Source organism: Chiloscyllium plagiosum, unplaced genomic scaffold (genome assembly GCF_037043375.1).
Source record: "Chiloscyllium plagiosum isolate Xiang-an unplaced genomic scaffold, Cpla_swu_hap1 HiC_scaffold_10, whole genome shotgun sequence".
NCBI classification, from domain to species: Eukaryota; Metazoa; Chordata; class Chondrichthyes; order Orectolobiformes; family Hemiscylliidae; genus Chiloscyllium; species Chiloscyllium plagiosum.
Genome location: NW_028270148.1, coordinates 6,143,762 through 6,256,626, shown reverse-complemented (window position 1 = coordinate 6,256,626; position 112,865 = coordinate 6,143,762). Strand labels below are relative to the sequence as shown.

At 44.7% G+C, this 112,865-nt stretch overlaps 1 protein-coding gene across 2 annotated transcripts; it reads left to right on the top strand.

Annotated features, from left to right (window-relative positions):
* The first annotated feature begins 29,370 nt into the window (after positions 1 to 29,370).
* On the top strand, positions 29,371 to 99,035 carry LOC122552550 (immunoglobulin superfamily member 2-like). Of its 2 annotated transcripts, XM_043695244.2 has the most exons (9): positions 29,371 to 29,480; positions 56,436 to 56,789; positions 69,737 to 70,081; positions 73,668 to 74,015; positions 78,221 to 78,565; positions 88,258 to 88,393; positions 91,900 to 91,943; positions 92,978 to 93,012; positions 96,959 to 99,035. In XM_043695244.2, the coding sequence occupies exons 1-9, from the start codon at positions 29,429 to 29,431 to the stop codon at positions 97,073 to 97,075; spliced, it is 1,776 nt and encodes a 591-aa protein (XP_043551179.2). In that variant the 5' UTR covers positions 29,371 to 29,428; the 3' UTR covers positions 97,076 to 99,035. The 2 variants fall into 2 exon arrangements, with proteins under 2 accessions (XP_043551179.2, XP_043551181.2); XM_043695246.2 differs by lacking the exon at positions 78,221 to 78,565.
* Positions 99,036 to 112,865: the final 13,830 nt, after the last annotated feature.

Below are 112,865 nucleotides of genomic sequence, written 5' to 3'. Positions count from 1 at the left end.
TGTAAATGTATGGGCAGAGAATAAGGGCCTACCCCTGAATTCGACCTGAAGCTATGGGCTGCACGGCCAATAGGTCACTTTGGCTGTCTGGAACACTCATTTTTCATGGTTTTTGAGAAATGTTTAAGCATTATCTCCAAGTTCTCCAATTGCTCTTTACTGGTCTTGCCTGTTATTGGCATGTCATCCAGATAAATGGCATTCTGGGGTAGACCTTGTGGAATGTTCTCCATCGGTTGCTGTGAAATGACACAAGCTGATGATACCTCAGAAAGCAGTCTTGTTTGTTGGGACAAACCCTTATGGGTGTTAATTGTAGCATATCTCTGGGAATCCTCATCTCATTGCAATTGCATGTACACATAGCTCATGTGTAGCTTTGTGAAGGACAGCTCCCCCACCAGGTTCGTGTATAAGTCCTCTGAGCAAGGAATCAGTTATTTATCCAGCTGTGAAAACAATTCACTGTTTGGCTGAAATCCTCACAAAGGTAAACTGACTCGTCAGGCTTCACGATCAATATGAGCGATTCCATCTATTCCATAAACTGGTTTGATGATTCCTTCATTTTCCAGCCTCCACTTCTGTACATTCAGCAAATGGCATTGGGTGGGCCTTGTAGGATCATGGAACATGTGAGGTGACATTAGCTTCTTTGAGAGTCCCTAAACCTCCCTGAGAAATGTATGACTTCCCTCAGGCTACCATTTTCTAATAAAAAAATATTGAGCCAATCTGGTTGAGTCTTTCTCAACCAATTTCACCCCATCAAGCTTGGGCCCGAGCCTTTCAGTACAATGTGAGAACTGAACCAGCTGCTTCTCATAAGAGACCGGAACCAAAGTTGTAGCTTTAATCTGTAATGGTCGCCCGGGATAGTTTCTCAGCCTGGCTGAGGTTTTATTGCAAACTTTAGTGTTGGGGGGAATTTTGGTACTGGGTGACCATTTAACGAGATGTTTATTTTGATTGGTTCTAATTTGAATGTTGCTAAACAATACAACTGTTCCAAACAGATGTAGGTGTACTTTCCAGAATGTGCACTCTCCCGGATACTGGGCGATGTATTCTCTTACTCAATTTGCTGGGACATGTTTGCTGCCTCGAGTCTGCATACCAACAGCAACTACAATGGATTGCCAGCCCAGATCATTGAGAAAATTTTAACCGTTTCACTGAGACTTGGCTTTGGTTTGGGGTTTTGCTGTGACTGACCTAGAATCGTTTTGTTCAGGATATCTTCTGAGTAAGGCTGTGCAATTACCCTCACTGAGTTGGTGTTCTCCAAGTTCAGTCGGACTGGAAAAGGTGTCAACTTCCACTGGCGTATCCGACAACTCATACTCCACTTGCTGCATTTTCTAATCATGAAGACTGTTTTCATGCCCGTTCAAAATCCAGTTGGGATTCAGCTCGTTAGTGCTTTTGCATGGTTACGTCATTAATCCCAGATACCAAATAGTCTCTCAGTGTCTCACTTAGGGTCAAACCAAAGTCGCATACCTCTCCCAGTCATCTTAACCTTGTCAAAAATCCCCGTACGGATTTCCCTGGTTTTTGAACTGTTGGGTAAAGCTGCTAGCATCTCAGAATGAGAGGAGGCTTCAGGTCATAATATTCCTTAGCTAAATCCATCAACTCTTGGAAGATTTTTGTATCTGGTGCCTCAGGGAAAGGTATGCTCCTAATAACTGAAAAAGCTGTAGGTCCACACACTATCAGGAGAATTACTTATTGCTTTTCATCTGCCCAAATATAATTTGCCCGGAAAATATTCTTTCGACATGCTGGGCTCAGTCTTTGACAGCAGGATTGAGTCATGCTTCCCAAAGAGTTGGATGATGCAAGAAATGCATACCCCAACTCAAAAACAACTGTTGTGAGTGAATTTCTTCAGGAATATGCTTTTCTCTCACTGCCACTGAAATAATTCCGTGAAGGCTGGTATCCTTCACCAAGTCACTCTTTACTTACACATGTATAATACATGAGACAGATACTGTTAGCTCAGAGCCAGTTCCCCTCGAGTGGCCAGAACACCTAACACTCCTTTTGTATCTGTCAGACAGGACTCCTTGATTGTCCCAGGTTAACAGCCCCAATCAGGGAATTCAGATTTGATGAGATTCACCTGGCCAACATCATTCCAATCACAAACACCATGTTTCCTGTTTCTCTCCATCTCTCTGGAAGGGACTGAGTTGCTGAGGGGTGAGGTTCAGCTCCACAGTGAGTAGTTTCAGCATTACAGGCACAGTACTAGAAGCAAGATGGTCTCCTCACTCTGTCCATTCATATACCCCACAATAGCTTTATCTACTATAAGAACCATTTCTTCCACATTGACCCTATTTCTTTAGGAACTATATTCCCCACATTAACCTTATTCCTATAGGAACCATAACACCCACATTAGCCTTATTCCTATAGGAACCATAACACCCACATTAACCCTATTCCGATAAGAACATATCTCCCACATTAATCCTATTCCTTAAGGAGTCACATCCCCCACATGAACCCTATCTTGTATAGAAACCATATTCCTCACATCAACCCTGTCTTGTGTCGGAACCATATTCTCACATTAATCCTATTCTGATAGGAACGATATCCCCCAGGTTAATCGTATTCCTGTAGAAACCATAATACCCACATTAACCCTTTTCTACAGGAACCACATCACTCACATTAACCCTATCTAGTAAAGGAACCACATTCCCCATATGAACCCTATCTCATATAGGAACCATGTCCCCAAGATTAATCCTATCTGCTAAAGAAACCATATTGTCCACATTAACCCTATTTCTACAGGAACCCATGTACCCCACTTTAATCCTTTCTCATATAGGAAATAACCCCCCACCATAAACATTAACCCTAACTCCTGCAGGGACCATATCCTCCACATCAACTATACCACCATAAGACTCTAGAAATAGGAGTAGGCCATTCAGCCTCTCAAACCAACATCCAGTAGAATCATGACTGATCCAACATTCTCAAGTCCACTTTTTCTACTCTTTCCCCCTTATCCTTGATTTCCCCGACTGATCGAGTCCCTCTGTCTATCTCAGCTTTAAAGACACACATACACTCTGTCTCCACTCTGTGATAAGGAGTTTCAGAGACTCACAATCCTCTGAGAGAAGAAATTCCTGCTCATTTCACTTTTAAATTAGTGCCCCTTTTTACTGAAACTATGCCCTCTGCTCCTAGACTCTCCCATGAGGGGTAACATTCTCTCAATGTTTATCCAGTGAAGCCCCTTAAGAACTCTGTATGTTTGAGATCACCTCCCATTCTTCGAAACCCCAATGAGTAGAATTCCAATCTGTTTAGCCTTTGCTCATAAGACAATCCTTCCATACCCGGGTTCACCCTAGGATCTGAATTGCCTCCAATGAAATGATACTGTTTCTTAAATGAGGGGACCCAAAATGCTTCCAGTACACCAGATATGGTCTCCCAGCACCTTGCACAGTTGCAGTAAGACTTCCCTCCTGCTCCAACCCCCTTGAAACAAGTGCCAACATTCCATTTGCCTTCCTGTCCCTGTGTGCTAGCTTTCTGTGTTTTGTGTATAAATTCCCTCCTGTAGGAAACATATCAAGATAGCGGCAGCAGCATTCAGGCTCTGAGCCTTTAAGCTCCCGCTCACCTGGTGGCTGCCATTTTCACTGCTTTTTTTTTGTTTCTTTGTTTCTTCGTTTTTCTGTTATATCAGAGTTCATCTTTTCTTCTTTTCTGTGGCGGCGGTGAAGGAAAGTGGTTGCGAGGTCCTGCTGCAGCAATATGGTGGATCCAGTGGCCTGTTCCCCATTTCCATATGGCCGTGGCTTTATCAAAGACTCCATTGTCAGACTGGGTCTGGTCCGTTCCTCCTTCTGGTGGTGCAGAAGTCTCAGCGGTGGCAACATGATGCTTCTGTTTGGTTCCTCACGGCTGTTGTGGCTCTGGGTAGGAAGCAAAATGGTACAGTTTGAGTAATGGCTTCAGCATCAGTGTCTGGGTGGGACCAGTTTCTTCCTCCTGGCTATGATATTGATGCAGTGGCTTCAGTTTGGTTTCAGCGTGACAGTGTGGAGGGTCTGGTCCAGAAATCGTTGCTTTGGCAGCATCAGGAGCCACTCCATCATCCCAGGAGGGAACAAAAGATGAAATGTGTCCTAACTTTGTCTCAATTATTTATTTTTATAATTTCTATAATTAAAATGGTACTCCTACAAATCTCACTGTATTTTCATTAATATAAGTGACAATAGATTGCTATTTATTCTATCCCTGTATCTGTATCTCCTCTAGGAACCATATTCCTCACATTAACCATATTACTTCTGGGAGCTATAACCCCACACCTGCATGGGAAAACCCATCTTTATTGTTTGACTGAAACCTTAAGAAGGAGAGATTTCAGATCATTAAAGAAACTCAGTCACTGCTACTATAATAAAAGAACCGTACTTGTAGGAGTTTTCAAAGTAACAATATTATCTGAGGATAGATTAAAGGCAAAATACAGCAAATGCCAGAAATCTGAAACAAATGCAGAGAATGCTAAAGAAGCTCAGCAGATCTGGCAGCATCTGTGGAGAGAGAAACAGATTTGAAATGACTTCCATCATTTTAGAATATTAGATTATGTTGCAAAAGATAAAATTTGTCACAGATATCTATCTTTCTCTTTCAGGACACTTCATAAGAATACCAATCCATGGGGAAACCAACATTAAGGCTGGACGAAAGGACACTGCTGATTGGGTATCAAATGGACTCTGGTAGAAATCTTCCCCTACTCATTTTGATTTGATTGTTGGGTCTTTGAAGAGCTAAATATGAGACTACAACTTTCTAATAATTGCTTAAAAATCTTTATTCTAAGAATAAATCCAATATTACACTCATTTAGTGATTACAATATGTCGAGAATTGGGTAATGAAACTTAGCCAATTCCTTTTTATAATAACAAATCGATATTGAAGTAAATAATCAGTAAAATCTTCACTTAATAAAGAACGTTGTCTATAGATCCACCTGAAAATAGTCGTAACATGATAATTTGACATTAAACTTAACACATTTTTGAATCCAACAACAAATGAAGGAGGTATTTAAATAAATATCATGAAATCCTTTCTTTTAAGAGGAAGTCCTGAAGTTCCTCAATCTACATGCAGTCAGGGAGGGGCATTTCAAAGTGAAAGGCAGGAGGTTTAGAGGGGATGTGAGGGAGTATTTTGCTCCCAGAAGCTTTTTTCTTGGGGGGCGGGGGGGGAGTTGTTTCTGGAATATTCTGCCTGGGAGTGTAGTTAAGGTGGGAATCCTCATAACCTTTAAAAATAACTTGGATGAGCACTTGAAATGTCATAACATTTGAAGCTATGAGCCTAGTACAGGAAAGTGGGACTAGTGGAGACATAGTCTTTGGTGATACAGATTTGATAGGTTGAAGGGCCCTTCCAGTACTATATCATTCTATGAATGGCTGTAATCTGTGTCTATCCCATTCTCATTTCATTTTAACTTTCAGAAATATGTCTTTATTTTTGTAACAAAGCCAAACAAGCTGTTCTTTTTATTCAGTAAAGATCCTTGTCAAGTTACAAAACCAGGATAAGGTCCTTGTGAATCTTTCCTCTTATTCCAGTAGCTCTGAGTGTTAAATTGATGAAGCTTACCTGTGTATAAGCATCTGTAATTAACTCAGGTAGTTGGCTCTCACCCAGTAGGCACACTGTTCTGGTTCCTCTTGTGTCTATTCTGCAATGAGTGACTCATTTCTTGGCAATTATTCAAATACTGAAGACTGGCTTTTACCCATTTTATCTCAGTGAGAATGTCATTTTAAATCAATGATCACATTAATTGCATCATAAAATGTAGCTTTGTACAGTGCTATGAATCCAATTCATGTTATCATATAATCCCTACAGCGTGGAAGCATGCCATTTGGCTCATCAAGTCCACACCAATCCTCCAAAGAGCATCCCACCCAGACCAACACCCCTATCCCTGTAACCCTTCATTTCCCATGGCTAATCCACCTAGTCTGCACATCCCTGAACACCTTGGGCAATTTAGCTTGGCCAATCTACCTACCCTGCACATCTTTGGAATGTAGGAGGAAACCACAACACCTGGAGGAAAACCACGCAGACATGAGGAGAATGTGCAAGTACCACACAGACAGCCCCTGAGGCTGGAATTAAGCCTGAGTTCCTTGCACTGTACTGCCCATGTGGAGAAGTGAAAATAAATAATATTCAAATATGTATAAATCACAAACGCAAAGCACACCTCCCAAAGAACAATGAAAGAGGTAGTTGCATTATCCCATCTACACTAATGTAGACCTGATTTCACATTGACAGTAGTAACATATTGAATTTAAGGTAAAGTTGCTAGAACCCTTCTGTCTCATTATAGAGGGTTAATTGGTTGTATTTCTGTTTGAGGGTTCCCCATGAGCAAAGACAGGGCCTCCATGGTGACCTCAAGCTAGCTCAGGAATTGAATCCACACTGTTGGCATCACTCGACATTGCAAACTAGCCATCCAAGTGACTAAATCCCCAGCATGTTGCCCTTAAACAAACAATAACCACATTCGACACAAACCCATGGGGAACACAGCACTCACTGTCCTTCATATGTACTGTCAATAAAGATTACTTTCTTTGCCAGTTATATGAACATCTTTAAATTAAACAACTGAAAACTTCACCTCTACCGAAATAATTGTAAGTTAAATTCTTGCTCCATAGGAACAGGAGTAGGGCCATTCAGCCCATTGAGCCTGTCCCACCATGTAATTCAATCATGGCTGATCAAGCACTTCAATGTTTTTTACATTCATTGTCTCCATAAACCCTTACGTTTTTTATTCAATGGTTGGACATGGACGTTACTGGCTGGGCTAGCATTTATTTTGCCCAGCCCTAGCTGACCATTGAGAAGGTGGGGGTAAGCTGCCTTCTTAAACCATTGTAGTCCATGTGGTGTGGGTTGATCCACAATGCCCTTAGGGAGGGAATTCCAGGATTTTGAGCCAGCAACATTGAAGGGACTGTGATAATATTCCATGTCAGGATGGTGAATGACTTGGAGGGGAAAGTGCAGGGGATGGTTTCACATGTATCTGCTGCCCTTACCTTTCGAGACGGAAGTGGTCGTGAATTTGGAAGGCACTATGTGAGGAACTTTGTTGAATTTTTGCAACAGTTCAGTGTGAAGTGTTGCATTTGGAAAGTCACAGAGATGTGCAGCACAGAAACAGACCCTTCAGTCCAATTTGTCCGTGCCGACCAGATATCCTAACATAATCTAGTCCCATTTGCCAGCATTTAGCCATATCCCTCTAAACCCTCCCTATTCATATACCCATCCAGATGCCTTTTAAATGCTGTAATTGTACCAGCCTCTACCACTTCCGCTGGCAACTCATTCCATAAATGTACCACCGTCTGCGTGATAAAGTGGCCTCTTAGGTCCCTTTTATATCTCTCTACTCTCACCCTAAATCTATGTCCTCTAGTTCTGACTCCCTCTACCCCAGGAGAAAGACCTTGTCCATTTACCTTATCTATGCCCCTTATAATTTTATAAACCTCGATTAGGTCACCCCTCAGCCTCCAATGCTCCAGGTAAAACACCCCCAGACCACACAGCCTCTCCCTGTAGCTGAAATCCTCCAACCCTGGCAACATCCTTATAAATCTTTTCTGAACCCTTTCAAGTTTCACAACACCCTCCTGATAGGAACGGGAACAGAACTGCATGCAATATGCCAAATGTGACCTCACCTATATCCTGTACAGCCGCAACATGACCTCCCAACTTCTATACTCAATGCACTGACCAATAAAGGGAAGCATACCAAACGCCTTCTTCACTTTCCTATCTACCTGCAACTCTACTTTCAAGGAACTCTGAACCTGCACTCCAAAATCTCTTTGTTTAGCAATACTCACCAGGAAATTATCATTAAGTGCATAAGTCCTACTCTGATTTGCATCTTATCTAGATTCTTTTATACTCTGAGGTAACCTTCTTCGCTGTCCACTACACCTCCAATTTTAGTGTCATCTGCAAACGTATTAACTATACCTCTTATGTTCACACCAATCATTTATATAAATGACCAATAGTAGTGGACCCAGCACCAATCCTAGTGGCTCACCACTGGTCACAGGCCTCCAGTCTACAAAGCAACCCTCCACCACCACCCTCTGTCTTCTACCATCGAGCCAGTTCTGTGTCCAAATGGCTAATTCTCCCTGTATTCTGTAAAATCTAACCTTGCTAAACAGTCGCCCATGGAGAACCTTGTCAAACGTCTTACTGAAGTCCATATAGATCACATCCATCTCTCTGCCCCCATCAATCCCCTTTGTTACTTCTTCAAAAAACTGATCAAGTTTGTGAGGCATGATTTCCCATGCAAAAGCCATGCTGACTACCCCTAATCAGTCCTTGCCTTTTCAAATACATGAACACCCTCTCCCTCAGGATTCTTTCCAACAACTTGCCCACCACTGAGATCAGGTTCACCAGTCTATAATTACCTGGCTTGTCCTTAACACCTTTCTTAAATAGTAAGCCACCCTCCAGTCTTCCGGCATCTCACCTGTGGCTATTATTGATCCAAATATCTCAACAAGGTTTCAAGCAATCACTTCCCTAGCTTCCCAGAGTTCTGGGGTACAGCTGATCAGGTCCTGAGGATTTATCCACTTTTATGTGTTTCAAGTCATCCAGCATCTGCTCCTCTGTAATATGGGCATTTTTCAAGATGTCACTATTTATTTCCACACATTCTATATCTTCCATGTTCTTCTCCACGGTAAACACTGATGCAAAGTGTTCGTTTAATATCTCTTCCATTTCCTGCAGCTCTACACATAGGCTGCCTTGCTAAAAGTAGGAATTTCATAGAACATTAAACAGTACAGCACAGTACAGGCCCTTCAGCCCTTGATGAGAAAGTGAGGTCTGCAGATGCTGGAGATCAGAGATGGAAATGTGTTGCTGGAAAAGCGCAGCAGGTCAGGCAGCATCTAGGGAACAGGAGAATCGACGTTTCGGGCATTAGCCCTTCTTCAGGAATGAGGAAAGTTGCTCCAGCAGCCCTTGATGTTGTGCATGGTGAATGGTAGGGGCTTAAGAAGTATAGTGGAACAGAGTGACCTTGGAGTTCAGGTGCACCGTTCTCTGAAAGTGAGGTCAAGCAGATAGGATAGTGAAGGAAGGCTTCATCAGTCAGGGTATTGAGTATAGAAGGTGGAAACTTATATTGCAGTTGTACAGTTGATGAGGCCACACTTGGAGTATTATGTTTAGTTTAATCATCTTGCTCCAGGAAGGCTGTTATTAAACTGGAAAGAGTGCAGAAGACACTCTGTACTGTAGGACTTCCTGACTCTCTGACTCTAGCTTGTAGACACGACTGCTACTGAGTGTTGGTGATGGAAGAAGCAGATGCTTGTGGGTGTGATGCCATTCAAGCAGGCTGCCTTTTCCTAGATGATACAACGTAGAACATAGAACAGTACAGGCCCTTCGGCCCTTGATGTTGTGCCAACCTTTATCTTACTCTAAGACCAAACTTACCTACACACCCTTCATTGTGCTATCTTCCATGTGTCTAGCCAAGAATCTCTTAAATGTCCGTCATGTTTCTGACTCTACTACCACTGCTGGCAGTGCATTTCACGCACTCACCACTTTCTGCCAAAACAACCTACTTCTGACATCTCTCCTAAACCTTCCTCCAGTCACCTTAAAATTATGCCCCCTTGTGATAGCCATTTTTACTAATCTACTCTTCCACTTTCTCATCCAAGTCATTTATAAAAATCACAATGAGCTGAGGTCCCATTGCAGATCCCTGTGGAACACCACTGGTTACTGAGTTCCAGACTGAATACTTTCCATCTACTACCACACTCTGTCTTCTGTGGACTTACCAGTTCTGTATTAACACAGTCAAATGTCCATGTATCCCATGCCTCCTTACTTTCTGAATGAGCCTACAATTGGGAAGCTTATCAAATGCCTTGCTGAAATCCATGTACACCACATCCACTGCTCTACCTTCATCAATGTGTTTTGTCACATCCTCAAAGAATTCAATAAGGTTTGTGAGGCATGACCTGCACATCACAAAGCCATGCAGACTATCTCTCATCAAATTATGCTTTTCCAAATAATCATAAATCCTGTCTCTCAGAGTCGTCTCTAATGTTTGCCTATCACTGATGTAAGACTGACTGGTCTGTAAGCCCCAAGGTTATCCTATTCCCTTTCTTGAACAAGGGAATAACATTTTCCGCCCTCCAATCTTCTGGTACTACTCCAGTGGATAGTGAGGATGCAAAAGTCATCACCCAAAGGTGCAGCAATGTCTTCCCTTAATTCCTGTAGCAACCTTGGGGTTCTCCAGTCTCGGCCAGGAGACTCATCCATCCTTACGTTTTTTAAAATTTTCAGCACATCCTCCTTCTTGACATCAACCTGTTCAAGCATATCAGCTTATTTCACGCTGTCCTCACAAACGAGAAGGTCCCTCTCACTAGTGAATACTGAAGAAAAGTATTCATTAAGGACCTCTCCTTCCTCCTCCAACTATCCACTATCCCTGTTCGGCCCTACCTTCACTCTGGCCATCCTCTTGCTCCTCACATAAGTATAGAATGCCTTGGGGTTTTTCTTAATTCTATCCACTAAAGCTTTTTTGTATCCCGTTCTAGCTCTCCTAAGTCCATTCTTCAGTTCCTTCCTTGTAATCCTTGACAGCCCTGGCTGATCCTTGCTTCCTCAACTATAATTAATCTTCCTACTTCCTCTTCACTAGATATTCCACATCTCTCGTCATCCAAGGTTCCTTCATCCTACCATCCCTTCCTTGCCTCAGTGGGACAAACCTATCCAACACTTGCAGCAAATGCACCCTAAACAGTCTCCACATTTCTGTTTTGTGCATTTCCATAAGAATATCTGTTCCCAGTTTATGCAACACAGTTCCTGCCTAATAGCATTGCAATTCCTCCTCCCGCAATTAAATTATTTCCCATAATTCAACTCCTATCCCACTCCATGAGTATAGTAAAGATCGGGGGATGTGATCACAATCACTGAAATACTCTCCCACCGAGACCTGACACCTGACCAGGTTTGTTACCAAGCACCAAATCCAATGTGGCCCCCCTCTAGTCGACCTATCTACATATTAAGTCAAGAAACCTTCCTGGACACACCTGACAAAACCACTCCATTCAAACTATTTGCACGAAGGAGGTTCCAATCAATATTAGGGAAGTTAAAGTCACCCATGACAACAACCCTGTTATTTCTGCACCTTTCCAAAATCTGCCTCCCAATCTGCTCCATTGTGTCTCTGTCGCTATTGGGGCATCTATTGAAAACTCTCAATAAAATGACTGCTACTTTCTTGTTTCTGATTTCCACTTATACTGACCCTGGAGACAAACCCTCCCACCTTTCTGCAGCTGTGATACTATCCCTGGTTAGCTATGCCACTCCATCACCTCTTTTACCTCCATCCCTATTTATTTTGAAACATCTCACCCCAGAACATCCAACAACAATTCATGTCCTTGTGATATCCAAATCTCCATAATGGCCATAACATTGTAACTCCAAGTACTGATCCATGCTTTAAGTTCATCATTCTTATTCCTGACACTTCTTGCATTAAAATGCCATAGTATTCCTAGCCTCTGACCTGCTCTAGTAGTTAAAGCGCTAAAATAAACACACCTGAACCCATCATACTGACTGCAACTTTGCCCTGTCAACTGTCTATCCTTCCTCACAGACTCTCTGCACACTGTATCTGTCTGTTCATCCAGCTACCCTATCCTTCGATCCATAGCTCCAGTTCCCACCCACCCAATCAAACTAGTTTAAATGCTCCTGAAGAGGTTGAGCAAACCTCCCACCCAGGATATTGGTGCCCCTCCAGTTCAGGTGCAACTCTTCCTCCTTGTACAAGTCCCACCTTCCCCAGAAGGTATTCCAATGATCCATATATCTGAAGCCCTCCCCCCTACACTAGGCCTGCAGCCACATGTACAACTGCACTCACTCTCTGTTCCTAGCCTCACTAACCTGTGCCACCGGTAGCATTCCTGAGATTACTATTCTGCTTTTCCTGCCTTTTACCTTCCAACCTAACTCCTTATATTCACTTTTCAGGCCCTCATCCCTTTTCTGATGTGTATTAAGACTTCTGCCTGCTCCCCCTCCCCCTTACGATTTGATCTGAGACATCCTTGACCCTGGCACCTGGGAGGGAACATACCATCTGGGAGTCTTGTTGATGACCATAGTATTTCTTGTCTGTTCCTCTAACCATTGAATCACCTATCCCTATTGCTCTCCTATTCTCTCCCATCCCTTCTGACCCACAAATGTTTAGCATCGTGAATGTTATTGGAACTACACCCATCCAGGCAAGTGGGGAATATTCTGTCACATTCCTGACTTATGCCTTGTAGATGGTGGATAGGCTCTGGGGAGACAGGTGATGAGTTATTTGCCCCAATAGTCCTAGCCTCTGATCTGCGCTAGTAGTCATCATGTTTATGTGGTGAGCCCAGTTGAGTTTCTGGTCAATAGTGATCCCAACAATGTTGATAGTGGGGAATTTAGTGATGGTGACACCATTGAATGTCAAATGCGGTGGTTAGAATGTCTCTTATTGGTGATGATCATAGGTTGGCATTTGTGTGGCGTGAATGTTACTTGCCACTTGTTAGCCCAAGCCTGGATTTGTCCAGATCTTGTTGCATTTGAACATGGACTGATTTAATATCTGAGGAGTTGCAAATAGTGCTGAACATTGTGCAATCATCAACGAACATCCCCCACTTCTGATCTTATGACGGAGAGAAGGTCACTGATGAAGCAGCTCAAGATGGTTGGGCCTAGGATACTACCATGAGGAACTCCTGCAGAGATGTCCTAGGGTTGAGATGTCTGACCTCCAACAATACAGTCATCTCCCTATGTGCCAGGTATGACTCCAGGCAATGGAGAGTTTGCCTCCTGATACTTGTTGAGGTTAAGTTTTACTCGGGCTCCTTGATGCCACTCTTGGTCGAATGTGGAATTGATGTGAACCATCTGGATGGATGCCTAACAATGCTGCAAGAACTCAATGACATTCCCTGCTCTGTCAGGGAAAGTAAATAAAGTGAAACCATTAATAGGCATCTTGCTGCTCCATAGTGAGAATCTCATCTCGACCCCTAGAACTTAGTTGGAAAATCCAACTCATTGCTCCCAGTGTCAAGGTAGGTCTTTTGTGTTTTAATTTCAGAGGATTAATTGAATCTAAATTCCACCATCTGCTGTGGTGGAGTTTAAACCTAGTCACGACAGCATTTCAGTTATATCATGAGTTTAGTGACATTGTCACAACACTCACACCTCCCCCATTGTTAATTGATGTCAACATGGCCATTTTTCTGCATTAAGCAGAAGACACAGTCAGACATGACTCAAGAACAGATACACCTCATTACCCTCCCCACCTCTATAAAATTCCAGCAATATTTAATTGGATCAGAATCAGCTTTTTCAAGTTTTGCTGATTGTTTGCTGCTGGCTCTGAGTTTGTGGAAGTGCTGTGTGGTTTCACAAGCCTGACACCGTTATACAGGAAGGGGAACATGTGTTGGTTTTGAGAGCAGGCCGTCTGTACTGACTTACCACATCCTCACTGACAGTAGGCATTCTCCTCCCTCAGAAGAGGGAAAGGGGGAGGGAGGAGATAGAGAGGTTGCTCAGAACTTAGTGAGAAAGGGAGAGAAAGAGAGACAGAGAGAGAGAGAGAGAGAGAAAAACGAAGGGAGGGATGGGAGAAATGGGACCCAGTAGGAGCCTCTACATCCACCCAGGCCATTCAGGAAGCACATTTCCTTTTCCGCTATAACCATGGCTTGTACATCCATTGAATCATAGAATCTCTACAGTGTGGAAGCAGGCCATTCAGCCCATCAAGTGTACACTGACCCTCTGAAGAGAAACCTACCCAGATCCAACTCCCTAACCTACCCTGAAATCCTACATTTCCCATGGCTAATCCACCTAGTCTGCATATTCCTGGCCACTATGGACAATTTAGCATGGCTAATCAACATAACTCGCACACCTTTGGACTATGGGAGGAAACCAAACCACCTGGAGGAAACCCACGCAGACACAGGGAGAACGTGCAAACTCCACCAGGATAGTCACCCAAGGCTGGAATCGAACCTGGGTCCCTGATGCTGTGAGGCTGCAGTGCTAACCACTGAGCCACAGTGTCATCCCGTGATTGCTGTGGGAAGCTCTCAATCTCAGGGCAGGGCAAGATGGTAGTGACAGTGGCTGAGAAAGTGACAATGACCCTAAGTTTCTAGAAACTGGAACGTACACCCGGTCTCACAGCCCCCAGTTCACTACCCACAGCCGCATCAATGAGGTGACACATCCCATATCCCCAGAGAACGGAGATCAGAGCTTAAAAATGTGTTGCTGGAAAAGCGCAGCAGGTCAGGTAGCATCCAAGGAGAAGGAGAATCGACGTTTCGGGCATAAGCCCTTCTTCAGGAATGTGGAGGGTGTGCCAAGCAGGCTAAGATAAAAGGTAGGGAGGATGGACTTGGGGGAGGGGCGTTGGGAATGAGATAGGTGGAAGGAGGTTAAGGTGAGGGTGATAGGCCGGAGAGGTCGGGAAGAAGATTGCAGGTCAAGAAGGCAGTGCTGAGTCTCAGGGTTGGGACTGAGAAAAGGTGTGGGGAGGGGAACTGAGGAAGCTGGAGAAATCTGCATTCATCCCTTGTGGTTGGAGGGTTCCTAGGCGGAAGATGAGTCGCTCTTCCTCCAGGCGTCGTGATGCCATGGTCTAGTGATGGAAAAGTCCAAGGACCTGCATGTCCTTGGGGGAGTGGGAGGGGGAGTTAAAGTGTTCAGCCACGGGGCGGTTGGGTTGGTTGGTGCTGGTGTCCCAGAGGTATTTCTCTGAAACGTTCCGCAAGTAGGCGGCTTGTCTCCCCAATGTATAGGAGGCCACATCGGGTGCAGAGGATGCAGTAAATGATGTGTGCGGAGGTGCAAGTGAATTTCTGATGGATATTGAAGGATCACTTGGGGCCTTGGAGGGAAGTGAGGGGGGAGGTATGGGCGCAAGTTTTGCATTTTTTGCGGTTGCAGGGGAAGGTGCCGGGAGTGGAGGTTGGGTTGGTGGGGGGTGTGGATCTGACAAGGGAGTCACGGAGGGAGTGGTCTTTCCGGAACGCTGATAGGGGTGGGGAGGGAAATATATCCTTGGTGGTGGGGTCCGTTTGGAGGTGGCGGAAATGACGAAGGACGATCCGATGTATCTGGAGGTTGGTGGGGCGGTAGGTGAGGACTAGAGAGGTTCTGTCCTGGTGGCGATAGGAGGGGCGGGGTTCAAGGGCGGAGGAGTGGGAAGTGGAGGAGATGCGGTGGAGAGCATCGTCAACCACGTCTGAGGGGAAATTGCGGTCTTTGAAGAAGGAGGCCATCTGGGTTGTTCGGTATTGGAATTGGTCCTCCTGGGAGCAGATTTGGTGAAGGCGAAGGAATTGGGAATATGGGATGGCGACATAGATTACACTTCTTCCCACCCTGCCCCCTGTAAAAATGCCATCCCATATTCCCAATTCCTTCGCCTTCGCCGCACCAACCAACCCAACCGTTCCGTGGCTGAACACTTTAACACCCCCTCCCACTCCACCAAGGACATGCAGGTCCTTGGACTCCTCCATCACCAGACCATGGCAACACGACGCCTGGAGGAAGAGTGACTCATCTTCCGCCTAGGAACCCTCCAGCCACAGGGGATAAATGCAGATTTCTCCAGCTTCCTCATTTCCCCTCCCCACACCTATTCTCAGTCCCAGCCCTCAGACTCAGCACCGCCTTCTTGACCTGCAATGTTCTTCCCGACCTCTCTGCCCCCACCCCCTCTCCGGCCTATCACCCTCACCTTAACCTCCTTCCACCTATCGCATTCCCAACGCCCCTCCCCCAAGTCCCTCCTCCCTACCTTTTATCTTAGCCTGCTTGTCACACACTCCTCATTCCTGAAGAAGGGCTCATGCCCGAAACGTCGATTCTCCTGCTCCTTGGATGCTGCCTGACCTGCCGCGCTTTTCCAGCAACACATTTTTAAGCTTCTACCTCAGAAAGGAATGTTACAAAAGATAGTTTTGGATGTTGTAAATCTCCCTATTGATTGAGCCAACCCTCGGAGCTGAGCTGTCTCAAAAACAGTTCGACTGAAATTTGGATCGATTGTTCCATCCAAAACCTTTCAGCATTGTCTTATTAATAACCCATTCAACAGTCAATCAAGTGAATGACCTGCATAGCTGTCTGGCTCCATTCAGTTTGACAGTGAATACTAAAAGGTTGCCAAATCAACACAGAAAGAACTGCGGATGCTGTAAATCAGAAACAAAAACAGGAGTTGCTGGAAAAGCGCAGCAGGTCTGGCAGCATCTGTGAAGAGAAATCAAAGTTAACCTTTTGACTTTACACTACCCCTCTCATCCATTGCCGGTGACCTGGCAGGAGAAGAATCCAAAATCCTGTTCTGTGGTGCTGAGCCCACTACCTACCTTCCATGTTTGGACCCCTTGTGATTTTACCAGTTGTAGGAGGTGTTGGGAGGATAAAATGGCCATTGGAGAGCTTTAAATGCTAATGATCTAGCTCCTACTGAGATTTAATTCGTATCTGGAGAGGCCTACTTCAAATAGCCATTGAGCAGTTTCCATTGCATGGACTTCCTGAATGGATCCTCTGGGTTTATTTAATCTCACCAGCGTCTCCACCAGGTCACCATTCCTGTTACCTCCTCCCTGATCCTGTCTTAGCCAAACGCACATCCCTCCGTTGGCACAGCCTTTTGCCTTGGTCTCGCAAAGCCCCCTGCCCTTCCCCATTACACAATTACCTCTGAATCTGACTCCATGGCACCTTGTCATTGGGAACCAGATGATATTTCAGCAGAGACCAGAGAGCCTTTGGACCATGTGACAAGTTAGACAGGCAGCATCAGGAGGTGAAGAAGTTGACATTTTGGGTGTAACCCTTCTTCAGGATTGCTTTGTTCTTTTAGCCTCCGGCCTGTCTATTTTGGATTCCAACATCTACAGTTTTTTTGTCTCTAAATATGTGACCAGTTGGCACTTCTTAGAGGCAACACTTCCTCCACAGGTGGGGGTCAAGCTCTGACCTAAAGCCAATTACTGGTCAAACATTCATTAAACGGCTGTGTGGGGGAACGGGTGATGCAGGGTTGGGGTGGGGGGGGGCACATTATTAAAATGGGGACAGGCCCACCTTGAAACTTTCTCCAGGATATGGTCTGGGTGTGGTCCAATATTAAATCTAGCCCGGTTTCACCCAGTCCAGTCTGTCCAGACCCCTCCCGATTTAAACACCAAGACCAAAACTACCCCCTCGAAATTCTCTTCTGTAAGGACAACAGTCCTGGTTTTCCCGATCGAGTCACCGGACTCTCGCCTTTGGAACCATTTCCCGTGAATCTTTTCTGCGTCTTCGACAAAAACATCCTCACGTCCTTCTGACAGGGCAGTGCTTAGGAGCAGGCACAATCTGTGCCAGTGTCATGAACAATAGCCAGAACTCCTTGCCTTTTGACTCTTTCTGCCTGAATATAAAACCAGCAATGCCATTTGCCTTGTCAGTGACTCTCTCCACCTGTCCAGCCACTGCTCCCCTTTAAAACTGTGTCCTTTCTGCTGTCTCTTCCTGCTCTTCCTGTCAAATGGAATCATTTCATATTTCACTGCGCAGGATATAATCTGCCCTCTTCTGCCCACTACTCTCGGCCTGCCTCTGTCCTTCGTGAAGTTTATCACCACCTTCCTCACAATTCACAAGAATTCCAGGTTTAGTGTCATTTGCAAACTATGCCCTGTGCACCTGAGTCTATATCTTTAAATTTGATGAAGGAAGACGGTGGAATACCTAGGGAGATTGTACTGCAGCTGTATAGGGTGCTGGTCAGGACACATCCGGAGTACTGTGTACAGTTTTGGTCTGCTAACTTGAGAAAGGATGTACTGGCATCGGAGGCAGTGCAGATGAGGTTCAGCAAATTGATTGCACAGTTGAGAGTGTTGGGTTATGATGAGAGATTGAATAAATTGGACTATACTCATTGGAATTTAGAAGAATGAAGGGGCAGCTTATAAAAAGATATGAAATTACAAAGAGAATAGATAAGGTAGCTTCAAAGTAAAGGGCAGCAGATTTAGGACTGAGTTGAGGAGAAACTTCTTCACCAAAAGGGTTATGAATCTGGGGAATTCCCTGCCCAGTGAAACAGTTGAGGCTTCCTTGTTGAATGCTTTTAAGGCAAAGATAGGTAGATTTTTGAACAGTACGGAATTAAGGTTATGGTGAGTGAGTGGGTAAGTGGAGCTGAGTCCATAAAATGTTCAGCCATGATCTTATTGAATGGAGGAGCAGGCCCAATGGACCAGATGGCCTACTCCTGCTCCTAGTTCTTATGTTCTTCTGTTCCTTCAAGTTGACCCCTGGGGAATACCATTATAAATCCTCCTACAGACTTATAAATATCTGTCCACCAGCACTTTCTGTTTCCTTTCACTGAGTCAAATTAAAGAAATAGTCATACAGACATGCAGCAGAGAAAAAGTTGCTTGGCCCATCGAGTCTGTGATAGCGTAAGAAACAGGATAGTAGTAGACCATTCAGCCCATTGAGCTACATTCACATTGATCACAGCTGATCTTGGATCTCAAATCCCTTGATTTCCTAAGAGGTCAAAAATCTGTCCATTCCAAACTTAAAATGTTCAAATACTTCACCTCAAGGATAAAGGATTGCAAAGCATCACAACATTCGGCAAGGTTCCGCATTGTAGACTGATTAGCAAGAGTAGATCACATGGAATCCAGCGCGAGCCAGTCATTTGGATATAAAATTGGCTTGAAGGTAGGAGACAGAGGGTGGTGGTGGAAGATTGTTTGTCAGAGCAAAAGTTTGTGACCAGGGGTGCTCTGCAAGGATCGTTGCTGGGTCCACTGCCTTTCATCATTTATATAATTGACTTAGATGTGAATATAGGAGGTATGGTTAGTAAGCTTGTAGATGATACCAAAATTGGTGGTGCAGTGGACAGCGAAGAAAGCTATCTCACAGTACAATGGGACCTCGTGCAAAAGAGTTTAATTTAGATAAATGTGAGGTGTTGCATTTTGGTAAGGCAAATCAGGTCAGGACTTATACACTTAATGGGGGTGTGGCCAAACAAGGAGGCTTTGGGGTGAAAGGTCATAATTCCTTAAAAGTGCAGTGACACGTTGATAGGGATAGTGAAGCAATACACAACTTTATTGGTCAGTACCTTGGGCATAGGAGTTGGGATGTTATGTTCAGTCTGTACAGGACATTGGTTAGGCCACGCTTGGATCACTGCATGCAATTCTGGTCTCCCTGCTATAGGAAAAAAAGCATTCAGAAAAGATTTACAAGGATATTGCCAGGGTTGGAGGGTTTGAGCTGCAAGGAGAGGCTGAACAGGCTATAGCTATTTTCCCTGGAGCATCGGAAACTGAGGGGGTGACCTTATAGAGGTTTATAAAATCTTGAGAGGCATGGATAGGGCGAATAGTCAAGATCTTTTCCCCAGGGAACAGGGGTCCAAAACTAGCAGGCACAGGCTTGAGGTGAGAAAGGAAAGATTTAAAAGTGATCAAAAGTGATCATGCAGAGAGTGGTGCGTGTGAGGAATGAGCTGCCAGAGGAAATGGTGGATGGGTATATGAATAGGAAAGGTTTAGAGGGATATGAGCTAAATGCTGGTCAACGGGACTGGATTAATTTAGGATTTCTGGTCAGCATCAACGAGTTGGTCCAAAGAGTCTGTTTCTGCGCTGTAAAACTCTCTGAGTCTATAATCCTTTAAGTGAAGGCACTTTGCTCCATTTCAGTCCAGAATGATTGGTCCCTAAACCTGAGAGCATGCCTCCATATTTTAGATTCTATGACAAGTAGAAACTATCAATTTTTACCATATCAGATGCCTTCAGAATCCCATGTGTTTCAAAACACTGTCTGTTGTACTTCTAAACTCCAAAATATCCATTCAATTTTCTCAGCTGCATATCCTCATTCCCTCAGCAAGGCAACTTTCACTGAACCCTTCACTGTTCTTGCTTCAATCCAAGGATATCCTGGAGTGGACATGTGTGCATAGAACCGCAGGAGATGGTCAAGGTTCTCAATGAATATATCTCATCTGTATTTATGGTGGAGAAAGACATGAAGACTTGGGAACTTGGGGAAGCCAGTGGCAATATCTTGGGGACAGTCCATATCAAAGTAGAAGAGGTATTGGATGTAGTAGAATGTATGAAGGTGGGTAAATCTCCTGGTCCTGACCAGATATATCCAAGAACACTTCAAGAAGCTAGAGAAGAATTGCAGGTCCCTGGCTGATATTTTTGTAACATCGTTAACCAAGGCGAGGTTTTGGAAGACTAGAGGGTTATGAATGTTGTGCCATTACTCACAAAGGGCTACAAAGAAAAGCCTGGGAACTATACACCAGTAAGCCTAACATCTGTGGTGGGTAAGATTCTGAGAGAAAAGATATATATGCATTTAGAGAGACAGGATTTGATTAGGAGTAGTTAGCGTGGCTTTGTGAGTGGGAGATCATACCTCACAAATTTGTTGGAGTTCTTTGATGAAGTAATTAGGAAGGTTGATGAGGACAGGGTGGTAGACATAGTCTATGTGGATTTCAGTAAGTCCTTTGATAAAGTTCCACATGATAGGCTGCTCTGGAAGGTTAGATTGCATGGAATCCAGGGTGAGCTGGCAAATTGGATACAAAATTAGCCTGAGGGTAGGAACCAGAGGGAAATAATGGAAGGATGCTTGTCAGACTGGAGGCCTGTGACTAGTGGAGTGCCTCAGGCATCGGTGCTGGGCTCGTTATTATTTGTTATCTGTATCAATGATCTGGATGAGAATGTAGGAGGCATTATTAGTAAGTTTGCTGATGACACAAATAGGCAGTATCATGGATAGTGAGGAAGGTTATCAGAAATTGCAGCAAAACCTTGATCAGTTGGGGAAGTGGGCTGAGAAATGGCAAATAGGGTTTAATATAGATAAGTGTGAGGTCTTGCATTTTGGAGAGTCAAATCAAGGTTGGAGATTCATACTGAATGGAAGAGCCTTAAGGAGTTTAGTGGAACACAGGGACCTTGGAGTTCAGGTGCACGGCTCTCTGAAAGTGGAGTCACAAGTAGATAGGGCAGTGAAGGAGGCTGTTGGCACACTGACCTTCATCAGTCAGGGCAGTGAGATTAGAAGTTGGAAAGTCCTGTTGCAGTTATATAGGACATTGGTGAGGCCGCACTTGGAGTGTTGTGTTCAGTTTTAGTCACCTTGTTATAGGAAGGACGTTACTAAACTAGAAAGAGCGCAGAAGAAATTTACAAGAATGTTGCCAGGGCTCAATGATCTGAGTCATAGGAAGAGTGTGGACCAGCTAGGACTTTTTCTTTCGAGCATTGGAGACTGAGGGAGGACCTTATAGAAGTGCATCAGATCATGAGAGGCATGGATAGAGTGAATGCACTCAGTCTTTTTCCCAGGGTTGGGGGATTGAGGACTGGAGGGCATCAGTTTATGTTAGAGGGGAAAGAATAAAAGGGAACCTGAGTGGCAACCATTTTACACAGAGGGTGGTGCGCATATGGAATGAGCTGCCAGCAGAAGTGATTGAGGTGGGTACATTAACAACATTTAAAAGGCATTTGGACAAATACCTGGATAGGAAATGTTTAGAAGGATATGGGCCAAGTGCAGGAAAATGAGATTACAGTGGACAGACATTTTGGTCGGCATGGACCAGTTTGGACCAAAGGACCTGTCTCTGTGCTGTAGGATTTCTGACTCTACGACTCGATAATAGGGAGGCTAAAACTCTGCACAGCACTCTGAAAGTATGCTCGCCATATCGCTGTACAACTGGAGGTTGAGTTCTGTTCACTTGTACTCTAAACCACGTACAGTAAAAGCCATTTCCTTTCCTTATTGCTTGCTGTAGCTACAATGTTAACATTCCTCCTGCTTTTTCAGGGAGTGGCCAGGGGAGCATCGGACATCGTTGAAGAAATATTTTTCCTTTAACTAGAGAGTGGTGTGGGGTCTAGAATGCACTGTCTGGGAGTGTGGTTGAAGGGCAAAACCTGTCAATGTTTAAAAAGTATTCGGATGAGCATTTGAAGTATCATAACATTGAGGGTCTAGTGCTGGGAAATGGGACTAGAGTAGAGTTAGCTGAGTTTTGACAGTGCAGACCTGATTGGCTGAAGGGCCTCGTCTGTACTGTATGATTCCAAAGTTGTATCAGAAAGTAACAAAAGTTCTGATGAAGGTTTCAGCTGCACAGGGATTGAGGTAGAGACTGGTGTTGTCAGGAGTCAGGGAGAAGGCAACCATTGTGTGTTCACTTCACAACATCACATTTTTCTTTTGCAACTGAATTCAGTAAATAAATATGTGAAAGGAGGAACTTGACAAAAACTCATTGTTCTTGTACTTCCCTTTCCTTTGGGCTATCTGGAACTAGATTGATCTCATTTTTTAAGTGTCTTCCTTAATTATTCTCCTGAAATCACAAAATGCGAGCAGGTTTTGTGGGTAACAGGGAAGGGAAATGGAATGTTAAGTTGGCTTTTTTTTCAAAAGGAATGGAGCATGAAGAGGGGGAGGTGCTGCGAAAACTGTACAAGGCACTGATCAGATCACTGCTGGAATACTGTGACCAATTTCGACTCTTAACTAAGGAATGATATATTGGCATTGGAGGCAGTGCAGTGAACATGCACCAGGCTGATGTTAGCTATGGAGGGATTGACTGATGAGGAGAGGTTGAACATATTGGGCTTGTACTTGTTGGAATTTAGAAGAATGAGAGGTGACCTTATTAAAACATACAAGTCTTTAGGGACTTGACAGGGTCAATGCGGTGAGGTTGGTTCCCCCTGTGGGAGAGTCTAGGACCAAAGGATATTACTTCAGTCTGTAGGGGCAGATATTTAAGATAGCAATGAGGAGGAATTTCTTCCTTCAGAAAGGAGTTGAGTCTATGGAATTCTTTACCACAGAGGGCTGTCAATGGTGGGTCATTCAGTATATTCAAGGCTGAGACGGACAGATTTTTAATCAATAAAGGAATCAAGGGTTATGGGGAAAAGGCAGGAAAGTGGAGCTGAGGATTATCAGATCAGCCACGATCTCACTGAATGGTGGAGCAGACTTGGTGGGTTATATGGCCGACCACTGCTTCTATGTGTGATGGTCCTTATGTTTTCAATGCACAGCCCGACTGAGAACAGACAACCAGCAGCATTCTGCACCACAGACAACACTGTGATTGGAAAGTTAAAAGTGTGTATGTCAATGAACTCAAAAAAAGATTCTATTAAAATATTCAAACTAAAAATAAACCATCATAGTCTTATTTAAAACTGATTTCCTCTTTTTCAGCTTCCTAAAAACATTTCCAGCAGGAACAGAAATATATTCTATGTGATATGTAAAGCTGGCCAATTATTTCTTCCACAAACTCTCCTCTTTCACATAAACATTTCCTGTCTTGACTGTGACTTTCTCTAGAATAACATAAGACAACCGCAATTTGTCCCTCAATTCTCCTCTGCAATTCAACAGGATCGTGGCTGATCTGACATTCCTAATGGGGTAAAAATTCCGATTCCTGATGAAGGGCTTTTGCCCGAAACGTCGATTTTGCCTGTCCTCGGATGCTGCCTGAATTGCTGTGCTCTTCCAGCACCACTGATCCAGAATCTGACATTCCTAATGTCCACTTCCTTGCCCTTTCCCATCATCCTTGATTTGCCTAATGATCTACCATTGTTCTATCTCAGCTTTAAATATGCACAAAGACTCTGCCCCCACAGCTCTCTATGGCAAGAAGTTCCAAAGACTCACCATCCTCTGAGAGAAGAAATTCCTTCTCATCTCAGTCTTAAAATGCTACATCTTTATTCTGAGGTGATGCTGTCTGGTACTAGACTATCCCCTGAGGCGAAACATCCTCACAGTATTTACCCGGTCAACCCTTTAAGAATCCCATATGTTTCAATGAGATAATCTCTCATCCTTCTCAGTCCCCATGAATAGAATCCCACCCCTTTTAGCCTTTGCTCACAAGACAGTCCCTCTAAACCAGGGACCATCCTAGTGAACTTTCCCTGAACTGTATTCATTTTGTTGATGGCGAGAGCCCAACGTGCTGACCTCGAGAGGTCTTGAACCAGGCCCAGGGTGTGGACTTTGGACAGGTCAAGGGGGAGATCATGGGCAAGCCAGGGTGTGGACACTGGGGAGGCTTGGCATGGACGTCGGGGAGGCTCAGGGTGTGGACTTCAGGCAGACAAAACACGGACATCGGGCAGGCCCAGAATGTGAGCCTCGGGCAGGCCTAGGGTGTGGATCTCGAGCAGGCCCAGGGTGTGTCCCTCAGGCAGGCAAAACACGGACCTTGGGCAAGCTCAGGGTGTGAGCCTCAGGCAGGCCTAGGGTGTGTGGACCTCAGGCTGGCCTAAGGTGTGGATCTCCGCCAGGCCCAGGGTGAGTCCCTCAAGCAGGCAAAACACGGACCTTGGGCAAGCCCAGGGTGTGGATCTCTGGCAGGCCCAGGGTGTGGACTTCGGGCAGGCCCAGGGTGTGTCCCTCAGGCAGGCTTAGGGTGTGGACCTCGGGCAAGCCCAGGGTGTGGATCTCGGGCAGGTCCAGGGTGTGGATCTCAGGCAGACTCAGGGTGTGGATCTCGGGCAGGCCCAGGGTGTAGATCTCAGGCAGGCCCAGGGTGGGAACCTCAGGCAGGCTCAGGTTGTGGACCTCGGGCAGGTCCAGGGTGTGGATCTCGGGCAGGCCCAGGGCATGGATCTCAGGCAGGCTCAGGGTGTGGACCTCAGGCAGGCTCAGGGTGGGGGCCTTAGGCAGGCTCAGGGTGTGGACCTCGGGCAGGCCCAGGGTGTGGACCTCAGGCAGGCTCAGGGTGTGAACCTCAGGCAGGCTCAGGGTGTGGATCTCGGGCAGACCCAGGGTGTGGATCTCGGGCAGGCCCAGGATGTGAACCTCAGGCAGGCTCAGGGTGTAAACCTCGGGCAGGCCCAGGGTGTGGATCTCAGGCAGACCCAGGGTGTGAACCATCGTGCAGGCTCAGGGTGTGAACCTCGGGCAGGCCCAGGGTGTGGATCTCAGGCAGGCCCAGGGTGTGGATCTCGGGCAGACTTACCACAGACCTTGAGCAGGCTCAGCACAGATCTCGATTCGGGCATAGTGCGGGGAGAATTAGCTGTTTTTGCTTTTCTGGGACTTGGAATCAATGGCTGCTACATCATCAGAAGTGATTTCGGCAAGGTATGCCCAACGGTAAAAGATGGTGCTTGAGGATCGGCGACTTTGTTGTTTGTTGAGTCCAGGATAGTTGGCACTGAAGTGGTGGTGGAGGAGTGACAGTGCAGAGCTCATTGTGAGTGATGATCTGGCTCAGGGTTGATGGACTCTCTTCCAGTTTTATCTTTGTTTTTCCATATTCTTAAATTATTCCAGCGGTGCCATTTTGTGGTAGCAAATGGAACCTTTTCACTGTATTTGTATTTTTACTGTAAAATATACGTGACAATAAAATCAAAATCAAAAATCAAAATCAAGAAGGGCAGCAGGGATAGGACAGGTAATTATAAATCTGTCAGTCTGGTGTCAATGGTCGGGAAATTATCAGAAAAAGTTCTGAAGGACAGGATTAATTAAGATTTGGAGATGCCGATGTTGGACTGGGGTGTACAAAGTTAAAAATCACACAACACCAGGTTATAGTCCAACAGGTTTAATTGGAAGCACACTAGCTTTCAGAGCGTTGCTCCTTCATCGGGTGGTAGGTGGACTATTACCTGATGAAGGAGCGACGCTCCAAAAGCTAGTGTGCTTCCAATTAAACCTGCTGGACTATAACCTGGTGTTGTGTGATTTTTAAGGATTAATTATTATATGGAAAGGCAGGGGTAGGTTAGGGATAGTCAGCTCTGATTTGTTAGAGGGAGATCCTGTCTGACTAATTTAATTGAGAATTTTGAAAGGATGACTAAATATATTGATGAGGGTTGTGCAGGTTTTAGCAAGAAAAGCAAGTCAGAGACTGGGAATACTGTGGAGAGTAACTCATTTGCAGAATTTCCAAAGCCTGTTCACCCTTACAAGGAGTGTGGTGGAATATTCCCACTTGCCTGAATGGGCTCCACTCTAACAACACTGAAAAAGCTTGACATGATGCAGAACAAAGCAGCCGCTTGATTAATACTGTACTGACAAACACCCACTCCCTCCACCGCCAGTGCTCAGTAGCAGTAGTATGTACTATTTACAAGATGCACTGCAGAAATTAACCAAAAATCCTCAGACAGCACCTTCCAAGCCCACGACCACTGCCATCCTGAAGGACGAAGAGCAACAGATACATGGGAACACCACTCGCTGCAAGTTCCCCTCCAAGCCACTCACCATCCTGACTTGGAAACATATCACGGTTCCTTCACTATTGCTGGGTCAAAATCCTGGAATTTCCCCAGGAATGGCATTGTGGGTGAACCCAGAGCAAGTGGACTGCAGCAGTTCAAGAAGGCAGCTCACCACCATCTTCTCAAGGGCAACTAGGGTTGGGCTGTCAATGCTGGTCCAGCCAGCAACATCCACATCCCATAGATGAATAAAAAAAAATTGATGTGGTTTACATGGACTTCAGCAAGGCCTGTGACAAGGTCCCACATGCAAGGCTGGCCCAAAATGTAAGATCCAATGAAATACAAGGCAAGTTGGCAAACTGGATCCAAAACCGGCTTACATGTAAGAGGCAATGGGAATGGTGGAGGTTGTTTTTGTGATTAGTGGTGTACCTGAGGGGTTAGTGTTGGATAATTGCTGTTCGCTCTGTACATTAATGACTTGAATGTGAATAGAGGAAGTATAATTCATTATTTTGCAGATGAGATGAAAATCGGTGGAGCTGTTGATAGTGAGGATGGTTTCAGTCTACAGTCTGATATTGATCAGCTGGTAAATTGGGCAGAGCAATAACAGAAGAAATTTAACCCTGATAAGTGTGATGTGATGCACTTTGGAAGGTATAAGGGAGGTATATGCACAAGGAATGGTTTGTCCCTAGGGAGCACTGAGGGACAAGTCCACACATCCCTGAAGGTGTCAGCACAGGTAGACAGGAAGGGGAAGAAGGCATATGGGATGTTTACCTTCATTAGCCAGGGTGTAGAATATAGGAACAGGGAATACTTGTGGAACTTTATAAAATATTGGTTCACCCACAGATAGAACATTGTGCACAGTTCTGGTCACCACGCTAACAGAAGGTTATGATTGCACTGAAGAGGGTGCAGAGGAGATTCACCAGGACGTTGCCTTGGATGCAAAGTCTCAGTTATGAGGAGACACGAGATAGGCTGGGTTCACTTTCCCTGGAACAGAGGGGGTGAGGGGGATCTGATTGAGGTCTACAGTATTATGAGATGTATAGACTGAGTGGATTGTGAGAGTCTTTTCTCCATGGCAGATGTGTTTAACACCACAGGGCATAGGTTTAAGGTGAGGAGTAAGTGGTTTAGAGGAAAAACCTTTCTCCCTCAGAGGGTAGTAGAAAAATGGAAGGTACTGCCTGAGATGAGGTGGAGGAAAGTACTCTCATAACATTGAAGAAGCTGCTGGATGGACTTTAAATGCCAGGGCACAGTTGGCAATGTACCAGTTGAAGGTAAATGGGATTAGTGTAGTTTGTTGGTCAGCATAGACATGATGGGCTGAAGGGCCTGTTTCTATGCTGTATGTCTCTATGATTTTATGACTCTATTTCCAGCATCCATAGTTCTTCATCCAATTTTTGTATCTGCTGGGAGTTTGGAAGAGTGCGGGGTGAGTTAATTGAAGCATGACAATCCTGAGGGGAATTTATCGGGTGGATGTGGAAAGGATGTTTCCTCTTGTTGTAGGAGAATCTAGAACTAGGGGACAGAGTTTAAAAATAAGAGAGTGCGTGTTTATGACAGAGGTGAGGAAAAAAAACCAGTCTCACAGAGAGTCAAACATTTTTAGAACTCTTCCTGCAAAAGGTGATGGAAGCAAAGTTCTTGGATATTTTTAAAACAGAGATGAATAGATGTTTCTTAAACAGTTATCACGGATGGGTGGGAATGTGGAGAATCAGATCATCCACGATCTGTGTGGAATGACAGAACAGGCTCAATGGGCTGAATGGCCTACTCCTGATCTTAATCCGTACTGTCCTTTGGATATTTGTACATTAGCAGGTGCTTGGGGATTGGAGGGCTGAATCCTTGTCATTGGGCTGAATCTGCCCAAAAACAGTTGTTGGAAGATGGAGGATTGGGTTGGGAGAGAAGGCTTTGTAACATTCACTGTGAGAGAGCAGACTGCTGCACTGCCAGGGATCTCCAGACTTTTTTTTGATTCATTCATGGGATGAGGACATCACTGGCAAGGCCCGTATTTATTGTCTATCCCTAAGAGTTAACCACATTACTGTGGGTCTGGAGTCACATATAGACCAGAACAGGTAAGGATGGTAGTTTCCTCTCCTGAAGGACATTAGTGAACCGGATGGGTTTTTCCCAACAATTGAATTCATTGTCATTATTAGACTCTTAATTCCAGATTTTTGTTGAATTCAAATTCAAACACCTGCCAAAGCAGGATTCGAACCTGGGTCCCCAGAACATGACCTGGCTATCTGGATTAACAGTCCAGCGATAATACCATGAGGCCATCACCACCCCTGCCCATACAGCAGTGTGTGTGCCCACCCAGTTAACCCATACTCACCTGACCCAGGTGGAACAACCTCTCCTGCTCATTTACCTTTGATATATGCTTGAGCTGTTACTTTCTCACAGACTAATAAACAACTTTCTAATCACTTATAACCTGGATCCCTCTTTGTGTAATCTGTCAGAGCCCAGACTAAAGCTAACACAGAGCCTATGAATTTTGACAATAGCGTGGGTCCCTGAATTCAAATGAAAGGCATTTGGGTATGATCAGTACAAATTCATTTCATTGCTTTGACACTGATTGGTGACTTGTTTTCTGAGGACAGTCCCAATTACGCATGCATTCCTCTTTTTGCGGTTTGTGTTCAAGCCGTGACAACTGAGTAGGGAAGTAGAGTCAAATTCAGCCACCTCTGCAATATCAGCAGTGTCACAGCATTCTGCGTGTGAAACAGTTAGACTTTAGAATTTGAAACATAGCTTCACTTGAAATGTTTGGCTGGACATTCTCAACCCTGACTCTGACCCTTTGTCTCGTAGTGGGTAAGTAAATGTCCAGGACTGGCTTTTCGTTTTCATTGTGTTTTGGAGATTGATTCACGGGTCAGACAGAAGTGTATGAGTTGGGTATTTTGTCATCACTTTTCTTTTGTTCTCAAACTGAAATCTCACTTAGAGTTTCTATGATTCAATGGGTAAGTACAGTGTGAGATTTGACACTGAGCAGCACAGGTCAGTCATTAGCATGTGGGAGACGAGTACATTTGGAGAGAAATAATCTCAATTGCAGGTTGAGAAGTCATCCAGCTGTTTTAGTGCAGACTTTTGATGAACAATCACGCCATGAGGTAACAGACAATAGGCACTATCTCTGAGGTCAAGGTAATATTAATACGGTAGAACAAAGAAAGAACGAAGAACATTACAGCACAGGAACAGGCCCTTCAGCCCTTCAAGCCTGCGCTGATCCAGATCCTCTAAGGAAACTTGTCGCCTATTTTCTAAGGGTCTGCACCCTGCCCAATCATGTACCTGTCTAGATACATCTTATATGACGCTATCGTGCCCGCCTCTACCACCTCTGCTGGCAACACGTTCCAGACACCCACCACCATCTGCTTGAAGAACTTCCCACCAATATCTCCCCTAAACTTTTTCCCTCTCATTTTGAACTTGTGATCCTTAGTAATCGAATCCCCCAGTTTGGGAAAAGGCTTCTTGCTATCCACGCTGTCTATAACTTTCATGATTTTGTAGACCTCAATCAAGTCCCCCCCCCAACCTCTGTCTTTCTAATGAAAATGATCCGAATTTACTCAACCTCTCTTCATAGCTACCACACTCCATACCAGGCAACATCCTAGTTAAACTGCTCTGTACCTTCTCCAAAGCATCCACATCCTTTTGTAATGTGGCAACCAAAACTGTACATAGTATTCCAAATGTGGCTGAACCAAAGTCTTATACAACTGTACCTCTTGTACTCAATACCCTGTCCAATGAAAGAAAGCATGCCATATGTCTTCTTGACAACTCTACTGACCTGCGTTGCCACCTTCAGGGAACAATGGACCTGAACACCCAGATCTCACTGTACATCAATTTTCCCCAGGGCATTTTCAATTTACCATATAGTTCGCTCTTGAACTGGATCTTCCAAAATGCATCACCTCGTATTTGCCCGGATTTCACAAGAAACAGAGACAGCGTAAAGAAAAGATAAAAAAGTAAGAAAGAGATGAGATGGTGCCAGATGATAGTGAATCTCATTGCCATCGAGGGGAAAATAGGGTTAAAAGACAGATCAGCCATGATCAAATGGCAGATAAGACTTGATGGGCCAAAGGAATGAATTCTGCTTCTGTATCTTTTGCTCTTATGGATTCACAGTAAGTATGAAGATGAATGCCAAATAAAAGGCTTGTGTACAATATAAAAACTTTCTTTTAATTATTTTAAGAGAAAATAAGTGACTTAGTTGGATGAATGGACCCAAGAAGGACAGATTTAGACGATGGTGAATAAAGAGGAAATAGACAGGTAGCTCATTGAAAACCTTACAGGCCAATCAAGACAAAAAAATTGGACTTATTAAATTTTAAGAAATGAAGTAAGCTTTGGGATTGGAGATAAATAAATCTGCAGGGATTTCTGGTGATTTCTATGTCAGGATATTAATAAGACAGAAGAAGAAATGATGATGATGGTCACATCATATTTGAAAGTTTGCAGAACAGGGGATTATGTTATTGAAATCAAAAGCCACAAATGTCACTTTATGTTTGAAGAAAGGAATGAGGTAGTCAACATGTATTTACATGTGTGTGTGTGTGTGTGTGTGTCTGTGTGCCTGTGTGTGTGTGTGTGTGAGTGTGTGTGAGTGAGTGTGTGTGAGTGTGTGTGGGTGTGTGGGTGTGTCTGTGTCTGTGTGTGTGGGTGTGTGTGTGGGTGTGTGTGTGTGAGTGTGAGTGTGCATGTGTGTGTGTGGGTATGAGTGTGTGTGTGTCTGTGAGAGTGTGAGTGTGTGTCTGTGTGAGTGTGCATCTGTGTGTGTGTGTGGGTTCGAGTGTGTGTGTTGTGGTGTGTGTGTGTGTCTGTGTACGTGTATATTTGTGTGTGTGTGTGTGTGTGTGTGTGTGCCTGGTGTTGTTTTGAGGCAACATACCAGAATATAGGATGATAGCTAATAGAAGCAGGAGGAGGAAGACATTCAGCCTATCAAGTCTCTCTACCTTTCAATGAGATCTTAACTGATGAATTATGAATTGGATGTGAATATAAGAGGTATTGTTTGTAAATTAATCGCAGAGACGTTTCCCTCCATGGCTCCCTCGTTAGGTCCACATATCCCACCAATGCACTGTCCCCTCCTAGCACCTTCCCTTGCCACCACAAGAGGTGTAAAACCTGTGCACACACTCCCCCCTCATCTCTGCCCAAGGTCCCACAACATCTTTTCACATCCAGCAGAGATTCTCCTGCACATCCACCCACATCATCTACTGTGCTCGTTGCTTTCAAAGTGGTCTCCTCTACATTGAGGAGACAGAACGCCAACTCGTGGAACTGTTTGGGAACATCTCTGGTACAGATGCACCCAACAACCCCACTGCCCTGTGGCCAACTGCTTCAACTCCCCCTCCCACTCCACCGAGGACATGCAAGTCCTGGGCTTTCTCCATTGCCAAATTCAAACCGCCTGACACCTGAAGGAAGAACACCTCATTTTCTGCCTTGGGGGACCCTTCAACATCAACTTTATTAGTTTCCATTTTTGGGAGCAGCGAGGCGAGAGAGAGAGAGAGAGTACCAGGAGTTGCTGGGAAGGTAAATTTCCCACTTCAAAGGGACTTACCCTGAGGAACAGGCCTCCATTTGCAGCAGTGAGGAGCTGAATAGGAGCGGTTGAATTGTGCACTGGGAAGGTGAGTAAACTGATATATTTGGGCAGTGGCTGAACCTGAGATACTCTAGGCGTAGTGTCTCCTACCTGTCCTCCTCCTCTAACCAAAAAAATGACTCTGTGGTGAGTTGATATGGTAAGGATTTTGCATTTCATTTTTAAAATTTTATTGTGTGATTGGTAAAAACATTTTTTTTTCCTTTTTTGTTTATCTAAATTAAGATTAAGTTAGGTTTAAGATTAAAAATGGCAGGAAAGCTCAGACCGGTATTATGCTCCTCTTGCTCAATGTGGGAGCTCAGGGATGCAGCTGATGTCCCTAGCTCCTTCATGTGCAGGAAGTATGTCCAGCTGCAGCTCTTCTTAGACCACATGATGGCTCTGGAGCTGCAGATGAACTCACTCTGGAGCATACATGATACTGAGGGGGTCATGGATAGCATGTTTAGCAAATTGGTCACACTACAGATTAGGATTGCAAAGGGGGAAAGGGAATGGGTGACCAAAAGGCAGAGAAAGAGCAGGAAGGCAGTGCAGGTATCCCTGCAGTCATCCTCTTCCAAAACAGGTACACTGTTTTGGATACTGGTGGGGGAGATGGCTCACCAAGGGAAGGCAGCAGTAGCCAGGTTCATGGCACTGTGGCTGGCTCTGCTGCAGAGACAAGCAGAAAAAGAATGGAAGGGCAATAGTCACAGGGGATTCACTTGTGAGGGGAGTAGATAGGTGAGTTCTGTGGTCAAAAACAAGACTCCTGCATGGCATATTGCCTCCCAGGTACACGGGTCAGGGATGTGTTGGATCGGCTGCAGAAAATTCTCAAGAGGAAGGGTGAACAGCCAGTTTTCATGGTGCATATAGGCACAAACGATATAGGCAGAAAACAGGATGAGGTCCGACAAGCAGAGTTTAGGGAGTTAGGAGTCATGTTAAAACATAGGACCTCAGATGTAGTAATCTCAAAATTGCTACTAGTGCCACACACTAGTCAGAGTAGGAATGATAGAATGCAGGCTGAATGCATGGCTTGAGAGGTGGTGCAGGAGGGAGGGGTTCAGATTTTTCAGACATTGGGACCAGTTCTGGGAGAGTGGGGCTATTACAAATTGGACGGTCTACGCCTGGGCCAAACTGGACCCAAAGTCCTAGGGTGTGCTTTTGCTAATGCTGTTAGGGAGGGTTTAAACTAATGTGGCAAGGAGGTGGGATCCAAATGAGGAGGTTAGTGGGCAGTAAAGAGGTGATAACTAAAGCCTGTAAGGAATTAGATAATGAAGTCAGTGTGACTAAGGGAAAGAGGCAGCAGGGAGCAGATGATGAACTCAGAAGTGCATTTGTTTTAATGTAAGAAGTGTAGTGAGTAAGGCAGATGAATTGGAATTAGATTTTTTTTGAATTAGAATACTTACAGTGTGGAAACAGGCCCTTCGGCCCAACAAGTCCACACCGAACCACAACCCACCCAGACCCATTACCCCTTTACCTAACACCACAAGCAATTTAGCATGGCCAATTCACCTGACCTGTGGGAGGAAATCCATACAGACACAGGGAGAACGTGCAGACTCCACACAGTCAGTCGTCTGAGGCAGGAATTGAACCTGGGTCTCTAGCGCTGTGAGGCAGCAGTGCTAACCACTGTGCCACCGTGCCGCCCATTTATGGCTTGGATTAGTACCTGGGAATATGATGTTATTCTTATTACCGAGACTTGGTTGAGGGAAGGGCATTAATGGGAACAAAATATCCCAGGATGTCAGGTGGGATGGAGAGGGAGATAAAAGGGATGGAAGAGTTGCATTACAGGTCAAAGAAAATATCAAAGCTGTGCTGAAGGAGGGCACTATGGAAGATTCGAGCAGTGAGGCATTATGGGTAGAGCTCAGAAATAGGAAGAGTGCAGTAACAATGTTGGGGCTGTACTGCAGAGCTCCCTCCAGCGAGCATGAGCTATAGGTCCAAATATGTAATCAGATCATGCAAAGATATAGGAGCAACAGGGTGGTGGTGATAGGAGATTTTAATTTTCCCAACATTAATCTGGGATTCACTTAGTATTGGAGGTCTATATGGAACAGAAGTTGTAAGGAGCATCCAGGAGGGTTTTCTGAAGCAGTGTGTAAATAGTCCAATTCGAGAAGGGGCCATACTGGACCTGGTGTTGGGAAATGAGTCCGGCCAGGTATTTGAAGTTTCAGTAGGAGATTGCTTTGGGAATAGTGATCACAATTCCGTAAATTTTAGAATACTCAGGGACAAAGACGAGAGTGGTCCAAAAGGAAGAGTGATAAACTGAGTGAAGGTCAACTAGAGCAAAATTCAGCAGGAGCTGGAGAATGTGAATTGGGAACAGCTGTTTGAAGGTAAATCCACGTTCAATATGTGGGAGGCTTTGAAAGAGAGTTTGATTAGAGTTCAGGAGAGGTCTGTTCCTGTGGAAATGAGGGAGAAAAATGACAAGGTTAGGGAACATGGATGACATGTGAAATTGTGAGACTAGCCAAAAGGAAAAAGGAAGTGTACATAAGGTCTAGCCGACTGAAGACAGACAAAGCTTTGGAAGAATATCGGGAAGAAAACACCAATCTGAAATGAGGAATTAAGAAGGTTAAAAGGGGCCATGAGATGTCTTTATCAAACAGGTTTAAGGAAAATCTCAAAGCCTTTTATTTATATGTAAGGAGTCAGAGGATAACTAGGGAAAGGGTCGGCCTACTCAAGGACAAAGGAGGGAAGTTATGCTTGGAGTCAGAGAAAATAGGTGAGGGTCTTAATGAGTACTTTGCATCGATATTCACCGAGGAGAGGGATATGACGAATGTTGAGGTTAGGGATAGATCTTTGAGTACTCTAGGTCAAATTAGCATAAGGAGGGCAGAAGTGTTGGGTATTCTAAAAGACATTAAGGTGGACAAGTCCGTAGATCTGGATGGGATCTATCCCAGATTTCTGAGGGAAGTGAGAGAGGAAATAGCTGGGGCTTTAACAGATATCTTTGCAGCATCTTTGAACATGTGTGAAGTCCCAGAGGACTGGGGAATTGTTAATCTTGTCCTCTTGTTTAAAAAGGGTAGCAAGGATAATCCATGTAATTATAGACTGGTGAGCTTGCTGTCAGTGATAGGAAAGTTGCTGGAGAAGAAACTGAGGGATAGGATCTATTCCCATTTGGAAGAAAATGGGCTTATCAGTGATAGGCAGCATGGTTTTGTGCAGGGAAAGTCATGTCTTACAAACCAAATAGAATTATTTGAGGAAGTGATAAAGTTGATTGATTGGGAAAGGGCTGTAGATGTCACATACATGGACTTTAGTAAGGCGTTTGATTCGGTTCCCCATGGAAGGTAAAGTCTCATGGGGTCCAGGATATACGAGCGAAGTGGATAGAGAACAGGCTGGACAACAGGAAACAGAAAGAAATAGTGGAAGGGAGTTTCAAAAAATGGAGATCTGTGACCAGTGTTGTTCCAGAGAGATCCATGCTGAGACCACTGTTGTTTGTGATATACATAAATTAATTTGAAGGTAGGTATAGGTGGCCTAAATAGCACGTTTGCAGATGACACAAGGATTGGTGGAGTAGCAGATAGTGAAGGGGACTGTCAAAGAATACAGCAGAATATAGATAGATTGGAGAGTTGGGCAGAGAAAAGGCAGGTGCCGTTCAATCCAGGCAAATGCAGAGGTGATGCATTTTGGAAGATCCAGATCAAGAGCGAACTATATCGTAAATTGAAATGTCCTGCAGAAAGTTGATGTACAAAGAGATCTGGGCGTTCAGGTCTGAAGGTAACAACGCAAGTCAATAGAGTGGTCAAGAAGGCATATGGCATGCTTTTCTTCATTGGACGAAATATTGCATACAAGAGTTGGCAGGTCATGTTACAGTTTGCCACATTTGGAATACTGTGTACAGTTCTGGTCACCACATTACTAAATGGAAGTGGATGCTTTGGAAAGGGTGTAGAGGAGGTTCACCAGGATGTTACCTTGTATGGAGGGTGCTAGCTGCGAAGAGAGGTTGAGTAGATTAGGATCATTTTCATTAGAAAGACGGTGGTTGAGTGGGGACTTGATTGAGGTCTAAAAATCATGAGAGGTATAGACAGGATGGATAGTAAGAAGCTTTTTCCCAAAGTGGGGGACTCAATAACTAGGGGTCACGAGGTCAAAGTGAGGGGGAAATGTTTAGGGAGATATACTTGGAAAGTTATTTACGCAGAGGGTGGTGGGGGCCTGTAACGTGTTACCAGCGGACGTGGCCGAGGTGGGCACGATAGCATCATTTAAGATATATCTCGATAGATACATGAATAGGCAGGGAGCAAAGGGATACAGATCCTTAGAAAATAGGCATTAGGTTTCAATAGAGAATCTAGATCGGCCCAGGCTTGTAAGGCCCGAAAGGCCTTTCCTTGTGCTGTAATTTTCTATGTTTGTTTTGTTTCTTTTTCCAAATCTCTCCTCCCCCAACCGATCCCAGATCCGACCCTTCAACTCATCATACCTCTCTTAATCTGTCCTACCTGTCCATTTTCCTTCCCACCCATCCGCTCCACCCTTTCCAATGATCTCTCATAGTCACACCCCCACCTTCATCTACCTATCACCTTCCCAACTACCTCTAACATGGTAGCTCAGTGGTTAGCACTGCTGCCTCACAGCGTGAGGGACCTGAGTTCGATTCAACCTTGGCTAACTGTCTGTGTGGAACTTGCACATTCTCTCCTTATCTGCGTGGGTTTCCTCTGGGTGCTCCCACAGTCCAAAGATGTGCAGGTCAGGTGAATTGGCCATACTAAATTGCCCATAGTGTTAGGTACCTTAGTCAAAGGGAAATGGGTCTGGGTGGGTTACTCTTTGGAGGGTCGATGTGGACTTGTTGGACCGAAGGACCTGTTTCCACACTGTAGGGAATCTAATCTACCACAGCCCTACCCCCACCCTCCTATTTATCTCTCAGCACCCCCTTTCCAGCTCCACATTTCTGATAATGGTGCTTATGCCCAATACATCATCTCTCCTGCTCCTTGGATGCTGCCTGACCTGCAGCACTTTTCCAGCACCTCACCTTTTGACTCTGACTCTCCAACATCTGCAGTCCACACTTCCTCTCAATCTCAAGTGCGTATCTAAATAATGAGGGCTTCTGACTCTCCCAACCTTACAGACAGTGAGATCTGGATTGAAGCAACACTTAGATATTCACTTGTATTGTCAGTGGGCCAAAAGCTGGAAAATGGGATTATTTTCATCAAATATTTGTTGTGTGGATTTGACACAAAGAACTCAGTGGCCCCTTTCCATAAGGGTGAGTGTCTGTGATAAGTTTACCACTGGTAACAAGGATGCAGGGAGGTATAATGGAAAAACAAAATTAGAGATTATGGATCAACATGATGGTGATTAAAGTAGTTCTATGTGTGTGGATCCCTGTCCTCTGACACTGTTCACCCAAAGGATGAACAATGTGCATATAGTATTCATGCCTGAGCCTGACATAAATCACTCCGGTGCAGTGGTAGTGTCCCTATCTCTGAACCAGGGGTCTCAGTTTAAATCCCACCTGCTCCAGAAGTTTGTCATAAAATCTCTGAATAAGTGGATTAGGGACATGTCAACAAATAGAATCCTTATGGGCAGCACGGTGGCCCAATGGTTAGCACTGCAGCCTCACAGCACCAGGTTTGATTCCAACCTTGGGTGACTGCCTGTGTGGAGTTTGCACATCTCCCCATGTCTGCAAGTGTTTCCTTTGGGTGTTCCGGTTTCCTTCTATAATCCAAAGGTGTGCAGGTTAAGTTGTTTGGCCATGCTATATTTCCCATGGCGTCCGGGGATGTGCACGCTAGGTGGATTAGTCATGGCAAACGCGGGGGTTACAAGGATGGCATAGGGGGCTAGCTGCTTTTCATAGAGTTGGTGCAGACGCAATGGGATGAATGGTGTTTTTCATCATAGGGATTCTATGATTACAATGCAGAAAGAGACTATTCAGCCCATTGAGTTTATACCGATTCTGTGAAGAGCATCACACCCAATCCCTTCATGGGGTTTTTAACATGGCTAACTCATCTAACCTGCACACCACTAGATTCTGCGGGCAATTTTTAGCATGGCCAGTTCACCTAACACACAATCTTTGGACTGTTCTGTGTTCTGTTGAAAACAACTTCAAGCTGTTCAAACATCTCCTCTGCATTTGCTGTTGGTGTTTGGAAATTTATTTTTCACAAACTCTATTTCCCATAACTCTTTTGAAATAATCGGTTTTTAGTTGGTAATTAACAGCGAAATGGAAGACTTTGGCAAGAGGACATTGTGAAACAGAAGCAAATCTCCTGGCTATTGCAGTAATAGACCACTTTATATAAATGTTTTGGGAAACAAAACCCTCTTTATTTTTTTTTAACTCAATTGGTCAGCAGTTATATCTGAGAGGGTTTGGGTATGGGAGTGCAACACAGGAGATTCTCTACTGAACTCCCACTCTGGGGGCAATCAAGAGGAGGTTGATACCCTGAGGATATTTCCACTTGCCTGGGAGACAGAAACATGTGACCACAGTTTCACAAGAACAATTCATCCTTTTAAGGCAAATGTGTGAAGAGATTATTTTTCTTGGGTTGTGGGGGTGGAGGAGGTGTGGCATTCTCTTCACCAGAGCAAGAGGAGGCTGTGTGGTTGAGATTATTGATGATTGCATACAGTAGGATTTTGGTATTCAAGGGACTGCAGGGTTAGGAACATAGAAACTATGAAATGAGGAGCATTTCAGCCTTTCAGCCATTCAGCCTTTTGAGCATTCTCCAGCTGATTGTCCAATTCAATAGCCTGTTCCTGCTTTCTCCCCATATCATTTGATCCCTTTAGCCCAAGTGCTATATCTAGCTCCTTCCTGAAATCATGCAATGTTTTGGCCTTGACCACTTTCTGTGGTAGTGAATTCTGCAGGCTCACCACTCTCTAGGTTAAAAAAAAATTCCGCCTCATCTCAATCGTAAATGGTTTATCCAAATTCTTAGTCAATGACCTCTCATTCTGGACTCTCCCACCATCAGGAACAACCTTCCTGCATCTACCTCCTCCCATCCTGTTAGAATTTTATAGGTGTCCATTAGATCGTCCCTCATTTATCTGGACAAATGTGATGCTAATTGATTCAACTTACCCTCATCCATCTGTCCTACCATCCCAGTAATCAGACTGGTAAACCATTGCTGCACTCCCTCTGCAGCAAGAACATCCTTCCTCAGATTAGGGAGCAAAACTGCTCACAGTATCGCAGGTGTGGTCTCACCAAGGCTCTGTACAATTGCAGCCACACATCCCTGCTCCTGTATAGAGATGAAGGCCAATGTACAACAATAACCATTTGCCTTCTTTATCACCTGCTGCATCTTCATGCTTACCGTCTAATGTATGAGCGCACCCAGGTCTTGTTGCACGCTCTCCTCTTTCATTTCATGGCTTGTTCAGGTCATCATCTGCCTTCCCACATTTATCCACATTATACTGCATCTGACATGTTTTGCCTATTGACTGAGTTTGTCCAATTCACACTGAAGCATCTCGATGGTCTCCTCCCAGCTCACCTTCCCACCCAGCTTTGTGTCATCTGCAAACTTACAGATATTCCATCTACATCCCTCATGTAAACCATCTAAAGATTATCAGGAACAGGCAGGAATGTTCAACTGAGACCACAACCCAATCAACCATGATCTAATTGAAAGATGGAATCATAATCATGGAGCATGAAAACAAACTCTTTGGTCCAACAAGTCAATGCCGACCATGTTCCATAACTAAGCTAGTCCCACCTGCCTGTGTTTGACCCATACCCCTCCAAACCTTCCCTATTCACAAACCTATCCAAATGTCTTTAAACGTTGTGACTGTATGTGCACCCATGATGTCTTCTGGCAGTTCATTCCACACACAAATCACTCTCCTTAAAAACAGTTGCCCGTCATGTCCTTTCTGAAGCTTTCTCCTCTCATCTCCAAAGTAGTTTTGAACTCAATCATCCTGGGGAAAAGACCCTTGCTATTCACCTTATTTTTGACACTCAATTTTATAAATCTTGAAAAGATGAAAAAATTTCCAGCCTATTTAGCCTGTTTTTATAAGTCAAACTCTCCATTGCCAGCAACATCCTGGTCAATATTTTCTGAACCCTCGACCATTTAATAATATCCTTCCTGTAATCAGATGACCAGAACTCGTCACAGTACTTGAGAAGAGGCCTCACCAATGTCTTGTACAAACTCAACATGATGTCCCAACTCCCATACTCAGTGGTCTGAGCAATGAAGGCAAGCATGCTAAAAAGTGTCTTACCCAACCTTTTGATACAACCTTTAAAGAATTACGAACCTGAACCCTAGATCTTTCTGTTCTCCAACACTGCCCTGTAAAACCTCTCAGTTATCCAAGAGCGGATATAAAGGGTGAAATGACCCAATGCTGCTTCAAAGTGCTCAGTCCTACCTCCCTAACTCTGACAGGAGGTAACAGCCAGTGAATGCACACGTTTGGAACAATCTGAGACTCATTACCGGCAAAGCCAGTCGAGGGTGAGCCTCTCCCCCATTTAAAAAATCAGGAACAAGCACACCTGAGTACTTGGAATTAACCAAAAGTGTTTTTGGGCCAAGAACTGAGAAGTCAGATAAGGCAGTTAGTTTGGTTAGTGCAGAGATAATGGTCAGGCAGGCTCTTTTCAAGCTGTGCTCTGGGTAATAACTTTTAATTTTTTCCAAGACTTGGACATGCCTGGCTGGGCCAGCCTTTATTGCCTGTCCTTAGATGTCCCTTGAGAAGTTGGGGGTGCGCTGCCTTCTTGAACCGCTGCAGTCCATGTGCTGTAGATAGACCCACAACTCTTAGGGAGAGAATTCCAGGATTTTGACTGAGTGACACTGAAGGAACAGCAATTCCTGTGACTAAATATGACTTCAAAACTGCTGTAAACATCATAGGATCGACTATTTTAGGCCCTTTAATTTATTTATCTCATTCCTTTTCTCTTAATATTCCCCTTGACCCTTTTCTCCTCTTTTCTGATGGATTAAACATTGATAAATGTCACATTCCTGTTGGTTTTCACCCAAATGACAGAAATGAGACCCTTGATGAAGAGTCTGGAAGAATTAGAGTCTTTTCACTTTGGAGTCACAGCACGACAGAGAATGGGGTGACACTGGGAAGACATTTAGCGAGCTCTCTGATTGAAACACTGCAGGGAATTAATGCTGGTCTTTCTGATAAGTTTTTACCTGGTCCGGATAAGGAGTTTGGAGTCTTGCTCTCCTAACTCTGAATGCTGAGGGCAGCTACAGACCTGCATCAGCCCTGACCAGGATGAGGCACTTCAGTAACTACCCTCTCTCATTCAAAGCCATGATTGAAGACTTCCTTTTCCCCCTTTTGCAGGAACCAACTGCTCATTGTTTTGTGTTGAAACCACAAGTCTGCTATGTTTTACCCACTTCTTCTTTTTTCAGGTTTTTTATTCAATGTCTTCAGTTGAGATTTCTCAACTTATGTAAAATTCAGAAAATTTTGCTTTCTTATCAAAGTTCCTTTTTTGCTCCTATTTCAGTGTTGCTGGTCTTTTGAAGTTCTTTCTTCCACTTCAAACTTCCATCTACTTGATAAAATATGTTCCCTGTGTTCTCACCAACTGACAGTTTGTGAGTCACTCCAAAAGCTTGTAATTTCAAATAAACCTGTTGGACTATAAGTCGTGTGACTTCTGACAATAGGACAATGGCTGATCAGATTTCTTTTGATCATCACTCGTGGGAGGTGGCTAGGCCAGCATTTATTACCGTCCCTAATGGATCTGAGGGCAATTAAGAGTCCATTGCATTGCTGTGGGTCTGGAGTCACATTTGGCCTGACCAGGTAAGGACATTAGTGAACCAGATAGGTTTTTCCAACAATAGTTTCATGGTTATCATGGCTTTTTTTTAGAGTCAAGAAGAAGTCTGTGGGTGAAGCTTCTTATCATGTATTAGGTCATGTGTTAGGTCAATCGGCCAAATTTAAACTGTGAAAGCCATCATGAGTCAGAGAGGTTGTCGCTAATCTAGGACTGCTTTTTTTTTATTCATGTAGTGGATGTGGGTGTCACTGGCTAGGCCATTTCCCATCCATAATTGCCCACAGGGCAGTTGAAAATCAACCAAATTTCTGTGGGTCTAGACCAGGCCAGGCTAGGTAAGGATGGCAGATTTCCTTCCTTAAAGGACATTTGTGAACCACATGGATATTTCCAACAATCAGCAACAGCTTCATTTTACAACAACAGAGGGAGAGGTGACAGCGAGGACCAGGGAGCTGCCAGGAATATATTTGGGCAGTGGCTGTACCCGAGACACTACACATGTATCTCCCACCCATCCTCCTCCTCTAACAAAAAGAAAGGACTCTGGTGTGATGATAAGGTCAGGCTTTTCTATTTCCATTTCTTTTGTATTGAGTAATTGGTTACAAATATACATTCTTTTTTATTTATCTATTATCTGCAATTGAAAAATTCAGAGAATTACGAGAAATTATTTAACTCATACATTTGTATAAAGTAATACAGTAATTAACTTAGTGGAGATGTCTGGGTAGGTGAAGTGCTGTAGGTGTATGATGTGAGAGTTGGCTGATCCCATTATGAATGGCAGTGACTATCTGCAACAAGTGTTGGAGGAACTCCAGCTCAGAGTTGATGATCTGGAATCTGAGCTTCAAATACTGCGGCACATCCCGGAGGGGAGAGTTACCTGGACACTTTGTTTCAGGAGGCAGTCACACCTGGTAGATTATGTAATTCAAATTCAGTTAGTGATCAGGGACAACAGGGAGTAATTGCAAGTGAGGCAGGTAGGGGGATCCTGAGTTCAGGAATAGAGGAGCCTCGACTTTAGACCTTATCCATCAGGTATGAGATACTTGCTTCCTGTGGAGATGAGGAATAGGGCTGCGGGGAGGATGAGCTAGCTGACTGCGGCACCATGGTACAAAAGACCATTCAAGAGTGGGAAGCAAAAAGGCGAATGGTAGTCATAGGGGATTCTATAATTAGGGGGACAGATAGTATTCTTTGCGAGCCGGATCGGGAGTCCCACATGGTGTGTTGCCTACCCGGTGCCAGGGTGCAGGACATATCCAACTGGCTTGAAAGGATATTGGAGCAGGAGGGTGAGGATCCAGTTGTTGCACATTGGGACAAACAACATCGGCAAGGCTAGGATGGAGGACCTGTTTGGCGATTATCAAGCACTAGGAACGAAATTAAGAAACAGGTCCTCGAGGGTCATAATCTCTGGATTACTGCCTGAGCCATTGCAAATTGGCTTAGGGATAAGAAAATTAAGGCAGTAAACATGTGGCTAAGGGGCTGGTGTGGGAAAGAGGGGTTCCATTTCATGGGGCATTGACATCAGTTTTGGAACCGGGGGGTGTGGGGGGTGGATCTGTAACATTGGGATGGTCTCCATCTGAACCGATCTGGAACCAGTGTTCTAGCGAAAAGGATAAATAGGGTGGTCAATAGGACTTTAAACTAGTGAGCTGGGGGAAGGGAGAGGGAAAGACGACAGGAGGTATGATGGTAAATAAAAAAAGTAAGCAGCAGGTTAACATGTGTGCAGGAGGATTAAAGTCCAAGGCAGACTATGAAAGAAGTAGAAAGGAAGGATAACTCAGGAAATATTATATGAGATGTTGCAAATTGTGAGGGTAAGCAAGCTAGCATAAAAGGCACTTTACCTGAATGCTCATAGCATTTGTAACAAGGTCGATGACTTAATGACACAAATCATCGCGAATGAGTGTGATTTGGTAACTATTACAGAAAATGGTTACAGATGGTCACAACTAGGAATTAAATATTCAAGGGTACCAGAGTATTCAGAAGGACAGACAGGAAGGTAAGGGTGATGGTGTAGCTCTCTTATTTAAGGACGATATCAGGGCGTTGCTGTGCGATGATATAGCTTCTATGGAGAATGAGTTTGAATCCATTTGGGTGGAAATTAGAAATTCTAAGAAGAAAGAGTCACTGATAGGTGTAATCTATAGGCCACAATATAATAACATCACATTGGGGTGGGCAATAAACAAAGAGTAGCTAATGCCTGTAAAAATGGTACCACTACCAGCATGAGGGATTTTAATCTGCATGTAGTTTGGTCGAACCAACAGGGCCAGGGTAGCCTTGAGGAGAGTATCCGTGATAGTTTTCTTGAACAGTAGGTAATGGAACTGACAAGGGAGCAAGATGTCCTAGATCGGGTCCTGTGTAATGAGACAGGAATAATTAATGACCTCATAGTTAGGGATCCTCTTGGAACAGCAATCACAATATGGTTGAGGTTTGTATACACATGGAGAGTTCGAAGATAAAGTCCAATACCAGGGTCCTGTGCTTAACCAAGGGAAACTACAGTAGAATGAGGGAGGACTTGGCTAAAGTCGACTTGAAACAAAGATTTTATGGTAGGACAGTTGACGAGCAGTGGAGGACTTGCAAAGCAGTTTTTCAAAATGCTCAGCAAAAGTATATTCCAGTGAAAAGGAAGGACTGTAAAAAAAGGGTCAATCTGACCTGGGTGTCTAAGGAAACAAGAGATGGTATCAAATTTAAAGAGAAGGTATACAAAATGATCAGGGGGAAATGAAAAGATTGTTAAAGATTTAAAGGTCAACAGTAAGCCACAAAAAAAGCTGTAAAGAAAAGTAAGATAGATTATGAGAATAAACTAGCTCAGAATATAAAGACAGTTGGTGAAAGTTTATATAAATATATAAAATGAAAAAGACTGGCTAAAGTAAATGTTGGCCCTTTAAAGGATGAGAAGGGGAATTTTGTTATGGGATATGATGAAATGGCCGAGGCATTGGATAGGTATTTTGTATCGGTCTTCACAGTGAAGAACACTAACAACACATCAGTAATTGACAAAGAAATGAAGGTAAAAGTGAGGACTGCAGATGCTGGAAATCAGACTCTAGATTAGAGTGGTGCTGGAAAAGCACAGCCGGTCGGGCAGCATCCGAGGGGCAGGAATATCACACAGGTCCCTCTGCATTGTATGACCTGAGATGTCACCTTTATACCTTCATCAGGACTCCTGATGAAGGGCTTTTACCCAAAACGTCAATTTTCCTGCTCCTCGGAGGCTGCCTGACCGGTTGTGATTTTCCAACACCACTCTAATCTAGAAAGAGATGAAGGTAGATGAGGATCTGGAAACAATCATTATTACTGTTATGACACGGGGTAAACCGTCCTGCTTAATTTAAAACCAGCAACACAGAAAAGTTTCGTTCCGTGCAGTAATCTGTAGTAATTTGAGTGGCCAAGAACTACTTAAAGTAAAAATTAGCAACTTTATTTCTTGAAGTATAACAGAGAATAATTAACTAATGACTATTTACGATTCCTTCAGCTAACCTATCCTTGACATTCCCTTCTATGATACTAATTTGATAAAATTCCCAATTAAGTTTTACAGAAAAATTCAAATTTTAAAACCAGCCAGCAGCGGAATCTTCTCTTTGTCTTCGTCGGTAGATTGGCTCTCCAGGTCAGTGTTAAGGTTTTTCTCTGTGCAAACTCCTTCTCGAGACAGGTACCTTGAGAGAGTTCACATTAGCAGTCTACATCTGTTGGTCTGGTGGCAGTTCTTCTCCCAACAGTTCAATTTTCCCCGGTCTTATACCCCAAAGCATTGGATTGTGCCATTGGCTTTTAAGACTGTCAATATACTCAATTCAAACTTGATTGGAATTTGATATTTTTCAGGGTATAATTTAAACTGATTGGCCTAATTTGAATCTGCTTTTGTTGTTTCCAGGCAACCAGCTACCCCAATAGCTGGAGTACATGTTACATTGTTCCTTATCGAGAACCACTTGGTGCTATCACTGCTAGCTTTTACTCTCTTAAAAGCCCACGAGTTCATAACATTATGGAAAAGGTAGTGTTCAGCAAGTTAATGAGCTAAGGATTGATAAGTCTCCTGGCCCTGATGGAATGCATCCCAGGGTACTAAAAGAGATGGCGGGGGAAATACCAAGTGCACTGACAGTAATTTTCCAAAATTCGCTGGACTCTTGGGCAGTCCCAGCAGATTGAAACAGCAAATGTGATGCCACTGTTTGAAAAGGGATGTCGATAAAAGACAAGGAATTATAGAGTGGTTAACTTAATCTCTGTAGTGGGGAAGATGCTTGAGTCTGTTATCAAGAAAGAAATAGCGAGGCATTGTCCTCTTGGGCAAATGCAGCATGGATTCATGAAGGCAGGTCATGCTTGACTAATCTTCTGGAATTCTATAAAGACTTTGCAAACACGGTGGACAACGGGGACACAGTTGTTGTGGTGTACCTAGATTTCCAAAAAGCCTTCAAAAAGGTGCCACATAAGAGGCTGCTGCATAAGATAAGGATGCATGACATTAGGGGTAGAGTATCAGCATGGATAGAGGATTAGTTGACTAACAGGAAGCAAAGAGTGGGGATAATCTTCAGGCCGGCAATCAGTGAATAGTGGTGTGCCTCAGGGATCGGTGTTAGGACCACAATTATTTACAATTTATATAAATGGTTTGGAGTTGGGGACCACATGTATGGTGTCAAAGTTTGCACATGACACTAAGATGAGTGGCAGAGCAAAGTGTGCAGGGGACTGTGAAACTTTGCTGAGGAACATGGATACATTGAATGAGTGGGAAAAGGTCTGGCAGATGGCCTACAATGTTAATAAATGTGAAGTCATCCATTTTGTTAGGAGGAACAGTAAAAAAGATTATTACTTGAATGGTAAAAAGTTGCAGCACACTGCTGTGCAGGGGGACCTGGGTGTCCTTGTGCATGAATCACAGAAGGTTGGTCTGCAGGTGCAACAAGTGATTCGGAAGGCAAATGGAATTTTGTTCTTCATCGTTAAAGTTTAGAACATAGAACATAGACCGTTACAGTGCAGTACAGGCCCTTCGACCCCCAATATTGCGCCGACCTGTGAAAGTCATCTGATGCCCTTCTAACCTACACCGTTCCATTATTATCCATATGTATGACCAATTAGGTAAAAAGAATGACTGCAGATGCTGGAAACCAGATTCTGGATTAGTGGTGCTGGAAGAGCACAGTAGTTCAGGCAGCATCCGAGGAGCAGTCATGCTGCCTGAACTGCTGTGCTCTTCCAGCACCACTAATCCAGAATATGTATGACTAATGCCCATTTAAATTACCTTAACATCGGCAAGTCTACTACTGTTGCAGGCAGACTGTTCCATGCCCCTACTACTCTCTGAATAAAGAAACTATCCCTGATATCTGTCCTAAATCTATCACTGCTCAATTTAAAACTACATCCCCTTGTGTTAGCCTTCACCATCTGAGGAAAAAGGCTCTCACTGTCCACTCAATCTAACCTTCTGATTATCTTATATGTCTCGATTAAGTAACGTCTCAACTTTCTTCTATTCAACGAAACAGCCTCAGTTCCCTCAGCTTTTCCTTGTAAGACCTTCCTTCCATATCAGGCAACATCCTCGTAAATCTCCTCTGAACCCTTTCCAAAGCTTCCACATCCTTCCTATAGTGCCATGATCAGAACTGCAAACAATAGTCCAGTTGCAGCCTTACCAATGTCTCGGACAGCTGAAGCATGACCTTGTGGCTCAGAAATTCAATCTCCCTACCAATAAACGGCAACACACCATATGCCTTCTTAACAACCCTATCAACTTGGGTGGCAACTTTCAGGGATTTATGCACCTGGACACCGAGATCTCTCTGTTCATCTGCACTGCCAAGAATTTTACCATTAGCCCAGTACTTTGCATTCCTGTTACTTATCCCAAAGTGAACTACCTCACATTTTTCTGCATTAAACTTCTTGCCACTTCTTAGACCAGCTCTGCATTTTATCTATGTCTCTCTATATAACCCACAACATCCTTCGGCACTATCCATAACTCTGCCTACTTTAGTGTCATCTGCAAATTTACTAACCCATCCTTCTACGCCATCCTCTAGATCATTTATAAAAATGACAAACAGCAATGGCCCCAAGACAAATCCTTATGGCACACCACTGGTAACTGAGCTCCAGGATGAATATTTCCCATCAACAAGCACCCTCTATCTTCTTTCAGCTAGCCAATGTCTGATCCAAACCACTTAGTCACCTTCAATCCTGAAATTCTGTAATTTGTGCAATAACATACCATGTGGAAACTTATCAAAAACCTTACTGAAGTCCATATACACCACATCAACAGCCTTAAAAAGCAGGGTTTCAAAGCAGAGAAGTAGTGTTGTTGCTGTACAAGGTACTGGTGAGACCATGCCTGGAGTACTGTGTGCAGATTTGGTCTCCTTACTTGAGAAAGGATGTACTGGCACTGGAGGGGGTGCAGAGGAGGTTCACTGGGCTGATTCTGAAGTTGAGGGGGTTGGCTTTTGGGGAGAGACTGAGAAGGCTGGGATTATATTCATTGGAAGTTAGAAGAGTTAGGGGGGGAGTCTTATAGAAACATATAACATTATGAAGGGAATTGATAAAATAGAAGTAGAGAGGATGTTTCCACTGGCGGGTGAAACTAGGACAAGAGGGCATAGCCTTAAAATTAGGGGGAGCAGATTTAGGACTGAATTGAAAAGGAACTTCTTCACCCAGAGGGTTGTTAATCTATGAAATTCCTTGCCCAGTGAAGTAGTTGACACGACTTTAGTAAATATTTTTAAAGCTAAAGTAGATTTTTTTTGAAAAATAAAGGAATTAAGGATTACGGTGAGAGGACGGGTAAGTGGATCTGAGGCCATGAAAAGGTCAGCCATGATTGTATTGAATGGTGAAGCAGGCTCAAGGGGCCAGATGGCCTACTCCTGCTCCTTGTTCTTCTGTTCTTATGTCCATGACCAACATTAGACTCTTAATTATAGATATTTTTACTGAATTAAAATTTAGTAAGAGGTGATAATTGACCAAAGTTGAAACAAGGTAAGAGAGAAAGATGTTTATAGAGGAAGTGAAAAACAGACCATAGCAGGAAGGGATGGACGAAGCAAATCTAAATGTATATGGGCAAATAAGTCGATAAGCTGCAAAATTACAATACAATCTTACCTCAATACACTTTGCATTCAAAGTAAAAAAGAAAGACCGGAAGCTGGTAAGCAATGATGTGGTCGCTCTGTTAGCCAGTGCTGGTATTATTAGAATGCAGAACCCTGAACAAAGTTCTACATCTCACATAGGTTTGTGTCGAGTTAAGAAATGATGATTGTTATCATGGCATTGTTTCCAGAAGATTATTTTTGAGGTTTCTCATCTGTTCTGATCTCAGTTATTTTCTATTCACAGATCAGGATACATTAGATTAGATTACTTTACAGTGTGGAAACAGGCCCTTCGGCCCAACAAGTCCACACCGACCCGCCGAAGCGCAACCCACCCATACCCCTAACCTAACACTACGGGCAATTTAGCATGGCCAATTCACCTGACCTGCACATCTTTGGGCTGTGGGAGGAAACCGGAGCACCCGGAGGAAACCCACGCAGACACGGGGAGAACGTGCAAACTCCACACAGACAGTGGAGAAACACGTAGGGAAGAATTACATATATTGTATGCCAAGACAGTGTTGATAGCTTGGTAAGTAGACAGTGGATGGATAGATTTGATTGGCCAGTCTTTTGGATATTTGGCCTCCATGTGTGTCAGAACACTGGCACTGAAACTCATATACCACATTGTTAATTTGTGTGGTAGACAGAGTGCCTTTCTGCCTCAATGTCAATGTCCTGTTATTTGTGAACACCACTCGTGTTGCTCCTGTACAGCAGCAGTGAGAAACAGCTAGCTTCACCTGTCACTTCAGCTGTTTGCAACAAAGTAAAGAGCCTGTCCTTTCCCAACCAGCCTCTGCTTGAAAAACACATATCAAACATTTGATGTAATTGACCATTGAACAGCATTTGTTAAATAAACATGAGTGTACCAAGGCTTACTCTGCCAATCAATCTAGGATTGTCAGTCGGCCTTGTTATGAAAACTACATACATCAGTATGCCGTGCCCTTTACTTCACATGCAGAAAGAATAGGAACATACATTATGCCCTTTGCAACTTGAAAAAAAATTGACATTCATTTTCTGGTTAATTGCTCAGGCTGTTGCAGTTACCAAACAGAATCGCCTTGCCTGATTTAAATTGAAACAAAGTTTGGTGATTAATTGTCAATCATCATCTAACTGGTACATTATTGATGGCAACATGTAAATCAGAGTCAAATTATCAACCAATCAGTATTCTCCTTTCACACGGAATGAAAAAAGATTTCCCCTTTTTTTTGGTAATTCTTGTGAATTGTCCTGGTGAGCTCAACACAAAAAGTTTCACCAGAATGCATCTTATATCAGCAATTCTCAAGCTACTGAAGAGCTGTGAAGATATAAGACATGCTATGGATAAAGGGAACCAGTGGAGGTACTGTACTCAGATTTCCAGTAAGCACTTGGTCAGGTGCAACTTGAGGTTATTGTGGAAAATAGAAAGCTCCTGAGAAAGGAGGTGACGTGATTAGTTGAATAGAAGCTTGGCTAGCTAACAGGGAACAGAAAACAGGTGTACATGGAGAATTGGTTTTGGTTTGGCAAGGAGTAATGCATGGGGAGTCTCAGGAATCAGCACTGGGGCCTGAACTTTTTAAAATGCATATAAATTAAGGGACAGAAGTTACTGTAGATGTAATTACTGGTGAAGAGTAGACAAGTAAGTTGGGAAAAGGACCAAAGGAGGTTAAATTGGTTAAATGAGTTGACAAAGATCTGTCAAATGGTGTGTAAAATTTGAAAATGTCCTTTTTGGCAGGAAGAATAACAAAAGTATGTTATCAAAAGGTGAGCTGTTGGATGCCTTCATACAGAATTGCACAAGTTTAGTTTTCAGATATAGCAAGCAATTAGGAAGGCTAATAGAATGTTATCATTTATCCTGAGAGGAGTTGAATACTAATTTGGGAAGGTGATGCTTCAGTTATATAGGGAACTGATGCAGTAACATCTAGAGTACTGTGGTATTTCCTTATTTAAAGAAATGTGTTGGAAGTAATTCAAAGACTTTTACTAGACTAAAACACCTGGAAAAGACAGATTGACTTATGAAGAATGGTTAGACTTCAGGAAACTGGACTTTGAAAGAGTAAGAAGTGACTTAATTGAAATGTAAGATCCTGAGGAGAAAAAAGGTAAAAACAATGCCTGCAGATGCTGGAAACCAGATTCTGGATTAGTGGTGCTGAAAGAGTACAGCAGTTCAGGCAGCATCCAATGTGCAGCGAAATCGACGTTTTGGGCAAAAAGCCCTTCATCAGGAATGAAGGCAGAGAGCCTGAAGTGTGAAGAGATAAGCTAGAGGAGGGTGGGGGTGGGGAGAAAGTAGCATAGAGTACAATAGGTGAGTGGGGGAGGGGATGAAGGTGATAGGTCAGGGAGGAGAGGGTGGAGTGGATAGGTGGAAAAGGAGATAGGCAGGTAGGACAAGTCCGGACAAGTCATGGGGACAGTGCTGAGCTGGAAGTTTGGAACTAGGGTGAGGTGGAGTAAGGGGAAATGAGGAAACTGTTGAAGTCCACATTGATGCTCTGGGGTTGAAGTGTTCCAAGGCGGAAGATGAGACGTTCTTCCTCCAGGCGTCTGGTGGTGAGGGTTTGGTGGTGAAGGAGGCCCAGGACCTCCATGTCCTCGGCAGAGTGGGAGGGGAAGTTGAAATGTTGGGCCATGGGCGGTGTGGTTGATTGGTGCGGGTGTCCCGGAGATGTTCCCTAAAGCGCTCTGCTAGGAGGCGCCCAGTCTCCCCAATGTAGAGGAGACCACATCGGGAGCAACGGATACAATAAATGATATTAGTGGATGTGCAGGTAAAGCTTTGATGGATGTGGAAGGCTCCTTTAGGGCCTTGGATAGAGGTGAGGGAGGTGGTATGGGCACAAGTTTTACAGTTCCTGTGGTGGCAGGGGAAGGTGCCAGGATGGGAGAGTGGGTTGTAGGGAGGCGTGGACCTGACCAGGTAGTCACGGAGTGAACGGTCTTTGCGGAAGGTGGAAAGGGGTGGGGAGGGAAATATATCCCTGGTGGTGGGGTCTTTTTGGAGGTGGCAGAAATGTCGGCGGATGATTTGGTTAATGTAAAGGTTGGTAGGTGGAAGGTGAGCACCAGGGGCGTTCTGTCCTTGTTACGGTTGGAGGGGTGGGGTCTGAGGGCGGAGGTGTGGGATGTGGACGAGATGTGTTGGAGGGCATCTTTAACCACGTGGGAAGGGAAATTGCGGTCTCTAAAGAAGGAAGCCACCTGGTGTGTTCTGTGGTGGAACTGGTCCTCCTGGGAGCAGATACGGCTAAGGTGGAGGAATTGGGAATACGGGATGGCATTTTTGCAAGAGGTAGGGTGGGAAGAGGTGTAATCCAGGTAGCTATGGGAGTCGGTGGGTTTGTAAAAAATGTCAGTGTCAAGTCGGTCGTCATTATTGGAGATTGAGAGGTCCAGGAAGGGGAGGGAGGTGTCAGAGATGGTCCAGGTAAATTTAAGGTCAGGATGGAATGTGTTGGTGAAGTTGATGAATTGCTCAACCGCCTCGCAGGAGCACGAGGTGGCGCCAATGCAGTCATCAATGTAGCGGAGGAAGAGGTGGGGAGTGGTGCCGGTGTAATTACGGAAGATCAACTGCTCTACTTAGCCAACAAAGAGACAGGCATAGCTGGGGCCCATACGTGTGCCCATGGCTACCCCTTTGGTCTGGAGGAAGTGGGAGGATTCGAAGGAGAAATCGTTAAGGGTGAGGACCAGTTCGGCCAAACGAATGAGGGTGTCGGTGGACGGGTACTGTTGGGGACGTCTGGAGAGGAAAAAACGGAGGGCTTGGAGGCCCTGGTCATGGCGGATGGAGGTGTAGAGAGATTGGATATCCATGGTGAAGATGAAGCATTGGGGGCCGGGGAAACGGAAGTCTTGGAGGAGGTGGAGGGCGTGGGTGGTGTCTCGAACGTATGTGGGGAATTCCTGGACAAGGGGGGATAGGACAGTGTCGAGGTAGGTAGAGATGAGTTTAGTGGGCAGGAGCATGCTGAGACAATGGATTGGCCAGGGTGGTCAGGCTTGTGGATCTTGGGAAGGAGGTAGAAGCGGGCAGTGCGGGGTTCCCAGACTATGAGGTTGGAAGCTGTGGGTGGGAGATCTCCTGAGGTGATGAGGTTCTGTATGGTCTGGGAGATGATGGTTTGGTGATGGGGGTGGGGTCATGGTCGAGGGGGCAGTAGGAAGAGGTGTCCTCAAGTTGGCGTTTGGCTTCAGCAGTGTAGAGGCCAGTGCACCAGACTACCACTGCGCCCCCTTTATCCGCTGGCTTGATGGTGAGGTTGGGATTGGAGCAGAGGGATTGGAGGACTGCGCGTTGTGAGGGTGAGAGGTTGGAGTGGGGGAGGGGGGTAGACAGGTTGAGGCGGTTAATGTCTCAGCAGCAGTTGGAAATGAAGAGGGCAGGTAATAGGCCAGTGCAGGGTGTCCAGGTGGAGGCAGTGTGATGGAGGTGGACAAAGGGGTCCTCGCAAGGTGGGCGGGAATATTGATCGTGAAAGTCTCCTGAGGAGACTTGACCGGGAGACATAGAGAGGATGGTTCCTCTTATAAAAGATTCATGAATGAGAGGTCAATGTTTAAACATCAGGGTTTGCTGATTTAAAACAAGAGTGAGGTAGGTTTAGCCACAGCATTACAGCATGGTGAGCAGGCTTGAGGAGCTGAGTGGCCTATTCCTGCTCCTAATGAGATTATTTGTAAACTTATGTGTCGTTTCACCAGATTTCAGTTTTAAACTGTGATTAAAGTGTCTCAGATCTCACCATCTACAAACAACTGCAGTTTAATAACAGCCATGAAATGAAAGGACTGATTGCTCAGTACTGACAGGTTTATTTGGAAGCGCTAGCTTTTGGAGCACTGCTCCTTCATCAGGTAGCTGTGGAACAGGATCATAGGACACTGAATTTATAGCAAAAGATTACAGTGTCATGCAATTGAAATAATATATTGAACAAACCTAGATTGCTGTTAAGTCTTTCATCTTTTAGAATGGGTTGCAGGTTTTGGTTCATTAGTATGTAAATCCCAGAACTTTTTTGAAGTCACATTCTCAAGATAACTTAAGGTATATAAATAAAAGTTACATTTCAGCTCAGACAATGCATCAAACCTTAGCTCCTTATGATCCTGTTCCACTAGCTACCTGATGATAGAGCAGTGCTTCAAAAGCTAGTACTTCCTAATAAACCTGTTGTACTACAACCTGGTGTTGTCCGATTTTTAACTTTGTGCATCCAGTTTAACATTGGCACCTCCACATCACGTTCAGGTCTGGGCAATGTGGTTTGAATTTGTGAGTGTATCAATGTGTGAGAGAGAGAGAGAGTGTGAATGTGTGCGTCTATGTATGTGTCTGGGTGCATCAAAGAAAGATAGAGAATGTTTGAGGGAGAATGTGTGTGTGTGTGGTGTAGATTGGCTCGCTGAGCTGTAGGTTTGATATCCAGACATTTCATTACCTGGCTAGGTAATGTCATCAGTAGCGACCTCCAAGTGAAGCGAAGCTGTTGTCTCCTGCTTTCTATTTATATGTTTGTCCTGGATGGGGTTCCTGGTGTTGTGGTGATGTCATTTCCTGTTCGTTTTCTGAGGGGTTGATAGATGGTATAATGAGCTCCCCTAAACCTCAACCTGAGTGAGTGTGTGTGTTTGTGTCTCTTTGCATTTATGTGTGTGTCTTGTGTGTATGTCCATGTTTGTGTGTGACAGTGTGTGCATGTGTGAGACTTTGTGTGTGTGTGTGTGAGTGAAGGTGAGAGAGACAGTGTGTGTGAATGTTTATAGATTTGGTGGAGCTGAACAAGACCAGCATCCAGTCAGATTAACGTGGCATTAAATTTAGCATGTAGACTGAAAAGTGCTGAAAGGTTTGGTTGTGAAAATACAGCAAATCCACTTCATTGGTTAGGACAGAATATGCTCTGGAGAAAATTAAAGAAATTCCAGAACAACTTTTCAGGCATAACTGAGATTAAAGAGCATAGTGTTCATCTGTTCAACTGTCCTGTAATTGATTTTGAGTCTGATTATTACTGGTGTTTACTGTGCTTGAAGCCTGAGTGTAGATTTAGAGAAAATTACTACATGTTTTAGACGTTGCTGGAGAATGGAGCTGTAAACATGAAGGAGATATTTTAAAGCACCTAGTGTCATTTCTGCATAGTCCTGAAGCAGCTACAACCAACAACAGGCAGGGTCAGCATCGTAAAAGCTAACTCCAGAGCACATTCCTTTCCAGATGAATAATGGACCCCTGGATTTCGGGATTGGTAACCTTGTCATTCTGCAAGGATGGGATTAAATAGATGAGATTAAGAAGCCTCCTGTCTCAGAACATGCACCAGTCATTTGAGCTGGAAGCTGTGAAATGTCATCAAAACTGGCAAAAAATTCCCTTGTTTTTCTGCTCATCGTAATGGTATTTGCTGTAACTAACAGCACTGAAGTATATATTTGGAGCAGGAATGAGCTTCAGCCACAGTTTCTCTGCTTTTGACCTTAACCAGTGGAATTACTGGTCAGTGCAGGGTAATGTGAAAAACCTGGCATGGTGTGGTAAGAGGTCACTGACTTGCAATATTCCCTTTGCTTTTTTCTCTACGTATCCTAACAGACCTGCCGAGTATCTCCAGCATTTTCTGTTTTTTTTACATATTTCACATTTCTAGAATCCTCAGTATTTTGCTCAGGGTAGTTCTGAAGAAGGATCACTTAACTAGAAACATTCACTCTTCTCTCTCCACATTCTTCCAGACCTGTTTGCTTTGGGTCTCCAGCAGCTGCAATACTTTGTTTTAATTTTATGTTAAAATAGGTCGCCGACAAGACTCGTGATAACAACGCAGAATCGGTATCTGTAAACGTGCAGATGCTTCGATAACCGCTTTGATTTGACGTTTTACTTTTATGTTCTGATCTCGATCAATGTTTATTCACAGGTCAGGATAAATGGACAGTTCTTATCCAATCCCGTGAAGTAGTGACGGTGACTGAGGGTGGGACAGTGACATTTCGCTGTGATTTGCGGAGCAGTAATGTCGATTACACCGTGGACAGATACACCGTACACTGGCACCATTCCCGAGGCGGGCCGGTCATACTGAGTCATTATCAAAACGGCGGTGTTTACCGATCGAAGCAGCGGTACTCTGAGCGGTTTCAGCTTTCCAGAAATGTGACCAGTAACAGCTTCATTCTGACCATCAGAGAGCTGCAGCTCAGTGACACCAATACCTACATCTGTCAGATTTGGGGGAAAGTCTTTGGGAACGGGACCCGGCTGAATGTGACCAGTAAGTATTTTCTGATATTATATTTTTTATTGTTTCAGATATTATCATCAAATTACCATCTCACGTTGAAATAAATGTGGCGACGTCGTCACTTATGCAGTAATAGCAGAGTGGAAATTATCGCCTTGAAACGGAGTAAAATCTGGTCATACATATTGAACTGAACAAACGAGTGTGTGAACATGATCCAATATAGAACATAGTACAGTACAGAACAGAACAGGCCCTTTGGCCCACAGTGTTGTGCTGAGCATTTCTCTCAATCTCAGCTCAACCTAACCTACACACCCCTCGATTTACTGCCATCCATGTGCTTGTCCAGCAGTCGCTTAAATGTCCCTAATGTCGCTAACTCTACTACCATTGCTGGCAGCACATTCCGCACACCCACCATTCTCTGCATAAAGAACCTACCTCTGACATCTTCCCTATACCTTCCTTCAACCACCTTAAAATTATGACCCCTCGTGACAGCCATTTCTGCCCTTGGGAAAAGTCTCTGGCTATCTCCTCTATCCATGCTTCTTGTACATCTCTACCTTGTACACCTCTACCTTTAGATTAGATTAGATTACTTACAGTGTGGAAACAGGCCCTTCAGCCCAACAAGTCCACACCGCCCCGCCGAAGCGCAACCCACCCATACTCTTACGTTTACCCCTTACCTAACACTACGGGCAATTTAGCATGGCCAATTCACCTGGCCTGCACATCTTTGGACTGTGGGAGGAAACCGGAGCACCCGGAGGAAACCCACGCAGACACGGGGAGAATGTGCAAACTCCACACAGTCAGTCGCCTGAGGCGGGAATTGAACCCGGGTCTCTGGCGCTGCGAGGCAGCAGTGCTAACCACTGTGCCACCATGCCGCCTACGGTGACTTGTACACTTCTATCAAGTCACCTGTCCAGTGTAAAAAGCCCTAGCTAACTCAATCTCTCTTCATAAGACAAGCCCTCCAACCCAGGCAGCATCCTGGTAGATCTCCTCTGCACCCTCTCTAAAGTATCTACATCCTTCCTACAATGAGGTGACCAGAATGGACACAATATTCCAAATGTTGTCTAACCAGGGCTCTATAAAGCTACAGCAAAGCCTTGCAGCTCTTAAACTCAATTCCCCGTTAATGAAAGCCAAAACGTCATGTGCCTTCTTAACAACCCTATAAACCTGAGTGGCAACTTTGAGGGATCTATGGACATAGACCCCAACATCCCATTGTTCGTCCATGCAGCCAAGAATCCTATCTTTAACCCTGTATTCAGCATTCAAATTCAACCTTCCAAAATGAATCACTTTGAATTTATCCAGGTTGAACTCCATCTGCCACCTTTCAGCCCAGCTCGGCATCCTGTCAATGCCTTGTTGTAGTCTGCAACAGCCCTTAACGCTACTTACAACACCACCGACCTTTGTGTCATCAGCAAACTTACTAACTCATTTTTCCACTTCTTCATCCAAGTTGTTTATAAAAAACTACAAAGAGCAGAGGCCCAAGAACAGATCGCTGTGGGACACCAGTGGTCACCAATCTCCAGGCGGAATACTTTCCATCCACTATCACTCACTGTATTCTTTTGGCCAGTCAATTCTGTATCCAGACAATCAAATTTCCCTGTATGTCATACCTTCTAACTTTCTGAATGAGCCTACCATGGGGAAACCTGATCAAATTCCTAACTGAAATCCATATGTACCACATCCACTACTCGACCCTCATCAACTTGTCTTGTCACATCCTCAAATAACTCAATACGGCTTGTGAGGCATGACCTGCCCTGCACAAAGTCATGCTGACTATCTTTAATCAAACTATGTTTTTTCAAATAGTCATAAATCCTAACTCTCAGAATCTTTTCTAGGACCTTGCTTACCACAGATGTAAGACTGACTGGCCTGTAATTCCCAGGGATTTCCCTATTCCCTTTCTTGAACAGAGGAACAACATTCACCTCCCTCCAAGTATCTGGTACTACTCCCGTGGAGGGTGAGGATGCAAAGATCATTGCGAGAGGCGCAGCAAACTCATTCCTCACTTCCCATAGTAACCTTGGGTGTATCTGGTCTGGCCCTGGGGATGAATGTATCTTGATGCTTCCCAAAATGTCCAGCACATCCACTTCCTTAATATCAATCTGTTCAAGCCTATGAACCTGGTCCATGGTGTTCTCACTATCAACAAGGTCCCACGCTATAGTGAATATTGAAACAAAAAAGTCTCTTAGGGCATCCCCTACCTCTTCAGACTCCAGGCACAAGTTCCCTCCACTATCCCTGATGGGCCCTAGCCTCTCTCTGACCATTCTCATATTCCTCATGTAAGTGTAGAATGCCTTTGGGTTTTCCCTAATCCTTCCCACCAATGTTTTCTCGTGCCCCTCCCGGCTCTCCTTTGTCCGTTTTTGAGTTCTTTCCTAGCTACCCTGTAATCCTCTAAAGCTGTACTATATCCTTGATTCCCAAAGCTTAAATAAGCTTCCTTCTTCCTCTTGACGAGAAACTCCTCTCCTCTTGTCATCCAAGGTTCCTTCACCTTACCATTCCTTGCCTGTCTCAGTGGGACAAAGTTATCCAACACTCGCAACAAGTGCTCCTTAATCAGCCTTCACATTTATGTTGTGCATTTCCTGTAGAACAATTGTTCCCAATTTATACTCCTCAGCTCCTGTTTGATAGCAGAATAATTTCCCCTTCCCCAATTAAATGTGTTCCTGGACTGTGGGTTCCTATCCCTTTCCACGGCTATGGTAAAGGTGAGGCAGTTGTGGTCACTGTCACCAAGTTGTGTTGAAGAAAAGGAATCATAATCCTCAGAATAAGCCTGATTACGTGGGGACTTTGACTGGGATGTATATATGAAAAAAAATACTTATTCCCAAAGCTGCTCCCCTTGATGAGACTAAATGCCTCTTGTGACATTAACTTACAATGGGTGATCTTGTCATCTGTAATTTGGGAATGTGGAATCATATTTCACAGTCATTGCACTGGTGGAAGACAGGACTTCCAGGAAACTCCTTGCTAATGGGATGTCTCTCTGTGGTTGGGGCATTTGAATGGAGTGTTCACAGGACATAGCCCTCCCAGCGAGGGTGAGACCCAGAAGGGCAACAAGGCTGAACCGCAAGGAGCCTGGAGTATGGGAAATGAAAATGAACAATTTAAACACCAAAATACAGTATCAAATTGGCTCTGTGGGCTGTAAGCTTAAAGTTTCACCCATTGGGAGAGTTTACTGAACATTCCAGTTGTTATATGTGATTTTCCAGTTGAGATTCCCTGTAGAAATTAGTTTTTGTAACATTAACTCCAAACAAAGAGAGCAGCTAAATCCCAGAGAAATAAAAAAAAATTGTTTTTGAGAATTCATGGTGCGGTGTGGGGTGGGAGGGGTTAAAGTCTTAAAAATCCGATTCCCTCCTAAATAATCTTCATACCAACCCCTTTGCAGCTTGGTCTGGGGTCAGAAGGTGAGTGGATGACCAATGCAGTCCCAGAAGGCAGGCTGTTCCTTTAAATGTTACAGTGAGGTTGGGATCCTCAGTGTAGTTGAGATCTACACCTTTAACTCTGGTCAGCAGCTTTCCCCAGCCTCAGGAAAACTGGCAGCCAGACTGCGGCTCAGCCGATCTATAACGACAGGATCTTTACTTCTCCCTCTCAGAAATGGTATGGCTGCCTCATGAGAGGGAACCCCCTGAACATACCCCTGGGTCTCAAAGAGAACTCCACCTTTTCATAACCCTCTTCCACAGCCCCAGCCCCCCAAGACCATCAGCCCTAGCTCAGGCACGTGAGACTGGGAGTTAGCCATTCTGCCACCTGCACCTGAAGTTGCCCACCTTTCTAGTGCCCAATGTGTCCCTCATCATCATCCACACTGACATTCCCACACTGGGATTGAGGAAATATCATCTTACCCTCCCTCCCAGCATCCTTTCAGGAGCAGTCCATGCCTCAGATCCCATCATTTCACATACTTATCCCTCCAAATTGACCAGAAACTAACCCCAGTGAAACCACTTGGAGTTTCTTTGTATTTCCCATAATTGTTGCACACCCCTCACTCACTACAAGTCCCACCCTACATGCTCAGGGACCACATAGATTCAAGTCGAATCTAGGTAAAAGCTGAAGGGGTAGCAATGTTAAACAAGGGTAACACCAAAACATTGAATGTTTTCAAGAAGGCGATAGATAAAGTTCTTCAGGCTAAAGGCATCAAAGGATATGGAGAAAAAAACAGGAACAGGGGACTGAGCCATGAATGTTGGGATAAGCTCAAATGGCCTATCCCTGCTGCTAGTTTCTGTGTCTCTATGAACAATGGTACAACAGCTGGAGATGCCCTTGGTCCAGGAGATCATGATGTAGAATTGGTTTGGGTGGCGATGAGAAAAAAGTAAGGGAATGAATTCACTCATGGGAGGTCACAGCAGGAACTACAGTGCGGAAGACAGTAGAGAAGAAGAAACATTGTGTACATGTGATAACAGGAATAATTATGAGTAATTTAAATCTACATACAAACTGGAGAAATCAGATTGACAATTGGTCACCTGGATGAAGAATTCAGAGAATACTTTGGAGAGTGATTCCACAACATGCTGCTGTCAGAAAGTATCAGATAGTCATTTAGACTTGGCATTGTGGAATATGACAAGATTAATGACTTCCTCCAAGGGGAGTAATGACCACCATATGATTGACTTTTACATTCAGTTTGAAAGAGAGAAGACTGGGTCTAAGACAATTATTTTAAACTTAGATGCGATTATGCAGGAACAAATAGCTGGACTGAACAGGCAGGCAAAGTGAGGGGGAAGCTCAATAGAAACACAATGACAGATATTTAAGGGGGATTTCAGAATGCTCAGATTTGGTATATTGCTACGAGGAGGAAAATCTCTGAAAGGATGACCCACCATCCTTGGTTCATGAAAGAAGTTCGGAGCAAGTGTCAAACTTGAGAAAAAAGCACATAAAGATGAGCAGCAGGTCAGAAGATTTGTCAGAGTATAAAAAAAATGACAGAGAAAGGTTAAAATTTAATTAGGAGGAAGAAATTAGAGTACAACAGAAAGATAGCTGGTAATGTAAAATCTTGTAGCATGTAAAGTGGCCCTCTGGAAAGAGAATGGACAGTTGTTAGATAATAAGGAAATTCCTTCACTACAGAGGATACAAAAACCATTTCAACAACAGCTGCAAACAAAGAGGTGGATGGAAGAGAGAAACATTGTTAAATTACAATCACAGTACTGAATAAACTGGTGGAACTGTGGGTTGAGAAATTTCCAGCTCCAGATATACTTCAGCCTTGGGTATTAAAATAGGTGGCTCTGGTAATCATGGATCGGTTTGCTGTTAATTTTCTAAAGTTCCCTAGATTCAGGAAAAGTAAAACTAGACTTTAGTAAATACATTGCTTCCATAATGCTACCATAGCGTTAAGGGGTAAGGTAGGATGGAATTTGTTAAGTGCACTCAGGAAAGTTTCCTCAAGCAGTATATAGAGGGCCCTACTCAGGAAGGGGCAAAACTCAATCTACTCTTGGGAAATAGGGCAGGACAGGTGATCGAGGTGACACTGAGGAGCACTTTGGGACCAGTGACCAAGTTCTATTAATTTTAAAATAGTTATGGAGAGGGACAAAACTGGTGCACAGGTTCACATTCTAAATTGGGGCAAGGCAAATTTTGATGGAATTAGACAGGAACTTGCAGGGGTTGATTTGAGTTGTTTCTTTGCAGGTAAAGGGACCTCCAGCAAATGGGAGGCCTTTAAAAGTGAGATAGCTAGAGTTCACGGTCTATATGTTCCTGTGAAGGTGAAAGGCAAGATTGGCAGGAATAGGGAACTCTGGATGTCAAGAGGTTATGACCAGAAAAAAAGGAGGAGGCATGGCTCAGGAGCAGGCTGCTGGGATCAATGGAATCCATGGAGGTATATCAGGAAGACAGGAGTTTACTGAAGAAGAAAATCAGGAGGTGGCATGAGATACCCTTGGCAGAGAAGATTAGGGTGAATTCAAATAGGTTCTTTCAGTATATTAAAGGAAAAAAAATTACTAGAGAGAGAAGAGGACCCCTCAAGGACCAATGTGGACATGTATATGTAGAACTGCAGGAGATGGACAAGATCCTAAATGAATATTTCTCCTCTGTGTTTACTGTGGAGAAAGACCTGAAGACTTGGGAACTTGGGGAAGTTAGTGGTGATATCTTGGGGACAGTCCATATCACAGTAGAGGAGGTGATGGCTGTATTAGAATGTATGAAGGTGGGTACATCTCCTAGTCCTGACCAGATATATCCAAGAACACTTCAAGAGGCTAGAGAAGAAATTACGGGGACGTGGCTGATATTTTTGCATCATCATTAGCCATGGGTGAGACCCCAGAAGACTGGAAAGTATTCAAGAAGGGCTGCCAAGAAAAACCTGGCAAATATAGACCAGTCAGCCTATCATCTGCCATAGGTAAGTTACTTGAGAAGATTCTGAGGGATAAGATATACATGCGTCTAGAAAGACAGGGTTTGATTTGAAGGAGTTGGCATGGCTTTGTGAATGGGAGATCAAGCCTCACAAATTTGTTAGAATTCTTTGATGAAGTGACCAGGAAGATTGATGAGGGCAGGATGGTAGATGTGGTCTGTATGGATTTCAGTAAGGCCTTTAATAAGGTTTCAATGGTAGGCTGCTCTGGCAGGTTAGATCACATGGAATCCAGGGTGAACTGGCAAACTGGATACAAAATTGGCTTGATGGTAGGAAGCAGAGGGGATTAGTGGAAGAGTGCTTGTTGGACTGGAGGCCTGTGACTAGTGCCTCAGGCATCAGTGCTGGTCCCTTTGCTGATCACTATCTATGTCAATGATTTGGATGAGAATGTACAAGGCATGATTAGTAAGTTTGCTGATGATGCAAAAATAGGCCGTATCATGGACAGTGAGGAAGGTTATCAGAAATTATAGCAAGACCTTGATCAGCTGAGGAAGTGGGCTGAGAAATGGCAAATGGAGTTTAATATAAATAAGTGTAAGGTCTTGCACTTTGGAAAGTCAAATCAAGATAGGAGTTTCATGGTGAATGGTCGCGCCTTAAGGAGTGTAATGGAACAGAGGAACCTTGGCGTACAGGTGCATGGTTCTCTGAAATTGGAGTCATAGATAGACAGGGTAATGAAGAAGGCTTTTAGCACACTGACCTTCATCAGTCAGGGCATTGAGTATAGAAGTTGGGAAGTTCTGTTGCAGTTATGCAGGACGTTGGTGAGGCCACATTGGAACATTGTGCTCAATTTTGGTCACCTTGCGAGAGGATGGATGTTATTTAACTGGAAAGAGTGCAGAAGAAATTTACAAAGATGATGCCAGGGCTTAGTGGTCTCAGTTATGGGGAGAAGTTGGACAAGCTAGGACATTTCTCTTTAGAGCAAATGAGTCTGAGGGGGAAATCTTATAGATGTATACAAGATCATGAGAGGCATGGAGAGGGTAAATGCACTCAGTCTGTTTTCCATAGTTGGGGAGTAGAGGACTAGAGGGCATCAGTTTAAGATTATAGGGGAAGGAGTAAAAGGGAAGCTGAAGGGCAACCTTTTTACCCAGAGAGTCTTATGCATGTGGATTGAATTACCAGTGGAAGTGGTTGAGGCAGGTATATGAACAATATTTAAAAGGCATTTTTACAAATACACGGATAGGAAAGGATTAGGAGGATGTGGGCCAAGTGCAGGGAAATGGGCTTAGTGTGGATTGACATTTTGGTTAGGCCAAAAGTCTCTGTGCTGTTGGACTCTAAGACTCTATGACTATGAGTCAAGGGATGCAGACAAGATGAACCTATGGCTGGCTAGCTTGGTGTCTGTCATGGAAACAGAGCTGGAATCAATCATTAGATGTTTTTGCTACATACCTGGGAAAATTCAGAATAATTGGGAAGAGTTAACAAGGTTTTGGGATAGGGAAATCATGTTAAACTCATTTATTAGACTTCTTTGAGGGAATAACTTGTACTGTGGATAAAGGGGAGCCAACGGGTATGCTGCACTTGGATTTCCAGAAAGCATTTTACTAAGTATTGCATCAAAGGTTACTGCAGCAGATGAAAGCTCATTGTGTCAGGGGTATCGTATCAGCTTGGATCGAAGATTGGCTGGCTGACAGTAAACAGAGTGAATGCAGAAATGAGTTTCTTTCTGATTTACAGGAAGTGATGAGTGGGAATCTCACAGCAGTCTGTGCTGGGACCTTAACGTTTTACAATTTACATCAATGACTTGGTATGAGGACCGAGGGCATGTCAGCTAAATTCGCAGCCAATTCAAGTTAGATTGGCAAGTATGTTGCAAAGATATCATAAGGAAGTTGAAAATGTATAGGGATGGAGTCTTGTCCATTCTTTCAAGCTGCTAGATGGGGTATACTGCAGACAAATGTGAAGTTGCTCTTTTTTACTGGAAGAATAAAGAGGCAGAACATTAATTTAAAAAAAACTGCAGAATTCCAAGGTACAGAGAGATCTAGATTTTCAAATGTGAGTCACAAAATGGTTGGATGCAGGTGTAGCATGTATACATGAATGCTAGTGGTGTGCTAACCTTTATTATTGAGAGGAATTGAATATAAACGTAAAGGTATTGTGCTGCAGTTATTCAGGGCATTGGTGAGACCACATCTCAGATACTGTACAGTTTTGATTTCGTTTTTGAAGTAAGGATGGAAATGTATTGGAGATGGTTCAGAGGAGGTTTATTGGAATAACATCTGGAGTGAGTGGGTTCTTTGATGAGGAAAGGATGGACAGACTGAGCTTGTTTCCCCTGGAGTTTAGAAAAGTGCAGGTTGACTTAATCGAAGTGTATCAGACCCTTTATGGTCTTGACAAAGTGGATGTGAGTGAGCTTTTTCTTGTGAGTGAGCCCAGAGCCAAGGGGCACTGTTTAAATTTAGTGATTGACCTCTTAGGATGTAGATGAGGGGATTGATTCATTTTCTCTCAGTGGGTTGTGCAAATTCTGAACATAATGCAACAGAACGTAGTGGAGATGGGATAGTTTTAAGGCAGAGGTAGATCTAATGCTATTGGGGTAGATGGAATTCTCAACAAAGAGATCAGCCATGATCTTCTTGAATGGCAGAGCAGGCTAGATGGGCTGAATGGTCTATTTATGCTCTTACTTTGCATTTCATAGTGCCCTGTGTCAACACCATTCCCCCCCCACTCCCACCCTCTCAACTGTACCCCCTCGTAGCCCTCTAGCCCCATCACTCTGATTCCTCCACTGCACCAAGCCCTGCCTCAGACCCCTTTCATTCCCTCCCCACATTCCTGCCCCTGCCCTCACCCAGAGAGCCTGATAAGGAAAACTCCATCCCTCATCCCCAAGTGCTCAACACGATTCTTATAAATTTCACATGGGAAAAGAATTGAGTAGATCCAGGGCTTTGGCGAGGTTCCGCATGGTAGACTAATTAGTAAAGTTAGATCATATGCGATTCAGGGTGAGCTTGCCAATTGGATACAAAATGCAAATGGTGGCATGGTGGCTCAGTGGTTAGCACTGCTGCCTCACAGCACCAGGGTCCCACGTTCAATTCCAGCCTTGGGCGACTGTCTGTGTGGAGTTTGCACATTCTCCCCGTGTCTGCGTGGGTTTTCTCTGGGTGCTCCGGTCTCCTCCCACAGTCCAAGGCTAGGGGGCATATTTTTAAGGTGAGACGAAAAAGATTTTAAAAAGACATGGAGGGGGGGGCAATATTTTTACACAGATTAGTTTGTGTGTGGAATGAACCTCCAGAGGAAGTGGTGGATATGGATACAGTCACAATATTTAAAAGTCATTTAGGTAAGTACATCAATAGGAAAGATTTGGAGAGATATGGGTCAGGAGCAGGCAGGTGGGACTAGTTTAGTTTGGGAAGATGGTCAGCATGGACTGGTTGGACCGAAAGGCCTATTTCTGTGCTGTATGACTGTATGACACTGTGATTGTGGAGGCTCTCTGTGGGCAGGCAGCATCAATTGTATCAACACCAAGTCCTGAAGGAGAAAGCTCTTGGCCTGGGCCTGTGGTGGCAGACAACTGCACTTTTATAGCAACAAGTGACAGTAGCAACATGTTACAAAGTATCTCACAGGAGTGTTTACTGACCAGCATTTGACACTGAATCACTGAAGCAGATTTCAGGACCAGTGACATGCATAGTAACTTTTGGGGGGGAGGGGGGAAGCGGTGGTGGGGGTGGGGGTGAGGGTTTGTGTGGAATTGTTGAAGCTGAATTTGGGTTGGGGGGATTTGCGAGTGAAGCTGAAACATTTGGAAGCTGACTGATCGAGGAAGAATCATGAAGAATTCTCGGGAGACTGACCGCAGGCTCTCTCTCCTCCAGCACTGAGTCCCCACTAAGAGGGGAAACCAGACATTCCAGCACCAGTTGCAGGGAGCTGCCAATCAGCTGAGCCATAGAGGACCTTAGGGCACAGGAACAGGCCATTTGACCCCTCAGACTGCTGCACCATCTGATAAGCTCATCGCTGATCTGGTGGTGGCCTTGATTCTACTTTCATGTCTGCCACCCCCATTCCCCGTCTCTTATCTCCCCGTCTGTCAGTTTTATCCCACATTTTGTCCCCTCCTAAACTTCCCTTCCTCATGTTTAACTATTGGAGGCAGTGGTAAGGTCCAGGTAGAGGGAAGCTCCAAGCTGGCCACAGAGGTTAGAGACAGAGCTCCCCAACTTGACAGCTTCCACAGAGCAGTTAGAGCTCCGTGCCAAACAAAGACATCACGAACAAGCTATCAGGCAGACAGTGACCCAGAGAGAACAAGAACAACAACAATAACAACACGGATAACTCTCAAGTACTCCTTCAGTCCCAGCTTTAAGCAGCTTTCCCCAGTGAGCAGTTTGGAAGTTGCAAGAGCCTATTTGAAACAGGCAGCTGAGTGACAGGGGGGGGGGGGAGACTCCCTCCCGGGTTTAGCTCACATTTTCATATTTCTCAGGGGTGTAATGAAATCATTACAGACTCTCCACAAACCCTGATGACACTTCAGAAATCTTTTCCCACAGAATTTCAGCCAGTGAGAGTCTGATTTCAGCAATAGATGAGCAGGATCCAATTTCAATGCTGTGAACTGGGAGCTGGACTGGATGGATTTGAACAGATTGTTTTGAGAGCTTTGGGAATAGAGATTAACATCAGCGGCAGGGAGTCCAAAGGATACGGGTGGCTTAGAGTCATAGAGTCATACAGTACAGAACCAGATTCTTTGGTCCAATTCATTGCACTGACAATACATCTCAAACTGATTTAGTCCCATTTGCCAGTGTTTGGCCCGTATCATTCTAAACCCTTCCTTTTCATATACATATCTCGATGCCTTTTAAATGTTGTAATTGTAACAGCTTCTATCTGTTCCTCTGGCATTATACATGCACCAAACCCTGCATGAAATGTTGCCCCTGAGGTCCCTTTTAAATCTTTCCCCTCTTACCTTAAACCTATGCCCTCTAGTTTTGGACTCCTCTATCCTGAGAAAAAAGACCTTGTTCACTCACCCTATCCATGGCCCTCAGGATTTTATAAACCTCTATGAGGTCACCCTTCAGCTTTAAATGCTCTAGGGAGAAAAGCAGAACCTATTCATCATCAAACTTATAGCTCGAACACTCCAATCCCAACAACAGCCTTGTAAATCTTTTCTGAACCCTATTAAGTTTAACACTACCCCTCCTATAACAAGGAGACCATAATTAAACACAGTATTCTAAAAGTGATCTCATTAATATCCTGGACAAACGCGACATGACCTCTCAACTTCTATATTCAATGCACTGACCAGTGGAGGCAAGCAAACCAAGTGCCTTCTTCACCAACCTATCTACCTGTAACTCCACTTTCAAGGAACTGTATCCCTGTACCCCTAGCTGTCTTCATTCGGCAACACTCCCTGGGCCCTGCCATTAAGTATATAGATCCTGCCCTGATCTGCCTTACCAAAATGCAACACCTCATATTTATCAAAATTAAACTCCATCTGCCACTCCTCAGCCCCTTGGCCCATCTGATTAAGATCCTGTTGGAATCTGAGATAACCATCTTCACTGCCCACTACACCACCAATTCTGGTGTCATCTGCAAACTTACAAATCATCTCTCCCTAATTCACCTTTAAATCATTCACATAAATGACTAAAAGCAGTGGACCCAGCACTTGATACTTCATGTTACAGGCCTTCAGCCCTAAAAGCAACCCTCCCTCACCACCCTCTGCCTCCACCTTCAAGTAAATTTTGTATCCAGTTGGCTCCCCTGGAACCCATGTGATGTAACCTTACTAATCAGTCTATCATGCAGGACCTTGTCAAATACCTTGCTGTCAAAATTGGCCTTACTCCAATTTAGAACTTTTAACTATTATGTCAGGTCTATCCTTTTCCATAACTCATTTCGAACTGATAGAATTATGATCACTTGCCCCAAAGTGCTCCTCCATTGACACCTCAGTCTCTTTATTGACTTGTTTGAGGAAGGTCTTGATGACAGTGAGTTTCAAGAAACCTCTAGCTGTGTGAGCTGTATTGTAAAGGATGAAGAAAACTCAGGGAAAGTGTGGAGAAGAAATAAATAGGGACTAAGTCATTAGGAAATAGGAAGGCAGCATGGGGAGAAGACTGGGAGGATTCTGCAGTAACTGGGAATCAGGGAGGGAGAAGCAACAAGTTTGTGACTGAGGAGGAAGTGGCAGAAGCAGCTGATCATTGCATCTTAATCTTCAAATTAAAGTCATCCTTGAGTCTTCCAGATTAAGCTGCTTGATAATAGGTTGAGAAATTACCCAAAGTAACATGAACTGATATGTTTTTATGAAATGTTTGAGATATTTAACAGGCTTCAGACTAATTTTAATTTATTCACACGTTTTCTCTTAAAGGTGCAAATGTCCCAGTCCTTCTCCAGTCTCCGAGCCTGGAACGTGTCACCGAGGGTCACACTGCCCGATTACAGTGCACCATGAGGAATGCCGCAGTGACACACACCGATGTTCATTGGTATTGGGAACAACCAGGGAATACCATGCAGTGGGGTTTAACACATGACACGAGGAACATCACACGACGGAGCTCAGGATTCACTGAGCGATTCCAATCTTCCAGAGACTCCTCCAATGAAACCTTCATTCTGACCATCACAAACGTGCAGCCCAATGACACTGGAGTCTATTACTGTAAAGTATGGGGAGATATCAGTGGGAATGGATCCCAGCTGAATGTAACAGGTAAGTATATGAAAATTTGTTTTATAAAAAATAGCATCAAAACAGTGAACTCAGTAACAGTACTCCCAGTAGAGAGGAGACAGGACTGGAAACTTGGGGTTGTGATGTTGTCAGCATTTCTCTGACCCATATTCCATGGAGCTGTGACCCCTCCCTGGGAAGACATCATTGCAGAATTCATCTTCTCTAATACTGAGAAACCTCGATTATGTGAATATCAATTATCCAAATTTTGAATTTCCGACCGCGTTCTCGAGATCCCATAAAAACATTAAGTCAAAGAGGTAAGTGTACTCTGATTGCCTGTACTGGAGAATGTGAAAACACTGGCAAAAACAAAGAAACACAAACACCTCAAGCACCAACGTAAGGATTACTTACACAGCCCTTTGCCAAAGTAAGTGCTTTATTCCCGTCACTTTACTGGGTCATTCATGAAAAAAATGGCAGAAAATGTAAAAACATGCATGAAGCAGTGCTTCTGTATTTCTATCGCAACACTGAGTTCAGCAGAAACTGACAAATGCTCTTGTGATCGTAGAAACTGTTCAGGGCCGTGTTTAATGCTGGGATTTCATATATTTATGTGATGGTAAGGGTTTAGTCCTTCTCAGTTTAACCTGCAATTTGCACAATGCAAAGGTTAGTTTGTTTAAATAACAGACTCATCAAATTTATGGATTTAAACAAACTCTCCAGCAGAGCACAGCATTTGATCAGTATGGCTTCCCTTGTTTAAGGTCAAATTAATTATCGAATAATCAATTATCCGAATGAAATACCTCCCGCTTGGATAATCGAGTTTCCTCTGTAATTTCACCTTGGAACAGAATCAACCATCTTCTCAAACTCAATAGAAGTACATGTAAAAAAAAATTACTTCTGGGAGTGATCACTAGTTGCCCTTGAGAAGGTGGGGGTGAGCTGTCTTCTTGAACCACTGTAGTCTATGTGCAGTGGGTGTACCCATAATGCACTTAGGGAGGGAATTCCAGGATTTTGACCCAGTGACAGTGAAGGAATAGCAATACATTTCCAAGTCAGGATGGTGAGTGGCTTGCAGAAGAACTTTCAGGGGGTGGTGTTCACATGTATCTGTTGCCCTAGTCTTTCTAGATGGAAGTGGTTGTGTGTTTGGGAAGTGCTGACTCAGGATCTTTGGTGAATATCTGCAGTGCATCTTGTAGATAGTACACACTGCTGCGACTGACATTGGTGGTGGAAAGTTCCTGGTGAAGGGCTTATGCCCAAAACATTGATTCTCCTGCTCCTCGGATGCTGGATGACCTGCTGTGCTTTTCTAGCACCACACTCTCGACTCTGAGCTCCAGCATCTGTAATCCTCACTTTCTCCTGGTGGAAGGACTGGATGTTTGTGGATGTGGTGCCAATCACACCAAAGGATCCTGAGCTTCCTGGTCCATAGACTGCAATCGGGAGGGCAAGAAGTGAAGATAAATAACTGCACCTCCTCCATGATAATTCTCAACATTGGAACCCTACAATGTGTATTCTTAGCCCCCTATTGTACTCTCTGTACACCCATGACTGTATTGCCAAATTCCAAATAAATGCCATCTACAAGTTTGTGATGACACCATTGTGGTAGGACAGGTTTCAAACAACAATGAGTCAGAATACAGAAAGGAGATAAAAGGTTTGGTGTCATGGTACAATGATAACAATCTCTCTCAATATCAGCAAAATAAAAGAACTGATCATTGACTTCGGGAAGAAAGGAGGAGAACATGCCCCTATTTACATCAATGGAGGTGAGGTGAAGCGGGCCGACAGCTTCAAGTTCCTGGGGAGTGATGGTAACTGATAGTTTGTCCTGAACCTCACATGTAGATGTGATATTAAGAAGGCACAATGCCTCTTCTTCTGCAAGCAGTTTAGGAAATTAGGCATGTCCGTAAGGACCCTCACCAACATTTGCAGGTGCACCGTAGAAAACATTCTGCCTGTGTGCATCACAGCCTAGTACGGCAACTGCTTTGCCGAAGACCGTAAGAAACTACAGAAGGTTGTGTGCATAGCCCAGACCATCACGGAAGCTAACCTCCCATCCATGGACTCCATTTCCACTTCTCGTTGCCACGGAAAGGCTGCCAACGTCATCAAAGATCCCTCCCACCCTAGTACTGCTCTGTTCCAACCTCTTCCATCAGGCAGGACATACAGAAGCTTGAACATGCGCACCATCAAGAACAGCTTCTTCCCTGCTGCTATTCAATGGCTGAATGAGCCTCTCTAATTTCAAACAATGTTGATGTTGTTTTGTGCAGCTGCTGTGTAGTTGTAACCGTGTATGCTTTGCTCTGTCGAAGCATCCTATGATATATATGTCCTTGTTTGCTATGATCTGCCTGCACTGCTTGCAAAACAAAACATATACTGTACTTGGGTACATGTGAGTACAATAAAACAAATCAAATCAAATCAAATCAAATCAGTCAAGCAGACTGCTTTGTCCAGGATGGTCTGTCACTAGTCTATCTTTTATGACATCTATAAACTTAAAAATTGTACTACGATACCCAAGGCAATGATAAATATTTATAATAAAAACCAACATTGCTGAAGCAACTCAGCAGGTCTGACACCATCTGTAGAGAGAGAAGCAAAGTTAATGTTTGAAGTCCAAGGTGACTTCTTCAGAACCCAGAACCATAACTCTGTTTATCTTTCTCCACACATCCTGCCAGATGTACTGGGTTTTTACCATCACTTTCTGTTTTTATCTTAGATTTTCAGCATCAACAGCAATTTTCTTTTATACATCTTTACAAACCTGGTCCATGACCCCTCTCACTGAGTTAACAGAACTGTCAAACATCGAACTGAGTCTCCTCCTTATTGGACTATCCCTGAGGCTGGGACACCACACAGTCACAGCTCTTCACACACATGCCTTGCATCGTGACAATGAGACTCAGTGGGAGAGCTGCAAGTTCATCTCAAATTTGGAGATGCCTCATCCCAGTCTTCCAATGGCATTTTGATGCGATAGCATGAAACATTAAAATAATAAACAACTATTTTTTTCAGTACCACCTTTCACAACCTCAGAGGGTCCCAACATAATCTACAGCAAATGAGGTACATTGTAGTCATGAGTGGGGAAAACATACAGAAAGATCTAACAAACAGCATTGAAGTGAATAGCCCCATCTTCTGCTTCAGAGATACATATTTCCTGAAGACTGGGTGAACTCCTGTGTTGACCCTTGAATGATATCCTGGGATATTTCACATCCTTCTGTAAGGACAGACTTGGTTTAACACCTCAGGTCAGTGCTGCCTGTTCCAAACACACTGCCTTAGTGCTGCTCTGGATGGCCCCAATGTCTGCTCAACCCTCTGGAGGGGGAGGCAATCCCATCACCTTCTGCCTCAGAGACAGAGAGTTCCCAATAAACCACAGCTGACAGACCACACCCTGTTGAGTTGCACTGTTTCCAGCCCCATACTTTAGAAAGTAGTGCATTAAACATCAAGTCAAACTTTTTTGATGTATTACTGAGATTTGAAAGATGAAGTATTTTTTCTCTCTGTGTTGATTTATATCTGTTTCCTGCAACAGACCCATTGGCTGATCCAGTCCTCATTCAGGATCCAGTGGTCAGCAAGGTACCAGAGGGTGAAACTGTCGAATTCCAGTGTGCCATGCACAATGCCAGTGTGATTGACACTGATGTCCACTGGCACTACCAGCGACCTGGCAGCAACAGGAAGTGGGTGATAAGCCACTTTGTGAATGGCACCCTCATCAAGGCCCACGGTTTCCATGATCGGGTTCAGCTTTCCAGGAATGTCAGCAGGAACAGTTACATTCTGAGCCTTGTGAATGTGACTCGGAATGATACTGCTGTGTACAGCTGCAGTGTGTGGGGCTACATCTATGGAGCAGGGAGCCAGCTCAATGTAACTGGTAAGTCAATGGGAGGGAACACAGGCAGCTGCACAGACCCAACTGGGAACTGTTTTACCGTCACACTGTAGAGCAGACAAGTGGAATCGTATAATTTCACGTCGGGGCACGGAATGCGCAGTGGGAAGGTTAGTTTCAGAGGTAAAATGGAATAGTTGAATCGTAGAAATATGAGAATGGATTGATACTTTTTCCAGCATGCCATGGATATGGGTGTGACTGGGTTGGACCAGCATTTACTGCTCCTCACTCATTGCCCTTCAGAACATAGCAGTGAGCTGCCTCTCTGAACATCTGCAGCTGTGATCCTGTTGAGAGTGTTGCTCAGCTATTTCAGAGGACAGATTGGAGCTGGCCACATTTCTGGATTCAGATACAGGCCAAACTAAAGATTACAGATTGCTGCCCCTCAAGGATACCAGTGAACCGGTTGGCTGTATTTATTGACTCTTATGGTGTGGTTGTCATTCAATGGGCCTTTATTGCCCATCACTTGTTGCCTCTTGAGAAAGTGGGGGTGAGCTGCCTTCTTGAACCACTGCAATCCTCATGCTGTAGGGAGGGAATTCCATGATTTTGACCCAGTGACAGTGAAAGATGTATCTCCAAGTCAGAATATTGAGTGGCTCAGAGGGGAGCTTGCAGGGGGTAGTGTTCCCATGTATCTGCTGCCCATGTTCTGCTAGATGGAAATGGTTGTGGGTTTGAAAGGTGCTGTCTGAGGATCTATTCTGAATTTCTGCACTGCATCTTGTGGAGAGTACACACTGTTGCTACTGAGTGTTGGTGGTGGAGGGAGTGAACATTTAAGGCAATCTTACCATTAACCCAGTACTCTGTATTCCTGTTACTCCTTCCAAAGTGAATCACCTCACACTTTTCCGCATTAAATCACTTTTCCGGTTCACTGATATCTTGAGGGGCAGCAATCTGTAATCTCGCCCTCATCCAGGTCATTTATAAAAATGACAAACAACAGTGGCCCCAGAACAGGTCCTTGCGGTACCCCACTAGTAACTGAACTCCAGGATGAACATTTCTTATCAATCATTACTCTCTGTCTTCTTTCAGCTCGCCAATTTCTGATCCAAACCACTAAATCACCTACAATCCCATGCCTCTGTATTTTGTGCAATAGCCTACCGTGGGGAAACTTATCAAATGCCTTACTGAAATCCATATACACCACATCAACTGCTTTACCCTCAGCCACCTGTTTGGTCACCTTCTCAAAGAACTCAATAAGGTTTGTAAGGCACTACCTACCCTTTGCAAAACCATGTTGACTATCCTTGATCAATTTATTTCTTTCAAGATGATTATAATTCCAATCTCTTATAATCTTTTTCAACATTTTGTGGATGAGCAGAGAGATCTTGGTGTCCATGTGCATAGATCCCTGAATGTTGCCATCCAGGTAGGTAGGGTTGTTCAGAAGGCGCACAGTGTGTTAGGTTTTATTGGTTGAGGAATTGAGTTTCGAGCCATGAGGTCATGTTGCACCTGTACAGAACTCTGGTGTGGCCACACTTGAGTATTGCGTACAGTTTTGGTCACTGCATTACAGGAAGGATGTGGAAACATTGGAAAGGGTGTAGAGGAGATTTATCAGGAAGTTGCCTGGTCTGGAGGGAAGGTCTTATGAGGAAAGGCTGAGGGACTTCTGGCTGTTTTGTTAGAGAGAATAAGGTTAAGAGGTGACTTAATAGAGACATACAAGATGATTAGAGGATTAGTTAGGGTGGAAATGAAATTCTTCAGAATGGTGCTGAACAAGGATCATTAAAAAAATCAAACAGCTACAAGAGCAGTTGAGAGGCTGGGAATCGTGCAGGGAATAACTCTTCTAGACTTCCTTGGATGGCGATGGCTTGCACGAGGGAACATAGCTTTAAATTGAGGGGTGATATATGTGGGACAGATGTAAGAGGTTCCTTCTTTACTCAGAGAGTACTAATGGCGCGGAATGCCCTGCCTGCAACAGTTGCAGATTCACAAACTTGAAAGGCATTTAAATGATCATTGGATAAATAGATGGATGATCATGGAATAGTGTAAGTTAGATGGGCTTCAGATTGATTTCACAGGTCGGTGCAACACTGAGGGTCGAAGGGCCTGTACTGAACTGTAATGTTCTATAAAATGATGGACAGGATTATGAAGAAGCCAGCTGCTTTGACCTGAAAGCTGTTCAACTTCTTAAGTGATATTAAAGCCCTACTCAGCTAAGTAAATGGTGCATTTTCCATCAGACTGCTAACTTGTTCCTTTGTAGATATTGGGCAGGCTTTGAGAAGTTCGAAAGGGAGTTACTCCCTGCAAGATTCCCAGCCTTTCAACTGCTCTTGTAGCCACTGTTTGAATTTTTTAAAATGATCCTTCTTCAGCACCGTTATGAAGAAAATTTCAGTCTCGAAACATAAACTGTGATTCTCTGCACAGATGCTACTGGACCTGCTGAGTTTCTCCAGAACTTCCTGTCTTATTTCAGATTTTTTTGCTTTTAGTCATATGATAACCTAACCTAAACGCCTATGGGAGGCCCGTTGGTTAGCACTGCTGCCTCACTGTGCCAGGGACCCGGGTTTGATTCCAGCTTCAGGCGGCTGTTTGTGTGGAGTTTGCACATTCTCCCTGTGTCTGCATGGGTTTCCTCCAGTTGCTCCGGTTTTCCCCCACAGTCCAAAGATGTGCAGGTTCTGTGAATTGGCTATGGGAAATGCAGGGTTATAATGATGGACTAGGGAGCTGGGACTGGGTGCTCTTCTGAGGGTCAGTGTGGACTTGATAGGCAGAATGGCCTGCTTTCACATTGTAAGGCTGTGATATTTAAAAAGTTCATTTCCTCAGCTCCAGGACAATGTACAATCAGTGTTCAAGATGGGAACTACCACAATACCTGACATGGTTTGGGTGCAGGTTTTTTTTTGAAGTGTGTCATCTATCAACATCTGGCTGGGAGCAGCCATGTTGGATGGACAGCCTAGAAGGCAGCTGTGAGGACAGCTCCAGGCGTTGAGCTGAGTGGCAGTGAACACAAATTCTGATTTCTCTCTCCTCATTTGCTGCCAGACCTGCTGGGTTTCCTGTTTATATCTCTCATTCTTTTAGTTTTTTGTTGATGCAGGAGAAGTCAGACAGTGGCCCCAGAACAGATCCTTGCAGTGCATGACTAGTAACTGAACTCCAGGATGCACATTTCCGATCAACCATCACTCTCTGTCTTCTTTCAGCTCGCCAACTTCTGATCCAAACCACTAAATCACCTACAATTCCATGCCTCTGTATTTTGTGCAATAGCCTACCATGGGGAAACTTATCAAATGCCTTACTGAAATCCATATACACCACATCAAATGCTTTACCCTCAACCACCTGTTTGGTCACCTTTTTGCTGACGCAGGAGAAGTTTCAAAAATATACTGCCAATGGGTTTCTCTTTACCCTGTGGAATGTTCAGTCTTTCTTGTGGCTCTCCCTCAGATAAATAGAGGCTAAGCAAGTTTTGGGAAGATTTGTAGCTCAGATTGAAGTTCTGGGTATAGGTTTGCTCGCTGAGCTGGAAGGCTCATTTCCAGACTTTTTGTCACCCACTAGGTAACATCTTCAGTGGGTCTCCGGGCAAAGCACTGTTGATGATTCCTGCTTTCTATTTATATGACTGGGTTTATTTGGGTTGGTGATGTCTTTTCCTGTGGTAATGTCATTTCCTGTTCTTTTTCTCAGGGGTTGGTAGATGGGGTCTAATTCGATGTGTTTATTGATAGAATTCCGGTTGGGATGCCATGCTTCTCGGAATTCTTGTGTGTGTTTCTATTTGTCTTGTCCTAGGAATAATGTGTTGTCCTAGTCGAAGGGGTGTCCTTCCTTATCTGTATGTAAGGACACCACTTCGACTGGGAGAACACAACCCAAAAAAACCCAAAGGGTGACAAAATGTCTGGCAATGAATCTTCCAGCTCAACGAGCAAAGCTACACCCAGATACAGGCTGAATCCAATTGCAGGTTAATCCGCAAAGGAGTACAAGTGACTTATGGGAGCCATTTTGTAAGATTTTAAATGTTCGTTTAAAAGTTTCAGAGCCATATATTTGTGCATTTGTGACGAGATAATGCGTACTTCTCGGACATTTCAACTGAAATATTGAGGACAGTTTACAGATTGCAGTCTAGTTTGTACATTGTTTATATTCTTCCCTTAAAGTTGCAACTCCCCCAGTCCTTCTCCAGTCTCTGAGCCTAGAAGGTGTCACCAAGGGTCACACTGCCCAGTTACAATGCACCATGAGGAACGCCGCAGTGACACATACCGATGTTCACTGGCACCGGAAACAACCAGGGAATAACATGGAGTGGGTTTTAACACATGACGTGAGGAACATCACACAACGGAGCCCAGGATTCACCCAGCGATTCCAGTCTTCTAGAGCCCTCTCCAATAACAGCTTCATTCTGACCATCACAAATGTGCAGCCCAATGACACTGGGGTCTATTACTGTAAAGTGTGGGGAGATATCAGTGGGAATGGAACCCAGCTGACTGTAACAGGTAAGTCCTGTTTACATGATACTAACTGATTTTTGATTGTGTGGGTGATGGACAGGTTGGGACTGGGGATCATTTCATAATATTTATTTTAAACTTTTAGTTCATGGCTTAAGATGTCTTTAAGAATCTCAAAAGAACCTTTTTACTTGAATGTTACAGTGTTTACAATAGATCAAATCAGCAACTGTCAATCTCTCCTCTTCTTTGGCGGGACATTTATGATTGGGTGATTGTCAGCTGAACATCCCAATGTATTATTCACCAAATTAAAATCTCCAGAACCTGGTGATCGCCTTCTCATTTTCTGGGGGTGGTTGTGATGATGAGTCTGTTTGTCTGTCCAGGGGACACTCCTTGGCAAGGTGCGGTGTAGACTGTTTCTCTGCCCATGTGTGTGACAGAGGGCTTTGGACTGAAGCCCCATGAGGGAAGGAGCTAGCTGCATCAGGACTCTGGCTGGTTCTCATCCAGTTCAGCAAGGCCCGCTCTCAATTTGGGAACTCCAAGGCAACCATTTGACAGATGGCCTTTGACACAAGGAGAGAATGGGTCAGCGATATCTCACAGTCTCCATCTCGTTAATCTGAAGGACATCTTGTTGGTGGACATTACTCAGGATTGTTGCTCTGTACGGAGCACCCTGATGAAGAGGGAACACCAAGTGGATCATTGTGGAGTCTGGAAAGGAGAGGGAGCACAGGTCACTTCATCCAGCTTGTGGGTTTTCATCAGTCACCAGATGTGTGGGGGAGGGGAGAGATGTTTGTGAGGACAGGAGGCTGGGGGCGGGCTTGTTGACTGGAAGGTTCCAGTAATGAAGCACATTATTTGTGCCAGCATTGATTATCAGCGAGATGTGGGAGATGGTGCAGAGTGTCAAAGAGGTGCCCAGTAGCCTGTTGTGTGGAGGCCCACATCCTCCATCAGTGCTGTGCTTCCACTCATTCTCATTTTAATTCTCACTCCCACTCTGACCTCAACCTTAAACACTGTTCCATTGAAATTCAACATGAGCTGAAGGAAAACTATGTTTGACCTGGGATTTTATAATGTTGCAAACATAATTCTAACTTCATCAAATTCAGGTTGTCGTCATTTCTGTTGTTTTCTCCCATAGTGTGTGTCCAGGTTTGCCACGATTTCCTCCGTCTTCCACCCAATTCCAGACCTCCCCTTGTGTTCTCTCTCTCTTCTGCACAGACGTTACTTCTTTCATCAATTGCTTCAAAGTGGTTACAACTTTCAGAGTGCACTCTAACCTCCCTCCAGCCAGACCCAGCCACTTCCCTGTGTCACTGTCTCCTCCTGGAAGAGAGCTGCAGCTGATAGGGAATCTGATAAGCTTCAGATCTGAGGGCTCACTGTGGAATTAACAGGAGCTCTCCTGGTGAATAAGCAGTCACAAATCCTAGTAGCTGATGAGCTGAGAGAAGAGAGAGAGAGAGGTGATTTCGGAGGAAGGCTTACTGTTCAATCTGTCCAACCATAACAGAATGCTTCGATGGAGTACTAGCCGCTAGCTGTGAAGGATGGTGAAAGGATGCAACAATGTTTTGGCTGAATGGCAGCATGTGATCAGTAGAGTCTCATAGGATGCTGTACTTTTCCAAAATATGTCAGTGACTCAGGTGAGGGGAGTGAAGGCACGATGACTAAATTCATAGATGTGCTTGATCAGGAAGTATGTTGTGAAGAAGATATAGTGCGGTTGCAGGTGAATGTGGATAAGTTGAGACATTGGGTATTAATCTGGCAGAAAGAGGATAAAATGTGAAATTTCTCACTTTGATACAAAGATAAGGCAGAGTATTGCATGCAGAGAGACTGCCAGGATCCAGACAAATCTCTATGTTCTTATGCAGGAGTCAGAGAAAGTTAGCTTCCAGGTACAGTACGTAATCGAGAGGCTAATGGGATGTTGTCTTATGACAAGAGGAATTGAAACTAAGAACTCAGAGAAGGGGTATGCCATTCAGCCCTTCAATCCTGCATTTAAATTAGATTAGATTACTTCCAGTCAGGAAACATGCCATTTGGCCCAACAAATTCACACCAACCCTCCGAAGAGTAACTCACCCAGACCTATTTCCCTCTGAATAATGCACCTAACACTATGGACATGACCAATCCACCTGACCTACACATCTTTGAATTGTGGGTGAAAACAGAGGACTCAAAAGAAACCCCTGCAGACACAGGGAGAATGTGCAAGCGCCATACTGACAGTCACCCGAGGCTGGGATCAAATCTGGGTCCCTGCTACTATGAAGCAGTAGTGCTAACCACTGAGCCACCAGGAATGGCTAATCTCACCTCAGTCTCAACTACACTTTCCTGCCTGCTCTCCATAACCATTTGATTCATTCCTAATTTACTCAAAGTCCCAGCATCCACCACACTCTGGGCAAATGAATTCCATGAAGCTTTGAGCGAAGTAATTTCTCCTCACCTCTGTGTTAAATCTGCTGTCCCTTACCCTAAACCTATTCTAACTTTCCCCACAAGGAGAAACATCCTGTCTATATCTACTTTGTCAATCTCCTTTAGCATCTTGCATACCTCAACCAGATCTCCCCTCATTCTTCAAAACTCTTCTTATCACACTGAACTGCTCAATCTTTCTTCATAAGACAATGCTTTCATCTTTGGAATCAATCTAATGAACATACTTGGAACTGCCTCCAATGCAGTACATCCCTCCATAATTCAATGGACTAAACTGTACAGTACTCCAAATGTGGTCTCACTGATGCCTTATACAATTGCAGCAACACTTCCCTTCTTTTATACTCTATTTCTTTTGCAGTAATTGCAAAAATTCCATTTGCCTACCTTATTACCTATTGTACCTGCATACACGTTTTCTGTGATTCATGCATGAGAACACCCAGATCCCCCTGCACTGTAGCATTCTGAGGTTTCTCTCCATTTCTACCTCTTCCAAACCAAAATGGATAACCATTCCATAAAAGCAAGGAAGTTATGCTGCAGTTATGCAAGCATTGATGGGATCATAGAGCTATAGAGTCATACAGCACAGAAACAGATTCTTCGGTCCAACCAGTCCACTCCGACCAAGTTCCAAGATTAACTAGTCCCACCTGCCAGCATTTGCTCAGATCTCTTTAAATGTTTCTTATTCTTGGTGAAAGTCTACACGCCTCTGGCTGGGCCGAGGCAAGCGAGCTTCTTCGGCGAAGTGTTCGCTCATCACGCCTCCATCGACGAGAGCCAGTACGTCGTCCTCGGGGGAGATTTTAACTGCATCCTCGAGGACAGGGACCACGGCGGTGCCCGCACCGGTTGGCCGTCGGGGAGGAGGTTGGGGAACTTGGTCACCGCCAGGTGATGGAAACGTCTGGCGGAATTTTCATCCCGACTCCATTGCCTTCACCTTCATGAGGCCTGGGGTCGGAGCGTCCAGAATCGACCACTTGTACGTTTCGCGGGCGTACGGCTCTTGTTTTCCGATGGCCTCCACGCGGCAGGTGTCATGCACGGACCATCACCTGGTGTGGGTGGAACTCTTTCCTTTCGGTGCCCGGCTCGGGTCCACTTACTGGCACTTTAACAACCTGCTGCTGGAGGACAAGCGGTTCCGAGACTCGTTTCGTCGTTTCTGGACCGGCTGGAGAAGGATGCGGGGAAGTTTCCCCTCCCTGAGGTTATGGTGGGACATGGGCAAGGCTTACATCCGTGTTTTCTGTCAGCAGTACGTGAGGGGGTTGACAAAGAGGCGGTAATCCAGGATCGAGGAGTTGGAGAGGGAGATGCTCGACCTGGAATCACGCCTCGGTCAGCCCGACGCGGACCCGGCCCTGCGCGGGGCGTACGAAGAGAAGAAGGCCGCGTTCCGGGACCTGCAGCTCGTCGGGGCTCGGGGCGCGTACGTGGGGTCGCAGATCCAGCTGCTCCAGAACCTGGACCGCGGCTCCTCCTTCTTCTACTCGCTGGAAAAAAGGCGTGGCACCCGTCAGCAGCTCCTTGTGCTGCTGGCCGACGACGGGTCTCTCGTCTCGGATCCGGAGGGTATCAGGACCCACGCCCGAAACTATTACACGGCTCTGTTCTCTCCAGATCCGTCCAGTGAGGATGTTCACAGAGTTCTGTGGGAGGACCTGCCGCAGCTCAGCCCGGAGGATGCCTGAAGGCTCGACGCTCCCGTCACTTTAGAGGAGCTGACCGGCGCCCTCGACCGGCTCTCGAGGGGCATGTCCCCGGGGCTGGACGGGCTGACTGTGGAGTTCTTGAGGGCGTTCTGGGACGTCCTGGGGAGCGACTATGCACAGATCCTGGGGGAGTGTCTAAATGCCGGAGAGCTGCCCCTTTCTTGGCACAGGGCGGTCATCGTCCTGCTGCCAAAGAAGGGGGACCTTCATTCTTTGAAAACTGGCGTCCGGTCTCCCTCCTCAGCATGGACTACAAAATCTTCGCCAGGGTGTTGTCTTCTCGCCTGGCCTCCGTGCTGGCCCAAATGATTCACCCGGACCAGTCCTACACGGTCCCGGGCCGGAGGATACACGATAACGTCCACCTGATCCGGGACCTGATCCATTTCTGTCGACGGGCTGGTCTGCCGAGCGCCTTCCTGTCGCTCGACCAAGAGAAGGCGTTCGACAGGGTTGATCATGAGTACCTACTCGGGACTCTGCGGGCATTCGGGTTCGGGACACAGTTCGTTGCCCGGATCCGACTTTTGTATGCCGCCGCAGAGTGTCTGGCTAAAGTTAACAGGTCCCTGACGGCGCCCCTTCGCTTCGGGAGAGGAGTGCGTCAAGGCTGCCCCCTGTCCGGCCAGCTGTATTCCCTGTGCGTGGAGCCTTTACTGCGCCTCTTGCGGAGGAGGTTTTCGGGGTTGGTTCTGCGCGGCGCGGGCACGGGGGTGGTCCTCTCGGACGACGTGCTCCTCACTTTCACCGACCCGGCTGACCTGCCAGGTCGTGTACTCAGCAGCGTCTTCCGCCAGGATCAGCTGGGCCAAATGTTCCGGACTACTGGTCGGTCCGTGGCGGGTGGACTCTCTGCCGGAGGAGTTACGGGGGTTCAGCTGGAGTACCACTCATCTCCTCTACCTGGGGGTCTACCTCAACCCGGCTGAGGAATCCTGGCCAGCCAACTGGCAGGAGCTGGAGGCCAAAGTCTCGGCTCGCCTAGGCCGCTGGACAGGACTGCTCCGAGTGCTATCTGACAGGAATCGAGTGCTGGTCATAAACCAGCTGGTGGCCGCCATGCTGTGGTACCGGCTGGTCACTTTGGTCCCTCCTCCTGGTTTAGTCGCTGAAATCCTGAGAATGTTGGGACAAAAAGATGCACTGGGTCACTGCGCAGGTTCTGAGTCTCCCTATTGAGGAGGGCAGTCAGTCGCTGGTGTGCGTCCGCACCCTGGTCGCGACGTTCCGCCTTCAGACCTTGCAGCGATACCTTTATGTCAAGCCTCCTCCTAGGTGGTGCGCCCTGGCGACATTTTTTTCCGCCAGGTGCGTTACATCAACTACGACATGCAGCTCCTGTTCGTTGACTGTGACAGTTTGGAGGTCGCCCTCAAGACACTGCCTGTCTTTTGCTAGGACCTGATCACTGTCTGGAACATGGTCGAATCGCGTCGCGCCTACCCTCCGGCAGAAGTAGCGGCTGTCGTCAGGGAGCCGTTGCTCAGGAATCCGCACCTCCGTACTCGCGTGTTCGAGTGGCTGTCGGAGGGGAGGGCCGTGGCGGCGAGGTTGACCAGGGTCGGAGATGTGCTGGGTGCCGGGGGCCTGGGCTGGATGCAGCCACAGAACATAGCGAGCAGGGCAGCAGTAGACGTCCAGTACGTGGTCACCGCTATCCAACGCCTTAAAACGGCGGTGCTCGGACCCGACGTAGTGCATCAGTTGGAGGACACTCAGGTGTGCGGTGGGATCCTGTCCGCGCTCACCCCAGCCCGGACAGAATTTCACATTGGCCCCAGGGTCACGTACTTCCCACGGGAGCCTGGGGCCCACAACCTGAGCCGCCTCCGGAATTTTAACTTTGTCCCTTTTAAGGACAAAGGCAGGCCCTGTATAGACTGCTGCTGCGCACCGTCCACCTCTTCTCCCTCATCCATTGTCTGGACACGCCTTGGCGTGCCCATTTGCCATCGGGCGGTGGGGATCCCCAGTGTAGGGCTCTCTACGCGGGAGTCCTCCCCCTTTCTCTCGGGGATCTGGGGTGGAGGGTGCTGCATGCAGCAGTACCTTGCAACCGCAGATTGCGGTGGTTCACGGACTCCCAGCCCAACTGCTTGTTCTGTGGTGCTGTGGAGTCCGTGGACCACATGTATATTGGGTGTGGGCATTTGCACTCCCTTTTTGATTTTCTTAAAAACCTCCTCCTCTGCTTTTGGTTGCACTTCAGTCCCACGCTCCTGATCTTCGGGCACCCGGTATGGAGGAGGGAGGGCAGGTCTGAAGACCACCTCGTGGGTCTGCTCCTGGGCCTGGACAAACTGGTCATAAACAGGTCCAGGCAGCGGGCTGTGGAGGGTGTTGTTAGGGCCGACTGCCTGCCCCTCTTCCGCGGTTACGTTAGAGCCTGGGTGTCCTTGGAGAAGGAGCACGCGGTGTCGACCAACACCCTGGAGTTGTTCAGGGAGAGGTGGGCACCGTAGGGAATGGAGTGCATTATTTCCCCCTCCAACTCTATTTTGATTTAATCCCTGCCCTCCCCTTCACTGTTTGATCACACAGCATTGCCCTTCGACGTGAAGGGCTCTGCTCGTCACTGGCCACTCGGGTGTTTCCTTTCTTCCTGGTGGTGAAATCGAATAAAGATTAAAAAAAACAAATGTTTCTTATTCATGTACTAATACAAATATCTTTGAAATGTTGCAATTGTATCCGTAGTCATCACTTCCTCTGGAAGTTCATTCCACACTCATCCTTTTCTGTGTAAAGAATTTGCCCCTCATATCCGATTTGAATATTCCTCCTTTCACCTTAAAAATGTGCTGCCTGGTCTTGAAATCCCCCACCTTAGGGAAAAGACACCTGTCATTCACCTTATTCTTGCCCTCACGATTTTATAAATCTCTATAAGGTCACCCCTCAATCTCCTAGGCTCTAGTGAAAAAAAGTCTCAGCCTATCTGGTCTCTCTTTATAAATCAAACCTGCCATTCCCAGCAACACCCTCGTAAATCTTTTCTGAATCCTCTCCAGCTTGATAATATCCTTCCTATAACATGGTGACCAGAACATCTTGAATACTGTGTGTGTTCTGGTCTCCTCATATAAGAAAATAAATGTATTGGAGGTGGTTAAGAGATGGCTTACTCGGCTGACCTCAAGAATAAATTGGCTATTTTATGACAAAGGACTAAAAAAAGTGGATTTTTTTCCACTTGAAATCCTGGAGAAACTCAGCAGGTCTGGCAGCGTCGGTGGAGAGAAAAACAGAGTCAATGTTTTGAGTCCAACATGACTCTTTCTTCATTCTACAGAAGGGTTCCTGGACCAAAACATTAACTCTGTATCTCTGTCCAACGATGCTGCCAGACCTGCTGAGTTTCTCCAGCATACTCTGTTATTTGTCAGATATCCAGTGTATGTAAAATTTTTGCTTTTGTTTCCACAGAGTTTAGAAAGTGAGGGGGATTTAATTAAAGAGCATAAGGTTCTGAATGATCTTGACAAGGTGGATGTGGAAAGGATGTTTCCTTTTGTGGCTGAGTCAAGATCTAGGAGGCATTGAAGTAAAATTAACTATTGCCCTCTTAGGGCAGAGATGGGGGGAGGAGCACAGTTCCCTCCGACCATTGTGTGACTTTGGAACTCTTTGCCTGGAATGCAGTGGATGTGGGGGTCACTGAAATTTCTTTAAGGCAGAGGAGGATAGAGTCTTATGAGGCAGGGAATTTTATGTTATCAGGAATAGATAGAAACGTGGAATTTGAATCACAAACAAATCAGCTGTTGTATTAGTGAATGGCCTACCCTTGTTTCTATTTTGTGCATTGGCATTCCTGTATTATTCAACAAAACGTACTATACTCGTGTCGATTCAGCTTTTAATAATCGATAACATTCCAAAGATTGTGATAGCACAAGTTCAATCTGGGCACAGGACCTTTCAGAGACAGCAGACATGGTCAATGAGCTTTCCATTGGTTCACCTGCCTCCTGTCACCAATGTCACACCAATCGTCTTGCTGCTTCAGTGCAAAAGAGAGAAATAGCAAAATTGAGAATTTTGATTTTCTGCTCCAGATTACAACTGCACTGTATGATGCAGCCTAGTGGATAAATATTAGGTTTAGGGAAATTAACAGGAATTAAAATGTATGATAATGCTGCTCCTTTAACAAGTTTATGTTGTCTTTGGGTTTTTTTCAGAGGGGTCATTAAGACAGATATGTCTGGGTTTAGTTACTTGAAGGAGCTTTTAAGTGTTTTTTTAAGAACACATGAACAATGAAAGGGGAGTGGCCCGTTCTCTCAGTTCAGGGTTTGGTTTGGGTTCAGCAGTCTGGCTATTTTATTTGCAGCTACTGGTCAGGTTTTAGCTGGGAACCCAGAGAGGCTGCTGAACCAAAAGAAACAGTTCCATGTTGATCCCCTCTCTCTTACATCTCTCCTGTAAGAACCTGAGTTGGAATATTGTGCTCAGTACTGGTCATCTCAGTATAGAAAGGATGTGGAAACTTTTGAGAGGGTGCAGAGGAGATTTACCAGGATGCTGCCTGGACTGGAGGGCTTGTCTTATGAAGAGAGGTTGAGGAAGCTAGGGATTTTCTCATTGGAGTGAAGAAGGATGAGAGGTGACTTGACAGAGGCGTACAAGATGTTGAGAGGCATAGATAGAGTGGATAGCCAGATACTATTTCCCATTGCATAAATGTTTATCATGAAGGGGCATAATTTCAAGGTAATTGGGAAAAGGTTTAGGGGAGATATCAGAGGTAGGTTCTTTACAAAGAGCATGGCAGGTACATGGAATGCACTACCAACAGTGGTAGTAAGTCAGCGACATTAGGGATATTTAAGCGACACTTGGACAGGCACATGTAAGGTAGTACATGGAATGAAGTGTATGTGGGTTAGTCTGACCTTAAATAGATAAAGGCCAACACAATGTCGAGGGCCGAAGGGCCTGTACTATGCTGAACTGTTCTATGTTCTATGAAATTACCTTTCTGCCAAGGAGTATTTATGGGAATGTTGCTGGTATTCAGAACAGCATCATTCTGTTGCGATAGAGTCAATTTGGGTTTCAAATAGTTATATTATTCAAAATTCTGTTTTCTTGTGTTTGTGTATGAATAAATGCTGTTTTGTTTAAAACTGAATGATTGAGCAGCTGCATCACTCCTGGTATGTCCACTTTCCACCTGCTTAAAACAACGAGAAAAGTTAGGGTCTAGGCTACTTTCTTGAAATATTTTGAAGAGGCCTGGCCTGGTCCATAACAAATGTAACAGTTCCTTTGAAAGGCAGTAGTCACCAACAGCAGTTTTTTTGTCCTGTCTGTTTCTTAGTGTTGTCCTCCTTCTGTACACGCCCCACATGTAGTACATCCCTCAGGGCAGTCCTATCCACATACGGTGCCTGAGAGAGAGCTCTGCTTTTCCATCACTCCTGTATGAAACTGGCTGTTCCAAAGGACGGATATCTACTGGCTAACTTGATTTGTGTTGCTGATGTTATATTAAACCTTGATTTTGGTATTTTACAGAACAATCTGGAAATTGGTTATTAATGATCATCATTGGCGCCACCCTGGCATTTGTTCTCTTACTCTGCATCTTTCTCATCGTACTTCTTTACATGAAGAAATGGGCCTGTTTTCAATTCCGATCAAAACCAGAAGGGTAAATACAATCGCATTCCCTATCTCACCGGATTCTAATCTTGAATTAAATATTGATGGGTACATGGATGACATCAGCACTTTGGCAACGGTGTCAAAGACATTTTCCCACTTATAGAAGCCTAATGAATATAAACTTATCCAGACCTATGATGCGCTGCAATTTTTCAGATGGCTATTAGAGTTTTGAATTTCAAAACATGTGTCTATGATTTCTGGAGTTCACCATCAACTTCTCTATTAGTTTTTTCCCCTCTTTCCCGGCCCTCTCTATCCATCTTTAGAACCCTCTCTTCTGCATTATTTTTATTCACTCACAGGATGTGGGTCTCACAGGCTGGTCCAGCATTTATTGCTCCATCCCTAGTTGCCTTGAGAAGGTGGTGATGAGCTGCCTTCTTGAGCCACTGCAGACCACGTGCTGTACATAGACCCACAATGCCCTAAGGGAGGGAATTCCAGAATTTTGACCCAGCCACACTGAAGGAGCAGTGATATATTTTCAAGTCAGGATGGTGAGTGGCTTGGAGGGGAACTTGCAGGTGTTCCCATATATTAGCTGCCCTTGTTCTTCTATAATCTGCAAGGTGCTATTTATGATCACTGTAACCTTTTTGTGCAGACAATGTACAAGAAGGAATTTTACACATTTGTAATCCATGGGAATAAACAATAAGCATGATAACCACAAGTGGCCAAGTAACAAACTGTTATTCTCAGCTCAGTCACAGGAGGTGAGCTGTGATTTCAGTTGGAGCCACTCTTAAGGAGGTGTTGTTAATTCCTGATGTTTGGTTTTTGGGAGTTGTGACTGGTGAATGTTATGTTTGAACGTAAGTTCTGATTTATAATTTTTGATAGACTGCACCAAACTATTTCTCCATCATGAGTTTGCCAAAGTTGCTGATAGTGTTAATGGACCTAGACATTGTACACTGGTCGATCAGGAGCTCCTGTTCTGATCAACATTCAGAACAGTGCCCAGCAATTCGCTGCTGTTTCTGAAATTTTAATTCAGCCCATTGTGCTGATGCTATCTGAAAGTGAAGGCAGTCTGGGATGATGACTCCTTCGGCACAAATGGTGCTTTCTAGGAGCTCCTTCATGACATTATTGCAACAACCAGGAGAAAGGTCACTGCAGAATGAAGCAGTCCATCTATATTCCTGACCACATCCACAAGGCACCCTTGAACAACACTGATCCCAGCATTGACTCAACTTTCAGAAATTGGGCTGTTAGAACATAGAACATGGAACAGTATAGCGCAATATAGTCCCTTCAGCTCTTGCTGTGCCAATCTGTGAAACCAATCTGAAGCCCATCTATCCTACACTTTCTATTTTCATCCATATGTTTATCCAATGACCATTTAAATGCTCTTAAAGTTGGCCAGTCTTCTACTGTTGCAGGCAGTGCGTTTCATGCCCGGACTACTCTCTGAGTAAAGAAACTACCTTTGACATAGAACATAGAATGCAGTACAGGCCCTTTGGCCCTCGATGTTGCGCCAACCAGTGAAATTAATCTGATACCCATCTAACCTACACAGTTCCACCTGTTCTATATCTATCACCCCTCAATTTATAGCTATGTCCCCTTACGCTAGCCATCACCATCTGAGGAAAAAGGCTCTCACTATTCACCCCATCTAACCTCTGATTATCTTATCTGTCTCTATTAAGTCACATCTCAACCTTCTTCCCTCTAATGAACACAGCCTCAATCCCTCAGCCTTTCCTCATAATTTCATCCCTCCATATCAGGCAACACCTAAGTAAATCTCCTCTGAACTCTTTCCAAAGCTTCCACATCCTTCCTATAAAGTGGGGACCAGAACTGTACGCAATATTCCAAATGCGGCCACAACACAGTTCTGTACACCTGCAGCATGACCTCATGACGCTGAAACTCGTGACTACCAATAAGAACTAACACACCGTAGGCCTTCTTAACAACCCTATCAACCCTAGCAACTTTCAGGGATCTATGTACACGGACACTGAGATCTCTCTGCTCATCTACACTACCAAGAATCTTACCATTAGCCCAGTACTCTGTATTCCTGTTGCTACTTCCAAAGCAAATCACCTCACACTTTTCCACATTAAACTCCATTTGCGAACTCTCAGATGAGCTCTGCAGCTTATCTATGTCCCTCTGTAACTGACAACATCCTTCGGCACTATTCACAACTCCTCTGACCTTAGTGTCATCCACAAATTTACTAACCCATCCTTCTCCACCCTCATCCAGGTTATTTATAAAAATGACAAACAGCAGTGGCCCCAAAACAGATCCTTGCAGTACCCCACTAGTAACTGAACTCCAGGATGAATATTTCCCATCAACCACCACCCTCTGTCTTCTTTCAGCTAGCTAATTTCTGATCCAAATCGCTAAACACCCTGAATCCCATGCCTCCATATTTTCTGCAATAGCCTACCATGTGGAACCTTATCAAACACTTTACTGAAATCCATGTACCCCACATCAACCGCTTTACCTTCATCCATATATTAGGTCACTTTCTCAAGGATCTCAATAAGGTTTGTGAGGCACAACCTACCCTTCACAAAACTGTGTTGACTATCCCTAATGAATTTATTCTTTTCTAGATGATTATAAATCCTAGCTTTTCCAATTCTTTCCAACACTTTACCCACAACTGAAGTAAGGTCCAGTGGACTATAATTACCAGGGTTGTCTCTACTCCCCTTCTTGAACAAGGGGATATTTGCTAGCCTCCAGTCTTCTGGCACTATTTCTGTAGACAATGATGACACAAAGACCAAAGCTAAACATTCTACAATCTCCTCCTTAGCTTCCCAGAGAATCCTAGGATATATCCCAACTGGCGCAGGGGACTTATCTATTTTCATACTCTCCAGAACTGCTAACACCTCTTCTTTACAAACCTCAGTCCTCTCTAGCTTAGTCTCTCAGCTGCTAACATTAAGTTTTGGTGTATCTGAAGAAATTTGTTGGTCACACTCAAATACATCCTTTCATTCTCAAGTCATTTACAGCAAAGAAGTAGGCTATTCTTCCCATCACATCCATACTAGCTCAATGTGGCTCAATCTCATCAATGTAACTCCCTGCTCTGTCCTATAACTGTGCAAGATCATTTCCCTCAAGTGCCCTTCTAATCTCTTTTTGAAATCATTCATTCTCTCCCCTTCCACTCTCCTCACAGGCACCAGTGTTCTGGTCATTCCCACCCCTGGTTACAGAGATCTTCCTCAGATCCGCTCTGCTTTTCTCATCCAAATCCTTCAATATGCACCTGCCAGTCCTTGTTCCATCAGCCAATGGGAACAGCTTTGGTTTGTTAAACCTAAACTTATCATGATGGGAGAAGTAGGCACCAGTTGGCACCTTCCAACATGTGCAAGGTTTATTTGACAGAATAACGGACATTCTCCATCACTTTGACATTCTTTTCTACTTCTGCAGTCCCGATATTAAATCATTGACTTTATATTTCTGCACCATATCAAACAGGACCTCTGAAGAAGAGCTTAATACGGTCTATGCAACAGTCAGTGGTAAGAAAACAAATTCAAATCCACAGTAATGATCATTCCAGGTGATATTGATTGCTTAATATTAATTATGAAATATCAGTAAGATGGTTTTTCTGCCCAATGTTATTTTCAAGCACTCAGCTTGAAGACATCAGACAGACAGCCGTAGAGATACGCTCCCTCTATCAGGCCACAGGAATATGCCTAACCCTGAGACTGGGATGGAAGTCATCAGTGAAACAAGTCAGCTTCAGCACCTGCAGCCAATCATTTGTTAGGGATGGAAATGTGTTGCTGGAAAAGCGCAGCAAGTCCATCTCTGATCTCCAGCATCTGCAGACCTCACTTTCTCCTCAATCATTTGTTAGGGTCAAGGATGAGGGACCGAGCAAAACTGGAGCACAGAAGGAAGGGGAAGACCATTCCTTCTCAAGTGGCTCTCCCAACAGTGCAGCACTCCCTTAGTACTGACCCTCTGACAGTGCAGCACTCCCTCAGCACGACCCTTTGACAGTGCAGCACTCCCTCAGTACTGACCCTTTGACAGTGCAGCATTCCCACAGCACTGACCCTCTGACAGTGCAGCACTCCCTCAGCATTGATCCTCCTACAGTGCAGCACTCCCTCAGTACTGACTTTTCGACAGAACAATGCTTCCTCAGTACTGACCCTCTGTCAGTGCGGCACTCCCTCAGTACTGGCCCTCCAACAGTGCAGCACTCGCTCAGTGTTGACCCTCCGACTGTGCAGCACTCCCTAAGTGCTGACCTTCTGACAGTGCAGCACTGCCTCAGTACTGACCCTCTGATAGTGCAGCAGTCCCTCAGCACTGACCCTCTGACAGTGCAACACTCCCTCAGTACTGATCTTCTGACAGTACGGTAGTCCCTCAGCACTGTCCCCCTGACAGTGCTGCAGTCCCTTAGTATGGACCATCCGAATGTATAGCTAATCATCAGACATTCAGTATAACTCAATATTTTTGTCAACAATCCTGTTATAATCAGCCAGAAATGACAGTGAAAATAAACTTGGAAATTCTTATTTTATTTCAGAAAAAGTGCAGAAAAACGAACAGGCCCCTACTCCAGTAAGTATTGAACATAAACAGTTATCATCCTGTTACCATCCATTACAGTTCCCTCTCTGTAACCCTGTTTGGTTTGCCTTCATTCTTTTCGATGTTAGTTGTGATGTTGTGAAGGAACCACTTTTACAGGGAAACAGTGTGTGCAGGTATTCCAGTAATCGCACTGAGTTACTATTTAACCTGCGACAGCTTGGATCGAAGCACACATCACAGGATTACAGAATTGTTATGGTGCAGAAAGGGGGCATTTGGCCCATTGAGCTTGCTCCAGCTCTTCAAACATGCGTCACTACCAAGTGCTGATCAGCTTTCTAACCATACCTTTTCACATTATCTCAAATAACTATCCAATACCTCTCTAAGTGCCTCAATTGAACCTGCTTCCATCACATTTCCAGGCAGTGCATTCAACATCCTGGTCACGCATTGTATGAAAAAGTTTTTTTCTCTCATGACCCTTGCTTTACTTCCAAATCACTTTCAATCTATGCCCTCTTATTTGTGATTTTTTTATGAGCAGAAACAGCTTCTCCTTATCTGCTCTGTCCAACCCGTTCATGATTTTGAAATCCTCTACCAGATTTCGGAATTGTCTCAACTTCTTCAAACTGTCCTGATTGCTGAAGTTTCTCATCCCTGAAACTGTTCTTGTAAATCACTTCTGTATGCTCTCTCTCCATTGCATTCACATCTTTCCTTTAATGTGACACCCACAACTGTACTCAATACTCCAACTGAGGTTTAACAAGTATCTTGTGCATTAATTATTCAGAATGGGGTAACATAGGATAATGAAAAGTGGTTAAGGCCACAACATTGAATATTATCCAGAAGGAGATAGATCTCGTTCTTCAGGCTGAAGTGATCAAAGGCTATGGGGAGGAAGCAGGAACGGGGGACAGAGCTGGATGATCAGCCATGATCATGTCGAATTCAAGCCTTTGGATTGTTGGTCCATTCAAAGAGATTATGGCTGACCTGTATGAGAATTGTATTTAGCTGCCTTGATCTTGTCTAACACAAAACAAAGATCAGTGTCCATTTTCAAATGTGCCATGGACTTCCTGCTTTACTTTTTGTAGATGAATAATTCCAGATTCCCATTCTACTAACCTCTGTGGAATTGTTTGCTGACATTATCCCTGAGCAACCTCTAACTCCAGTTGTAATCTCATGGCTCCTGATTCTGGATAAACCTTGAGAGAGGGAGAACAAGTTGGAAAGGTGTATTGTGACTGGCTGTATTCTCTGGTCATGTGACCTTTCTAGTGTCAGGTGCTACCCCTGCCTTGATTGTGACCCACCAGCTCCATTTAAACCTGAGCCTCCTCCCCACTCCTGTGGAGCTGGTTGGAGTACCCCAGGTCCTACCAGCCAGACTCTGTAAGAGTTACTCAGTGATCTGCTGAGCCACAAAAACCTCGCTGGAAAGATGGTTGCTTCAAATCATCAGGAAGTCATTCTGAATGGAACGATAAAATGCTCCAATTCTGATCAAGGATCTGTAATATTTTGAATTTCGATGGTTGAGCTTGATCACTGTCTTCAATCATAGACGCATAGAAATTTGGAGCCAGAGTAGGCCATTCAGCCCTTTGAGCCTGCTGTGCTATTCAAGATTATCATGACTGAACATCCAACTCAATCGCCTGTTCTCTTGTTTTCCCATCCCTCCATACCATTTGATCCCTTTAGACCTATGTTTATCTCCTTCAAAATATGTAATGTTTTGGCTTCAACCACTCTCTGTGTTAGAGAACTCCACAGGCTCCCAACTCTGTGGGTGAAGACATTTCTCCTCACCTCAGTTCTGAATGGTTTACCCTATCTTCTTTGACTGTGATTCTTGATTTGGATTCCCAGGTTATTGGGGACATCCTTCCTGCATCTTGTCCAATCAAAATATTAAAAGTTTCTATGACAAACCTCTCATTCTATGAAACTCCAGCAATATTGTCCTAATCAATCCAACCTCTCTTCATAATCTTGTTTGCTATGCTGTGTTTAAAGGCTTGTCTAATCATAAGTGCTACAGGTTCTAAACTTGAAGAGGGCCTTGTCTTAAACAAGGAAAGATAGTTTATTACATGATAGCAATTGGTACAAGTTACACTGACCATCTTCAAGTAGTCTGGAACTAAGTGTGACTCAACTGGGATCTCATTCAAGACTAATATTTTCTATCCAAGAATGTGTGACAAATGAGATTGGGTGGAGCTTAGTGCCATTGCAACATTAACTCTTTCAGAATCATTCCCTTATAGAGCAGAGCAAGGTCTCTGAATTCTCCCTTAACTCTGAGGTAACTCTGTCAAAGGTTTGTCAAGGTTGCTTTCTCCTCCATCCCTGCTCTCTTCTTCTGTTGTTTGGTTCCACCTTATTGGGCACCCTGTTGGGAGGGGTTTGAAATGTTCCCTTTATCAATGTTTTTTCTTTATTCCTTCACATGATTGGAGATTCATGGGTTAGCTCAGCATTTATTATCCAATGCCACGGGAAAGTGGTGGTGAGCTGTGTGTGGAGCAAACTAGCACTGAGTGCCGAACCAAACATGCTCGGTTTTGATGGAAACGGTTCTGTTTCTGTGAAATAGTTTATAATCAGTCTGCAGGTACAGACAGCCTCAGCCACAGATTGCAGCCAATGTCTTAGCAATTGGAGTGTGTTTTCTCATGGCTTATGAGGTCAGGCTCTCGGATTTGATTTGTGTTGTCTATGGTTTGGAAAACCGAAGTTTAAACTATACAAGTGACTTTTACTAAGGAAGGGAATCAAGGATTATGAGGGAAAAGGCAGGAAAGTGGAACTGAGAATTATTAAATCAGCCATGATCTCATTGAATGGCAGAACAGACTTGATGGGCAGAATGGTCTACTTTTGCTCCTATGTCATGTGATCTGAAAATGGAAAAAACTTTGACCAGTATGATGGAAAAATCTGAAATCCTTCGTCTCTTCTTCATGCAGTGATTGCCTCTCTATCCTATGCTGACTCCTTACTTGCACGAGCTCCCTGAATGGAACCTCCTGCACAGTCACCCTCATCTTCAGTTTACCCTCACCCTCAGTTTGCCCTCCAGCTAGTGTCTTTTATCAGTATTTGGGCAAGCCACCTACAATGCATCTGTGGAGGACAGCTGAGAGCTCTCCTGAGCCTCCCCATTGCAGAATCTTGTCTGATGGTAGATGTTAATGTTCATGTTGGACACTATTTGCTGGATAATCCAGAATATGTGAGGAATTTCACTGACAGCCCAGTTCACCAGGCCTGTAGTGTGCTGTACTTGCCTTTACAGAAAGCTATGCATATCGATACACAGGACCTTGTTCTTTGAAGCCAAAAGGATGCCCTTATTCTGTATTTGATTCAAATTAGCAAGATATGTGACATGCATGCTGGTTCATTGACCAGTCAGCTTCAACCTGATTGGTTTTAAATTTAACAAAGCCTGGCAGTTAACTGTCAAACAGCACCATTGGATATACTCTCCATGACAACCCTTCTAACAATCAGAGTTCAGCACGCTCCTCTCCTGTAGTTTTAATATTGGATGGTATTATTTGTATTCTTATGGAATATCCTTATGAGTGCATTTGAACATGAAACTTTGTTAAAATGATCTTTAATTAGCAATACGCAGGTTCCTTTACCGGCAAAATGATTATTTGAACTGCCCTTCCCCCATTTCAGTACCCCAGCTGGCACTGTTTCTGCTAGGAGGAAGGGCTGTGGGTTCATCAAAGAGAAGCTTCTGGAGCTGTTCAAAGGGCCTGTACCTTTAGTTGAAAGCCTGTTGGGACCTTCACATCCAACGATCGGATCCAGACTTTGTCCCTGATGAGCGGTTGAAGAGTTTGTTCTCTGGTGCAGTATGTGCGGAGAGTGGGTGCAGAAGGGGCTTGATACTAGCTGTAGTAAAAATTCTGTATCTTCCATTGTGTTTCAGTTGGAGGAAGGGGAGCTGTATTACGCTGATATCCATTTCTTCCGAAAGAAAACCACAGGACAAGTTATGGTGATGACTGAGGAGACAACTGAGTACGCTACCATTAAACATACATAGAGAAGAGAAATCAATTCTTCTGCAAGTGACGAGGAGCAGTGTTTGCTACCATTAACTCCAAAATCAGCAGCAACAGGGATAATGGGTCATCACAATCGCTTATTGATATTTCTGCTTGATAACTATTCCTGAATTTCCAGGATGCAGCTTCCTGACAGATTGAAGTCTCTGGGCAGTGAGTCCATAAGGTGACCAGATTTTTAAGTTAGAAACCAAGATGAGTTTAACAGGCATGGGAAAGAGGGGCATCGCTGAAGATTAACACATTGGGTGACCAGTGGGAGGAGTCTCAAGGTTGAGCATTGAAATTGGGGTGGGTGGGGAATGAGGGTGGCGGGGGTAATAGTCACATGATGACACTTTCCGGACTATCTCCAGCTGGAGTTGGTGACCTTCTCTTACACTTTGTTTCTAAAAGGTCATCCACAAAGGGGCCTTCGGTGCTAAAGACAGCTCCTTTGGAGTCCAGAACGAGGGCTCACAGTCCAAGGATATGGAGTAGGCAATTTAGGACTGAGATAACAAGAAATGTCTTCACCCAGCGATTGGGAAGCCAGTGGAACTCTCTATCACAGGAAGTGGTTGAAACTAAAACATTAACTATTTTCAAGAAGGAGTTAGACATATTTCTTAGGGCTAAAGAGATCAAAAAGCTTGGGGGAAGAGAAAACAAGAACAGGATAGTGAGTTAGATAATTAGCCATCTTCATATTGAATGGCAGAGTAGGCTCGAAGGGCTGAATGGCCTCTTCCTGCTCCTACTTTCTCTGGCAGGGGTGAGGTGAAGGCCGAGGAGAGAGGCTGAGTATTGGCAGAGGAGATACATGATGTTGACCTTGAAAAAGTTGTACCTTACTGTCAAGCCTCTTCCAAGGATATAGGATTCACTGCGCTAGGTGAAGTAATGGGGGCTTCCAGGGAAAAAAACAATTACGTCAGACTGACTCTCTCCTAAGACCCAGATTACATTCTCAGCTAGGGAAAAGATGAGAACTGAGCTATTTGAACTATTTTCGGGAAATTATCAGGAACTCAGCAGAGTTTGAGAAACTGAGACAGTCCCTTTGAAAGCCTAGGAATCTGGTCACCCCATGAGCCCACTCACCAGCAGCATTGTCTCTCAGGATGTGAGCTGAGCAGAAGCCAGAGAGACCTCCCTATTTTATTTAACTTAGATTCCTCCCCAAACTTAGCAGGAGGTTCTCCCTTGTTAAACTCAACAAAATTAAACTGCCCTGGTGACCAAGAACACCCGGATTCTGAACTCCCGAACCTCGTTCACATGCTTTCCCACTAAAGATTCATATGGACTCATCTTCGTCATATGAGACCCTTGCCTGCCTTGGGTTTTGTCATTAGCAGGGAATCAATGAGCTGATTTGAGAAGACTGACTTCAGTGTCTCATGTAACTGCGCTGAACAAAACAAACATACTTTGGACTAGGGGTTGAACCAATTGCAGATTTATTTAAGGCATTTTAGAATGGCAGGGATTTTATTTTTATTCAAATGTTTAAAGCTGGACAGATAACTAAACAATTGTGTAAAATCAAAGTAAAAATAATGAAGGTGATTTTAGTGAAGAGTGAAATGGAATGAATGCTCAGACAGAGCAGGAATCATTCTTTTCATGTGTTTGTGAGGTGCTTTTAACCTTTTGAGGTGTGTTGAAGAATGAGCTCAATGGAGGGAGTGAGTGGTTACGATCTGCAATCTTTACCCGCTCACCTGTCTCAATGCTGAACACGAAACTCACACCTTTTATTCTGAAATTGTAAAATAGTATATTTTAGGAATCCATAATGCAAGCATTTACACATTTCCTGCAATTATTAAACAGCTTCATTATTTTAGTTTCATTTCTTGTAATTTTAATGCTCTCAACAAACTGGAGTATATGACTAGATTAGATACCCAAAGGAGGACTACACAGTTTGCCTCCATATCCAAGCTTACCCGAGAGAGGGTGAAACAAGGGCTGGGGTGAGGGGTGGGGGTGTTGGGTCGGGTGGGGGTGGAGTAGGGATTAGTGAGGAGAGTTGGCCTTTGACATAAGATTGAGTAGAACGTGTCTGTAATGTTGGGAGTGTGGAAGAATGCTGTTCCATCACATAATAGACACTGACAGGCTGCTTTCCCTCCTGGCTTCAGGGTGGGATGAAGTCAGGGGCACATATTTATTTTTATTCAAATGTTTAAAGCTGGACAGATAACTAAACAATTGTGTAAAATCAAAGTAAAAATAATGAAGGTGATTTTAGTGAAGAGTGAAATGGAATGAATGCTCAGACAGAGCAGGAATCATTCTTTTCATGTGTTTGTGAGGTGCTTTTAACCTTTTGAGGTGTGTTGAAGAATGAGCTCAATGGAGGTCAAAAAAGGGAATAGGGATAACCCCGGGAATTACAGGCCTGTTAGTCTTACTTCTGTGGTAGGCAAAGTAATGGAAAGGGTACTGAGGGATAGGATTTATGAGTATCTGGAAAGACACTGCTTGATTAGGGACAGCCAGCATGGATTTGTGAAGGGTAGGTCTTGCCTTACAAGTCTTATTGAATTCTTCGAGGAGGTGACCAAGCATGTGGATGAGGGTAGAGCAGTGGATGTAGTGTACATGGATTTTAGTAAGGCATTTGATAAGGTTCCCCATGGTAGGCTTATGCGGAAAGTCAGGAGGCATGGGATAGAGGGAAATTTGGCCAATTGGATAGAAAACTGGCTAACCGGTCGAAGGCAGAGAGTGGTGGTAGATGGTAAATATTCAGCCTGGAGCCCAGTTACAAGTGGAGTTCCGCAGGGATCAGTTCTGGGTCCTCTGCTGTTTGTAATTTTTATTAATGACTTAGATGAGGGAGTCGAAGGGTGGGTCAGTAAATTTGCAGATGATACGAAGATAGGTGGAGTTGTGGACAGTGAGGAGGGCTGTTGTCGGCTGCAGAGGGACTTAGATATGATGCAGAGCTGGGCTGAGGAGTGGCAGATGGAGTTCAACCCTGCCAAGTGTGAGGTTGTCCATTTTGGAAGAACAAATAAGAATGCGGAATACAGGGTTAATGGTAGGGTTCTTAGTGAGGTGGAGGAACAGAGGGATCTTGGGGTCTATGTACATAGATCTTTGAAGGTTGCCACTCAGGTGGATAGAGTTTGTAAGAAGGCCTATGGAGTATTATCGTTCATTAGCAGAGGGATTGAATTCAAGAGTCGTGAAGTGATGTTGCAGCTGTACAGGACTTTGGTTAGGCCACAGTTGGAGTACTGTGTGCAGTTCTGGTCGCCTCACTTTAGGAAAGATGTGGAAGCTTTGGAGAGGGTGCAGAGAAGATTTACCAGGATGTTGCCTGGAATGGAGAGGATAGGTTGAGAGTTCTCGGCCTTTTCTCGTTGGAACGGCGAAGGATGAGGGGTGACTTGATAGAGGTTTAGAAGATGATCAGAGGAATAGATAGAGTAGACAGTCAGAAACCTTTTCCCCGGGTACAACAGAGTGTTACAAGGGGACATAAATTTAAGGTGAAGGGTGGAAGGTATAGGGGAGATGTCAGGAGTGGGTTCTTTACCCAGAGAGTGGTAGAGTCGGAATCATTGGCGACCTTTAAGCGGCATTTGGATAGGTACATGGATGGGTACTTAATCTAGGTTAGAGGTTCGGCACAACATCGTGGGCCGAAGGGCCTGTTCTGTGCTGTATTGTTCTATGTTCTATGTTCTCTGTTCTATTCTCTGAATAAGGGGTTGATTATTTTGGATAGAGATGTGGAGACACTTCCTGACCGACAGCAAATCTTTCAAATTCTGGACCCCAGAGATCTGTAAGTGCTCAGATCTTGAGCATATTCTAGATACAGATTTTTAGTTTCTCAGGAAGTTAAGGTTTCTAAAATTGTTATATTTTCAGGCGATGTGGACATCCCTGGCAAGGTCAGCATTTGTTGCTCATCCCTAACTCTCCTTGAAATGAGTAACATGCCATGTCATGACGGAGGAGAAAGTGAGGATTGCAGAATCTGGAGATCAGAGTCAAAACGTGTGATGCTGGAAATGCACAACTGGTCAGGCAGCATCCGAGGAGCAGGAAATTCGATGTTTTGAGCATAAACTTTTCATCAGGAATGAGGGGGTGACCCAAGGAGGCTGAGAGATAAATGGAAGTGGGGGTGGGGGTGGGGCTGGGGCTGGGGGAAGATAGCTGGGAATACAATAGCTGGATGGAGGTGGTGATAGTTTGGAAAGGAGGATGGAACGGATAGATGGGAAGGAAGATGGGCAGCTAGGACAGGTCAAGAGGATGGTGCCAAGTTGGAAGCCTTGGACTAGGGTGAGGTGGGGAGAGGAGAAATGAAGAAACTGGTGAAATTGACATTGATCCCATGTGGTTAGAGGGTTCCAAGGCAGAAGATGTGGCGTTCTTCCTCCAGGCGTCAGGTGGCTAGAGTTTGGCAGTGGAGGACACCCAGGACTTGCATATCCTTGGTGGAGTGGGAGGGAGAGTTAAAGTGTTCAGCCATAGGCTAGTGGGGTTTTTTTAGTGAATGTGTCCCAGAGATATTCTCTGAAGCATTCCACAAGTAGGCATCCTGTCTCCCCAGTGTAGAGGAGATCACACCCAGAGTAACGTACACAGTAGATGACCTCTCACCCTTGCAACACGCAGCCCTCCACTCCCTCCATTCCAACCACAACCTCACCATCAAACCAGCGGACAAAGTGGGGGGCGCAGTGGGAGTTTGGCACACTGACCTGTACACCGCAGAAGTCAGGTGCCAATTCGTATACACTTCCTCTTACTGCTCCCTGAGCACAACCTCACATCACACCACCAAACTATTATCTCGCAGACCATCCACAACCTCACCACTTCAAGGGATATAGCATCCACAGGCTCCAAACTCATTGTCTGGGAATGCCACACCACCCGATTCTACCTTCCACCCAAAATCCACAATCCTGACTGCGCCAGCCTACCCATTGTCTCAGTTGCTCCTGCCCCACCAAACTTGTCTCTGCATACCATCATGTCCTTCTTTGTTCAGGTGCTCCCCACATACATTCAGGTCACCACCCACGCCGTCCACCTCCTCCATGACTGTAGTTTCCCTGGACCCCAACACCTTATCTCCACCATGGACATTCAGTCCCGGTATACATCCATCTGACATGACAAAGGTCTCCAAGACCCTCCGTTACTTCCTTTCCACCAACCCAACCAGTATGCTTCCACTGACAAACTCATCTGATTGGCTGAACTGGTGCTCACTCAATTTCTCCTTCCAATCCTCCCACTTCCTCCAAACTATGGGGACCCGCATGGCCATCGGCTATAACTGCCTCTTTGTTGGGTACGTGGAACAGTCTATCTTATGCAGCAACACCAGCACCATTCCCCACCTTTTCCTCTGCTACATCGATGACTGTATCAGCCCACCTCATGCTTCTGCAAGGAGATTGAATGGTTCATCAATTTCACAAATACCTTCCGCCCTGAGCTCAAATTCACCTGGATCATCTCAGACACCTCCCTCCCCTTCCTGGACCTGTCCATTTCCATTTCTGGCAACAGACTCACCGGGGACATCTACTTAAAACCCACTGACTTGCACAGCTACCTGGATTACACCTCCTCCCACTCTGCCTCCTGTAAAAATGCTGCCTCTTACTCCCAATTCCTCTGCCTCTGCTGCATCTGCTCCCAGGAGGACCAATTCCACCACACAGACCATCCCAAATGCCCTCCTTCTTCAAGGACCACAATTTCCCCTCCCAGTGGTCAACAATGTCCTCCAGTGTATCTCCTGCACTTCCACCCTTGAACCCCACTACTCCAAGCACAGCAAGGACAGACCCCCCACTCCCAATCCTCACCTTCAACCCACCAACCTCTGGATACAAGGCATCATCCTCCACCATTTCTGCCATCTACAAACAGCCCTCACCACCAGGGATATATTTCCCTCTCCAGCCCTGTCTGTCTTTCAGAGAGACCATTTCCTCCGTGACCCCCTTGTTAGGTCCACAGCCCCTACCATTCCACACTCCACTCCCAGAACCTTCCCTTGCCACCACATGAAGTGTAAAACTTGCACCCACACCTCCCTACTCACCACCGTCCAAGGCCCCAAAGGATCCTTCCACATCCGTCAGAGATTTACCTGCACTTATACACGTCATCTACTGTGTCTGTTGCTCTGGGTGTGGTCTCCTCTGCACTGGGGAGAGAGAATGCCTACTTGCGGAACATTTCAGAGAACATCTTTGTGACACAACCATTAAAAAAAAACACCACCCTGTGGCCGAACACTTCAACTCCCCCTCCCACTCTGCCAAGGACATGCAAGTCCTGGGCCTCCTCCACTGCCAAACCCGAGCCACCTGATGCCTGGAGGAAGAATGCCTCATCTTCCACCTTGGGAACCTGCAACCACATGGCATCAATGTCGATTTCACCAGTTTCTTCATTTCCCTTCCCCCCCAACCTTATCCCAGATCCAACCCCCCAAACATGGCACCTCCTTTTTGGACTGCCCTACCTGTCCATCTTCTTTCTCACCTATCCACTCCACCCTCCTCTCTGACCTATCACTGTCACCCCCCACCTTCATTGACCTATTTCCTTCTACTCCAGCCCCACCCCTCCCATTTATCTCTCAGCTCCCTTTGGCCACACCCTCATTCCTGATGAAAAGCTCATGCTCAATAGGTCATCTGTCCTGCTCCTTAGATGCTGCCTGACTTGCTGTGCTTTTCCAGCACCACTCTTTTCAACTCATGTCATGACAAAGGGGCAGGTGTGAAACAGTCACGTTGAGCTTCTGAAGTCACTTGTCAGCTAGAGCAGGTAAAGATGACAGATGTCCTTCCCTGAAGGGCATCAGTGAATCCCAGAGGGGCTCTTACAACAGTAGGTGACAATTCTCATGGTCTCCATCATTGAGACACTTTCAATTCCAGACTTGACTAACTGAATGTAAACAGTGCTACATCGCACAGTGGGGTTTGAACGAGTGACCCAGAACATGAGACTGGGCCCCTCGATTGTTAATTTAATCACGTTACCACTTTTCCACCATCTGTGGGATCAGGTAGGAAAATAGAGATGAGGCAGAAGATCAGACGTCATTGTATTGGAGTGAGAGGAGCAGATTTGATGAGCAGAATGGTCTGCTCCTGCTGTGCTTTGCATGCTCTTAGCAATCCTTGCAGAAAGAGAAGGTAAAAGTTCAAATGACATAGGGTGATCTTAGGTCAGGCCCGGCTATTGATGGACAGCAGAAATGTCCTTCAAATTCACTGGATTAATTTGAAGATTAACTGGAAGGAAGATGAGAGCTGGTTTTCTTGAATTAGGAGTTTCAGTTGGTTAAAAGCTTGCTTAAGCCGGCTTGCAAGTAGCATTGAGAGATATTGCAAAGAGGGAGTATTTCCTCATTGCAATGAAAAAAAGAGAAAACCAGAAACAATTTCAAAAGAATTTGTGTTGTAGATCACGTGGCCAACACCACAATGGTTCTTCACAACCTCTGCAAATGCACTGTGTAAATTGTCCTATGTATGTAACTGTATAACATCTGGACCCTTGTTTGTGCTTTTCATTGAAAATAACAATTGTATTTTTTCTTAATTATCAATGTTCAGGTGGGATATGAATCTCTCTGATTTCCACATAACAAATACTTTGGATTCACTTTATTTCAAACTGTCTCCAAACTCTGTGTGTAATTTATTAAACTGCAATGAGGCAGGTTTGATCAGACCAACATCAACACTCTCAAGGACAGATTTAAAAACCTAGGTCAAAGGGAAGGTTGCTCAGTGACCCTGAACCAGCCTCTCCTCCGACTGAACACGAAGCTAAAGGTATTCTTGGTCTGGCTTTGGGGAAACAATGTCAGTGACCCCTTGAATTAGCATCTTCACCACTTTTTATCTGAGTGCATCTGTAACTTACTGTGCACCCTTAACCATTTGTAACATCCAATTATTTCAAATGTACCTTTTTACAGGGAGTTAATTTTACAAACGCTCTTCAATCCAGAGTACTGAAAGGGGATGAGCCATAAAACAGATTGTTTCCTAACTCTTACCCTCGAGCTGTGCTCATGTTGTAGTTGTAGTTGGAGAAGGCCATTCAGCCCCTCAAGCCTTTGCTGCTGTTCAACGTGATCATGTGATCATCTCCAACTCCATCACTATTTTCATCTGCAAGGACAAGGGCAGTAGATATTTGGGAACACCACCACCTACAAGCTTCCCTCCAAGTCACTCACCATCCTCACTGTTCCTTCTGTGTGGCTGGGTGAAAATCCTGGAATTCCCTCCCTAATCTCATTGTAAGTCAACCTACAGCCCAAGGGCAACAGGTAGGAAGCCCACCACCTTCTTAAAGGGCAATTAGGGACAGGCAATAAATGCTAGCCTACATCCCGTGTATCCAGTTCTAAAGAATGTCACTGAATATGAAACTTTTGTTTCTCACTGTATAGATGCTGCCAGACCTGCTGAGTTTCTCCAGCACTTTCTGTTATTGTGTCAGGTCTCTAGCATCTGAATTCTTTGTTTTAATTTGGCATCCTGACTATGTCTCTGTACTAATCACCCAGAGGCACAGATCAGATTTTACTGTGGGCATCTAAAACCCATTGTGTTCGACTTGTGGAAAAAAATCTTGTTAATAATGATCCTAAAACTGCTGCATTGTCATAAAAATTCATCTAAACCCCTACTTTACTTTGGGATTGGAAATCTGCCATACGTACCCTTACAGCTGAGTTTGAGAAAATGTTAGAGTCTATAATTAAGGAAGAAATCACTGGATATTTCAAAAATCTTAATGTCACCAAACAGATTCATCATGATTTTGTGAAAGGTGAATCAATTTTAAAAAATGTACTGGAGTTGTTTGAGGATATAACAAGCAGTGATGATAAAGGGGAACTGGTAGATGTAGTGTTTTTGGACTGTCAGAAGCATTCAATAGGGTACCACAAGAAAAGGTGTTTGCGCAAGAGAGGAGCACATGGTATTGGAGTAGAATATTAACACAGGTAGAGGATTAATTACCCATTAAGCCCTGACATGGACCTTGTACAAATTAGGAATCTTGAAATTTTGACCCTTGCCCATCTTCCCGAGTTGAGCAGGTCTCTGCCAATGAGACAATGGCATGCGCCCACCCCTTGGAAATACCTCTTCTTGTTCAGACTTTCTAGTGGTGCCTCCTGTACAACTGATTACTCCACGAGTTGGTGAGCTCAGTTGGCAGGATGGCTGGTTTGATATGCAAAGTGATACCAACAGCATGGGTTCAATTCCCCACCAGCTGAGGTTATCATGAAAGACTGTCTCCTTACCTGAGGCTTAGTGATGCTCAGTTGAAATCTTGGGGCGGCACGGTGGCTCAGTGGTTAGCACTGCTGCCTCATAGCACCAGGGTCCCAGGTCCGATCCCAACCTCGGGTGACTGCCTGTGTGGAGTTTACACATTCTCCCCGTGCACATTTCAGTCTGGATGTGCATTGCCTTCCACACTGGGTAAGGAGGACACTGATCCAGACTGTGACAGCTTTGGGCACAAAAAGCTGGTTTCAGACATCACTCGCAGACTCCTGGAGCAATGCCTGTGCTGTGCTTAGAGGCAGCAGATTGTGAAGTTACTCTGTAATGCTGAAGCTCCTCTTTATTCCTCAACACCCCCTCCTCTGACCCCTAATCACCCCCACACCCTGGAACCACTGACCCTTGAAGTCCCCAATCCCACGGCCAGCTCCAACATACCTGAGGCTCACAGTGAAGCCAGTGAGCTGCTTCACCCATATGTGTACTGACCCAATACAGTGTTCCACATTCTCCCACATCCCAATCAGATCCCAAGGATTGATCCCAGGTGATCTTGTGACTTCATCAATCAGGCTCAGCATGTGGTTCTGGGTTTTTAGGCCAATTGAAAGTTCTGGAAAAGCAACGTTGAAGAGGGAGCTGGTTGGGGAAGGGAGGGGGAGGGGCCAGGGTGAGGGGAATACTTTGTGAGAGTCTGAAATGAGATTGTTCCCCCATTCATTTAGACCAACGGGATGGTCAGCCATTAAAGCTATAGCTGGACAGTGCTTCTGTGGAAAACTTTTATGGTGATGGCTGTGTGCGGAATGGCCACCACAGAGAGGGCAGGAAATAATGGGAGGGTGAGGGGCACAGAGAGACAAATGAAGTTTGGGAAACAGGTAGGAGAGGGAGAAGCTTGAAGGGAGCGTGGAAGTACATGGAGGGAAGGAAAATGGAGAGGGTGAGGGACATTAAGGGTAAGAAATGGAAAGACCAAAGATGGGATAGCAGGGATAAGATGGGACAAAGAAGGAATGGTCGCTGGCCATCCTGTTCCTCCATCACCCATAAAAATGCTGGAAGTAAAGAAAGGGAAACAGACCTCACAAATCCAGCAAACCCTGTCTGAGAGGGAGCCAGGATGCTGTCAGTGATATGAAGTGAACAGGCACAGGCTGATCCAGGACAGAGCCAGCTTTTACTCAGGTACATCTGGAGAGAGATTCCAGTCAGATGGCTGTCTAACTCCAGTATCCTGCTGCCACATTGACCCTCACCATCACACTCGATTGTCATTTCACGACCCCACTCTGTCCATTGGCTGCTGGAGGTTTCAGGAGGTGCGGGAGTCAAGGGGTCAAGGGTCAGACAGGAAAGTGGATAGATATCGCAATCCAATCAGCTGCCACCTTACTGTATGGGATAGCAGGCTAGAGGGGCTGACTGGTCCAATCCTGCTCCTACATTCCTGTTTCGGAGGAATGAGGCATCAATTCAGAAAAAAACTGGCAAAACAAAACCAACCCAAACTGCACAACCTGGCAAGATTAAAATTATCATTCACGCTGAGGGGCAGGCAATGTCTGAGTGGGATTATCACGAGACAATTAAACCAGAGACCCAGGCAACATTCTGGGGACGTTCCAACTTTAATGATCAAAAAGTCAATCATTATTTTTCCCAACAATGTGACAAATGTCTTTAAGGCATGACTTGCCTCATCCTGGTCAAGCTCAGGTCTGCCTCCATTGACCCAGTGTTGGCTGTTAACTGGGGAATTCCAATAATCAGAGCCAGTGCTGAGGAAGGAAAGGCTGAGATTCCAAATCAGGATGGACTGGGACTTGGAGGGAATTCGCAATTCGAGCTGTTCCCACAATGTCCCTGCTGTTGTTCTGCACAATGCTAGAGGGAGCAGCAGAGGGCAGTGTGCTCCAAATAATCTCAGTGAGAGATTGCACTGCCTCCTTCACTTTCCACCTCCATGCTGAGCTGCTGCACTGTCTGAGTGCCCAGTAATCTCAGGATCTGGGATGGTCTGAGTGCCCAGTAATCTCAGGGTTTGCGAGGGTCTGAGTGCCCAGTAATATCAAAATCATGTTCCTTTGTTCAAGAAGGGAAATAGGGATAATGCAGGAAACTGTAGACCAGAGAGTCTCACATCGGTGACTGGAAAACTATTGGAGATAATTCTTAGGGATAGGATTTAAGCACATTCAGAAAAACATAGCCTAATTAGGGACAGTCAGCATGGCTTTGTGCAGGGAAGGTCATGTCTTACTATATTGATTGACTGTTTTGAGGAGGTGACAAATATAATCGCTGAGGACAGAGCAGTTGATGTTGTTTTAGTTGGATTTTAGTAAGGCTTTTGACAAGGTCCCTCATGGATGGCTCATCCAGAAGATGAGGTTGCATGGGATCCACAGTAACGGTGCTATATGAATTCAGAATTGGTTTGTGCATCAAAGGCAGAAAGTAATGGTGGAAGAGTTTTTTTTATGTTAGTCATTCATGACTACTGGTGTTCCAAAGGGATCCGTGGAACGCTCTGCTGTTTATGACATTTTTGTTGCAAAGTTGGGTGGATTACTTCTTGATTAGGAGGCAGGAAGTTTGAATTTGGTGTTTGTAAAGTGCTGGGGGTGGGGAAAGCATTGCATGGTTCTTTTAAAAGATCATGTGCTTTTTCTCTGCTTAGAGATTTAAAATGGATGTCTATGAGCAGCAGCTTGAATGTTTGCAAGTGCCCAGAGAGCACCTGAATTGAAACCTTTGTATCAGACGGCCGTACAGTTAGCAGACCAAGCAGCAGCTTTTACCAAGACAATAGGCTTTTAGAGTCATAGAGTCAGAGAGATGTACAGCACAGAAACAGACCCTTCGGTCCAACTCATCCATGCCGACCAGACATCCTAACCTAATCTAGCCTCATTTGCCAGCACTTGGCCCATATCCCTTTGAAGCCTTCCTATTCATATATCCATCCAGAAGCCTTTAAATGTTCAATTGTATTAGTCTCCACCTCTTCCCCTGGCAGCTCATTACATACACACACCACCCTTTGCATGAAAAACTTGTCCCTTAGGTCCCTTTTATATTTTTCCCCTCTCACCTTAAAACTATGTCCTCTTGTGCTGGATTCCCCCACCCCAGAGAAAAGATTTTGTCTATTTACCCTATCCATGCCCCTCATGATTTTATAAACCTGTATAAAGTCACCACTCAGCCTCTGATGCTCTAGGGAAAACAGCCCCAGCCTATTTAGTTGTAGCTCAAACCTTCCAATCCTGGCAACATCCTTGTAAATATTTTCTGAACCCTTTCAAGTTTCACAACATCCTTCCGATAGGAAGGAGAGCAGAATTGCATGCAATATTCCTAAAGTGCCCGAACCAACATGCTGTAGAGTTGCAACATGACCTCCTGTACTCAATGCTCTGACCTTTCCTTGTTCCCTGGCTTTTCCTTACCACCTTTCTTAAATAGTGGTACCATGATAGCCAACCTTCAGTCTTCTGGCACCTGACCTCACCTGCACCTGACCTCACCTGCGACTGTCAATGATACAAATAACTCAACAGGGCGCCCTACAATCACGTCTTTGGCTTCGCAAAGAGTTCTAGGGTACATCTGATTAGGTCTGGGGATTTGTCCATTATTATACATTTCAAGACATCCAGCACCTCTCCTCTGTAATATGGGCATTTTTTCAAGATGTCACCATCTATTTCTCTACATTCTATATCTTCCATGTCCTTCTCTACAGTAAACACTGATGTAAAATACTCATTTAGTATCTACCTCATCTCCTGTGGCTCCACACATAGTCTGCCTTGCTGATCTTTGAAGGCCATATTCTCTCCCTAGTTACCCTTTTGTCCTTAATGTATTAATTTAGCCAATCAATTTGAACCAGTCGCTTAGGTACAAAAATTCTGTTAAATTTAAATGTGATGGCTTTGACAGCGTAGGACCAATCCTATTGTGAGAAATATTGAGATGCCATCACAGATATAAAAGACGGGGTAACTGGACAAAGACCCCAGAGGTAGCTGCCATCTGAGCTGAAAATGTGTTGCTGGAAAAGCGCAGCAGGTCAGGCAGCATCCAGGGAACAGGAGAATCGACGTTTCGGGCATAAGCCCTTCTTCAGGAATGAGGAAAGTTTGTCCAGCAGGCTAAGATAAAAGGTAGGGAGGAGGGACTTGGGGGAGGGGCGTCCCTGGATGCTGCCTGACCTGCTGCGCTTTTCCAGCAACACATTTTCAGCAGTAGCTGCCATCTGCCAGAGCTAACAGCCCTGAGCCCTCGAGAAAGAATCACTGGCTCTCACAGCCTCCTCTATGTCTTAGAGAAAGCACCATCTAAGTAACAATCGTACTAACTCACTAATATTCCTGACAGAAAAATTGATGAAGAGTACCCCGAACATTCCGGAAGAAACGTAACCTGGCTGTAATATCGAGAGACTTAAATGCTATTTTTTATTATATGAATATTTATTGGAACATCATTAATTAGCATCTTATTTTATTCGGGAATAGTTAGTAGTTAGAAGGGATTTATTTGGCTTGTTAATAGTTTAGGTAATTTGTTCACTGCTAGTGTTTAATAAATAAATTATTTGTTGATTTTAAAGTGAGTGTCACGGATTGAATTTATTTGACCACAAGAAGTTGCTGAAAGGCAGATTACATCACTTTCCACCCTCCTTTTACAGATTATAGGGCGAGGTGCTCCTCTTCGGGTGTTTCGATTTTAGTTCTCAGAGTGGGGTCGACCTCTACTTTATAACAGATTGCGGGCTCATGGTCTGGGACAGATTGGACAGATTTAGGATATGAAAGGTCTCAGCAGATTTAATCAGATGTGGGGCCTCATCTCCTAGATCTTTAAATAAAACTGAAGTGAGATGTGAAAAATCTGTTTAAATTCAGTTGCTTGTTATTGGTTAAATCAAAAGTGGGGAAATGGCTCTAAGCATTGCTAAAGAGGTTTTGAGGGGTGGGGGGGGGGGGGGGGGGGCGGGGTTGAAAATGCTTCACAAATTTGTTGTGGTTCTGTTCGCCGAGCTGGAAGTTTTTGTTGCAAACGTTTCGTCCCCTGGCTAGGCGACATCATCAGTGCTTGGGAGCCTCCTGCGAAGCGCTTCTTTGATGTTTCCTCCGGTGTTTATAGTGGTCTGTCCCTGCCACTTCCGGTTGTCAGTTTCAGCTGTCCGCTGTAGTGGTTGGTATATTGGGTCCAGGTCGATGTGTTTGTTGATGGAGTTTGTGGATGAATGCCATGCCTCTAGGAATTCCCTGGCTGTTCTCTGTCTGGCTTGCCCTGTGATAGTAGTGTTGTCCCAGTCGACTGGGACAACACTACTATCACAGGGCAAGCCAGACAGAGAACAGCCAGGGAATTCCTAGAGGCATGGCATTCATCCACAAACTCCATCAACAAACACATCGACCTGGACCCAATATACCAACCACTACAGCGGACAGCTGAAACTGACAACCGGAAGTGGCAGGGACAGACCACTATAAACACCGGAGGAAACATCAAAGAAGCGCTTCGCAGGAGGCTCCCAAGCACTGATGATGTCGCCTAGCCAGGGGACGAAACGTTTGCAACAAAAACTTCCAGCTCGGCGAACAGAACCACAACAAGGAGCACCCGAGCTACAAATCTTCGCACAAACTTTGAGCTTCACAAATTTGCCAAGGAAGTTTAGAAAAACAGAAAAAGAATTGAATTGAATTGATGCACATCTATAGAATCCATCTACAAGGCCCGCTGTCAAGGAAAGGCCGCCAGCATTCTCAAAGATCCATCCCACCCTGGCAATGTTTTTCTACAACCTTTACCATCAGGGAGAAGGTACAGAAGCCTGAACACATGCACCAGCCGGTTTCGAAACAGTTTCTACCCTACTGTTGTTAGAATACTGAATGGACTCACAAACTCTTAACATTCGAATGTACCTGTTGTAACAATAAATTCAATTCAATACCTAGTTGGCATGGACGAGTTGGACCGAAGGGTCTACTTCCGTGCTTTGCACCTCTATGACTCAATATTGAGTTTGAAAGAATTAAACAGAACAACGTTGATAGATGGATGAGAGCATTAAAGATAGCAAAGACATCTGAGGCTCTTAGAGAGATTATTCTGCTGGACGTGTTTAAAAACTCACTTCCAAAAGTGGTAAGAACTCATGTTGAGGAACTGAACATTCAAGCAGCAAGAAGAGCTGCAGGGATGGCAGATCCAAGATGGTGGAAAAGAAATCCAAGAGGGTGGAAAAGAGGTGAAAGACCTCAAGTGTTTTCACTGCAATAAGGTGGGACACACAAAGTCACAGAGCTGGGGGTTTAAGAAAGGCACTAGGAAAAAGCATGTGTTAAAAAGGGCTAATCCAATAGAATTCATTAAGGCAGTGAAAGAAATCCTAAGAGACATCGAGAAAGTGCAGTAGAGTGCACAG

Bases quoted from the DNA above. Each gene is read 5' to 3' on its own strand.
- LOC122552550 (XM_043695244.2), top strand. From the start codon at position 29,429: ATGTTTGGCTGGACATTCTCAACCCTGACTCTGACCCTTTGTCTCGTA. The intron at 29,481-56,435 runs GTAAGTAAATGT...GTTTATTCACAG, and splicing joins GACCCTTTGTCTCGTAGTGG to GTCAGGATAAATGGACAGTT. The intron at 78,566-88,257 runs GTAAGTCCTGTT...GGTATTTTACAG, and splicing joins AACCCAGCTGACTGTAACAG to AACAATCTGGAAATTGGTTA.